General features: G+C 46.2%; 5 protein-coding genes across 27 annotated transcripts in view; 2 read left to right on the top strand and 3 right to left on the bottom strand.

Annotated features, from left to right (window-relative positions):
• The window catches only part of LOC106838507 (zinc finger protein 300), an 8,993-nt gene extending 1,715 nt beyond the window's left edge, over nt 1-7,278 (bottom strand). Inside the window, exons 1-4 of the mRNA XM_070517189.1 lie at nt 7,120-7,278; nt 2,077-2,203; nt 1,719-1,845; nt 1-591 (exon numbers count right to left, since the gene is read on the bottom strand). The exon at nt 1-591 is cut by the window's left edge and continues 1,715 nt beyond it. Coding sequence (XP_070373290.1) covers nt 1-591; nt 1,719-1,845; nt 2,077-2,203; nt 7,120-7,134 — 860 coding nt within the window. The 5' untranslated portion in view covers nt 7,135-7,278. The remainder of the gene's footprint in view (nt 592-1,718; nt 1,846-2,076; nt 2,204-7,119) is intronic.
• A 13,065-nt stretch (nt 7,279-20,343) lies between these two features.
• On the bottom strand, nt 20,344-21,762 carry LOC106826863 (zinc finger protein 300-like; the record flags this gene model as incomplete). The annotated part of the gene is made up of 1 exon (XM_070517340.1): nt 20,344-21,762. A coding segment is annotated over one exon (825 nt), but the record flags the coding sequence as incomplete, so codon positions are not given.
• Nucleotides 21,763-32,924: 11,162 nt separating this feature from the next.
• LOC106826862 (zinc finger protein 300-like) lies at nt 32,925-45,684 on the top strand. 6 transcript variants are annotated; one of them, XM_044777790.2, is made up of 5 exons: nt 32,925-33,417; nt 35,485-35,529; nt 36,490-36,616; nt 36,907-37,002; nt 44,147-45,684. In XM_044777790.2, the coding sequence occupies exons 1-5, from the start codon at nt 33,409-33,411 to the stop codon at nt 45,040-45,042; spliced, it is 1,173 nt and encodes a 390-aa protein (XP_044633725.1). In that variant the 5' UTR covers nt 32,925-33,408; the 3' UTR covers nt 45,043-45,684. The 6 variants fall into 6 exon arrangements, with proteins under 6 accessions (XP_044633725.1, XP_014689900.1, XP_070373288.1 ...); XM_014834414.3 differs by having other exon boundaries at nt 32,937-33,120; XM_070517187.1 differs by having other exon boundaries at nt 32,937-33,417; nt 34,755-35,529.
• Nucleotides 45,685-83,534: 37,850 nt separating this feature from the next.
• Nucleotides 83,535-92,054, top strand: GPX3 (glutathione peroxidase 3). Its single transcript, XM_014834405.3, has 5 exons — nt 83,535-83,922; nt 88,715-88,868; nt 89,918-90,035; nt 90,476-90,575; nt 91,004-92,054. Exons 1-5 carry the CDS (start codon nt 83,836-83,838, stop codon nt 91,223-91,225), a joined length of 681 nt encoding a protein of 226 aa, XP_014689891.1. The 5' UTR covers nt 83,535-83,835; the 3' UTR covers nt 91,226-92,054.
• Nucleotides 92,055-92,860: 806 nt separating this feature from the next.
• Nucleotides 92,861-143,828, bottom strand: TNIP1 (TNFAIP3 interacting protein 1). Of its 18 annotated transcripts, none has more exons than XM_014834399.3 (18): nt 143,410-143,828; nt 122,330-122,501; nt 121,122-121,256; nt 119,706-119,791; nt 118,139-118,222; nt 115,483-115,674; nt 111,505-111,599; nt 108,781-108,901; nt 104,779-104,868; nt 102,866-102,931; nt 102,574-102,705; nt 100,318-100,446; nt 98,238-98,369; nt 97,229-97,354; nt 96,680-96,745; nt 96,163-96,354; nt 95,210-95,300; nt 92,861-93,650 (listed from the first exon to the last, which is right to left on the bottom strand). In XM_014834399.3, exons 2-18 carry the CDS (start codon nt 122,463-122,465, stop codon nt 93,616-93,618), a joined length of 1,908 nt encoding a protein of 635 aa, XP_014689885.1. In that variant the 5' UTR covers nt 122,466-122,501; nt 143,410-143,828; the 3' UTR covers nt 92,861-93,615. The 18 variants fall into 18 exon arrangements, with proteins under 18 accessions (XP_014689885.1, XP_014689888.1, XP_070374135.1 ...); XM_014834402.3 differs by having other exon boundaries at nt 95,210-95,296; nt 143,410-143,566; XM_070518034.1 differs by having other exon boundaries at nt 100,318-100,442; nt 102,570-102,705; nt 143,410-143,548.
• Between the last annotated feature and the right edge of the window lie 351 nt (nt 143,829-144,179).

The following is a 144,179-nucleotide window of genomic DNA, read 5'->3' as shown; positions in this document are numbered from 1 at the left end:
TGTACAATGAGTTGTGACTTCTTAGCAAAAGCTTTTCCACATGTCATACATATACAGGTTTTCTCCTTAGTTTCAACATTCGGAAGTTGAACAAGGGACTGTTTATTGCTGAAAATGTTTCCACATGGATTATCATCACAGGGTATTACTCCATTGTGAATTTTCCCAAGACTGGAATTGGACACACCATGGCTAGATGATTTTTCATATCCAAAACTCTCATCAGGGTTTTTTCTTGCATTGCCCTTATTACAACTAGGAAGGTCAATATTAGATTTCAAGGGTTTTTTTAGTGCATGATAGTTATGGGGTCTTTGTCTTGAAATATCTGGCTCTATGCACTCTTGAAATATTTTTCCTAATGCACTGTATTTATGGTCTGACTCCATAGTCATTGTTTTGTTGTTGATGACAGTTACTTGCCTGAAAAGTTTGTCTTGGTTTTCTTGATATCTCTGCAGCTGGCCATCACCTTGATAGAATTTTAAAATGGAGTACAATGAATCATCCTTTGTGACTCCTTTCAGTATCTTATTATGGAAGGAAACAGACCCCAAAATACATGATTCAGGGTTCTCAAGGTTACTCTTCCTGTCTAGAGGAAAGAAAGATAAAAGTCATAAAGAACAATTAACAGAATGCAGAAGAATGGAACAAATGATTGATCCAACGTAGCTGATGAACTCAGAAAACAGGGATGGAGACAGGTCATCTTCTAAGACAGTACAGCATATAGTATGATCAGCTGAATGAAGAGACAAGGATGTTAAAGAGAAATATTCATAGAAAAACTAGACCTGAAAGAGGTAGAAAAAAGTGCCTGGGTTGCTCTAATCTTGGATCATTCCTCTAGAATCTTCCCAATTCCCCTGTTTTCTGAACAGAGATGCTTTTCACCTTTTGAATTCACTTATTTTATAAACCATTTGCTATATATTTACTTAACTAGTATTATCCCATCTCTTCTGTAACTCAAAATACTTTAACTCTCCTCAGTCTGCTTTCCTAATTAACAACTAACACAAACGACAGAAAAATCCAAGATCCCACTATGGATTCAGTATTAGATTCACAGCAGGAATCCAAGCTTGAATTCCACTCCTCCCTATACTTTCTATACCTATCAAACAAAACTAGCAAAGCTCTCCTGGAAAAGCCCTATTTCCCTAAATACAAGGTTTTGTTCATATACTTTCTCTTCAGCCAACAGTCTGCCTTCACCCTCCTCCTTCAGCATCATCAACACTTAATATAACTTTCAAAGCAGCTACAGCTGCATGCTCAGAAAAATGCCTTCTCAAATGCTGTTGCATCTCTTTAGACTCTAATTTTCTCTGAACTTTTAAAAACAGTAACTGTATTTGACATTTAATTTTGTACAGCCATATATCTGGAGGTTTTACCTTCTATGTTCTTGGAAGGAATCCGCCTTCTATTGCCTATTAGGCCTTTTCATAAAAGGCATTTTATATATATAAACATGTATAGAGAGAGTATACATATATATTTGTGTGTATGTGTGTGTATAGAGAGAGAGAGAAGATGAATAAGAAATAGCTCTCCCCTATAAAGGCCCACAATATTTAATTGATTATTTCCTGAATACCTACTAAATTTTCAACATACGAACAAAGAACAAGAAATTTCAATAAGGATAGAAACATAAGCCTCAGGCACCAATCAATTAAAAAAACAAAACAAACAAACTGATATTTCACTTCCCTTGTCTCCCATCTGCCTGATTTTCATCTGGATAGATCCAATTTGATATGTCTCTCTTTATGATCCATGGATCTTCTCCTTGTTCCAACTTGGAGATGACATCTGGTTTGGAAACTGGATGTCCTATTAAATGGAAATCAGAGGAATTGGGATTGACTGCACTGAAGGAAGAAAAGATGGTCAGTTTAAGGAGGTCTAAAAAGAAGCAGTCTAGCTGACCCTCAGCAAAGTAAAGACCTCCATTTGGGAAGGTATAAAGATCACTACACATGGCAGGAACCATCTAACCATAGCAACTGATAAGGAAAGGTACTTGATGGGACAAGTCTGAGTTACGCAGGGAGCCATCCTTACCCATTGAGACCAGGTGGCTGTAGTTCTCCAGCATCACATCCCTGTACAGGGTCCTCTGGGCAGGATCCAGTTGCTGCCACTCCTCCTGGGTGAAATCCACAGCCACATCCTTGAATGATACTATCCCCTGCAACAGTATATTCCTGTTCAATCTGAAGTGATTATGCTCATCATCTCTACTATACTATGCAAAACTATACCTACACCTCATTTTGTATCATAGTATTTGGGAGAAACAATGTAAAATCCTGTCTTTAGCAAGAAGAATCCAATAGATCAGCAAAATAGCAGAGGTAAATCATAAAATGCCTATCTAATACAAATAGGAATTTAATAAATGATAAGGCTAGCAATCAAATAACTGGAAGGAAGAGAGATTATTCAATGAATAGTATTGAAACAACTGGATGGTCAACTGGAAAAGAATAACATTGAATCCATGTTATAGGCTGAATTGTATCCCTGAAAATTCCTATGTTGAAGTCTTAACCCCCAAGATCTCAGAATGTGACCTTATTTGGAAAGAGGGTCATTGCAGATGTAATTAGTTATCTGAGGCCATTAGGGAGGACCCTAATCCAACATGACTGATGTCCATATCAAAAGGAGAAACCTGAACAGAGAGGCAGACACACATAGAGGAAAGATGATATGAAGAGACATGGGGATAAGACGGTCATCTAGAAGCCAAGGAGAAAGGCCTGCAATAGGCCCCTCCCTCACAGCCCTCAGAAGGAACCAACCCTGCTGACACCTTGAGTTTTGACTTCTAGCCTCCAGAACTGTGAGAAAATAAATTTCTGTTGTTTGATCCATCTTGTTTGTGGTACTTTGTTACAGCAGTCCTAGCAAAGTAATATACTATATCTTATGTCTTGGAAAACAGAAAACATACATTCTGGAAGGAGCAAAAATTTAAACTCTAAAAAATATCCAAGACCATAAAAGTAACAAAACAAAACATGGGAGTATTTTTATTAATAATTATAGAGCAGAAAAGGCCTTTCAAAGACAACATTAAAAAAGAGAGAGGGGCTGGCGAGGTGGCATAGCGGTTAAGTTTGCTTTGGCAGCCTGGGGTTAACCAGCTCGGATCCCAGGCACAGACCGATGCACTGATCATCAAGCCATGCTGTGCCAGGCGTCCCACATATAAAACAGAGGAAGATAGGCATGGATGTTAGCTTCCTAAAAAAATAAATAAATAAAAAGACAAAATGTGGGGCTGGCCCCGTGGCCGAGTGGTTAAAGTTCACGTGCTCTGCTGCAGGTGGCCCAGTGTTTCGTTGGTTCGAATCCTGGGCGCGGACACGGCACTACTCATCAAACCATGCTGAGGCAGTGTCCCACATGCCACAACTAGAAGGACCCACAACACAGAATATACAACTACGTACCGGGGGGCTTTGGGGAGAAAAATAAAAAAATCTTAAAAAAAAAAGACAAAATGTATTTTCTTAAAAAAAGAGAGAGAGAAAAGCCACATTTGGAGAATCACAGAACATCAGAGTTCTTTAAAATCATAATCTAATCCTGTCATTTTAAAGGAAATAATCTTAGCTTCTCCTAAATCTAACAGTTCTCTCATATATGTCATAGCTAGTAATATAATGAAATTCCACAATTACAATAGTAATACCGAAGAACAGACTTAACAAGAAATGTGCAGGAAACATTCACAAAAAAAATCACAACAAATTATTGACATGGTATTAAAATAAAAGACTTGGGTAAGTGAAGAGTCATAAGATGTTTCTGGAGGGAAAACTATTTTAATTATGTCAGCATTATGTTCACAATAGTTGTCATCTAATAGTGGAATCTGAGTGATTAATATTATTCTAAACTATTCCTCAGGTTTTTTCCTAAACATTCCATTATTACCAAATATTCCTTTGAGAAAAAAAGAAATTAAATACTGTTTCAAATTTCAACATTCCCCTGCTTAAAAGCCTCCTTTGGCCCCCTCCTTGCATACTCAGTCTCGTCTCAGTCATCTCAATCTTAAGGGTTCTCTCATCCCACACCAAGTGTCATATTCACACCATCAAGTCTTATTAATTTTCCCACTTTACATATGAGAAAACGGAGGGTTACAGTGCTTTAGGAACTACCTGCCAGAGCTTACACACTGAAATATGACTGACTGACTCTCAGATTTAAAAGTAGGTGTTCTGACTTGACAGCTTGGGTTCTTGACTACTGCACTCCACACTGCCTCCCTGATCCCGTTGACAAGATCGTTTAGATTTTATTGCTTATTACCACCCTTAGTCACACTTTCCATCAAACACTCTCCACTTTAGTTTCCCTCAGTTCTCAGCCGTCCAAAATAGAAATTTTTACAAATGCTGTTTCCCACCTCACCCTACTTCCCTCATGATCCAAAGTTTGATAAACTTTTAAGCATTTTCTCAACTTCCTTATAAAGCTGGTTGCTCCCCCTTCTCTGCTATATCTCCTTGCTCCATGTCTATTATGGAGCTTTTTTGTGCCAATGTTGGTTTCCACATCTGTTTACCCCATTTCTCTCTGTATTCTTCCCAGGAAAGAACCGTGACTAAATTTTGAGACATTTCACAGCCAGCCAGTGCCTGAGACGTATATTGTGTACTCAAGAAATGATTGCTAAAAAGGAATGAAGACTATAGAAATTAAAAGTTCATGTTTAATTAAAAAGTTTTGTGTATTAGTCAATTACATTCTTCTGATCTAAAGAACATGAGAAAGATAATAAATGTGGAATATAGAGGAAATCCATTCTGATAAGAAAATATGTGTAATTCTAACAATCTGACTTTATTAATGATAACTGAATACTTCAATATACTAAATATGTATACATTTTGTTAATGTTGAGTAAAATAAGTGCATAATCAGTAAAAAATATTGTACTTTTATCAGCTATATACAACTTTTACAGCTTGGGTGACTGTGAGGATGGAAGAGACAGAGGTGATGGAAGGGGAGTAGGTGTTAGAGGGAGAAAAAAAGAATAGACATTTGTGAAAATGATGAATGCACTTCTGGACAATGTAGAGAAAATACAAATCCCTTTTCCTGAAGGAAAAAGCATCTAATTGGTTAATTAGCATGGTAGTTGGATTTATTGGGCTAATAAAAAACCCATTTTCATTCTCTAAAGCAGCTCTAACAGAAATATAAAGCAAATCAGGTAATTTTAAATTCCTAGAAGTTGCATTCAAAAAATTATCTTCAATAATATATACTTATCCCAATAGATCCAAAATATCATCTTAACATGTAATCAATCTTCAAAAATTATGACTGAGTCATTGGAATTCTATCTTCAAAATCCAGTATGTACTTCACACTTAGAACACATTTCAATTCAGACTAGCCAATGTCAAGTGCTCAGTACCCACATGTGGCTGGTGGCTCTGTATTGGACAGCACAGCCTAAAGACACTGACATCCGACAAGGAAAAATACTTATCTTTTCACAACAGAACTCATTTGTTAAGTGCTACTGTAAAATATACATAAGAACTCCTAATGCAAAAGCTGACTTCAAGATTCCACTATAATAATAACAGCTAACACGTAAATAGAGAACAAACCATCCCTAGTTACCGTTCTAAGCATGGTTTTTACTCATTCAATTCTCACAACAACCCTACGAGGATTATAATCTCCATTTTAAAGATGAGGAAACAATGCCAGTCAACCAGGCCACAGGGAAATATTATGTATCTGCTAAAATGATAAAGGAGAATTCTATGTACTGGCATGGGAAGATATTCAAAATGTATACAAAAGTCTCTATGCTGGACGATAAAGTGAAAAGTCAAGTTGCAGAAAAGAATGTTTACTGTAACATTATGTTTTCAAATGAGAAGCACAAGAAAACAAGAGACACTTACAGATTTTTTTCTTTCACATATATACACTTAATCGCAGTTAAACTTACATTCAAAAAGGCTTGGAAAATTAGAAAACGGTTAACACTGATAAACTTAGGAGGAGGGAACTTTAAATTAAAAGCTCTCTCAGTTTTTAAACTTTTATCGTTTTACAGTTTAAAATTTTTATACCATGTATATAGTGAACATTGGCAGGGGAAAAAAATAATATAGACTGTTAAAAATGGAAGAGTGGGGAAGGAACTGGCCTTGAGTTGGATGGTAATCCTACAAACTCTGAAACCACAGCAAAGGGTACAGAGCATCAGGAACCCTTGTTCTCCAAAGCTTTGCCAGATAAGTCTAACTTAGGAACTGCCTTTTGAGAGAAATACATCTTTCGGAAGACCATTGAAAATGTACCCAGAACTATCTTATCTAGATTTTATCAGTGGATAAACCTGGACAATAGGAAGCCTCTGTAATCAATTTGGTCCTCTAAAGCAGAGGTCAGCAAACTTGTTCAATAAAGTATATATTTTCAGCATCACAGGCCAAATGGTCTCTGTTGTACTTACCCAACCCTGCTGTTGTAGCATGAAAACAGCCATAGGCAGCAGTGAACAAATGGCAAGGCTGTACTGCCAATAAAACTTTATTTATAAAAACAGTTGGAGAACTGGATTGGCCCACAGACAACAGTTTGATGACAGCAGCTGAAAGGATAAAGTTCAAGGAGTTTGGCTATGACGTTATGATACCTTCTCTCTAAAAGAGATCATTTTATGATACAGCTAGAACAAATCTATTGCATTTACCACAGGAGTGCTTACTGAGAACACTGTGTATTCCACCACTTAGAGAAAGACCCAAAAAGGATGTCTGTTTTAGACTCATATGGCAAGAAATAATTCTTTCCCATGGGAAATTTATCTACTTTCTCTTTAGAGAATTGCAAATCACGTAACTGATGATGTCTGCAAGAAAGATCAGAAAAATTAGTACAGCAATTTTTAAAGATGATTTCAGGCCAGGTTATCTACATATTCCCTAGAAACTCCTTCTAGGTTTTGATCTTTATTTCGGCTACCTTTTCCCTAATCCAAATTTTAGCTATTTGCACTTCTCCATTTGTAGAGAAAATTTTAAAAATTAAATATTAAAAATAAAAGCAACTCACCTGGGACTTCATCATTTTCTGCTCTTTTCTAAAAGGGCAGATGCCTAAAAAGGCCAAACTGGTGATCAGAAGGACATTTTCACAGACCAGACCCAGATGGCAGCTTCCACATTCACCAGCCTGGAAACAAGGACCACCAGAAGTCAGGTAGATCACGGGCCAGCCTGTGGGAGAAGGTTGCTCAGTCCTTCCAGAAGGGTCAGCAAGCACTATGTGAAGGAAGTCCTCTCGTGACTATACTATGATCACACAGAACTTGGACAAAGTTTTTGAATTGTATAGATGTGAAGACATGTGTCATGCTGATTTACTAGCAACTTATTTTTCCTCTATGAACCAGCAATTCTATGTAGAATGTTTTCATAAGGCAGTAAACATGGATAGATACATACAAGATTCAACTGCAGACAGAGTTCCCCGGCAATAAGAATGGCAATGACCAAATGGAAAACTGAGGAATGTATTCCCTTATTCCCCAGAAACAACCAGCTGAACTCTAATCATCTCCCAAGAGCTCTCTCATATTTTCCCTCAACTCAGCAAACTCTCCTGCCAATCAGTATTTATGGACCAAAATGTTAAATTTTAAGATGTTTTCTGTTCAAATTCTTATTGCTGATTTTCGATAGTGCACTTGTCTGCATCTAAAAATGGTGACAGGTTAGAAGCCCTGATTCAAGGGAAGACAGTGCAATGCATGAAGGTACATACCCGGTAAATTTTCCTCAGTTCCAGGAGGAGTCAGGCAGACAAGGCTGTCCGGGTTCAGAGGAAGTGAGCGCTCCCTTCACAGGGAGACTGTTTTACACGGGATATTCCAGGTTTTGTCAAAGCAGATCCCGAAGGAAACAATCAGAAGAAATCATCTTACTCATCTGTGGGCACCCAGCAGGTGCTCAGTAAATGTTTCTTGAATAAAACATAAAATTATTTCAATTCACTTAGAAAGAGGTAGGACTAAAGTCACACTTTTCATAATAATCCTATCCTTTTCGATTTGTTTGGTCTTGTTTTAAAGTGACCATTTCTTTGGGGGGCATCAGGCTAAGGGCACAATGGTGGCTGGAGAAGGGATTTGACCTTCAAGAACTCAACGTTTGCCTCTGGTCTGTGTAAAGTTTAATGTATATAAAAGCCTTTCCCAGCAAATTGGGAAAATTTGGGCTGATTGTAATGACGCCCTGATCCCATCAGTGCTCCCTCCAATCTCTGAGTCCTCGTGCCTGGCAATCACGAACCCCACAGAACTCCCTCATGCCCATCACACCAGGGACCACCACGCGGAGGCCCCGGTCATTTAGTCCACAGGCCCCTCGCCGATCACTGCTTCCCCAGGGGCTCCTAAATCACTGACCCCAATCATCCCCACCAGTCAGTCCCCCTACCCGCCATTTCTGCTCCCACAGACAACTCCATCACTGACACCTGATTCCCCAATTACTAATCTCATAGCTCACTCCATCCCTGACTCCCAAATAAACCCAACACTAATACCACAAACCTCCCCCACCAGCGACCTCATAAACCCCCAATCACGGACCCTCACGGACCCCTCCCTTCCCATTCCAATCCAACAGACTCACTCATGCTGCACATATCCGGTTTCTGACCTGCGGCGCAGTTATCCGGTCCCGCAAGGCACATCACGGCTTAACTTGGGACGGCCGTCGCATCCATACCGGCGGACTCTCCCGCTTCCTGCCTGGATGAGCAAAACGCGGGGCTCCGAGCCTGCGCGGTTCCGCACCAGGCGGTTTCGCCCGCTCCGCATCCTCGGCGGCTTTGTTCAGGAGGAGCATGGCCGCCCCCTGCACCGAGCCTGACGGGAGCCGCCATCTTGAGAGCCGGATCAGTTCCGTACGGGCGGAAGAATTCCGTTTAATCCAAGCCTGAGGTTGGGCTGTACCACCGCAGCAGGGAGGAGGAGGGGAGGGGGAAGAAGATGACGGAAAGAAGGAGTATATAAACCAGTAAGGTGCCCACTTTTGCAGAGAACTTTCACAAGATTGGAGAAGACGTTTGAGTAATACGTCCTCTATTAGAGGACTGCATTAAGTGAAATAGGAAGAATTTGGAATGGTAAAATATTCTTATCCACGACTCTACTTAAACGTGTTTGTAAATGGCACAGTCCTATGCCGGGAGATTCTACTTGCTGAGGGGGTGAAAAAGCGGAATGGTACAGTCCTCCCCGGGCGGTTCCACTAAGGGAAAGAGGGGCTAAAGTGATGGGAGAGTTCAGGAGGGGCGGAGAAAAGGAATACAGAGTAATAATGAACTTTATGCTAAAAATGACTGTAAAGAGTTCTCTAGGGGAAAGTACTACTACAGTCATAAGTGACGAAGGCCGACTGAAGGAAAAAGGAAAAATTGAGAGACAGGAATGAAAGACCGGCACAGAGAGAGGGATGATGGAAGGAAATCAGAGACTAGGAGAAAGCAGGAATAATGGGGGCAAAGGAGAGGCTGTGTAGGCAGAGAGATGGGAGACTGAAGTCTATACCTTACATCAAGCTTTTATACTTTGTTAAAAATGTGTGTTAACAAACTGTTTCACATGCCTATGTCGACGAAAATAATCCATACCCAATCTATAAATGAAAATTTGGGTGAGTTTATTCTGAGCTGAAATCTGAGGACCGTGGTCCAAGGCCTTTCTTCCCGAAGGAAGAAAGGGCACCAAGGAAGTGGGGTGCACAGAGTGGTTATATACCCCCAGACAGGATGTTTCACATACGATTGAAATGGCCCTTTTACAATAGTCGCGAGACTGCTCTGTCGGCACAGTGATTGATGGAAATAGCAGGTAGGTCTGCTGTCTCAGTGAACACAGCAGAATGGCAGGTCTGTTGTCTCCAGCTGAGTGGTCACAGGTGAGCTCCGCAATCAGTTCCTAGCCTAAGGAAAGGTGCTTAATCTTTAAGGAAATGCCAACGTTGGGAGGGGGAGGGAAGTTGCACCTTTATCTCAAGGGCCTTTGTTCTTGCCATAGGAAATGTATATACAATGCATGCTCAATGGCCACAGTCAGGCCCTTTCGGAAAAAACAAAGTCAGGCCGAATTAGGTTTATACCAAATGGCTTCCTCATATACTCCAATATATATTGCTTGCCATTTCTATTTGTCACCTAAATAGATACAATCTTGAATCATCATAGTTTTCACTGGAGCCATGATTTTTGGTTTATGTAATTAAATGAGCAGCAATTTTATGTTTAGCAGTTTTATTTTCTCATGTGAAATTAAAACAAATCCAGACTTAGATAAGGAGAGATGTTATTCAGAAAGATTATTGCAACAGGGAGAATGCGCCAATCTCAGAAATCTGCAAGCATCTCAAAATCAAATGGAAAAAGGCTTTTCTTTTTACAGGGAGGGCTAAGAAAGGTCAGCAGGAACTTTCAAGAGGTGGGGGTGTGCAAGTGGCAAATGATGAGGATTTTAGGCTGGTTACTTTTAAAACTGCACATGAGAAGCAGGCTCCAAGGACTGGAATTTTGCTTGCCCTTTTGAGAGACATTTGCGTTTGTGAAGGAAGGGGGGATGACCTTGTAGGGACCTGAAATTGGCCACCCCAGGATATGTCTCTTTGGCATCGGGACTGTTTGGGGCTGATTGCTTTTGATAAACTGGGACAGGGAAGGAGGCTCTTGGGAATGGAACTTGCCCTTGTTGGGACACATTTACATTTGTAAGGTAAATCTCTATCTGTAAAAGGTGCCTCCCTCTCTGTACCAGGAAGAAGAAGAGAGATGACCTTATCCCTAGAAACTCTTAATGGGGAAGGCAAGAACTTAAGTTGGTTGCTGTCTGGCAATCTCATGTAACTGATTTAGGGTGGTGGCTTCTGACCTTTACTTAATCCGATTTGATTCTTGTCTAAAAGTCATGGGATCACCCAACGACCAGACCCCACCTGCACTGATACCATTTTAACTTTTTTTCATGTTCTTTCCTTTGTCTTCGTAAAGAGATGACTCACATACCTATGCCTTAAATTTAGCCCTAACCCTCAACTCGGGGCAGCAGCAGGAGCTCTGACTGCCCATGGGTCCTGTCCCCATGCCAGCGGGGGCAGCAGCAGCGGCCCTGCCTGCCCATGGGCCCTGTCCCCATGCCAGTGCGGGCAGCAGAAGCAGCGGCAGCAGAAGCTCTGACTGCCCATGGGTCCTGTCCCCATGCTATTCTATTCTCTAAATAAAAGAGCACTACTGCCAGATCTTGAGAGTCCAAGAAATCTTTCTTTCGACTCCTCGGCTCACCGACCCCGCATCAGCAAACAAGGGCACTTCAAGAGGAAATGTTTCTGCGGTCCTTAGATTCTGGGAATAAGCTATTAAGGGAGGATGTTCTGCACATCCTTAGTGTTTTAGTGTATGTTTAAACTTGTGGGCAAGCCAAAGTTTAGGAGCCTGTGGGGAGGAAAGAGGCATGACTAATGGCTGGTCAAGACAAAGAAGAGGGTAAGAACTAGGCAGTTGTGATCACTCACTTCAATGTAAACTTCCGCAATTACATGAATATTTACTGCATGGCTTGTGCCTAAGACAGTGTAGCCACTGTGTTAGGCACTAAGGGTACAGTGATGATTATTTCAGAATCCTCAGAGTGATGCCAGTGGACACTGTAGGTTTAGGAAGGGGCCAGACCACGGACAGACTTGTAGGAGCTGTGAAAACTTCAGCTTTTGGTGCTAAGAGTGATGAGAAGCTGTCCTTATGTTGTATTGATGTGGGGTCGGTGAGCCGAGGAGTTGAAAGAAAGATTTCTTGGACTCTCAAGATCTGGCAGTAGTGCTCTTTTATTTAGAGAATAGTATGGAATAGCATGGGGACAGGACCCATGGGTAGTCAGAGCTGCTGCGTGGGGACAGGACCCACGGTCAGGCAGAGCTGCTGCTGGCATGTTGCTGCTGCCGCCTCTGCTGCAAACATGGGTGGAGAGTAAGGCTAAATTTAAGGCATAGGTATGTGAGTTATCGCTTTACAAGACAAAAAAAAAGTTAAAATGGTACCAGTGCCGACAGGGTCCGGCCATTGGGTGGTCCCACAACTTTTAGATAAGAATCAAACCGGATTGAGTAAATGGCAGAAGTCACCGCTTAAATATTATCTTCAGCCAAAGACAAAGGAGGATTTGGTGGGGGGGGGGGGCATCAGTTACATGAGGTTGCCAGACAGTAAACAACTTAAGTTCTTGCCTTCCCCATTAAGAGTTTCCAGAGGTAAGGTCATCCCCCCTTCCTTCACAAATGCAAATATCTCTCATCAAAGAGCAAGCAAATTCCAGTCCTCGGAGCCTGCTTCTCCTCTGCAGTTTTAAAATTAACTAGCCTAAAATCCTCATCAGTATCTCCTTAAAAAAGAAGTTGAAGGAGGAGAACTCCCTCATAATGAAAGAAATAAAAATTAAATCTGCATTAAGATACTATTTCTCATCCATTAGCTTGTAAAAAGAAAAAGTATTCTAAGTTTGGAAACATATGGTGTTGGTAAGACCATGGGAATCAGGAATTCTCATATATTACTGGTTGGACAGAAAACTGGTCTAGCTATATAGAGGGTTTGGCAATAGCTAGGAAAACTACGTGTCAGTTATCTATTGCTGTGTAACAAATTACCTGAAATTTAGCAATTTGAAACTATAAACATTTATTGTCTCATAGTTTCTGTGAGTCAAGAATCTGGGAGCAGCTTAGCTGGGCGGTTCAGGTTTAGTCTCTCAGGAGGTTTCAGTCAAGCTGTTGGGCAGGGCTGCAGTTATTTCCAGGCTCATTGGAAGAAGATATGCTTCCAGATTCAATCAAGTGGCTGATAAGAAGCCTCAGAGTATCAGTTTCCCAGCTCAGTTCCCACTGTGTGGGCCTTTCTTAGACTACTTGATTATCCTCACAACATGGCAGTGGCCTTCCCTCTCCTGCAGCCTGGCTTCTACCAAGATGAAGTGAGTCAGTGGAGAAAGAGAGCAAGAGAGCACACACAAGACAGAAGCCATGTCTTTTTATGACCTAAACTGGAAGTGGTATGTCCTTACTTCTTCTGTGTTCTGTTTGCTAAAAGTGAGTCATAAAGGCCTGCCCAGTATCAAAGGAATGGGAACAGAGCTCCACCTCTGAAGGGGAGGATTATCAAAGAATATGTGGATATCTCTCTACAACCGCAACACTACATAGCTTTTCCCCTTTGATCTAGAAACCCCATTTCCAGGAATGCATCCCTAAGATACACTGGCAAAAAAAGACAAAAAAAATAAGGTCAGAAGGTTATTCATTGCAGTACTATTTTTAATACCAACAGGCCGCAGTCAAGCCAAAGATCTACCAACAGAGGTCTGGTTGTATAAATTATGGTATACACACAAAACAGTACTATTCAGCTGTAGGAAAGAGACAGAGCAAAATATCTTTACGTACTAATAAGGAGTGAACTTCAGGATATGATGTTATGTAAAAAAATGAAAATAGTGTGTTATTACCCTTTAGTTTTTTAAAATGTGAAAATGAATGAATATATGCAGTCAATTCTCATTATTCATGGTAGGTATGTTCTATAAAGTTGCTGCAAACACAGAATTAGTGAATAATGAACATTGCTCCTAGAGAAATACATAAATATACACACACACACTTATACACATATATACATGTATACATATATGTATGTATATATGTATAGATATACATAATGCATGCATATCAATAGATTATAATCTTAAATTACAACTTTGTGAATTTTACAACTTTGTGTAATTAAGATTATAATCTTAAAATCAACTTATCCTGGTAGAGTCTATTTTCTTTGTTTTACAAAAGAGAAAATGAGGTTCAGAAGCATTAAGTGACTTACCTGAGGTCACTCCACTAACAGGTGCCAGAGTTGGATTCAAATGCCATCCAACTGGCTGCAGAACTGAAGTGTCTTGTGCAACAATGCACTACCCCTACTGCCTCCATGCCCTGGCCATCTCTGTTTGAGGGCTGGAACAAGAGAGAGAGCATCCCCTTGTTCAACCTCAGCTGGAAATGTGTGCATGGGGCAACTCAAAATTTTCACTGCTCTGTGCATGTCTGCTAATGACTGCAAAAGCACCATGAGTATTGATTTTGGGGTTACAACCAAATTTTAGCAAATAGGTGAACTTGCAGTTACGGAATCTGTGAATAATGAAGATAAGTGTTTATATGTTTACCTTAAAAATAAAAAGCAAATAATGGAAGAATAAATGATCAAATGAAGTATTATCTATAAAGAGTACTTATCTATTGAAATGTAGCAACTTATCTCAAAACTTAGTGGCTTAAAGCAACACACATTTATTGTCCCACAGTTTCTGTGGGTCAGGAATCTGGACATATATTATCTGGGTCACCTGCTTCAGGGTCTCCCACAAATCTACCATCAAGGTACTAGCCCAGGCTGGGATCTCATCTGAAGGCTTGACTGGGGAAAGATCCACTTCCAAGCTCAATTACATGATTGCTGACAGAATTCAACACCTTAAGGATTGTTGGACTAAGGGCATTTATGTCCTTGCTGGCTGTTGGATGGAAGCCACCCACAGTACCTTGCCATGCAGGACTCTCCAACTTGCAACTTGCTTATTTAATGAGGCAGAAGAAAGAGTCTGTAAGTAAGATGGAAGTCACAATCTTTTATAACCTAATCACCAAAATGGCATCCCCTCAACGTTGCCACATTCTATTGATTATAAGCTACTTACTCATATGGAGGGTATTACAAAGGCCATGAATACCATGAGGTGGGACTCACTGGTGGCCATTTTAGACACTTCCCACCACGGGGAAGAAGGAAGTAAGATAGAGGGGACAAAGATAGTACATAATCTTCCTTGAATGTACATCATTCTGTGGATATGACTTTGGAACCTGAAAAAGTTTACATAATTATAAAACAAAATTAAATTTTATAATATGGTTTCAAACTTAGCATATTTAAGAGGAAAAATTACAACAGATATCACAGAAATACAAAAGATTATAAGAGCATACTATGAAAAACTATCTGCTAACAAATTGGACAATCTAGAAGAAATGGATAAATTCTTAGACTCATACAACCTCCCAAAACTTAATCAAGAAGAAATAGAGAATCTGAATAGACCAGTCACAAGGAAAGAGATTGAAAGAATAATCAAAAACCTCCAAAAAAATAAAATTCCAGGGCCAGATTTCTTCTTTGGAAAACTCTACCAAACATTCAAAGAAAATTCAAACACTTCCAGAAAGTTGAAGAAGACAGAACACTTCCAAACACATTTTCTGAGGCCAACATCAGACTGACCCCAAAGCCAGACAAGGACAACACAAAGAAGCAAAATTACAGGCCAAGATTGCTAATGAATATAGATGCAAAAATCCTCAACAAAATACTGGCAACTGAATACAGCAATACATCAAAAGGATCACACACCATGATCAAGTGAGATTTATATCAGGGAAACAGGGATGGTGCAACATCCACACCTCAATGTGATACACCACATTAACAAAATGAGGAATAAAAACCACATGATCATCTCAATAGATGCTGAGAAAGCATTTGATAAGATCCAACATCCATTTATGATTTTAAAAAAGTCTCAATAAAATGGGTATAGAAAGAAAGCACCTCAGTATAATAAAGGTCATATATGACAAACCCACAGCCAACATCATACTCAATGGGGAAAAACTGAAAGCCATTCCTCTCAGAACAGGCACAAAACAAGGATGCCCACTCTTGCCACTCTTATTCGACATAGTACCAGAGGTTTTGGCTAGGGCAATTAGGCAAGAAAAAGAAATAAAAGAAATCCAAATAGGCAATGAAGAAGTGAAACTTCTGCTGTTTGCAGATGACATGACTTTATATTTAGAAAACCCTAAAGAATCCATCAGAAAACTGTTACAAATAATCGACAACTACAGCAAAGTTGCAGGGTACAAAATCAACTTACAAAAATCAGTTGCATTTCTATACTCTAATAACATATTAACAGAACTCAAGAATACAATCTCATTTACAATTGCAAAAAAAAAGAATAAAATATCTAGGAACAGATTTAACCAATGAGGTGAAAGATCTATACAATGAAAACTATAAGACGCAATTGAAAGAAATCAATGATGATGTAAAGAAATGGAAAGATATTCCACGTACATGGATTGGAAGAATAAATATAGGTAAAATGTCCATACTACCTAAAGCAATCTACAGATTCAATGCAATCCCAATCAGAATCCCAATGACATTCTTCACAGAAATAGAACAAAAAATCCTAAAATTCATATGGGGCAACTAATAGACCCTAAATAGCTAAAGCAATCCTGAGAAAAAAAAGAAAGCTGGAGGCATCACAATCCCTGACTTCAAAATATACTACAAAGCTATAGTAATCAAAACAGCATGGTACTGGTACAAAAACAGGCACACAGATCAATGGAACAGAATTGAAAGCCCAGAAATAAAACAGCACATCTACAGACAGCTAATCTTCGACAAAGGAGCTAAGGACATACAACGGAGAAAGGAAAGTATCTTCAACAAATGGTGCTGGGAAAACTGGACAGCCACATGCAAAAATATGAAAGTAATGCATTATCTTTCACCATACACAAAAATTAACTCAAAATGGATAAAAGACTTGAAGGTAAGACCTGAAACCATGAAACTCTTAGAATAAATATAGGCAGTACACTCTTTGATGTTGGTCTCAAAAGGATCTTTTTGAATACCATGTCTGCTCAGGCAAGGAAAACAAAAGAAAAATAAACAAGTGAGACTTCATCAGACTAAAGAGCTTCTGCAAGGCAAAGGAAACCAGGAACAAACGAAAAGACAACCCACCAACTAGGAGAAAATATTTGCAAATCATATATCTGACAAGGGGTTAATCTTCAAAATATATAAAGAACTCACACAACTCAACAACAACAAAAAACAATAAAAAATGGGCAGAGGATATGAACAGACATTTTTCCAAAGGAGATATACCAATGGCCAATTGGCACATGAAAAGATGTTCAACATCACTAGTCATCAGGGAAATGCAAATCAAAACCACACTGAGATATCACCTTACACCTGTTAGAAGCTATAATCACCAAGACAAAAGTTAACAAATGTTGGAGAGAATATAGAGATAAGGGAACCTTCATACACTGCTGGCGGGAATGCAAACTGGTGCAGCCACTAGGGAAAAGTATGGAGATTTCTCAAAAAATTAAAAATAGAAATACAATACAACCCAGCTATCCCACTACTGTGTATTTACCCAAAGAACTTGAAATCAACAATTCAAAGTCTTACACACCCCTATATTCATTGCAGCATTATTCACAATAGCCAAAAAATGGAAGCAACCCAAGTGCCCATCAACTGATGATTGGATAAAGAAGCTGTGGTGATATATACAATGGAATACCACTCAGCCAAAAAAAGGACAAAATCGTCTCATTTGTAACCACATGGATGGACCTTGAGGGTATTACGTTAAGGAAAATAAGCCAGACAGAGAAAGACAAACACTGTGTAATTTCACTTATATGTGGAAGATAAACTAACACATGGACAAAGAGAACAGATTAGTGGTCACCAGAGGGGATGGAGGTTAGGGGGTGGGCATAAGACGTAAAGGGGCACATTTATATGGTGACTGACAAGGAATAACGTACAACTGAAATTTCACAATGTTATAAACTATTATGACCTCAATAAAATAATTTTTTAAAAACCTACCAAAAAGAAAAACCCAGGACCACGTGGTTTCATTGGTGAATTCTACCAAACATTTAAAGAAGAATTAACAACTCTTCTTAAACTCTTCCAAAAACTTGAAGGAGGGAACACTCTCAAAATTTATGAGGCCAACATTATGCGGACACCAAAACCAGATAAGGACATTACAAGAAAACTATAAGCCAATACCCTTGATGAATATAGATGCAAAAATCCTCAACAAAATACTAACAAACAGAATTTAACAGCACATTAAAAGGGCCATACACCATGACCAACTGGGATTTAGACTTGGGATGTAAGGATGTAACAAGATACACAAATCAATAAATGTGATAGACCACATTAACAGAATGAAGGACAAAAAAATCATGTGATCATCTCAATACATGCAGAAAAGCATGTGACAAAATTCAACATCCTTTCATTATAAAAACCCTCAACAAATTAGGTACAGAAGAAATGTCCCTCCACATAATAAAGGCCATATATGACATGTTCATAGTTAACATCCTTATAAATGGTGAAAAGCTAAAAGCTTTTTCTCTAAAATCAGGAACAACAAAAGGATGCCCACTCTTGCCACTTCTGATCAGCATAGTACTGCAAATACACATATTTCTAGGCATGTGGTATTTTTCATGCCACTGTAATTGACATCTTTAAATTTTCATTTTATATCTATTGCTAGCATATAGAAACTTTATTTTTTAAAATACTTTACATACACAAACCTTGCTAAACTTCCTACTTCTAATAATCTATATATTTTTATTCTCTACACATATAATTTTATAACCTGCAAATGTTTTGTTTGTTGCTTTCCAACCATTATACCATTTTTTTTCTTGCCTGATTTCCCTGACTGGGTCCTCCAACCATGTTGAATAAATCTGGGGAAAGTAGACATTGTCTTTTTTCCAGACCTCAAAGGGAAAATTTTCCATACTTTACCAATGTGTTAAGCTTTGCTATATTTTATAGCAATACATAGTATATATCATGATCAGATTAATGAGGTTCTCTGGAAGCTAAAAGGGCAAAGTGGAAGGCCTGTAAATAGGAACTCTGGAGTCTTTATTTTCCTTAATTTCTGTAACTGTCACTGTATTATCATTTCCTCCTTGCAAGATTTCTGTATGTTCCTAATATGAGAACTTGACTTCCCACACCTCCATGAGGGCCATTGGGGGCCCCCTTCCATCAAGACCCCTCAAAGCAGATCACTCCATGGGACATGCCTGAAAGTTTCATTTCCCAGCTGCAAATGGCCAGTTATATCTGATACCACTGTTCACAACGACAGAAAGAATGTTCTCATACAGGTTTGCACATCTTTTTGTGGTGTGCCATCTCCTCTGCAGACGTTCTCATGCAGTCTTACTTCTCAGAGTAAACACTGGAGACCTGCAGAGAAAGGGTCAGCCAGACAGGAAATGTGGAGGAATCAGGTAGAAACTTTACACGCAGACACCATATTTAGCCATACATGTCACTACATCCCTGCCACATGTGCCCTCTCCCCATCAGGGGTGTTTACCGGAAGATTCTCATGGGACAAGAGTTAGGGCCACAACAAAGAACACATTAGCATTTTAGAGTTAACAGGTGAGGTTTTTATGTCCTGACATTATACTTGCCTGTGTAAGCTATCGGGGCATGTCTTCTCTACTCTCTAAGGGTTTTTCTCCGAGGGTCACTCAATTCTCATGAAAAAGAGTTGGTGCTTCAGGGAGCAGGACAAACAAGAGCTGCAGAGGTATCACACAGGGTCTTTATGTGCAAGCACCATAATTTATGTGTTTGCAAAATAAAATAAACGAAAAGTAACTGAAGTCTCCTTAACATAGCAAGAGCTAGGCCGCCAGACACAAGGGCAATGAAATGGACAGAGGAGAGGACAGGAAATCAGGAGAGTGTCTGGAGTGCAAATAAGTTTAAACATGTACACGTTAGTATTAGCAACCTATGGCAAGAAAACAGAGGGAAGATAAAGGGGACAAATATTAGCTAAAAATGTGCTGTCTGCCAGGATTTCACCTACAGATGAGGGAAGGAACACTGAGGGTTAAAAAAGGCTTCCCTGAAGTCATGCAACCTGTGAGTAATGGAACAAGGGTTAAAAACCTATGACGACCTGGGTTTAAAACCAATGCCTTTCCTCCACATCAAGCTCCTAGAGGGGCAGGGTAAAAGGGAGAAATGAGCAAGAAGTGTCAATTCCAAGACCCTGGGTCCATCCACAGAATCAGATCAACTTATATATGTATTTTTTGGAGGAAGATTGGCCCTGAGCTAATATCCGTGCCCATCTTGCTCTACTTTATATGTGGGATGCCTACCACAGCATGGCTTGCCAAGTAGTGATATGTCTACACCCAAGATCTGAACCAGCGAACATTGGGCCACCAAAGCAGAATGTACGAACTTAACTGCTACACCACCAGGCCAGCCCCCAACTTATATTCTTGAAATGGAAAAACACAAAAAGACCACATTTATTAGACTTAACTCATCTTTCCATTTTTCTACAATAAGAGTTTTACATATAACTTTAGGGGTGATACTCCACTCCCTTCCTCCAAGTACAGTTTCTAGGTCTTGGCATTTTTTGCCTCAAACTTTCTTCATGTGCTTTATGGGGATTTGCTGCATGGCCACAATTATGCTAGGCTAACATTAACAACATTACTACGTCTGATTCTTCTTATGTAGTATAGTGAGAAACATGTAACTTCAAAGTAGTCTATAGATGTAAGTTGTTCTGTTATACTCACCATTCAGCTCACAATATTAAAAGTTTTACTGCCATAGTGAAAATGCCTATCATTTATATAATTAAGGCTTTTGTATTATCTTTCATAAAAAATTAACTACATTAAACTTGATTTCACTTGTAAAATTTTATCAACAAAGATGTCTCAAAACTCATCAAATCTATGGGGTTTGTGGTATTTATTAAGGCTGGAACAGATACTGTAGGCTTTTCTGTGCTCAGTCCATTCCTATGATTTTACCACTGTATGAATTCTCTGATGTATGGTGGTAACTTCTGGATGAAGGCTTTTCACATACAGCACATCAATAGGGCTTCCCCCCAGTATGAATTCTCTGATGTACAACAAGGTCTGACTTCTGAGAAAAGGCTTTTTTTCCACATTCAGCACATATGTAAGGTTTCTCTCCTGTATGAATTCGCTGATGTCCTGGGAGGTGGGACTTCTGAGAGAAGGCTTTCCCACATTCAGTGCATACATAAGGTTTCTCTCCTGTGTGAATTCTCTGATGTCCAATGAGATGTGATTTCTGACAGAAGGCTTTTCCGCATTCACTGCATTTATAGGGTTTCTCTCCAGTATGTGTTCTCTGATGGATGATGAGCTGTGACTTCCGGGAGAAGGTCTTCCCACAGTCAGTACATTCATAAGGCTTCTCCCCAGTATGAATTAACAGGTGTGTAATGAGTTCTGCTTTCCTGCCGAAGGCTTCTGCACATTGAGCACATTTGTAGGGTTTCTCCCCAGTGTGAATTCTTTTATGTATGATGAGATGGGACTTCTCACAGAAGGCCTTCCTATATTCAGTACATTTGTACAGCTTCTCTCCAGTATGAGTTCTATGATGTATAATCAGCTGTGACTTCTGGGAGAAGGCCTTCCCACACCGATTACATTCATAAGGTTTCTCTCCAGTGTGAATTCTCTTATGTATGATGAGAGGTGATTTCAGGAAGAAGGCTTTCCCACATTCACTACACTCATATGGTTTTTCCCCAGAATGAACCCTCTGATGTATAATGAGGGATGATTTTTGAGAGAAGGCTTTTCCACATTCAGAGCATTCATAAGGTTTCTCCCCAGTATGAGTTCTCTGATGTACAATGAGCTGAAGGCTTTCCCACACGCACCACAATCATCTGGTTTCTTTCCAGTATGAATTCATTGACGTATAATGAGCTGTGACTTTTTGAGAAAAGATTTTCCACATTCAATACATATACAGGTCTTTTCCCCATTCACATATTGAATAAGAGACTGTTTATTGCTGATAATCTTTCCACATTGATTATCTTCACAGTGTTTCATTCCATTATGAAGTTTTTCATGCTTACAATAGGAAAAATTAGGTGTTCTCCCACATGCAAAATTCTCATCAGTGTTTTTTCTTCCATAATCCCTATTACAACTGAATAGGTTTATATTGGGTTTCAAGATCTTTCCAAATGAATCACATTTACACAGCCTTTGTCTTAAAGTATCTAGGTCTGTGCAGTCGTGAAATATTTTTCCAAATGCATTATATGTATGGCCTGACTCATCAATAACTTTTGTTGTTGATGACCATGACTTGCCCAAGAAGACTGTCTTGATTTTCCTGATCCCTCTCCAGCTGGTTATCACTTTGCCAGACCTTTAAAATAGAGTGCAGTGAATGATGCCCTCTGTCACTTTCCAGTATCTCCTTATGGAAGGAAATATCTCCAAGTACATCCAATTGAAGGGTGTCAAGTCCAGTCTCCCTGTCTGAAACAATAAAGAGAAAAAATCAAACAGATATAAAGATACAGTAGAGGGCAGAAGAAGTAAAACAGAGAACTGGGAGGGTAACAGGCCATTTAAAACACAATAAAACACGTAAGTTTATCAGGTGAGTAATTGAACACGGACCTTACTTCTAATAGTGGTGGCATGAAGTAGTCATGGAATTCCCCTCCTCAGTAAATGAACATAAAACTGAATAAAATAATTTTTAAAACAATGAATTCAGGGCTTTGGAAAAGTACTAAAGGCAGATCACAAGTTGAAAAGTGTTTACTTATCAAAAAATTCTACTTCATTAGCTAAGAATGGGGAGCGTGTGGCATTCTTTCTTAGGGTTTTCTTATTTCCCATCCCTAGTTTATGGAGAACTGAGAGAGAATGCAAATCAACAGGATACAGTTTAATGCTGATAGCAGAGCAGCCAGAAATTTAACAGGGAGAATTTGGGAGAAAAAGAGTCACAGAAAATTTGCAGTAATAAACTCTCCCTACATCCCTGCCTGACTGCCAAAATATTTGTGCAGAGAGACCCTAGAGGGCCCAGCAGTGAGTGAAAGTCTACAAAGACTTGCAAATTTGCTATATTTTTAAAGCATTCTGACATATTCACAACTCAGGCAGCAGAGTAGAAGGCATAGTGGCTTTAGATGTCTAATATAACCTCTGTTCAAATCACTAGCTCACCTCCAATTTATGCAGGTGCAGAAGAGTCCTTTCGAGCTCTAGGCATAAAAAACAAAACAAAATAAAAACACTAAGCAGAGACATCAACGATGGCACTCTATGGGAGAAACAGATGTCAGAGTTTGAGCCCAAGCAAGTGCCTCTGAAACAAAAACAAAACCCTCAGAAAGACCAGAAGAATCCAGAGACTCTACAACATACAGTTTACAATGTAGCATTTTCAACCAAAAATTACTAGACACATAAAGAAATGGAGAAATGAGCCCCATACTAAGGAACAAAATCAGTCAATAGAAACTGACTCCACATGGGCGTAAACATTGGATTTAGCAGACAAAGATCTCAAAGAAGCTATTATAAAGACATTCAAAAAATTAAAGGAAAAGATGCTAAGGAATGAGTGAACAAACAGGCAATTTCAAAAGAGAAAAAACATATATAAAAGAAGCAGTTTGACTATAAAGAGGCAGAAAGAGGAAATTTTGAGAGTAACAGAACTTTTTTGTATCATGGTTGTGGTGGTATTTAACTTACTCTATGCCTTCATCAAAATTTAAAGAAAGAGTAATATTTACTTTACGTAAATTTTTACATTTTTAAAGTGAAAATTCTAAGGCTGAAGTGAAAATTTCTCCAGATGGGCTCATCAGTATATTTGAGAAAGCAGATGGCAAAACCAGAATCAGTAACCTTGAAGATATATCACTAGAAATTATCCAACCCAAAGAACAAAAAATACATTTTAAAAAACTAAACAGAACCTCAGAGACCTGTGGATCAATATTAGGCATTCCAGCATATGTGTATTTGTAGTGCTAGAAAGAAGGGAGAGAAAGAGACGAAAAAAATATTTGGAGAAATGTCTTAACAAAATTAATGAAAAACATTAATTTACACATCCAAGAAGCTCAGCAAACCACAAGTAGGATAGCTAGGAAACTAGCCACATCATAATTAAACTGCTGAAAAATAAAGAGAAAAATCTTGAAAGCAGCAATAAAAGACACAACATGCATAGGAGAATAATAGTATTGTTTGTAGAAATTTCAATACACACAAAAAACTGAGGCCAGGAAATACTGGAAAGACATACTCAAAGTACTAAAAGAAAGCAACATGTCAACCAAGAACTCTCTATTCAGTGAAATTTTCCTTTAAAAATGGCAAAATGGAGACATTTCCAGATAAAATATTTGCTAGCAGAACTGACCTCCAAGAAAGACTAACGAAAGTCTTTCTGGCTGAAGAAATAATACCAGATGATAAATCCATGGGACACTAGACATTTTTTAAAGTATGTAGGTAAATATAAAAGATCTAGACACATATACTTTTTTTCTCTTTCCTTCTAATTTCTTTAAAATACTTTTTAAAGCAAAAATGTAACATCATATTGTCAAATTTATGACAAACATAAGTGTAACGTACATGACTAAAAGAAGAAAATCAGCCTGGAATAGTTGGGGAGGCTAAAAAATGGAGTTATGCTAGTACAAAGTGTCTATATTTTACCAGAAAAAAAGAGCAGTATCAACGTGAAGCAGGCTATAAGAAGTTAAACATCATATTGTAATCCCTATAGCAATATCACATACACACACAAAGAACTACAGCTAACAATTCAACAGGAGAATTAAAATGGTATACTGATAAATATTCTTCTTACACACACACACACAAACAGCAGAAGAAGAGCAGGAACCAAAAGAGAGATAAAATGAATAGAAAACAAACAGCAAAATGGTAAACATTAATCAAAGCAAATCAATAATTACATTAACTGGGAATAGAATAATACTCCCATCAGAAACTGTCAGACTGGATAAAACAATAAGAGCCAACTATACGTTGTCTAAAAGAGATTCACTTTAAATTCAAAGACAAACACATTGATAATAAAAAGATGGGAAAAAATACCATGCAAATTATAAGCATGAGAGAGCTGGAGTAGCTATTTATTAATATCAGACAATACAGACTTCAACGTAACAAATATTATTAGAAACAAATAGGTATATTTCAAAATTGCAAAAGGATCAAAATACAGCAAGAAGATATAACAATTATAAATGTACATGCACCTAACAACAGAGCCACACGACACATGAACCCAAACTGACAAAAATGCAAGGAAAAATAGATAAATTAACAATTACAGCTAGAGATTTCAACATCCCTCTCACAATGATTTATAAAACAAGCAGAAAAAAAAAATCAGTAAGTATCAATGAACCTGACCTAATGAATACCTACAGACATCCCACACAACAACAAAAGAAGATACATTCATTTCAAGAACACATGAATCAAACATCAGAAGAGACTATATACTGGGCTTCAAAACAAGTGGTAATAATTTTATAAGGATGGAAATCATACAGAGTATGTTCTCCAACCATAAGGAAATTAAATTAGAAATAAATAACAAAAAGAAACCTCAGAAACTCCTCCAAATATTGGAAATTAAACAACATACTTGTAAATAACCTACATGTCTAAGTCCAAAGAGAAATTAGAAAACAACTTGACTTGAATGAAAATGAAAACACAAAATATCAAAATTTGTGGGACACAGCTAAAGTAGTGCTTAGAGGAAAAAATTATATGCAGGTTGTCCTCACTTTCCATGATTCTGACATGCATGAATTTCTGTTACCACAGTTTAGTTAAATAACACCAGTCCACCAACATCACAGTTCAAAGTTTAATTGCCACAGTACCTTATCTGTGACTAATAGCATAAACTACAAACTTCACTGCTAATTCTTCAGTCCACAAATCACTGTGTAAATAACAGATACACATCATGATAAGTGATGAATTCACTTCTTTCAAAGTTTGTTGGTGATTATTAACAGCACATCTGTTTTCCAACAGCTATACAGACAGCAAAGTGTATAGCTGTGTTGTCTCCCATTGACAAACCCACATGACATTTTACACAAGTGGATAACTGAAAGAAGGAATTGGCCAACAAAGACGAAAATGCAGCAAAGAAACAACACTAACAACACTAGATGTGATCAGAAGATAGCTGACCTTGGAAATGGCATTGCTACTATTCATGAGACTTTAGATATGCAACCAGAGGAACTTAGTGAAGGCAAACTTATCGATATAAATTCCTGGGTCATGATGAAAAGGATAAAGATATTCCAGAGGAAGTGATGCTGGCAAAACTCTTCACACGATCTTGGACATGTTTCCCAACATTGAAAGCACAAAGGATAAAATGTTGGAAGCTGCTCCAACCTTAGAAAAGAGTATGAAAATTCACTAACGCATAGAAAACAAGCTCACTCCATATCTGAAGTTATACAATGATAAGAAGGCAAGCACTGTTCAAACTACTCTACGTAGGGTTTTTGAAAAGAAAGAAACACATTTTCAATGCTGTCAATGTTTTAAATTGCAGGATAGTAAATATTAGTTTTACCATATTTTCATTTCTCTATATAGGCATAACAGTAGCATAGTTTTTAATGTGTTGACAAAAAATGTTGAAAGGTCACAAAACAATTACAATTTTTCCCATTGATTATGAAGATTACTTTGCAAAGTTTTGGCTTCCATGGAAATTTTTATGATCCCTCACTATCATACAAAGTGAGAACTATCTCTATGTAAATGCTCATGGTAGAAAATAAAACAGGTCTCAAATCAATGGTCTAAGCTTCCACCTTAAGTAGCTAGAAAAAGAGCAAATTAAGCCCAAAATAAGTAGAAGGCAGGAAAAAATAAAAATCAGAGTGGAAATAAATGAAATAGAAAATAGACAAAAAATTTTAAAAATCAATGAAATCAAAATCTGATTATTTGAAAAAATTAATGAAATTGATTATGTGTTAGCTAGAGATGAGGAAAAGAGAGAGAAGATAAAAAGTAGCAATACCAGGAAAGAATGACAGAACATCTCTAGACTAGATCCTGTAAAAGACTAGGTCCTATAAAAGAATGACACGGGAATATTATGAAAAATTTTATGCGAATGAATTTGACAATTTAGATGAAATGGAAAAATTCCTTGAAAGACATGAATTACCAAAACTGATACAAGAAAAAGTAGGTAATCTAAATAGGTGAACGTCAAGGAAAGAAACTTAGTAAATCAAAATCTTCCCACAGAGAAAGTCCAGACGTAGACTGGTAAATTCTATTACTGTAATAAACCATAGCCATGAGCATAACAGCTTCTCGAGGTCTGAGAGTCCTTGTAGCAAATCATCAAACCTGAGGGTGGTCGTGCTGACCCTCAGCACAACTAGCAAACCAAATCCAGCAAGATATAAAAAAGTATACACCATCCCCAAGTGGAACTTGTCTAGGAATGTAAGGCTGGCTTACTATCGAAAAACCTATTAATTCAAATTCAGTAATATATCACACAAACAGATCATCTCAATAGATACAGAAAATGCATTTGCCACAATCCAACACATTTTCATGTTAAAAACACTCAACAAACTACAAATAGAAGGGAATTCTATTCCTGACAAAGAGCATGACAACCTACAGCTAACATTCTTAATGGTGAAAGACTGGATTTTTCCCCTTAAGATCAAAAACAAGACAAGGATGTCCACTCAATATTCTATTCAACACTGTACTGGAGGTTCTAACCAGGCAATTAAGCAAGAAACAGTAATAAAGGCATCTAATGCGTAAAGGAATGTTTAAAATTATCTCTATTTGTAGATGACAAAATCATTTATATAGAAAATCCTAAGGAATCAACCAAAAAACTATTAGAACTAATAAATGAGTTCGGCAAGTCTGCAGGATACCAGACCAATATACAAAAGTCAATTGTATTTCTATACACTTGCAACAGACAATCCAAAAATGAAATTAATGAAACACTTCTATTTACAGCATCAAATAGAACAAAATATGAAGAAATAAATTTAACAAAGAAGTACAAAATTTATACTCTGAAAACTGCAAAACACTGTTGAAAGCAATTAAAGAAAATCTAAATAAATGGCAAAACATTTCATGTTCCGTGGTTCACAAGACTTAACATTGTGAAGACGGCAATACTCCTCAAATTGATCTATAGAGTCAACCAATTCCTATCAGAATCCTAAGAGGTTTATTTGTAGAGATTGATACTCTGATTCTAAAGCTCATATGAACACCGAAGAGCCAAAATAATACTGAAAAAGAAAAACAGTGTTGGAAGAATGACACTTCCCAATTTCAAAACTTACTACACACAACAGTAGTCAAGAGAGTGTGATACTGGCATAAGGATAGATATATAGATCAGTAGAACAGTATAGACGGCCCAGAAAGAAATCCTTTCATTTACAGCCAATTAATTTTTGTCAAGGAAGCCAAGACCACTCAATGGAAAAAGAATAGTCTTTTCAATAAATGGTGCTGGAACAACTGGTTAACCACATACAAAAGAATGAAGTTAGACCCTTACCTCACATCATATGCAATAATTAACTCAAAAGGGTTCAATGACCTAAATGCAAGAGCTAAAAGCACAAAGCTCTTAGAAAAAAAAATAGGGATAAATCTTCATGACCTCAGATTTGGCAATGGATTCTTGGTATGACACCAAAAGCACAAGCAACAAAAGAAAAATAGATAAACTGGACTTCATCACAATTAAAAACTCTTGTGCTTCAAAGGACACTTTCAAGAAAGTGAAAAGGCAACCCACAGAATGGGAGGAAGTATTTGCAAATCATATACCTGATACAAGACATATAAATAAAACTTCTGTACAAAGAACTCTATCGATACAAAGAAACTGATACAAAAGTTCCGTATAAGTTCTACATAGGAACCTTATTTATATAAAGAACTTGTACAACTCAATAATAAAAAGACAACTCAATGCAAAAGTGGACACATGATCTGAATAGACTATTTTCCAAAGAAGATATATAAATAGCCGATAAGCACATGAAACAATGCTCAACATAATTAGTCATCAAGGACCATTTTGGTTAAACATAGCGTTGCTATATGACCCAGCAATTCCACTCCTAGATACATACCAAGGAACAAATAGAACACATCTACACAAAAATTTGTACATGAATGTTTAAAGTAGCATTACTCATGCAGTCAAAGGTGGAAACAGCCCAAATGTCCATCAACTGATGAATGGACAACAAAATGTAGTATAGCCATATAACAGAATATTATCCAGTCAAAAAAGGAATGAAGTATTGACACATGCTATAATGTGGATGAGTCTCAAAAACATTATACTAAGTGAAAGAAGCCAGTCACAAAAGACCACATTTATATGAAATATCAAGAGTAGGCAAATGAATAAATAGATATGGAAAGTAGATTAGTGGTTACTTAGGGCTGGGGAGTTGGGGAATAGGGATGGATAGCTAGAGGGTACAGAGTTTCTTTTGGAGGTGACAAAAATGTTTCTAAATTGACTACAGCAATGGCTGCACATATCTGTGAATATGCTAAAAAAAAAAAACACTGAATTTTTTACTTTAAATGAGTGAATTGTATGGCCTGTGAGTTATATCTCAAAGTTGTTTAAAAAAATAATAACAAAATTTCAGGGTACAGCTAACGAAATATTAACTGTCTGTACTCACACTGTGTATCCAAACTTATATTCCACTATTTGATAAATATCTTTTATTGAAATCAAATAAGCCTAGTAAATTTCCACCAGAAAAGCCACACTGATGTCTAACTTCAAGAGGTACTACATGCCCTTTCCTAGAGATTGTCCTTGCCCTCCTTCTCCTGCCTAACTTCAGATATACTTCAGATATACCTCATAGTAGCTGGTTCACGCTTTGAAAAATCCCCTCTTAAATTATGCCACATCCTTTAGACTATGATTTTCACTGTACTCCTAAAGCAGTAACTATATTGGACATGCAATTTTCTACAGCCACGAATCTTGACGCCATCTTTCCATGTACAACCTCTGTTCCTGAAAAGCATTTGCCTTCTATTGCCTTTGAATTTCTTTCAGAAAGGCACTAGAAATATGATGGTTGAGTGGATCAATGAGATATTTCTCTTCTGTACATGGCTATTACTTAAGTAGTCATTGAATACCTACTACATGCTCAGCACAGGAGCAAGAAGGAATAGGAGCTACCAATCTGGGTGCCATCAGTCAATTAAAACAAAAATAAAGGCTGCCGGCCTGGCGGTATAGTGGTTAAGTTTGCACGCTCTGCTTTGGCAGCCCAGGGTTCACAGGTTTAGATCCCAGGTGTGGACCTACACACTGCTCATCAAGCCATGCTGCAGCAGCATCCCGTGTACAAAATAGAAGACTGGCACAGATGTTAGCTCACTGACAATCTTCCTCAAGCAAAAAGAGGAGGACTGGCAACAGACGTTATCTCAGGGCCAATCTTCCTCACTAAAACAAAAACAAAAACAAAGAAACTGAGATTTCACTTCCTTTGTCTCCCATCTGCCAGATTTTCACCTGGATAAATCCAACTTGATATGTATCTCTTTATGATCCATGGATCTCTCCTTGTTCCAACCCGAGGATGACATCTGCTTTGGAAACTTGCTGCCCTACTATACAGAAATCATCGAGGAACTGGGTTTACTACGCTAAAGAAAGAAGAAACGGTGCCATTTTAGGAGCCCCACAACGAAGCTGTCCAGCTGACCCTCAGCAAAGTAATGACCTTTCACTGGAGAGAGGAAAGAGAGCACAAAGGCACTATATATGTCAGGAACCCACCCAACTCAATCACATGAGAAGGAACAGGCGCTGGAGTGGATAATGCTGAGTTACAGAGAGGAGCCATCCTTACCCACTGAGACCAGGTGGCTGTAGTGCTCCAGCATCACATCCCTGTACAGGGTCCTCTGAGCAGGGTCTAGCTGGTGCCACTCCTCGTGGGTGAAATCTACGGCCACATCCTCGAATGACACTGGATCCTATAGTAGCATGTTCCTGTTCAATCTGAAGTTATCATTCTTGCCATTTTTACCATAGCATAAAACCTGTATGCCCAGTTCTACATCATGCCCATTGAGAAAAACGATGTAAAATTTTGTCTTTAGCAAAAAGAACCAAATGCATCAGGAGAACAAAAGCGCAAAAGAGATCTATCACAAACGGGAATTCAATAAACGCAGCATTTCAAATAAGTGAATTATTCAACTAATGGTGCTGGGAGAACTGGATAGTCAATCGGTTAAATAATAAAGTTGAGATTTTATGTTTTAAAAACAATAGAATCAATAATTTCCAGATGGAGAAAAAAATCTAAATATCACAAATTATTAATACTAGTCATGCCAGGAGGAAGAGAATGTTAAATGAGAGGCCCTTTCACTTTATAATTTTTACTTTTTTTGCATTTTTTTAAATGTTTATACCAAGTAGAGATAACTTGGACCAGGAAAAAAAATAGCAAAATGACTTTATAAATTGAAAAATAGAGAAAGAACTGACATTGAATTAGGGAGTCACCTCATCAATCCTGAGACCCAGGAAAGGCTACAGAGAATCAGAGACTCCTGCTCTCTAGGCATCTGACACTGAATTATAACTAAAGAACTGCCTGTTTGAGAGAAATATTTACTCTGGAGACAGACAGACACTCATCATTCCATCCTCTCTAGGTTTTGTCCCTGGATAAACTGTACCATAATTCCCTAAAGAAGAATGCTTACGGAGTTCAGCTCTAACATCATAACTGCCCTCTAAAAGAAATATTTCAAGACAACCACAAAAATTTACTGATACATTTATACAGGAGTATAGGTCAGGGTACCGCCTATAGAAAGACCTAAAAAAATTAATTGCTTTTAGTCCTAATGGCAAGATTATTTTCATTAAAAATTCAGCTGAGAGGCCGGCCTGGTGGCTGAATGGCTAAGTTCGTGCACTCTGCTTCGGGGGCCCAGGGTTTCACCGGTTTGGATTCTGGCTGCAGACGTGGCACTTCTCATCAAGCCACGCTGAGGCGGCATGATGAGAAACAGAGACATTTCTATCACTGGGGAAATCCCAAGGATTTAGAGGCCACCTTCCAGTAACCAAGGACAAATCTTTATTTCTCCAGCCAAATTCTTTATTCAAAGGTTTGGAAATCACTTCCCAGGAACCTAGAACAAAGGCCAGCCAAATTCTTTATTACACTATAGTAAATGCTGTATACGTATTTCCTTTTGTTGTAACTTTGAAGCCATATGGAACTTGGCAGAACATGTAAGGTGATTATCCAATATTATTTTTCCCAAATAACCATATTCTCTAGAACTGTGGATACCTATCAGATAGGGCACTGATTAACGTTGCACTAGATCATTTTGGAACAGCTGCATCTTCATAAGATTGAACTGCCCTGAAAAGCAAAACTGTCTCCAGGACTTTTCAAGTTTTCCTTCGTAAATACTACTCAGACAAATTAGCTATTGGTCTTCATATCGGTGTGATCAATGTAAATTTGTATGTTAGGAAATATCCCACGTGGTGACAGGATACTGATGTAAACCATTGTTAGGTCGATTTGCAGGCATTTTCATGAAATCTCTGAGATGTATTTCCCCTTAGCCATAATTATACTCACAGGCGTACTCAGGGAAATGGAAAGGCTGACCGCAAGAAATAGGAAAAGCCCTGGTCTCAAACTCAAATTCCTGAGTTAAGTCCTCAAACTTGTGGTGAAATGTGATCCTGCCTTGGAGAATTCTTGAAACGAACTAGGTCTGGTCGCTATCGCTAGGCTCGTCGCCAAGCGCGCCTTTGCGTCCCTCCATCTGGGTCTTTTTTCGGGACTGGAGCGGGGAACACAGCCCTGAAATCAGGCGGAACACACCTGACGCCTCACGCGCATGTGCAGCGCCGCAGCGCGGGCATTCTGGGAGATGTAGTTTACAATCGGAGGGAACACACTCCGGCGAGCATCGCGCGGCGCCCTCTCCTGCGCGTGTGTACCTTTCTTGTCTTCATAGCGCTGCCGCCCGGCGGTGGTGAGTCCCACGCGGCCAAGTCCCGCTCCTGGCTGGCGTTGGTTCGGACTGGAGGTGTGCCGAGGAGGACGGCGCGGGCTCGGGCGAGGTGGGGGAAGAACAATAGGGCTCAGCGGGACGTTGGGGTAGGCGTGGACTGGCGTGTGTCAAAAGCTGCAGTGACCCTGCCCAGCCAGGGTCCGTGAGCCCTGGGCAGGCGGGCTCCCGGGGCTGCGTTCTTGCTGGTCTGGGGACTCGGCGCGCTGCGCGGGCCCTGCAGGTGTCCCCCCCCCCCAGAGTGCATCCAGCGGTGCCTGTGTCCTCAAGTGGCGGACGCCACGGTGAGGAGCGCCTTCCGGGGTGTGGAAAGAGAACCAAGCTTTACTGCAGGTCCTAAATGTTCCGGGTGAGTATGGGTGGTGAAAGCTGCTTAGTGAGTCAAGACTGGTTTATTTGCCAGTACTTTTTTAAAGTTGGGATACAATTTACACAGGATAATTTGCACATCATTTACAGAGAATAAAAGTGTAAAATTTGTTGTATACACCCGTGTAACTACCACACCCATCAAAATATAGAACATTTTAATCCCCCAGAAAGTTCTGCTCCTTTTCTGTCAACCCCTCCCCCCACGTGTCCAAGAAACAACCAGTTTTCCAATTTCTGTCTTTATAGGTTAACTTTGCCCTTCTAGAACATCGTATACATGGAATCCGACAGTAGATACTCTTGTATGCAAGCATTTTAAAGAAATTAAATAAAATACTGTAAAATAATACATATGGATCCCATGTGATATTATGGATTGTTTTATGAAACTTACTACAGGTGTATGTATATATAGCTTATTACTATTTATTGAGCATCTATGAGCCAGACTCTGTTCCTGGTGCTGTGACTACTTATAACATTGAATCAGACAAAAATCCCTGCCTTCATGAAATTTTAGTTTTACTTATGTCAAGAGATTTTCACATATTGAGGTATATGGGGTAACTGTTCAGGTTCAAAACTGATTTGGCTTGAACTAAAGAAGCCTGACTTAGGGGCCTGTCAAACCTGCAGTGTGCATCTGCTTACCTATTAAAGAATCCACTCTTAGGGAATGCGTACTTCCCCTCCTGTGCCCTGTTGGTCAGCCCTATTGGTAACACCGGTATTAGTCCCTTTCCCGACATCAGGGTGGTTGTTGACCTGCTAATTTTTAACTAAATACTTCTCTGAAACTTTGAAAATGTATCCAAGGCATGTTTCATGTATGTTCTTTGTTCTAAAAAGATAGAAGACTGCACTGAAAACCATGCTTCTCTGGAACGCTGTCTAAGGCCTTCCCGGCTTATAATCCTCACTCTGGCCCAAGTCAAACTCACCTTATTTCTCTTATCTATAGAATATATTATTGATTATTGGTGTTGATAGCAAGTAGAGATAATAAACAATAAGCATAATAAATCAGTAAATTATATAGTGTATTAGAAGATGTGTTATACACAAGAAAATGTAGATCAAGGTAAGGGAGATGGGGAGGGTTAGATTTAAGTAGACAGGAGAGGCCTCCTTGATGATATTTGTGTGAAGACTTGAAGAAATAGTGGAAGAGTGTGCTGAGCAGAAGGAACAGCCAGCATGGCCACACACAAACATTAACATTAGGTTGTTTTGTAAAATAGATTTGTTACCTTAGTCAAAAAAAAAACAGTGAAAGCCGCTGGTACAACACAGGTATTATTTCCGGTTTTACAGAGGCTCAGAAAGGTGAAGTGACTTGCCCAAGGTCAAATAGCCAGCAGGCAAATTGAAGCCCAAGTGTTTGCCTTACCATCTCCTACTCTTTACAACGCCTCCCAACCTAAAAGACGGCATTTGATTGAACTCTGCTCCTCCTCAGCTTCAAGCACAGGGACCTGCACCTCAGCTCCCTTGGAGAAGATTCCAGAGAGAGTGTTGAATGAATCTCACCAGATGGACGTTATATTTTCAGGGTCTCTTGATGTCTCTGCCCAGTTCCTGGGTCCCACTGAGAACCCAGTGCTGCTCCATCCTACCTTCAGACGCCAGCCCATCCCTGCCCCCCCAGCCCTGCTTAGAGTCCACAGAAGGCATGACTAGAGGGTCAGAGAAGAGTGCACACCAACTACCTTTTAACGTTTTGATAAAGATTTGACAACAGCATTTTGGATGACTGCAAATTTATGTTTGGGGTATATATCTACTTGTCTAACCAGTTCCTTAATTTGTTCTAACTTTTCATATGTTAAAAAATGCTACAACAGATATCCTTGTAGCTAAATCTTAATGCAAATCTGTGATTTTCTCACAATGAATTTTGGAAGGGCCAGGGGACGTTTTCCCACAGGATGGCATCCTCCACCCAACTACTGTGTAGCGGTTTGTTACGCCAGTGGTTCTGGGATCCTCAAGTCATACCTGGTTTCTCATGGCTTCGTCTCCTACCCTACCTCTGTCTTCATAGATCTCTGCCTTCACCCAAGGGCTACAGAAAATGACCAAGTCCCAGGTGAGTTAGTTTGTTTTGCTGTATAGGAACCATAGTGCAGGACTGTGAAAATGACCATGTGAGCTGAAATCATGCAAAGCGATCTTAATAATCAATGGGGTTTTCCCATTGATTACAGTTGCTCTGTGACCTTTAAAAATTTTTGTCAAAACATTGAATCCTCTCTTACTGTTGGCTATACAAGTATGGGGAAATGAAGTATAGTAAAAGAAATGTTTAGTACACTGTAATTTGAAACATTGAGAATTAAAGTGTTTGATTTCTTTGTTAAAAAGAAAACTCATCAGGGGGCTGGCCCCGTGGCCGAGTGGTTAAGTCTGTGCGCTCTGCTGCAGGCGGCCCAGTGTTTCGTTGGTTCGAATCCTGGGCACGGACATGGCACTGCTCATCAAACCACGCTGAGGCAGCATCCCACATGCTACAACTAGAAGGACCCACAATGAAGAATATACAACTATGTACTGGGGGGCTTTGGGGAGAAAAAGGAAAAAAAAAAAAAGAAAACTCATCAAGAGCAATTTGAACAGTACCTTCTTATTGTATAACTTTTGATACCAAGTGAGCATATTTTCTATGCTTTGGCAAATTGGATCAGCTTCCAATATTTGATCCTTTGCACCTAGGGCAGTCAGTTCTGGACATGTCATGGCTGCTCAGTAAATGTTTAATGTTAATAAATGAATCACCTAATGAATAATTAACACATAACTATAAAATATTTCAAGTGTGAATTTTGTATTACTCACAAAATCTAACATAAACTAGACAAATGAACATCAAAACACAGGGCTAGAGGAACAGAATGAGACCAATTTGGTGTAATATTGCCCAAAGTGAAGTGGGACTAAATTTCAGGAAACATTATCAAATAATGAACATGCTTAGAACAAGTTGCTGTGCATTTTTTTCCTGTCTTATGCAATAGTGATCACTTCAGTTGGAATAGTAATGTTGTTACAGGGACCAGTATCATTCAAGGACATGGCTGTGGATTTCACCCGGGAGGAGTGGCAGTATCTGGACCCTCCCCAGAGAGATCTGTACAAGAATGTGATGCTGGAGAACTATATCAACCTCATCTCAGTGGGTGAGGACCATTTCTCAGTGTTGATTGGCATGGGCCTGGTTGACTACTTTTCCTTTCTCTGTTGCTCCAAATTGCCAACCCTTTGAGGTACTTTTACAGTTGTGGCCCTGAGGTTATTAGACTAACATTGACAATCTTTTGGGAGATATGGCTACAAGTTTGTTTAAAGACCTCTCTTTTTCAGGTACAAGTGGGCACCTTCATCAGTTGGTCCCTGATGAAGTTCAGAGTTCAAAGCACCTGAAGCCCAGGTAGCTAGGTCCAAATCCCACATCCTTTCCCATTGACAGGATTTCAGAGCGCCAAGCCAGCTGTGGTCCACAAGTTGGAGCAAGGAGAAGAACCCTGGATAGTGGAGAGAAAAATCCCAAGTTGGAGCTATCCAGGTGAGTTAGGTGAAGAGGTGTGCGGATGGAAGTGAAGGAAGTTAGGATCACAATTGGTCAATGCGGGTTGGCATCTTTGAAAAATATGCTTCAGGACTCTCTTCTTAAAGGCCTTGGACCTTTGGAAATAACTGGGGCGAGTTGACATAAGTTCCTTATTTACCTGAATACCGTTTCCGTGTATCACCTTCTCACATTAAAGCTCTTCTTTGCATGGGTTTTAGAAAGTGACATTTTCCCCCTCAAGTGTATTCCACTTGTGGTTCTTATCAACTTCATTAGGACTCTGAGGAGATCTTTCTTTCTTTTTTTAATTTTGTCAAAGTATACATAACGTAGAATTTACTATTTTAACCATTTTTAAGTGTACAGTGGCATTAAGTATATCCCATTGTTGTGCAACCATTACCACCATTCATCTCCAGAACTCTTTTATCATTCCAAACTGAAACTCTCTACCCGTTAAACAGTAACTCCTCCTTCTGCTTCCCCCCAGCCACTGGTAACCACTATGTTACTTTCTGTTGCTATGAATTTGACTAGTCTAGATACCTGGATATCTAGATACTTCATATAAGTGGAATCAGACCATATGTGTCCTTTTGGATCTGACTCATTTTGCTTAGCATGATATCTTCAAAGTTCATCATGTCGTAGCATGTGTCAGAATGTCCTTCCTTTTTATGGCTGAATAATATTCCATTGTATGTATATACCACATTTTGTTTATCCATTCATCTGCCAGTGAACATTTGAGCTGTTTCTACCTTTTGGCTATTCCACCTACTGGCTAGTGTGAATAATGCTTCTGTGGACATTGGTGTACAAATAATCTGTTTGAGTCCCTGCTTTCAGTTCTTTTAGGTATACACCCATAAGTGAAATTGCTGGATCATTTGGTAATTCTGTGTTTATGTTTTTAAGGAATTGCCATGAAGTTTTCCCCAGCTACTATGCAATTTTACATTCCCACCAGCAGTGCATAAGGTTTCCAATTTCTCCACATCCTCACCAACAACTTGTTATTTTCTGTTTTGGGTTTTCTTATAATAGCCATCCCAATGGGTATGAATCACAATCCCGTTGTGATTTTGATTTGCATTTCCATAATGACTAGTGATGTTGAGCATGTTTTCATGTGCTTATTAGGCATTGGTATACCTTTCTTGGAGAAGTGTCTCTTCAAGTTCTTTGCCCATTTTTAAGTTGGGTTGTTTGTTTTCCTTTTGCTGATTTGTAGGAGTTTTGAAAAATATATTCTGGATATTAATCTCTTACGAAATATGTTATTTGCAAATATTTTCTCCTATTCTTGGGGTTGTCTTTTTACTCTCTTAATGCACAAAAGGTTTTAACTTTGATAAAGTGCACTTTACTTACTTTTTCTTCTGTTGCCTGTGCTTTTGGTGTCATATCCAAGAAATCATTGCCAAATCCAGTGTCGTGACGCTTTTCCCCCATGTTTTCTTCTAAGTGTTTTATAATTTTAGCTCTTAAGTTTAGGTCTTTGATCCACTTTCAGTTAATTTTTGCATGTGCTGTAAAGTGAGGATCCAACTTCTTTCCTTTGCCTGTGGATATCCAGTTTTCCCAGTGCCATTTGTTGAAAAGACTGTCCTTTTCCCATTGAGTGGTCTTGGTACACTTGTAAAACATCATTTAATGATATATATGAGGGTTTCTTTCTAGACTTCCTATTCTATTCCATTGGTCTCTCTGTCTGTCTTTAGGTCAGGACCACAGTGGTTTGATTCCTGTAGCTTTGTAGTAAGTTTTGAAATCAGGAAGTCTGAGTTATCCAACTTTGTTCTTCTTTTTCAAGATTGTTTTGAATGTATGGAGTCCCTTGAGATTCTATATGAATTTTAAGGTGCGTTTCTCTATTTCCGCACAAAAGCATCATTAGGATTGGACTTAGAGTTTTTGATCTTCATTTCTCTAGCATTCTAGCCTCCCCACCGCCACCCTTGCATTGTCATAGAATCTTTTTGTTTTTTAACATTGTGTTAGTTTCCTAGAGCTGTAATAAAACAAAATTGCCACAAACCAGGTGCTTAAAACAACAGAAAGTTATTGTTTCACAGTTCTGGAGGCCAGAAGTTCAAATGCAAGGAGTTGGCGGGCCGTGCTCCCTCTGAAAGCTCTAAGGAAGAAGCTGCTTCTTCCAGCTTCTGGTGGGCCCAGGCGTTCCTTGTCTTGTAACTGGGTAATTCCAACCTCTGCCTCACTCTTTGTATGGTCTTCTCTGTCTCTACATCTTCTCCTCTTCTTAGAAGGACACCAGTCATTGGATTTAGGGCCCACCCTAGGTCCAGGATTTCGTCTCAAGATCCTGAACTAATTACATCTGCCAAGACCCTATTTTCAAATAAGGTCACGTTCTGAGGTTTCAAATATAAATGAATATTTGGGGGAGACTGTTCAACCTACTACATACATTCTAGAAAATTTCAAACATTTACCAAAGTGTACAAAGTAGTATAACAAACCCATGTGTACCCGTCACCCTGTTTCAACAATTATCAACATGAGGCCAATATTATTTCATCTATACTCCATTCACTCACCTTCATCCCACATCATTTTGAAGCAAATTCCGGAGACCATATTCCATCAATAAATATTAGTTTGTTTCACTAATAGGTAGTGGTATCTTAAAAGAAAGTACTTATTACCCTAAAACAGTTTAACATTTATTATTTAATATCATCAAATGCCCAGTAAACATTCTATTTATGACTCTTAGGACCTTTTACTATGTATTGAAGCTTCACCTTTCATTCTCCTTAGCTATCTTCTATTTCGTTGATTTTATTTCTTATAAAATGCTTCAGATCTGTATCTTCTCCTCACCTGGCACTTCCCATTCTCTCCTTAATCCCTGCAGAAAGGATTCTGCCCGCTCCCTGCCACTGATCTTGACCAAAACCAACCCTTCTAAGTAATTGCCTACATGCTGGTGTGCTTTTCTGCTCATTAGAGAAGTGCATTGCGTAATGGTCAAGAACACAGGCTCAAAGCAGAATGCCTGGTTGAAATATCAGCTCCACTGCTTAACAGATGTGCAAATTTAGCCAACTTACTAAACCTCTTTGTGTCTCAGTTTCCTCATCTGTAAAATGAAAATAATAGCTGTACCTCACTCATAAGGTTGCAATGAGGTTTAAAAGAGTTAATATATATAAAATATTGATGTGCCAGGCACATAATTAGCACCATGTTCATTATTACATTAATGACTTTTTTTTTTAATTTGCCTGCACCTCAGCTTGGATAACCTCACACTCACATGGTCTCAATTTTAATTTCTTACTTTTAAAAAATTTCACTAGGGGCCGGCCTGGTGGCACAGTGGTTAAAGTTCACATGTTCCGCTTCGGCAGCCCGGGGTTCACCAGTTCGGATCCCAGGTGCTGACATGGCACTGCTTGGCAAGCTGTGCTGTGGCAGGCATCCCACATATAAAGTAGAGGAAGATGGGCACGGATGTTAGCTCAGGGCCAGTCTTCCTCAGCAAAAAGAGGAAGACTGGCAGCAGATGTTAGCTCAGGGCTAATCTTCCAAAAAAAAAATTTCACTAGATTGTCTCATTTTTCTCTGTATGGTGTCACTCCCTCAACAGGTTCATTAAGCTCCTTACCATGGAGGTCTCAATGATATACCCTCTGTATGACTACTGTTCACTTCGAAAGCTTCCACCCAGTCCAAACCATCACTGACTCTTGTATGGATGAGCACAGTAGGTTCCTCACTGGCCTCCCTGCATCCAGACCTGTCCCCCAACAACCTGTTTATCACATAGCAGCTAGAAGGACCCTGTTAAATTTTGTGTTAGGTCATGTCATTGCCCTAGGTAAAACAAATTAAAATCTTTCAATAGCTTGTTTCTCCCTAGTTTCTTTTTTTTTCGCCTTTAAAAAATGTCTTTTAGGGGCCTGCCCAGTGGCGCAGCAGTTAAGTTTGCATGTTCTGCTTCAGCAGCCCAGGGTTTGCCGGTTCAGATCCCGGGTGCGGACATAGCACCGCTTGGCAAGCCATGCCATGTAGGCATCCCACATATAAAAAAAATGTAGAAGAAGATGAGCACAGATGTGAGCTCAGGGCCAGTCTTCCTCAGCAAAAAGAGGAGGATTGGCAGCAGATGTTAGCGGAGGGCTAATCTTCCTCAAAAAAAAAAAGTCTTTTATATCCCCCTTTTTCTCTGTATAGGATAAGCCTGATAAAAGGAATCTTGAGTTGTTCCATATTACCTAACATATGATATTTAAATTCTTAAGTCCTTCAGCTCTGGCCTCTCTAATGTTAATTTTTCCTTCTTCCCCCAAACTTAGCTTTATTCCTGTTGAAAATCTAATTAATGACCTAAGTAGGTAATGATTCTGGCCACCATTACAGTGTGTGTGGTGGGGGGGGGGGGGGTTTCCCCACACCACCAAGGAATTTTCCAAGACCAGCTGGGTGTCTGAGAATTCAACTCAATTCGGACACTATCTACTCAGAGATAGCATCAGATTCCACAGGTTAAGGGCTCAGTCCCACAAGACCACCCTCCACGTCACATGCCAATTGCAAGCCCACATTGTTACCTGTGCTTCTCACTGACTGGCTATAAGTCAGAGGTTGCCACATTCCCCGCTCCCTCCAGGTTCAATTAATTTGCTAGACAGGCTCACAGATCTCAGGAAACCCATTTACTTGATTACTGATTTATTACAAATGATATTAAAGGATGTGAATCAACAGCCAGATGAAGACATACATAGGACAAGGAACTTCTATCCTGGTAGAGTTGGGACCTGACATGGTGGTACATGAAAGCATTCTGGTTCCCCAACCTTGAATCTCTCTGAACCCCCTGCTTTTGGGTTTTTATGGAGGCTTCATTTGATTGATTAAGTCATTTGCCATTGGTGACTGGTTCAACCTCCAGCCCTCTCCCCTCCCCAGGGGGACAGGGGGGTGGGACTGAAAGTTCCTAGCCTCTAATCACATGATCAGCTCCACTGGCAGGGAGCCCCCATCCTTAGGTGCTTTCCAAAGTCGCCTCATAACAACAAAAGACACCTTTCTCTCTCTCAACACTTAGGAAATTCCAAGGGTTTTAGTAGCTCTGTGCCAGAAACTAGGATGAAGACCACATATTTATTTGTTATTATAAATCACAATATCACACTGGGCCAAAAGTTACGTTTTGGAGCTTCTGAGGTACCAATGTTGGATACAGAATGGAAATCTACTCTCTTTAAAGATTTGACTTATATATTGGGAACTGGGCCAGGAAGCTCAGTAGTGCTGTCAAATTCTGAGCTAAGGAGTGACTTTTGTTGACCAATTATAGGGTAGACTCTGATAGACTTAAACAAAACAAAGTTTATTCAGGGCTTATTAGGACTGTAGCCTGGGAAAAACACAAATTCAAGTAGCCCTCGAATTGTGTTTCCCACACTGAAAGGGAAAAGGAAGGTATTCTAGTGCTCACTAACAAGGGCAAAGGAAAAAAAGGGAAGGAATGTCCTTTGACAAATTTCAGGCACAAGGTAATCATTCAGGTGAGGGTTGGTTGACACAAGCCATTAAACTTAGGAATGAGGGAGATGACTCTAATAGGAAGAGGTCTCTGTCCCAATAATCTTATTGTCTTTGGGAATGAGGTCTTTGTCTTGATAATGTATCGTCCTTGAGAAGACTTTCAGATGCATTTCAGGCATCTAAAGAGTTCAAGAGTTCGTCCTGAAGGAGGAATTTGTTCCTCTCCTCCTCATGTCCACCTGACTCCATTTTACCAGCTTAACGTGAGAGACTTCATCTTTTTTCAATTCCACACTTTATTGCTCTGGATGCAGGTAGCATAATTGTAACAGTACCCAGGTACTGCTGGAGGTTTATAAAGCAGATGAAAATTAAGATTGATAGGAATTTAGATCCAGGGTAGAAATCTGCTTCTTAAGGTCTCCACATTAATAGAATCCACAAGTTTGGAAAGCATGATATAAAGCAGAAAGTGCCAAGCACATAGTTGTATAAGAATAAGTAATAATACATATAAGAATAATATCTAACTAGTAAAACTTATTGTGTACCAGGCAGTATTCTGAGTAGTTTACATGTATTGACTCATTTAATGTTCACAACAACCCTACAAGGAAGGTGCTGTTATTATCCTTTTTTAATGAGAAGGGGAAATTGAGGCCCAAAGAGATCAAGTAACTTGACCCGTGCCACACATCTAATTAGTGACTGAGCTAGGATTGAAACACTAGTAATCTGGATTTAGAGCCCACGTGGGTAACTGCAATTCCTCTGCCATATGTTGTAGGTAGAGAGCAAGGTGGGGAGAGTATTTAAAAGTCAGGGTTGATGCAGTATCTGTGAATTATTACAGAATTAGGTGATACACTCAGCAATCAGAATTCAGTAGTGAATCTAATCCCAAGGCAAATAGGATTTGGCTTATCCTATGGCCCATTTTTCTCTTACTGGACATATGAATTCCTGGGCCCTCACACCCACACAAGAATGAATTACTGTGGTATGGCTTTTTGAAGCACTGGCTACAAAGATGTTTCTGTTTACAGGTGGAATTGATGGTTTTGTAAAATCAGTTTCATGTTGATGGGTAAATAGACAGGAGCTCAAAGACACTGGAAACAGAGACACAAGTGAAGATTAAACTATAGTGATCCAGCAATGAGTTGATGAAGCACTAGCTCACATCCCTCTGATCCTCGTCCAGTCCTTCCTTTATTCCCTCTAATCGCCATTTCACCCTAGTCATTTAATTCTCATAGATGGGCTCTCCCAAATGGCCCTCAAGCAGCTGTCCTTCTTTGTTCCTTTTACTACTCCTTGGGATTATTTCCATTTTTCTCCCCAGTTTGCAAAGTCCTGTTTATGTATAGCTAGATATATTTGTGCTCTTTCTATAGTCTCTGTTTCTGTGTCTACTATTAGAATTTTTTTTTTAAGTTGTGGTTTTCTTGTAAAACTCCGGGGTACAGATTCCGTGTGGCCTTAGTATTTCTTTTAGATATGGATATTAGGCCTGAAAGTAAAGATTCAATCTCACAATAGGGCGAAGAGTTATGAGGCATAATACTTTAGCAGAAATATTCACCAACATGTAGTTTATTGTGCTTCCTTCTAGACGAAGTCTTGCAAGTTGATGACCATGTGGAGAGGCAGCAGGAGAACCCAAAAACACTTTCGAGGCATGTTGCATTCACTGACCAGGAAACTGTGACTGAGGAGAAGGGTCACAAGTGTAATGCACTTGGAAATATATTTCCTCTGAGCACAGACTTTGTTTCTTCAAAACAAAGATTCCAAAAACATGACTCTGATGGTAGGAGTTTGAACTATTTAGACTCATTTAGCAGTCATAGAAGATATGAAAGAAAGAATGAATGTAGTGAATGTGGGAAACCCTTCTTCCAGAGGTCAGACCTCATTATACACAAGAGAATTCATACAGGAGAAAAGCCCTTTGTATGTACTGAGTGTGGGAAAGCTTTCAGGAAGAAATCAAATCTCATTATGCATCTGAGAATCCATACTCGAGAGAAACCTTATGAGTGTACTGAATGTAGAAAAGCCTTCTCCCATAAGTCACACCTCGTTGAACATCAGAGAATTCACACTGGGGAAAAGCCCTATGAATGTAATGAATGTGGGAAAGCCTTTTTCCAAAAATCACACCTCAACATTCACAAGAGAACTCATACTGGAGAGAAACCCTTTGTGTGTGAAGAATGTGGGAGAGCCTTCAGCATGAAGTCGCATCTCTTTGTACATCAGAGAATACACACAGGAGAGAAACCTTATGTATGCACCAAGTGTGAGAGAGCATTCAGTAAAGTGTCATGCCTTATTAGACATCAGAAAATTCATACTGGGGAGAAACCTTATGAATGTAATGAATGTAAAAAAACATTTTCTGAGAAGTCTGACCTCATTATACATCACAGAACTCACACAGGAGAAAAACCCTATGAATGCAATCATTGTGGGAAAGCCTTCAGACATAGCTCGGCCTTTGGTTGACATAAGAGGACGCATGAGGAAAAAGTCCCTTAAAGAGAAACTAATGTGGGCATATCTTCAACTAAAAATTACAGTGACAGAAAGCCTTCAGTAGAAATCAAACTTTATTATGTATCAAAAAGTCTAAGGAGAAGCCCATTAATTCAAAGTATTTAGAAAAGTATGTAGCTATGTTTCTGTGGAAATCATATCCAGATGTAATGCCAAAGTATTTCTAGGAGATATTACAAAAAGTACACCTCCTTGCTAAAGGATAAATGCTCACTGTGGACTATAAAGGCTTCTGAAATTTTAATAAGCATACTACTCAGAACAAAATTTAAAAACCATAGATGGACAATCCTCAAAATATGAAAGCATTATATTCCTAGTTGTACTACATTATGTTATGCACCACACAACATAAATCATATGTGTTGGAATTGCATATGTGAAGCTAACGTAATTATGAATATAAAATATGTATTATATATACAATGTCATCTACCAAAATTTTCCACATTAAAATCATTTTTTATTTTATTAGATTATGAATTATAACAAAAAATATGACATTCAATAAGAATTCTAAAGTGTAAGATAATCTTTTTTTCCTGTTGCTTGCTGGTGTATATAAAAGACTTATGCTACTTTTTGATCAGTGATAGAGTATATAAAGATGTTGTTATTTATGGTAAATATATAAATATGAGATAGGTACATGACAATGAGCAAAAGAAAATCGCCATGGCCTCCTATAACACACTACAATTTAAATAGTGGTTTTTGCTGAGTAAATTACCCCGTTCTTACATACTCTTATTGTCCCCCCAACCAAATTCATATGTTGAAGCTCTGATGCTCAGTACCTCAAAAATGTGACTAATTGGAGATAGGGCCTTTAAAGTGTAGTTAAGTTAAAATGAGGCCATTAGGGTGGGCTCTAATCTAATCTGACTGGTGTCCTTATAAAGAGGAGATTGGGATGCAAAGGATGTGAGTGCACAGAGGAAAGAGCACATGAAGAGGAAGCAGGAGGGCAGACTCAGAGGAAACTGACACTGCCTGCCCCTTGATCTGGGGCTTATAACCTCCAGAACTGTGAGAAAACAAATTTCTCTTTAAGCCAACCATTCTATGGTATTTTGTTATGGCAGCACTAGCAAATGATATACATACTACTGCTCTTTTTCACTGGATTACTTGAAAATATGAATATACAAATTATGAGTACTTACATAATTCAACAATATGATTAGGGGCTGCTTGTACTGTGCACCATTTCTATATATTTGGCATTTTCTAATTTACCTTGTGGTAGAATCATAAGAAATACTTTCATAAGGATTCTACAATTCAGAAATATAAGGATTTTTTTCAGGGAGAATTGTTCACTTTAAAAAATAGAATCCATTCAATGGTAGGTATCCTGTAAATTTCCATGTGAATATCTGTGACATTAGAAATCAACTTGGTTCCACTCCTGGAACATTTAGACTGGTGATGAGAGGGGAGCACATTGCTGGGCTTCATAAGGCATCTCTTACATAAGGCCACTTCTTCAAGATTGGGAGATGTAGCTGATGTACCTAATACATAGATGTAAATATAGAGAAATAGGCAAAATGAGGAGACAGAGGACCATGTTCCAAATACAGGAACAGTACAAATCCTCAGAAAAAGAACTAAGCAAAACAGAAGTAAACAATATACCTGATAAAGATTATAAACTAATAGTCATAAGGATGCTCTCTAATATTGGGAGAAGAATACATGAATACAATAAGAACTTCAACAAAGAAATGGAAAATATAAAAAACCAATCAGAACTGAAGCATACAATAATGGAAATGAAAAATTCACTACAGGGACTCAATAGAGTAGATGATACAGAAGAACAGATCAGTGAGCTGGACAAAAGGCTACAGGAAATTAAACAAGCTGAACATAAAAAAATCTAAAAGAATGAGGACAGTCTAAGGCACCTCTAGGACAACATCACGTGCACTAACATCTGTATCATAGGTGTCCCAGAAGGAGAAGAGAGAGACAAAAGGGCAGAGAATCTATTTGAAGAAATAATAGCTGAAAACTTTCCTAACCTAAGGGAGGAAACAGACATCTAGGTATAGGAAGCACAGAGAGCACCAAAGAAGATGAACCCAAAGAGATGTCTTCACACCAAGATATGTTATAATTAAAATGTCAAGAATTAAAAATAAAGAGAGAATCCCAAAAGCTGCAAGAGAGAGGCAACAAGTTACATACAAAGGAAACCCTGTATGGCTATCAGCTGACTCCTCAGCAGAAACATTACAGGCTAGCAGGGATTGGCATGATATATTTAAAGTGCTGAAAGGAAAAAACCTACAGCCGAGAATACTCTACCCAGCAAGGTTATCATTCAGAATGGAAGGAGAAAAAAAGAGTTTTCCAGACAAGCAAAAACTAAAGGAGTATATCACCAGTAAATCAGTCTCACAAGAAATATTAAAGGGATTTAAGTGGAAAAGAGAAGACTACAAATAGGAATAATAAAGTTATCAAAATAAAATCACTGGTAAAGGGAAATATACAGTAAAGGTAGCAGATCAACCACCTATGAAGCTAATATGAAGGTCAAAAGAAAAAAGTACTAAAATTATTTCCATGATAAGAGGTTAACAAATACACTCAGAAAAGGTGTTAAATATAATGTCAAGAACATAAAATGTGGGAGGAGGGGAGTAAAAGAGTAGAGCTTTTAGCAAGAGGTTAAACTTAAGAGACTATCAACTTGATATAGATTGCTATTTATGTACGTTATTATATATGAACCTCAGGGTAATCACAAACCAGAAACCTATAAAAAATACACAAAAAAAATTAGGAGAAAGGAACCCAAACACAATACTAAAGAAAGCCATCAAACCATAAGGGAAGAGAGCAAGAGAAGAAGAAAGGAACAGAGAAGAACTACTAAGACATCCAGGAAAAAAGTAACAAAAGGGCAGTAAATACATACTTATTAGCTACTCTAAATGTCAATGGACTAATGCTCCAATCAAAAGGCATAGGGTGGCCAATTGGATTAAAAAAAAAACAAGACCCATATATATGCTGCATACAGGAGATGCACTTCAGACGTAAAGACACTCACAAACTGAAAGTGAAGGGATGGAAAAAGATACTGCATGTAAATGGCAATGAAAAGAATGCTGGGCTACTTATATCAGACAAAATAGACTTTAAAACAAAAACTGTAACAAGAGACAAAGAAGGGCACTACATAATGATAAAGGGAATAATCCAACACGAGGATATAACACTTATAAATATCTATGCACCCAACATTGGAGCACCTAAATATATAAAGCAATCATTAACAGACATAAAGGGAGAAATAGACAGTAATGCAATAATAGTAGGGAACTTTAACACTCCACTTATACCAATAGATCATCCAAACAGAAGATCAATAACGAAACATTGGCCTTAAATGACACATCAGACCAGATGGACTTAGTAGATACATAGAAAACTTTTCATCCAAAAACAATGGAATACACATTCTTTTTGAATGCATGTGGAACATTCTCCAGGATTGATCACATATTAGGCCGCAAAACAAGTCTCAATAAATTTAAGAAGACTGAAATAATACCAAGCATCTTTTCTGACCACAAATGTATGAAACTAGAAATCAACTACAGGAAGAAAATCAGAAAAGCCACAAATACATGGAGAGTAAAGAAAATCCTACACAAGAACTATTGGGTCAATGAAGAAATGAAAGGAGAAATCAAAAAGTACCTGGAGACAAATGAAAATACAACGTGCCAAAATTTATGAGATATAGCAAAAGCAGTTCTAAGAGGGAAGTTTATAGCAATACAGGCCTACCTCAACAAGCAAGAAAAATCTCAGATAAACAAGACCACAGAGCACTTAAAGGAACTAGAAAAAGGAAGAACAAACAAATCCTAAAATCAGTAGAAGGAAGAAAATATAAAAATCAGAGCAGAAATAAAGAGAGACTAAAAAAAAGCAGAAAAAATCTATGAAACTAAGAACTGGTTCCTTGAAAAGATAAACAAAATTGACAAAATTTAGCTAGACTCACCAAGAAAAATAAAGTGCTCAAATAAAATCATAAACAAAGGAGAAATTACAAAAGAAACCTCAGAAATACAAAAGATTATAAAAGAATACTATGAAAAGCTATATGCCAACAAATTGGATAATCTAGAAGAAATGGATAAATTCTTAGAATCATATAAGCTTCCTGAATCAAAACCGAATCAAGAAGAAATAGAGAATTTGAATAAACCAATCACCAGTAAGGAGATTGAAACAGCAATCAAAAACCTCCCCAAAAATGAAAGTCCAGGACCAGATGGCTTCCCTGGTGAATTCTACCAAACATTCAAAGAAGACTTAATATTGATCCTTTTCAAACTCTTCTTAAAAAATTAAAGAGAAAGGGAAGCTTCCTAATTTATACTATGAGGCAAACATTAGCCTGATACCAAAACCAGACAAAGACAATACAAAAAAAGAAAATTACAGGCCAATATCGCTGATGAACATTGATGCAAAAATCCTCAATAAAATACTAGTAAATCAAATACAAGAATACATTAAAAAGATCATACACCATGATCAAGTGGGATTTATTCCAGGAATGCAGGGATGGTTCAACATCTGAAAATCAATCAATGTGATACACCACATTTACAAGATGAAAAATAACAATCACATGATCATCTCACTAGATGCGGAGAAAGCATTTGACAAGATACAGCATCAATTTATGATAAAAAAAAAACTCTGAATAAAATGGGTAAGAAGGAAAGTACTTCAACATAATAAAAGCCATATATGAGAAACCCACAGCTAATATCATATTCAATGGAGAAAAACTGAAAGCCATTCCTTTAAGAATTGGAATCAGACAGGAATGCCCACTTTTGCCACTCTTATTTAATTTAACATAGTATTGGAAGTCCTAGCCAGAGCAATCAGGGAAGAAAAAGAAATAAAAGGGATCCAAAATGGAAAGGAAGAAGTGAAATTGTCATTATTTGTAGATGAGATGATTTTATGTATAGAAAACCCTACAGAATACACCAAAAAACTTTCAGAAATGATAAATGAATACAATAAAGTTGCAGGATACAAAATCAACATGCAAAAATCGGTTGTGTTTCTATATACTAACAATGAAGTTCCAAAAAGAAATTAATACAATCCCATTTATAATTGCAACAAAAAGAATAAAATACTTAGGAATAAATTTAACTAAAGAGGTGAAAGACTATACAACATTGTTGAAAGAAATTAAAGAACACAAAGAAATGCAAAGGTATTCTGTGCTCTCGGATTGGGAGAATTAACATAGTTTAAAATGTTCACACTTCCTAAAGCAATCTATAGATTCAATGCAATCCCTATTAAAGTTCCAACAACATTTCTCACAGAAATAGACGAAAGAATCCTAAAATTTATATGGAACAACAGAAGACCCTGAATAGCCAAAGGAATCCTGAGAAAAAAGAACAAAGTTGGAAGCATCACACTCCCTGATTTCAAAATATACTACAAAGCTATAGTAATCAAAACAGCATGGTACCGGCACAAAAACAGACATACAGATCAATGGAAAAGAATCAAGAGCCCAGAAATAAACCCACACATCTATGGAAAGTTAATTTTCAACAAGGAAGCCAAGAACATACAATGGAAAAAGGAAGTCTCTTCAACAAATGGTATTGGGAAAGCAGGGCAGCCACACACAAAAGAGTGAAAGTAGACCATTATCTTACACCACACACAAAAATTAACTCAAAATAGATTAAAGGCTTGAGTATAAGACCTGAAACCATAAAACTTCTAGAAGAAAACATAGGCAGTATGATCTTCGAAATTAGTCTTAGCATATTTTCAAATACAATGTCTGACCAGGCAAGGGAAACAAAAGAAAAAATAAACAAATGGGACTACATCAGACCAAAAAGCTTCTGCACAGCAAAGGAAACCATCAACAAAATGAAAAGACAACCTAATAATTGGGAGAAGATATTTGCAAACTATATATCTGATGAGAGGTTAATATCCAAAATACATTTCCAAAATATAAAGAACTCATACATCTCAACAATGAAAAAACAAACAACCCAATTAAAAAATGGGCAAAAGATCTGAAGAGATATTTTTCCCAAGAAGATATACAGATGGCCCTTGGGCATGTGAAAAGATGTTCAGCATCACTAATTATCAGGGAAATGCAAACCAAAACTACAATGAGATATCACCTCAAAACCGTCAGAATGGCTACAATTAACAAAGCAAGAAACAACAAGTGTTCGAGAGAATGTGGAGAAAAGGGAACTCTCATACACTGCTGGTGGGAATGCAAACTGGCGCAGCCACTATGGAAAACAGGATGGAGATTCTTCAAAAAATTAAAAATAGAACTACCATATGACCCAGCTATTCCAGTTCTGGGTATTTATCCAAAGAACATGAAAACACAAATGCATATAGATGTATGCCCATCTGTTCATTGCAACATTATTCATAATAGACAAGACTTGGAAATGCCCTAAGTGCTCATCAAGGGATGAATGGGTAAGGAAGATGTGGTATATGTACACAGTAGAATACTACTCAGCTATATAAAAAAATGAAGTCTTACCATTTGTGACAACACGGATGTGGCTTGAGGATATCGTGCTGAGTGAAATAAGTCAGATGGACAAAGTCAAATACCATATGATCTCACTCATAAATAGATAACAACAACAACAAACAAACACATAGATACAGAGATTAGATTGTTGGTTACCAGAGGGGAAGGGGGAGGGAGGAGGGCAAAAGGGGTGACTGGGCACAAGTGTGTATGGTGATGGGTTGTGGTTAGTCTTTGGGTGGTGAGCATGATGTAATCTACACAGAAATCGAAATATAATGATGTACACCTGAAATTTATATAATGTTGTAAACCAATTTTACCTCAATAAAAAATAATAAAATAAAAATTAAACAAACGTGAACTCTGGACAAACTAAAAAATAAAGAAATAAACTTGTTCCTAGATTAACTAAAAATGGAACCTCAATGTCCTAAAGTGAGTTTTAACAGAGAACTCGGAAAACAGAGAGGAAATGTACAAGAGGCAGAGTAAGAGCTCATTCTGGAGCCAGTCGATCCAGATTCTGCTGCTTTGAACCTCATTTTCTCTTCTGTGAATTAGAAGTAATGGCACCAGAATTTGTTGGATTATTGCAAGGATTATACGAGATAGTATATGTATGGTGTTCTTAAGATGTTAGCTGTTTTATTATTTTTTTTCCTTTTTCTCCCAAAGTCCCCTGGTATATAGTTGTGTACTTTTAGTTGTGGGTCCTTCTAGTTGTGGCATGTGGGATGCCGCCTCAGCGTGGCCTGATGAGCGGTGCCGTGTCTGCACCCAGGATCCAAACCGGTGAAACCCTGGGCCGCCGCAGTGGAGTGAGCGAACTTAACCACTGGGCCCCTGGGCCGGCCCCTGTTTTATATTTTTCAAGGATGTAATTGAACTCCCCTTCTAATTAGACAGAAAAGAGGCTGGCCTGGTGGCGTAGTGGTTAAGTTCGCACCCTCCACTTCGGGGCCTGGGGTTCACAGGCTCGGACCCCAAGTGCAGACCATTGCCCCTGTATTGAGTCACTGAGTTTAGGGGTTTGTCCTCGCGGTGTTCTGCTAATGTAACAAAAACTAAAATTTGAGGCATTGGTTAGCACTTAGGCAGTGAGAAAACTGATGTCAGAAGCTGGAAAGATGGTGACAAACTGGCAAAACATTTGGTAAAATTGTCTTTTCTACATACAACTGTGCCGACAGCCCTAGGAGATATTAGGAAACAGAATATTAGTGATATTTACTGATTGATATTAGCTGCATTTGGCAAGCTATTAACAAGAAAGAGATCAACTCAGGACAAATTAGTGATTGACAAACCAACATAAAAACAAATGAGAGAGTCCAGAAATTTGGGGCCTTACAGAGTTAAAAAACAAAGAAACTATTTCTAGACTTCCAATAGTAAGAGAATGGTTTTAAAGGCTTTGAAAATCAACAATCTAATAAACCTTTTCAGTGAAATAAAGTGACTCAGAAGAAAGATCTTGTTAAGGGGCTGAAATCTTGTCATTCAAGCTGGGTATCCTCAAAGTAGTGTCTCATCCATCCGCCCCAGCGACATGTTCCAGAAGCTCAGTTTTAGTCCGCTGCAGCTGAGAAGACAGGGGCTCCCATTCCTAACCCAGCTCCTGCATGTACGGCAGAGGCTCTAAAGGCAAGGTGGGCCAAGAATGCTGGGGCCCCAATCTCCCAGCCCCATGCTTTTGTTTGTAGAGCTGATGTTCCATGCCAGAGAGGACAAGCTGAAAGGACAACGGGCGATCATTCTCCCAGCTCCCGATTATACAGCAGAGGTTCCATACTAGGAGGAGTAAATAAAAAAAGGTCTTGGGCTACCATTTCTCCTCCAAAATCTCACTTGTAAGGAGGAGTTTCCATGCCAAGAGGAGAAGCCAAGAAACTTCCTCTACTCCACTTGTAGGGCAGAAGTGCCATTCCAGGGAAAACAGGCTGCCCCCTCCCCCTCAGCTCTAATGCAATAGTGTAGACATCTGTCCAAGGGGAAAGGCAAGAAGGGAGGCCCGGAAGCTTCCCAGCTCCACAGAGGGAGCTGACTAGATTTGGTACCTAGTACAGAGGAACGCGTGACTTAAGGCACTGCTGAAAATAGAGATCTTGGTGGCAAGCAATTAGAATTCTAATGGCTCCATAAAACAAGTAGCAGCAGATGAAACAGCAGGCCACCCAGAAGTTTAACAGAAAGAACCAGTGAAATAGTTTAAAAGTGCCCTGTAAGGCTGTGCTCATGTCGAGGTTTCACACATTCAGACCATCCAGAGCAGGCACTTGAAGGTACTAGTCACTATGAACGTCGGGCAGACGTGAAAGAATTCTCCAAGTCACACACATATCCACAAGCACAGAGTGGAAGCCTTGCTGGCTTAAGGGGCTTAAGCACAACTTCTGACCAGTTACTGGCTGACCCAGGAGTGACTTCTAGGCTATTGGGAGCAGAAGTCCTCCAGTGGAGCCAGGATTAGGAGAAACACTTACATTGTAATTGATGAATTTCTGGAGACTCAATGTGAACTAGCATGAGAGTTAAAAACTCTAGGGGTTCAGGGGCCGGCCCCATGGCTGAGTGGTTGAGTTCATGCACGTTGCTTTGGTGGCCCAGGGTTTCGCCAATTCGAATCCTGGGCGCAGACATGGCACTGCTCAACAAGCTATGCTGAGACAGCATCCCACATGCCACAACTAGAAGGACCCACAACTAAAAATACACAACTATGTACCAGGGGGCTTTGGGGAGAAAAAGGAAAAATAAAATCATTAAAAAAAAAAGCTCTATGGGTTCAGTCTTAGGGATGCCCCCACACTCTCATGAGTTTTGCCTCCAGGAGCCCCACCAGGTTCTCAGGGTGAAGATGAGAAAAAAGTTCCCTCCTGCTTCTGGAAAAGAGATCAGGAAAGTAACCATTTTGAAATACACCCAGAGCATTCTGTTCTTTTTAAGAAAGGACTTGCGTTGCAAGAAAATATTTTACCTGAGCCTAACTGACTTGAGGGAAGGAAAATACCCAACTCGAACCCCTTCTAGCCTTTAAAGAGGAGGGAAGAAAATAGCCCACTCCAGCCCCTTTAACCTTCATGTCTCCCATGGGTGGGGAGGCAGGAGAAACTGAGAGCACTTATAAAAGTCACAGCCCAGAAGCATAGGTATAGAATGCTCCCCTCCCTCCACATCTTACTGTCGTGTCAATCAACCTGTATAATAACAGTGTATAATAAGAGCTAAAATAACCGCGAAGCTCAGATGCTGTTTAAGCAGGAGTCCCAGCGAAAACTAAACATAACAGAAGCACAACCTCTGACCAATTACTGGCTGAAGATTAAGATATTTTGACCCAGGGGTGACGTCTAGGAAGCCAGGCTTGGGGTGGGGGGTGGGGGAACTGAGCAGTGACATCAGAGGCTACACACTGTGTGGGAAAGTAGACTTCACAAAATTAGTCCAGGCAAACCACCTAACAAACTTTGTTAAAGTTAACAAAACAAAGCAACATCAACAAGGCCAAGGGGCGATGTATCAGAATCCAAAGTTGCTACAATATATTATCTCAAAAACTATGAGAGATGCAAAGAAACAGAATAGTATAACCCTTGTACAGGAAAAACAGTGGCAACAGAAACTGCCTTTGAGGAGGCCCAAATGTTGCACTAATAAGGCAAAGACTCCAAAGAAACTGTTATAAATATGTTCAAAAAGCTAGGGGAAACTATGTTTATGACAGTAACTCTTCAAATAGAGAGTATCAATAGACAAAAATTATTTGAAAGAATAAAATAGAAATTCTTGAGTTGAAAAGTACAATACCTGAAATGAAGACTCACTTTAGGGGCTCAAGAGTAGCTTTAACTTGGGAACAGAAGATACAAAAACAAGGACACCAGAGGAAATTTTAGCCTCTCACACCTACAGCCGCAGCAAATAAACTCAGCCTAACTCCTAGCCAGGTAAATGTAAAACTCTACAGTAAAGGCCTATTTACCTCATTTCCTTTTGCCTAATATATCGTGTCCAGGTTTCAACAAAAAATTATGAGGCATGCAACGCATAACATGCAAGGACAGGTGGGTAACGTAAGCAGAGAGATAGAAACTCCATGAAAGAAACAAAAGTAAATGCTAGAAAACAACAACACTAACAGAAATGAAGAATGTGTTCAATGGGATTATCAGCAGATTGGAGATGGACAAGGAGAGAATCTGTGAGCTAGAAGGTATGCCAATAGAAACTTCCCAAAATGAAAAGCAGAGAGAAAAAAGAATGAAAAATGAGAGAACAGAATATCTAAGAACTGTGGGACAATTTTGGAAGTGTAATGTATGCATAATGGAAACACCAGAAGGAGAAGAATGGGAGAAAGGAAAGGAAGAAATGTTTGAAGTAATAATGGCTGAAAATTTTTAAAAACAAACCACAGATCCAGGAATCTCAGAGAATGACAAGCATAATAAATACTGTGAAATGACATCAGACATATCATGTTTAAACTGCAGAAAATCAAAGACAAAGAGAAAATCTTGAAAGAAGTCAAAGGAAAAGAAAAATGCTTTACCTATAGAGGAACAAAGATAGGAATTACATTGGTTTCTCTTCAGAACTCACGGAAACCAGAGGAGAGTGGAGTGAAATATTTAAACAGTTGAAAGGAAAAACCCTTAGCAACTTAGAATTCTGTATCCAGATAAATTATTCTTTGTGGTGTCAACTTAGAAAAAGGAGGCAACTGCAAAACAAAAGGAGAACGTTTATTTGGGGTCTTAGAATCGTAATTTTGGGAACACAGGTTCTGACAGAAGCCAGAAAAGTGTCCCCCTGAGGAATAAAAGTCATGAGTTTTATTAGCAACAAGGAGGGCCCAGAATGATCACCTCAGTTGTTTACTATAAAGGATAAATTTATGTTACAGTTCTCTGGCTCACTCAAGGACATCTTGTTGTTACAAGAAATAGTATTTTTTTGCACAGTCCTTGAGAAAGTCCTTTCTCAGCAAATAACTCCCTTTTGGCAAGTCAGCAAGGTCATCAGTCTCACATTTTTAACAAGATGGAGTCCAGGGTACAAAATGGAGTCACTGTTAATTTATTTCACAGTGGTATGCTAAAAAATATATTTGGTCTTTGTCCCCAGTTCCTGGAACAGAGCTCCTAAAACTCTTGGAATTTTCTGAGTGATGGAAGCATATTCTGTTATTTGTAACAAGACCCTTTCCCCACACTGTGTATGCTAATGAGGTGACTCAGGGTGGGGCCCTTGGACAGCTTCAGGATGAGGGCTGGTCACCAGAAACACCAAACGAGTGATTAGACATTGGGAACTTTCAGACCCACCACTCAACCTCCAGAGAGGGAAGGGGGCGAGAGGTTAGATTATGAAAACTCTTAACAATGAGATTCAGGGAGCTTCCAGGTTAACGAACACACTGAAGTGCCTGAAGAGCGGTGCACCCAGAGGGGGCACTCAAGGTCCACACACTCCCCACCCCTTACTTTGCCCTATGTATCTCTTCCATTTGGCTGTTCCTGAATTGTATCCTTTGTAGTAAAACGTAAAGTAAACACAAGGAAAGTGTTTTCCTGAGTTCTGTGAGTCATTCTAGTGAATTTTCAAACCTGAGGAGGGCTTATGGGAAATCCTGCATTTGTAGTTGGCTGGGCAGAAGTGTGGGTGCCCTGAGCACCCTGTTGGCAGCTGGTGTCTGAAGTAGGGGTAGTCTTGTGGGACTAAGCCCTTAACCAATGGTCTCTGTGCTAACTCTAGGGTTTAGTGTCAAAATTTAGCTGAATTTTTGGACACCCAGTTAGTATTACAGAATTGTAGAAAAATCCTACACATCTGGTGTCAGAAAAAAAAATTGACACTGCAACCTTCAAAAGTTGAGGAGAAGCATTTTCTTAGATAAACAAAATTGAGGGAATTTGTCTTCAGTAGACCTTCCTGCAAGAAATGTTCAAAGAAGATCTTTAGAAAGAAGGAAAATAATACAGGCCAGAAACTCAGATCTACATAAAAAAGGAAGAGTGACACAGAAGGAATAAATGAAGGCAAAAGAAAATCTTTTATTTGTCTTACTCTTAATTGATGGAACTAAGTTTGTTCAACATAATAATGGCAATATATTGGTTAATGATAGGCTATGGATAAGTGAAATGAATGATAGCAGTGTCATAAGGGATGGGGGGGAATTAATCTGCATCTTTAAGTGAGTTTCCTGGAGACAACATACACTGCTGATGGGGATGTAAAAGGATGCAGCCACTTTGGAAAACACTCTGGAAGTTCCTCAAATGACTAAACATAGAGTCACCACAGGACTCAGCAACTCCAGTCCTAGGCATACACCCAGGAGAAGTGAAAACATATGTCCATGCAAAAACTTGTACACATAATTCATAGCACCCCTATTCATAATAGGTAAAAGGTGGAAGAAACCCAAATGTCCATCAACTGATGAATGGATAAGCAAATGTCATCTATCTATGCAATGGAATATTATTCAGCCATAAAAAAGAATGAAGTACATGATACAGTATGGATGAACCTTGAAAACATTATGCTCAGTGAAAGAAGCAGTCACAAAAGACCACATATCATATGATTCCATTTATATGAAATGTCCAGAATAGGCAATTCTGCAGAGACAGAGAGTAGACTAGTGATTGCTTAGGTCTGGAGGAGGGGATAAGGGGCGGGGGGGGGGGGGGTGCGGATCATGGCTAAAGGGTATAGAATGTGTTTATGACATGATGAAAATTTCTAATATTGACTGTGGTGATGTTTGCACATATCTGTGAATATACTGAAACCATTGAATTGTACACTTTAAATGGGTGAATTGTGTGGAATATGAACTATACCTCCATAAATCTGTCTTTAAAAACTAAATTGTTGGGCCTGTAACAAATAGAAATATATTTTACAGTGCAAAGAAGGGGAGAAAGAAAGATGTTTATAGGGGAGTAAGGAAGTGACATCAGATGGTAACTTAAAACCACAGAAAAAGTTGAAGAGCACCAGAAATGGTAAATTTAAAAAAAATTTTATATATGTGTCCTTTCTTCTCTTTGTTTCTTCAAAAGACATAAAATTATATAAAGCAACAATTATAACACTATATTGTTGGGTTTTAACATACGTAGACATAATAAATATGACAATAATAGCACAAAGGGAGTCAGAGTGGAGCAAATGTTCTATATATCACTGGAATTAATTAGTATTAATCTGAATGAGATTATGATAAATTAAGAGATATTGCCTCAGCCCTAGAGCAACCCTGAGAAAATAACAAATAGTTTAAAACTCAACAGATGCTCTTTCTTCAAGAATGGAGAGCATAACTTCTCAGCCTTTGAGTGTGTGGGCTGCCTAGTGACTTCCAAAGTGGATAGTATGGAAAGAGAGGGGAAAAGAGTAATGTTACAGTGGAGAAACATGACACACACTATCTCTGATGATTGATGTCGACATCAGCACTGGTAAGTCCTGTTGACAGCATGGGCCCTTGATATAATATGATGAAATGGCATTTTACCTCTGTGGTCTTCCTCCCCCAGACACATAACTACAGTCTAAGTATAAGAAAAACATCAGGAAAATCCCGGGGCCAGCACAGTGGCACAGCGGTTAAGTTCACACATTCCACTTCGGTGGCCCGGGGTTTGCTGGTTGGGATGCCGGGTACGGACCTACGAACCACTTGTCAAGCCATGCTGTGGCAGGCATCCCACATTTAAGTAGAGGAAGATGGGTACAGATGTAAGCACAGGGCCAGTCTTCCTCAGCAAAAAAAAAAAAAGAGGAAGATTGTCCACAGATGTTAGCTCAGGGCGAATCTTCCTCAAAAAATATAAAATAAAATAAAGAAAAATCCCAATAGGGGGACATTCCACAAAATACCTGACCAGTACTTCTCAAAACTTTCAAGATTATAAAAACAAGGAAAGTCAGAGAAACTGCCTAAGCCAAGAGGAGCCTGAGAAGACATGATGGCTAAATGTAATGCAGTATCCTGCATGGAATCCTGGAACAGAAAAAGGACATCAGATAGAAACTAATGAAATCTTAATGACGTATAGTCCTTAGGTAATAATAATGTATCAACATTGGTTCATTTATTGTAACAAATGCACCATAGTAATGTAATATGTTAATAATAGGGAAACTACTTCAAATAATGAGCTCAGCAGTATATAAAGTCTTGACTATCGATCTGCATGCTGGAGAATCCATAAATGCTATCCTCCACAAATGGAACCATCTTCTAGAAGTTCAGGAGAAAGCCCTATGGAGTGAAACAAAATCTACAACCAAAGAGGCAGGGAAGGAGGTTGCTGGCCCTCTTCCTTTTTGCTTTAACAGAAATTACTTGGGAAGCATCATGACACCTCCCCAGACAAGGGGCTTCATTGAAAAAGACAGAGTTGGCAGGATTGGGAAGACCTAACCATATGAAGATTTAAGCATGATGCACCTGGAGAAGAAGGTGTGAAGAATGGCATGAAGTCTGAGTAACATTCTGAAGGAGACACATGAGGTTTTCTATGATGTGTTTCTAAGTTAGCAAATGGAATGCACACGTGAATATGGTGGGGGTGGGGTGGGGCAGGGGAAACGTGGCAGAGTGGTGCCAGGAGTCTGGAATTAGAGTAATTTTAGAAACAGTTTTAAGTCCAGGGTCTTACTCTCTGCTCACCTCATAGAACCGCAAAATCCTTTGGGTAAAACAAACCCTGATGAAAGCCCCAGACCTCCGTCTCTTTCTCTCCCAGGTGATCAATTTTCCTTCTGGCCCTGGGCTCTGCAGGCCAGAATTCTACTAGGTCTTCTCCTCTTCCAGGGAATTACATCCAACCTTGGCCCTTGGAAAGAGTCATCATCTTGTATTCTAAGATGTGTCCCTCGTAAGGCCATATTGACCACTACATCCATACTTGCATCTCTCCCCACAAAGGCATCTGAGTCTAGTGGCCAATCGACTATTTCTCTTTCTAAAAAGCCTTGCCCAGGGTATATCTTCTCGTGTCCTCTCTCCTCACCGGAACTTGCCTGCCTTATGGAGCCAGAACGGTTCTGTGGTTGTCTTCTCCTTACAAGGTAGGTCACGTAGATCCGCAGGTGGCTGTGTTTACTTTAAGATGTCACTTGGCTTGGGAATACCAGCCAGCCATGTATGAAATCCCAGACACAGGAGACCCCAGAGAAGAGGGTGAGGCTGCCTATAACTGCCTTGACAACCAAACCACCTGTGGATTAGAATTTTAAAATCACAGCACCATGGAAGCAGAATCATGGAGTTTTGGATCTGGTGGCACTAGAGAGCTCGCATAATATAACACCTTAACAAAAAAATCCTCACTGATTAGAAATTTTTACCCAGGGGCCAGCCTGGTGGTGCAGCGGTTAAGTGCGCATGTTCCACTTTGGCGGCCTGGGGTTCGCTGGTTCAGATCCCGGGTGCGGACATGGCACTGTTTGGCAAGCCATGCTGTGGCAGGCATCCCACATGTAAAGTAGAGGAAGATGGGCATGGATGTTAGCTCAGGGCCAGTCTTTCTCAGCAAAAAGAAGAGGATTGGCAGCAGATGTTAGCTCAGGGCTAATCTTCCTCAAGAAAAAAAAAAGAAAGAAAGTGAAGAGGGGCTGGCCGAGTAACGTAGTGGTTAAATGCACGTGCTCCGCTTCAGTGGCCAGGGTTGGCCAGTTCAGATCCCGGGCACAGACGTGTACACCGCTCATCAAGCCATGCTATGGCAGGCGTCCCACATATGAAATAGAGGAAGATGGGCACAGATGTTAGCTCAGGGCCAATCTTCCTCAGGAAAAAGAGGAGGATTGGCAGTGGATGTTAGCTCAGGGCTGATCTTCCTCAAAAGAAAAAGTGAAGAGATATGGGAGAAAAATGTTTCCAATTATATAGAGGATAAGGGACTTTTATCTAGAATATATAAAGGACTCCCATTGAAAAGAAAAATCACCCAATTTAAAAGTAGATATAGGATCTAAATTAGATGTTTTTCCGAAGAAGATATACAAATGACCAATGATGAACATTATTAGCCATCAGGGAAATACAAACCAAAACCTCAATGAGATACCAACTTACACCCACTAGGATGGCTATAAGTGAAAAGACAGACAACAGCAAATGTTGGAGAGGATGTATAGAAATTGGAACCCTCATACACTACTTTGCTGATGGAAATGTAAAATGGCGCAGCTGCTTCAGAAAGCAGTCTGACAGTTCCTCAAAAAGATTGATTTCACGCCTAGGTATATACCCAAGAGAAATGAACACACATGTCCACACAGAAAACTTGTACAGGAATGTTCATAGCAGCATTATTCAAAATAGCCAAAAGTGGAAAGAACTTAATTGTCCATAAACTGAGTAGATAAATATGAATAGCTAAATAAAATCTGGCATATTCATACTATGGAACACTATTTGGTCATTAGAAGTGAAGTATTACAACATGGATGAAGCTTGAAAACATTATGCTAAGTGAAACAAGCCAGTCACAAGGACAACATATTGCAATATTTATTTACATGAAATGTCTAGATTAGGCAAATCCAGTGTCTAAGTATATTGGTGGTTGCCTGGGGTTGGGAGGGTTGGGGAGATATGGAAAGTGACTGCTAATGGGTACAGAGTTTCTTGGGAGGGGTGAAAAAGTTCTAAAAATGATTATGTGATAGTTGTACCACGATATACTAAAACTGTTGAAATGTACACTTTAAATGGTGAATTGTACACGTGTGAATTACAGCTGTTATATAAAAATGAAACCAAGATCTGGGTGCTGAGTGTAATTGTTGCTACTGCAGCGTCACAGCTTCTAGGCACTCTCAGCAGAGAAAGAAAAGAAATACACCTGTTTATACCAACCCATGTATGTGTATACATACCTATAAACATCTCTATATGTATCCATCTGTATCTACCTTAAGCTAAACATGATTTCATACTGATGTCTCCAACTCTGATCGGATATCACGTAGATCATTCCAGACTTTCTCACTTGTTTATCTCTAACCTCTCACTCCAACAGTGAGAAACCTGGCTCACACCATCTGCCATTTATTTAATTGTTCAATCCCAGTATACATATGTAGTGGCTTCAGGATTATTAACCTGTAGCCTGTGGAAAAGGACATCAGCAGCTAGGGCACAGTGCTTATGGACAGCTCATGTGTCTTCTCCACTCACTTCCCAAGTTAATTAGGTCAACACCTTTTCCCCTCACCTCCATCAGTGAGGTTATTTCATGGATGTGTAATACAGTTAGATTCTTCGGTCGAAGTCTAAATTTCATCCTGAGATCTCTCTACTGCCTAAATTATTTTTCCATTGATTATATTAAGGTTCATGGCTTGTGCTGTAAAGCTCTCTGGGCAATTTCACAGTGTCATGTGTATCCATCATTATATATCACACAGAATAGTTTCACAACCTAAAAATCACCTGGGCTTCACCTGTTCAACCCTCCTCTTCCCCTAAATCCCTGAAAACCACTGATAATTTTACTGTCTATATAGTTTTTCCTTTTCCAGAATGTCATACAAATGGAATCATACAGTATGTAGCCTTTTCAGATTGGTTTATATCACTTAGCAATATGCATTTATGATCCATCCATGTTTTTGTGCAGCTTGATAGCTCATTTCTTTTTGTTGCTGGATAATATTCCATTGTATGGATGTACCAGTTATTTTTAATAGACTTTATCCCTTAGAGCAATTTTAGGTTCACAGCAAAACTGAGCAGAAAGTACAGAGAGTTCCCACACACTCGCAGCCTCCGCTACTGTTAACATCCTATACCAGAATGGTATATTTGTTATAATTGTTGAACCTAAATGAACATATCATAAGCACTCAAAGTTCATAGGTTATGTTAGGATTCCCTCTTGATGCTGTACATTCTATGGGTTTTTAAAAATGTATAATGGCATGTAACCACCATTATAGTATCATACAAAATAGTTTCTCTGCCCTAAAAAATCCTCTGTGCTCTGCCAATTCATCCCTCCCTCCCTCTAATCCCTAGCAACCACCGATCATTTTACTGTCTCCATACTTTTGCTTTCCCCAGAATGTCATATAGTTGGAATCATCCAGTATATAGCCTTTTCAGATTGGCTTCTTTCACTTAGTAATATGCATTTAAGGTTCCTGTGTGTCTTTTCATGGCTTGATAGCTCATTTCTTTTTAGTGCTGAATAATACTCCATTGTCTGGACGTAACACTTCTCTTCTGTTCCCAGTTTTTTAGAGTGTCTATCATATGTAAATGTTGAATTTTGTTGAGTGCATTTTCTGCATCTACAGATATGATCACATGGTTTTTCTGATCCAGTCTGTTAATAAGATGAATTACATTGATTTATGAATGTTGAACCAGCCTTGCATTCCTGGAATGAACTCTACTTGATCATGATATGTTATCCTTTTTATGTCTTGTTTGGTTGAATTCACTAATATTTTCGTAAAGATTTTTTTTGTGTGTGTTCATAATGAATATTGATATGCAGTTTTATTTTCTTGTAATGCCTTATCTGGTTTTGGTATAGCATAACACTGGCTCCATAAAATGAGTTAGGAGGTTCCCTTTGTGCTTCTGTCTTCCAGAAGATATTATGAAGAATTGGCATTATTCATTCCTTAAATGTTTTCTGTAATTCACCAGTGAAATCATCTAGGCATGGCACTTTCTTTTCCAGAAGGTTTTAAACTATTGATTCAATGCCAGAATTCACGTTACAAATAACTCATAAATGTTGTCAAAATAGTTCCAAAGTTTACCCAGTCCTCTCCCAACCTGTTCAACCATTTCCATTTCTTATACCGTTATCCTTATCTTGTGTCTTCAGTTTTCAATATAACATCGTGTTTCAGGGTCTGAAGTCTCGGGGGTGAATTCAGCATTCCCAATCATAGCCTTTCCCTGAAGTGAGAGAAAGAAAAAGAAAAATCTTGTGAGACCCAGGAATGAGACATGCCCTGATACTTGAGATATTCATTAAAAGTTTATCCTTTTCAGAGAATGAGTATCTAGGTAGAAGAAGAAGAAGCTGATGGCCCAAGACACAAAAACCTCACTTTCCAAGCCCTGGATGACCACGTGCTTTCAAAACTGAGTGGTGAGACACTGACTCCTGTTAAGACTGAAATTCAAAAAAGGAACAAGATTAGGGCCAGCCCGGTGGCACAGCAGTTAAGTTCACGCCTTCTGCTTCAGCAGCCCAGCGTTCACAGGTTCGGATCCTGAACACAAACCTAACACCACTCATCAAGACATGCTGTGGTAGGCATCCCACATATAAAATGGAGGAAGATGGGCACACGTGTTAGCTCAGGGCCAATCTTCCTCAGCAAAAAGAGGAGCGTTGGTGGCAGATGTCAGCTCAGGGCTAATCTTCCTCAAAAAAAAAAAAAAAGCCACCAGATGAAAGAATAGAAGTGCCTATCTTTCCACGTCAGTGCAAGGCACCATCAATAAAGTACTAGGAACCTGGGCTCCTGTTATTCAAAGTGAAGGAAAGTACACGAGAGCCATAAGAGCAGAGACATGAGAATGTAATGGGAGGAAAGCAAGTGGGCTTGATGTCTTACTGATGCCTGAAAGAATATCTTAAGTTGTGTTCATTTTGATCATCATCTAATAGGTTCCAGAATTCAGGCTTTGGAGGCATGTGGGTGGACAGCCTGGAACGATACCTACCAGGCCTCTGTGGTATATCCATGGACAAGTGTTCTGAAGGCCCAGTGGCCAATTTGTTCTCCAGCCCAGAACCTCTCTGCCATACAGCAGAAGGTAACCCATATGCACTTTCTCCACAGGGTTTACTCATCTTCTGAACCCGGGCAGAAGATACCCAACAAGCACTGAATTTCTCCAGAATTGTGTCCCCATCTGGAGACTGTCAACTAGGAAAGTACACTGCCCAACAGCCTGGTTTAAACGGAGGTTCTTGTACTGGCCTAGTCTAGTCCTCTCACTCTTCCACACCAGTGCTCCAGTGGCTTGGGGATCCCCACGTGAGAGCTTACCAATGCCCCATGCCCAGGGAGCTGTTGCAGTCCCGGCCCCCTTCAGAACACTTGGGAAGGAGCACAAGGAGAGCCTCATTCCCCAGCAAACAGGGAGTGTGATCTCAGAGTTCTTGGACAAGCAGCAGAGTTCGCCTACACTCCAGAGTTTATGACGGTGTCCTCTTGCCCTTTCCTTCTGTCAGGACATTGAGAAATCAAGATAATATTGGCAAGCCATGGAAATCTCGTAAATTCATAATTCTGCGTGTAGTGAAGGCACCAAGCACCTGCTCTTAAGCTTGCCCCATATATTCATGGCTCTATAAATGGCTCTTTTCCCCAGAACCGCTGAATATGACACCATTTATGACATTGACTTGCTCTCTGGTATTAATGAGACCAGCTTTTGTTATTCAAGTTAAAACTTTTCAAAAAGCTCTCCGGACACCTGGGGAGGTACAGCTCAGTGGTTAACAGAACAAATTTATTTCCCTGCTTCCAGTTCCTTTAGATGTATACCTGGAAGTGGGATGGCTGGATCATATGGTAATTCTATGTTTAATTTTTTGAGGAACCACTATACTGTTTTCCATAGCAACTGATGGCCTAGAGTTTTAAGTTCAGACTTTCCAACATAGGAGAAAGTGAAAGAAAAGACAACGGCTGGAAGTAGAACTGACCCTTCTTCCTGGAGCCACATATATGAACCCTGGATAAAGACTCAAAACAATGTCATCCCTCTCACTGATATGAGAGTATTACGTGTTTATTATTCATTTATTTTGAGGAAGATTAGCCCTGAGCTAACATCCACCGCCAATCCTCCTCTTTTTGCTGAGGAAGACCAGCCCTGAGCTAACATCCGTGCCCATCTTCCTCTACTTTACATGGGACACCTGCCACAGCATGGCTTGACAAGCGGTGTGTAAATCCGCAGCCGGGATCCGAAACGGTGAACTCTGGGCCACCGAAGTGGAACATGTGAACTTAACTGCTGTGCCACTGGGCCGGCCCCATGCTTTTATAATTTAAATATCACTTTAAGTAGTGATTAATAAAACACTTAAAATGTGTAGTCTTCATATGCTCTGGATGTCCTTTAAGTGGCCCTTGGCTGCTGAAGCTTTGAGAAGTGCTAAGTAAACACTGAACAAATGTGTATCCACCTTATTTGCCACCTCCTCCAGGGACTTTCCCAAGCCCCTGACCCAGGAGGCTCTTTCTGTCCCTTGAGCTTCACAGTGCTCCTAGTTTTCAACACTTACCACGGTTGGCCTCTTCACACTTAGGTGCTCCCCAATCTAGACTGTGAGCCTTGGAGGACAGACTGTTTCTCACCTGTCCTCGTCTCCGGTTGGGCCTGTGATGGTTCTAGGATTTTGTCTAGGCTGCGAGTCTGACAGGCTGGAAACAAAGCATCAGATTCAGGACTTCAGATGGGTCTGGCCAAAATCAGTGGACACACTGCCCCCATTGGCCCACTTCTGAGATGCTCCCAGAACTCCAGTCTGGGATCCTTTATTCTCCTTGGCTTGCTGTACCCAACTTCTCCTGCCCAGGGCTCTCTGTATGGACCAGGGCCCAGCAGCAAAGTGACTGCAGACGCTGCCTCTCCACATGGTCCACACATCTCGGGTTGACTTCAACATTAGTTTATTGTATATGAGCACGCGTTGTACTAGAGCATGAAACATTTTTTTAAATATACGACTCAGAGGACTCCCTGACTCAGATTAGCCTGTTACAACAGGTCACTGATGGGTTTCTTGTTTTACTGATAAGTTCCCTCACAATTAAAGGAGCTAGATTTTTCAAATAGCAACAATGCATGCTCGTTGTTAAAAACTCAGACATACAACTATAAAGAGGAAAGTGAAAATCAACTGAATTTTACCACCCAACATAAAACACTATTAACATTTAATGTATTATCCTTTCATATGTGTATAGATATTTACAAAAATGGAGTACAGTTTATAACCAGGGTTTTACGGAGTGGTACACCATAAACATCTATTTTCTTATATTCAAATGGCTTAATAATATTCCCCTGTGTGGATGGATCATATATATTTAGCCAAACTCCTATTTGGAAGTCTGGTTTGTTTTCAATTTTTCAGTAATGCTGAGATAAACCTCTGGCTCCTAGATTGTTTATACTGATATTAACATGCGACTTGAATTTTATCCACAAGGGGGAAGCAGGCTACTGTGAGAAGACATGTTAAGCTCTAACAAATAACAACTAGAAAGTTCTCTGGCGTTCCTAAGCTCACCCCAACCTTGAGACGGGTATTAGTATTTTCCCCATTTCATGGATAAGGAAAGTGGCTATGGGGAGAAGAAGTGACGCGTACAGATTCTCAGCAACCAGTGAGTGCCAAGGGGGAATTCAGAGCTGTCGTCTGCTTCCGTGCAGCTGGCTCACTTCATTTTGCTGCTCTTCCAAAGTTGACAGCAGTACGACATTCTGCCAAGGTTCAATCCAGTTCTAGGCACTGTGCTGGGACACTGTGCAGAAATAAATAAGAGGATCCCTACCCCTCAGGGGGTCATTATCAGGTGTGAGGACAGACATATAGAAATAATTGAATGACTAAATGCCCGCCAGAATAGAAAGAGCCGGAGAAGGCAGGAGAGTCACTTTGGCAGTGACGTTGGGCCCGGCTTTATCAAAGAGGCATGATACCAATCAGAGCTAAGCTTTATTTAGCATTTACTCTGTAAGAGGCACTGTCCTCAGTGCTTTATGTGCATAATTTCATTAAATCTTCCTCATAGACCTGGAAGGCATTATGTCCTTTGTACAGAGAAGAAAATCGATGGTCTCAGAGAGGTTAAACTGGCTGCTTGTGGCAGAATACCGGATCCTACATCCTTAATGTCCATTGGCAGGACTATCGAGGGATGGTAGACCAGCAGGCAGAGCTCGGAGAGAGACCTCTAGGAGAGGAAACACAGAAACAAGATCTTGGAGGCAAACTCCGGGTACATTTGGGAATGCAAGGGGATCAGCATGCCTGGAGTGTAAAACAGGCGGAATCTGAAGAGATAAAAACTAGAGGGGGAAAACTCAGGCAGATTGGAGAAGTCTGTGAATAGCAAGCCAAGGAGATCCTACTGTATTTTGTATTCAGGAGGAACCAACCAAAGAGAATGACATCACCTGTGCTTTATGAAGATTAATCTAGTGCATTGCATAAGGGAAGGAGGACACCAGGTGGGGGATTATCAGAATAATCCTGGCCAAAGATAACCAGAGAAGGAATGAGAACCGAAAGACATTACCAAGATAAGATCCACAAGATTTGGCATCTCCTTAGATGCTGGAGAGAGAGAGGAGAGAATTAGGATGAAGTTTTCCCTCTCTGGCAACTGGGAGAACGTGAGTGTGTACACTAGGTGAAGGGGTGCGGGGAGGGAAGAGATGGGGTCACTTCTCTTACATGAGACTGAAGACCCTGAGGGACCTCTGGGTGGAGATGTTCAGTGGGGAGTGAAAAGCCGGAAACAGATGATTTAGATGTGGTACCTGAAAATCAGAAGAAATGCTCCCAAGAGCTGGCCAGGGAGAATCTATACTTAAAATTCAGCAGGGGATGTTCACACCCTGATAACCTATCATTCCACTGCCAGATTTCTGTCATAGAGAAATAAAATCACACACACACAAGAAGGTGTACAAAGGATGTTCACAGCAGCATTGCATGTAGCCGTCAAAGGCTGGGTGAGGGAAAGAGCGAGTAAATAAACCATAAACAGTTCACATTGTGCAGGGGTTAAAAATTACGTAGATTAAAGGTACTGACATGGACAGATCTCCAAAAATAGTGGGTAAGAAAAGCAAGTTGTAGCACACTAACAATGTGTAATACTACTCATGAAAAAAAGAAGAAGAAAAGTCCAACAAAAAATGCTGTCACATACATATTTTAAATGTGTGGTGTGTGTGCACAGAAAGAATTCTGGAAGGATAAACACACTGCTGATTATGCTAGAGGAGAGGCGTTGTGACAAACATGGAGAGCAGAAGGGGAAAATGGGATTTTAACCTTAGTTGCCAAGTTTTAATTTTACAAAAAGAGTGTAATCAAATATTACTTATGTGAAGAAAAACTCTCAAATTATTAAAAAAATATATATAGATTCAATGAGAAGACAGAATGGAAGAGACAGGGACGTATTTCAAGATCTGGCTGGGGCAATATTATTGGGAACACTGGGAGAAGCTTCTGGAAGTTCAAGGTGGAAGGAGGATCCACCATGCTCACCAATCCTGCGGAGGAGAGGCGGCCAGCAGGATGAGCCCTGTGAACTCGGCTTGTTTTCAACACCTTTCCATTACAGCCACAAGCTCCTGTGTCCTTGAAAGGTCACCATGTCCCGCCACTTGCCTTGGAATAAGCCAGTGTTTGTTCTGTTCTTTTTTGAGTTGTAAATATCCTAAGCGTTTTCCTCCTTGGACATGCCCTCCCTTTCCCAGAAATTCCCCAGTGTTCTTGGTGTTCTCATTCCAGTCCTTCAAGCTGCCTCTGAAATCCACTTCCTCCCATTCCAGCGCCAGCAAATACCTGCTTCATCTCTAGTCCCCCATTCAAAAATATTCCCATTCCGGGTCACTTGTAAGAGCCTTGTTGTGGGAGGCCTTGTATGGGATTTCTCAAAGGACATCCGGAATTGATGTAGCTACCACTGATTGAGCACAGAGAGGTGCCAGGCACGGGTGCTAAACTTCACAGAAAGTGTCTCATTTAATCCTTCCAACAAACTCGTAGGTCAGTACTCTTATTTCACAGCTGAGACTCATCTGGGGGGTAAGCCTGTGGTGGGTGAGTATGTGTGTGTCTCTCTCTATGAGTCTGTGCTAAGGGACTGAACAGGGGGTATAGGGATTGGGAGTTGGGAGGGACTGGACTGGGGAACACGTTCTCAGGTGCTCAGGGGGGTTCAGTTGCTAAGCCCCTTTATAGCCATGATTTCATTTGATTTCTCCACAGTGCTCTAATGATGGAGGTCATTTGGAAAAATGAGATGAGTCAAGCTTTAATTCCTTTAAAGTGGCAAACATCGGGTCCAGAGCTTTTAGGGCCCATTAACCCTCTGTGCAGCCTCAGCAAGTCTGCAAGGGGTGGATGCACACAGGATGTGTGCTGTCTCTGGCCTCTTTTATGCCAGCTCTTTAAGGATCATTGCGTTCCCAGCAGCCACTCCTCCTAGTGTGGAAACTCTTGGCCCGACACCCCCTGCTCTCCAAGCCCACCCATCCCAGGAGATAGAGCTAAGTGGCAGAGGAACCAGTGTCCCGGGTTTAGTAAACATGCTGTTTATAGCCAGAGCAGTCACGGGGCAGGAGCAGACAGGCTGGGAGGTCATGCTCCTTCTGAATGTTGAGGTTTCCCATAAACATTCCCCCAGTGAGTCTTCTGGGATGCAAGGACAACTCTGGGCCTATTGCCCTTGCTGGGCAGAACCCCAAGGCCCTCACCCCTCCCTTCCTTCTCCCTTCCTTCTGCCTTCTTCCCACTGGGGCTCTCCTCCTCTTTCCTTTCTCCTGTCACTCCTTTCCTTTTTCCTGTAATGGAAAAGGACACATTTTCATAGTAGACACACCTGATAAGTTTGGGCAGATAATTCATCCCTCTGAGTCCCAGTTTCCTCCCTTGTAATCTGGGGGTAATAATGGGGCCCCCCTCGCAGGATGTGTGGGAGGGTGCCTAGCCCTGTGTTTGGCACACACAGTGGGTATTTGAAACACGTTCATCTTTGCCTTTTCCCCTCCATCCCATCCCTTCTCCCTAATCCTGGCCCTTTTCCATTTCTATTCTCCTGCCCCCACCTCTACCCTGGGTACTTCCCGGCGCTCTCCTGCCTGGGCGGGTGGGAGAGGGAGCCTGGCTTAGGTCTGAGGAGGACTGACCACTGTGGAGCTAGTCCTGCCAGACCAGCCTTGGTACTTGCCCACAAGGCCACACCTAGGCCTCCTGCCTTTTATAAATAGTCCACAGGATTTGGGGAGTGAAGTAGGTAATGTAGAATGGGAGAGGCCAAGATATTTTAACCTTGGCTTATTTTTGCCCTCAATCTGACTCTTCCAGGGTCTTAATGGTCAGAGATCGTTGTGTAAATTGCTATGCGACTTTGGGCAAGTCCTGTTCACTCTCTGGGCTTCAGTGCACTGTGGGATAGAAGTGAAGAGTGCAGACCCTGGAGCCAGATTGTCTGAGATGGAACCCCCACCTCCACCACTTACTAGCTTGGGTTATTACCCTCTCTATGCCCCAGTTTCCTCAATTTTAAAATGGAATTTATATTAGATGTAGTTTAAAGGATTAGATGAGGATTAAATAAATTAGTTTGTTTAAAGCATTTAGAAGAGAGCCTAGCCCATAGTCAGCACTCGGTTAATCTTAGCTATTCTATGTAAATGGAGAGGCAGAGCAGGGTGTGCCTGTGGGGAGAGCTGGATCTTCCCTATGGGTATTCTAAAGTCCTGAAACCTCACATTCCTCCTCTTTGCTGACCTCTGGATAAAATGAGATCAGAATCTTGTAAACAAGGTTCTTGACTGTCCCAGAGAGACACTGGGAAACTAATCAGACTTTCAAAGCCAAATGGAACCCTCAGAGCTCATTGAATCCAACTTCTCGTGGTGTAGGAAGGGCGGGGGGGACGGGAGAGACCACAAGGACCTCTCTGAGATCACAGAGCTGTCCTGAGCTGTAGAATCACAGGTGGGGATGTCTGGGGCAGAGAAGGGCTTGAGGGGGCAGTGGGATGGTGGGGTGCTGAGGGTCAGAGCTCAGGCTCCGCGCCCTCAGGACAGCTCGGTTCAGGCACCCGCCCCATGGCTAATGTACTTGAATCAAAATAACTCTGTGAATCATCTCAGTCCGTACAAAATGCCCCCTTTATTTTTGAGGAAGATTAGCCCTGAGCTAACATTTGTTGCCAATCCTCCTGTTTTTGCTGAGGAAGGCTGGCCCTGAGCTAACATCCGTGACCATCTTCCTCTACTTCCCATGTGGGATGCCTACCACAGCATGGCTTGCCAAGCGGTGCCATGTCCGCATCCGGGATCCGAACTGGCGAACCCTGGGCCACCAAAGCAGAACGTGCTCACTTAACTGCGGCGCCATGGGGCCGGCCCTGATGCTCAGTGTTTAAGTGACTGTTACTCGCACTGAATTCTATGATTTCAAAGCCCCGTGACATAGGAACTACCATGGTAACTATTTTACAGATGTGGAAACTGAGGCTATGGAGCCAAAGTGATTCGCCCAAGGGTCATAGCCATGGAGCTACACACTGACATGCAGGTTTTCTGACCTGGGTTTCATTCTACCCATCAATTTTAAAATTCATTTTTTGTATATTTATTTATTTTTTTGAGGAAGATTAGCCCTGAGCTAACATCTGCTGCCAATCTTCCTCTTTTTACTGAGGAAGACTGGCCCTGAGCTAACATCCGTGCCCATCTGCCTCTACTTTATATGTGGGATGCCTACCACAACATGGCTTGCCAAGCGGTGCCATGTCCTCACCCGGGATCTAAATCGGCAAACGCCAGGCCGCTGAGGCAGAATGTGCGCACTTAACCGCTGCGCCACTGGGCCGGCCCCTCAAGTATGGTTCTTGATGTCTCGGGAATCCTTTTGGGGAAGATCACCTCAAACCCAGTGATAAGCTCCCTGCATTTCTTGGGCATTTGGGGGAGGGGGAGCCCTTCTCCAGGAACCTTTTGCCGCACACCAGGCCTGATGACATATTTGAACTTCACGGAGATGGTCCTGCCACCCAGAGTCAGGGGAGAAGAAGCAGCTGTTTTCGGAAGAGGCAGGGAAGGAGGGCTTAGGGCCTGGGGTGAAGCTTGTGGGCCTGCCTTGCCCACACTTCAACCAGGGCCTTGACTTGGACAGGAGGATGGTGAACAAATGGAAAATGGGGAGAAACTAGGAAGGGGGCCACCTGAAAAAGAACTTCTATCTCTCAAAAACAAAGTTTATAGTTGATATGAATTTATCAGTAAGTAGTATAACAGTGTAATATAAGAGACAGGAGGGGCCAGCCCGGCAGCTGAGTGGCTAAGTTCACTCATTCTGCTTTGGCGGCCCAGGGTCTTGCCGGTTCAGATCCTGGGTGCGGACATGGCATCTCTCATCAGGCCATGCTGAGGCAGCGTCCTGCATAGCAGAACTAGAGGGACCCACAACTAGGATATACAGCTATGTACTGGGGGGCTTTGAGGAGAAACAAAGTTAAAAAAAAAAAAAAAGATTGGCAACAGATGTTAGCTCAGGGCTAATCTTCCTCAAAAAAGAAAAAAACCACTGAGTGTCAAACTGACAATTGTACTCCTCCCAAGTCCAATAGATGGCCAGGTTCAGGAATCTATTCAAAGGGCCTTGCCAAGCCAGGAGCAGGGGAAGGTCAGAGTGCGGTTCTAGGAATGCGCTTCAACACGAAGGACTGTAAACCTCCTTGGAGAAATGTGCCACCTGGGAGGGTACAATAAACCAGGCGAACACAAAGATTCTCTCTCCCCAGGGATTCTTCAGCCCTTGCGCGTGCAGAGGACCAGGTAGAATTAGCTGGAACACAGATGGACTTAAGTCAGAAGAGGTTGTAGGTCATCGAGTCCACACTCCTCCCCCTCCTTCTACAGGCAAGAAGACAATAGCCCAGTAAGGGGTTAAGGGCTGAGCGACAAGGACCAGGTATTCTATTCCCAGCTCAGGGCTGCTCCCACCACACCAAGATCAAAAGGGAGGGTGTGCAAGAGTGGGTTTATGAGAAATAGATTGGGCCAGTGAAAGAATGCCTCCCGTAGCGACTGTTTGGAAAGGGCTTCAAAATAGGAGCCATTGTGATAAAGAAGAGGAGGAGGAAAAGATGAAAAAGCATTTCTTCTTCTCGTATGGATTATGGTTCAAAGCTATTTCACGTGGATTAGCTTGTTAATGCGTGGTGTGATGGTGGAACGTCACTGATGGGGCATCAGAGAGCCCATTCCCATCACCCGGCTCGGCCACGCAGAAGCTGTGACCTCGGGCAAATCCTCTCTCTGATCCACAGAATTATCATTTCAAGTGTGAGGACAATAATGCCTACCCCACAGAGCTGATCCTTGGGGACCGGTTTCGGTAATGGATGTGGAGGGAGGTTGTATACTCTGTAAAATGCTCTACAAATGGCAACACAGCAAGGTGGTCATGCTGGTGAGGGTCCTGGATTGAGACCTGGGTTCCAGCCCCTGTTCCACCAATCACCGGCTCTGTGGCTTAGACCATTCGCTTAACCTCTCTGTGCCTCAGTTTCCTCATCTGTATAACAGATGTGGTGGGAATCAAATATGATAATGCACGTAGAGTGTTTGGCACAGTTCCTGGCACATACTAAGCATGAAACATACTGTTAGTTATTACTAGATGAGTGTGAGGGACTTTCTCATTTAATCCTCACAGTAATCCTACGAAGTAAGATTATTATTGTCTTATTGCAGATGAGGAAACTAAGGCCTAGAGAGAAGAATTGCTTACCCAAGGTCAATAGCTAATTAAAATATAGTGAAGCTAGAACTGGAACCCAAATGCCCTCTAACACTAGATGGCAAAGATGAGAATCACGGCGTAGGGCGGGCGGCAGTGGGAAGGTCTGTCAGTGGAGTCCAAGGGACACACTTCGAGGATCAAGGAATTAGATCATCTCTAAGGACCTTCTGGGCTGATCGTCCCCATGAGGGTGAGAGACCAAAGCCTGAAACACAGGACAAGGACGGAGTCTGACCCAGATGCCCTAAAATATTTTGGAGTTCAGGGTGAGGGCCAGGTGATTCCCATGGACCACAGACCCCGTAAGAAAAAGGAGCTGATGTCCAGAGCTGGTCAGCCTTTCAGCTTAGGATCTCTCCCAGATCCTTCCCCCCAGCCCGTTTCCACCCTCACCTGCACTTTACTACCTGAAAGGAAGAGAGAAAATTTTCTGAGCCACACCCCTCCCCTACGGAGGGTGGGGAGCAGGAGGTTTGTCTCTGAACAAAGGTAAAAGACAAGGTGTAAGGGGCACTCCCAAATCTATGCCCCCCCCCCTTTGCTCATTCATTCATTCATTCATTCTTAAACAATTATTTATTGAATACCCTCTGTGTGCCTGGTACTCTGCTAGGGGCTGAAGTTACAGCCGAGAATGAAACAGACATGGTCTCCGACCTCATGTTTCTTACCTTCTAATTGGGAGGAGAATGGGATAGATCATAAATGGTAGATAAATAAATGAATGAAATCACTTAAAATTGTGAAAAATAATAAAAGAATAACAAAACAAAGTGATGGGAGGGGGCTCCCTTTGTCTACCATCCTCAGGATAAAATCCAAAGTCATTAAAGCCTGTCTCCATCTGCCCTTGTTCACCTCTCCAACTTGACCTCTTGTCACTTCTCCCCTTGAATTCCATGTTTCAGCCATGAAGAAGAGGGAGTGTCAAGGCTGGAAGGGGCCAATCAGCCTTCGATCCAGCGGTCCCTTCAGGTCCAGACACTCTTTCCCTTTCTCCCTACCTCCTTCGTGTCTCCCACCCAGCTAACTCCTCCAAGCTTACTGGTTACTTCTACCTGCAAGACGGCCCTGCTGCCATTGCTCCTGCTGAAGTGACCCCCTCTGTGCTGCCATATCTCCCTCTGAGAGAATCCATCACCCTTCACAGCTGGTTTCCTGTTGTTGCCTCCCCAGACTGTGAGCTCCTTGAGGGCAAGAGTCACGTCTTGTCATCACTGAATCCTCAGGAGCTGGCACAGTGCATAGCACATAGTTAAGTGCTTCGTAAACACCTGTTGCTTCCTACAACGCTTATTAAACACGTGGCTTAGTTAGCTTAAGAGCTCAGTAATATGAGGAAAAGACATTGAGGAAGACATGGCTTTGGAGACAAAGAATGAATTGGAAGGAAAAAAATAACAATTCCTCCCTCCTTTCTGCAGTTCATATTCCAGTGTCTTTTCAGCTCTGACACTCTATCAGAGCCTCCTAAAAGGCTCAATAATTCTGATAGAATTATTGACCCCATCTAACAGCCGGGGAGGGTCACGTCCAGAGGGGTGAATCTACTTTAGCTGAAGTTACCCAGCCAGGTGATGGTAGAGTGTATCTGAGTAAGGTTAGGGCCCCAGAGAGGTTGGGCCCAACCCCCTCATCTTGCAGGGGATGTGGAGGGGGTGGTAAAATGCAGACTCTGAACCAAGTGTCCTGGCTCATTTAAAACTCAAAGTAACCATTTGAGGGTGATGGTAACCACAGAGGAGACAACACGATTGACCCACAGTCCACCCTCACCCGGCAACCCAACCCCAACCCGGCAGACTCTCCGGGGCACTAGGCTATTTGTCCTTGGGGACTCCTTCCCTGGGGTCAGTTCATGAGAAACTGTATGCTCATAGACTGACTGGGATGGACAAAACCTCAGAATTCTAACTTCTTCATTTCAGGGTTGCAGGGAGTCCAAGGCTCAGAGAGAAGGGTCTGGTCTATAGCACATCCTGAGATAGAATCAGGACTCCAGACTCTCAGGCCAAAAACTTTCTCAAGGATACCTCACAAGTCCCCTTGTCATGAACCTTCTGAGCTGGGGAAGGGGTCAGAAAGATGCGGACCTGCCCTGGCCATTTGTTAGCTGTGGTCCCGTTGGGAGAAGACAGGCAGGAGGGGTGATAAGCTACCCACCCCATCCGGTTGTCCTCCTCTAGAGTTCATTAGTTCCCTCTAGACCTCACTGGTTTTGTGCACTGTGAGTTAACCCACAGGAAGTAGGATGTGGGCTGTTCACTGTTTATTGACTGTTTATGAAACTGGTTGTTGCTACGCCAGCACTGTAGTCTCCCAGCTAACAATAACCTAGGGAGGATGGAGGGTAGGTGGAGTGAGGCTGGCAGAGACATAGGTAGGGCTCCCTGCTACTAAGAAATGGGAAAAAGGGTACACATTTTGGGTTCTAGCAACATATAAGGACATCCAAAAGAATGGAAGGGACATTTTGACTTAAAGCTTAGGCGTGACTCTCATAGATGCCTGTATTTGCTGTGGGACCCTAGACAGATCATTCAGCCTCTCAGAGCATTAGCTCTCCAATGAGAGGGCTGAATGAGATAGTTTCCAGGGACGCTTCCTCTTTTGATAACTCTCTCTCCAACTAAGTGGGCTTTGGAGGGAGTGAGAGTCATTACCTCCATTTCAGGTAAACTCAGCAAATCTAGTGTTTTCTGGGCCAGGTCCTATTGAAGTTTCATTGGGAGGTCTACAGAAAAGAGTTAGCATAGCAGGCCGGAGATTGCTATCCTTAGAAAGATCTGTTTGCACGGTTGGCCTTTGGTTGGCATCCAGGAACTTCGGTTTCTGGAGGATTTCTACCATTCCTAGAACTGATAAGAGTGGCTTACTGTGCCTAAATTGTTTGCACAAACAATGTGGTTTGTGCTGAACAATTGCTTTCTCTCTGGGAGTGTGGAATTTGGGTACATGCTAGGCAGAGGATGCCTACATGGCTAGCCCCCAGTAAAAGCCCTGAGCCCTGAGTCTCTAATGAGCCTCCCTGGTAGACAACATTTTGCATGTGTTGTCACAGTTTGTGGCTAGAGGAATTAAGCACATCCTGTGTGACTCAACTGGGAGAGGACCTTTGGAAGCTTGTGCCCGGTTTCCTCCAGTCTTCTTTCCATGCACCTTTTCCCTTTGCTGATTTGCTGTGTAACCTTTCGCTATAAGAAATCATAGAGTGAATATGATTGTGTGCTGAGTTCTGAGTCCTCCTAGCAAACCACTGCACCTGGACGTGGTCTTGGGGACCTCAGACAGCAGATAAGCCTAGATTTCACAGAGACAACCAAAATCCTATACCAATTTCTTATAAATACATAGCTTTATTCAGGGCCGTCCAATAGAAATATAATGTCCATTGCATACGTAATTTTAAACTTTCTAGCACTGGCATTTTAAAAAGTAAAAAGAAACAAGTGAGATTAATTTCAAGAATATATGTTCTTTAAACAAATGTACAAAAATATGGATATTTCAACATATAATGATATAAGAATTTATTGAGATATTTTCACATTCTTTTTTCATACTAAGTCTTCGAAAACCAGTGTGTGTTTTACACCCATAGCACAGCTCAATTTGGACTAGCCACATTCCAAGGGCTCACTAGCCACACCCAGCTGGTGGCTGCCATGTTGGACAGCACAGGCTGCGAGGTTAACAGCAAGGTTTCTGGAGATGGGACATCTGGATCAGACACCTGGTTCTGTCGCCTACCAACTGTATGACCTTTAGCAAAGTTACTTAACCTCTCTTTGTATTAGTTTCCTCATCCGTAAAATGGTGATAATAACATTAGCTACTTTATGAGGTCACAGGGATATTTCAAAAAGTTAATAAATCTAAGGCAGCACCTGGTACGCATAGGTTTTAGGTGAATGCTGGCTGTTACTCTTCTTATGCGAAAACTTGGCCGTTGAGATCAACTTGTCTAACTCCTTGTTCTGTAGACGAGGAAACTGAGGCCCAGAGTTTGGGAAGCGCTAGTTTCAACAGCAAAGGATCTAACCACCTTTCCTCTAGATGGACTTCCTGTCTCCCAGCTGGCTCTGAAAGTAGATCTGCCAATTATTCAGGAAACCAGCAGCTCCAGGGCCCCACCCGGGTTCTGCAATCCCTTCTTGATTACAAAACAGGGCCACTGTTTGAAAGTTTCAGATGGAGGCTGGGTCTCCCTTCTCCTTCTCTATCTGGACCCATCTGTTGGGCTGGCTGACTCCACCACTGAGTCCAGTGCTTACTCAGCAATTATAGGGCTGCTTTCTATTGTTTTGGCTTTTAATAGCCCTGCTTGTTTATTAACTCATCTCCTATCTTCCTCAAAGACACACAGCATCAGCACTTTTTTTTTTTTTTGAGGAAGATTAGCCCAGAGCTAACTATTGCCAGTCCTCCTCTTTTTGCTGAGGAAGCCTGGCCCTGAGCTAACATCCGTGCCCATCGTCCTCTACTTTATATGTAGGACACCTGGCACAGCATGGCATGCCAAGCAGTGCCATGTCCGTACCCCAGATCTGAACTGGCGAACCCTGGGCCGCCGAAGCGGAACATGCGCACTTAACCGCTGTGTCACCGGGCCAGCCCAGCACTTTTTTTTAAACCTTCTTTTAAATCATCTGCAGCCCCCATTCATCCATCAAGCAGGTAGGTAGTGAGCTCCCTGTGTATGTCTCAAAAACAGAGAGTGAAGACCTACTGGGTGCCCCCTTGTCTGGGATGCAGTGGAGCACCTTCTCAGGCTGGGGGCAAAGTTAGCTTATGATTCCTCTACAGCGTCTGTCTCCACCCTTGCCTTCCCGAAACCCAGTGCAAATCATCTATTCTTCTCTGACTAGTTCACTCAGCGTAACTCATACCTCTCGACTCTTGCTAGCAACTGGACTCAGACCAGTTTTGTGGGTTCAAACTTGTTAGCACATGCTGACCTGAAGCTCTGCTTATTCTAAATGCCAAATAGTGTTTTATTGACATTCATTTATTTAATAGATATTTATTGAACATCTACTATGCAGTAAGCCCTGTGCAAAGTGCTGGGAATAAAACCTTTGCAGACCTTATGGTTTAGTGTAGAAAATAGACAAAAAAGAAATGACAATAAAGTACAACAAAGGGCTGATGTAGAAAGTGTCAAATGCTCTATGGACTATAATAAAGCAAGAGGACCTGAACTCTTTCCTTAAGAAGTAGCATTCAAGTTGAGACCTGAAAAATGGTAGGAGAGAACCAGTTGAAGAGAGAGAATGTGGAAGGTTCCAGGCAGAGAGAACAGCACAGACAAAACCTGGAGGGGAGAGAGAATGGCCTGTTGGAGGAACTGAAAAGAAGTCCAGTACAGTTCGGGTAGAGAGAAGGGGAGGAGCATGGCAAAAGATGAAGAAGTGGCTAGATTTTTGAGGACATTGTCCGAAGCGTTAAGGAATTTGGACTTTGACCTGAAGGCAAGAGAAAACAACCTGAGAGAATCTTTCAAAACATAGGATTCCTGGGAACAAATCAACCAAATGTACTGAAAAGGCTGATGGTGGGAAGCCTGGGAAGTACTGTTTTCATTCTCGTCTCTATGGTCTTTTACCAAGTCTCGGGGCTCCTTTGAAAGTAGTCCGTAGCATGAAGGCCCTCGTCCATGCCCGGCCATGCTCCCCCTCCTCCCACCCCACTGTCCAGGAAATCAGTGCTCCTGAGTTTGGTGCCACATAGACCTTCCTTAGACCCTTTGGAACTGTAGAGACACAGAGACCACCACCGAGAGATTGTTGAGGCCCTTGTTTAACAGATGGACCAGCTGAGGCCCAGAGAAGGAAAGTAATTTGTCTGTGGCCCCACAGCAAGCCTCAGGCCTCTGACTTCTTCTTGTCTCCCTCAAAGAAACTGAACACTGGGGCTGGGGCTAGGGTGAGGCAGGTCAGGCACATAGGGTGCAAAATTTAAGGAGGCACTGACTCAGGTGCCAGCTCTGCACTTGCACGGCCCGATGGGCCCACTCGCCTCATCCTAGTCCTGGCTCTGTTGGATACAGCTTATGGGCAGGGACTGGAACTTCCAGAAAACTCTTTGACATCTCTCATAGTGTTAGTATTTGGAGGGTGACTGGATGCCTATGGATGCTAATGAACAATGGATTTCTGACAAACTAATAGGTATGCAAATGTTTGTATCTTTGGGTAAATACGATCTTCAAAAGACAGCAGAACAAAGCGAAGTGGGCCTGAGACCACAAGCTAGAGACTTGGATTCTGGGTCCCTCTCTGCCACCGATCTGTCATGAGAACTTGGGTAAATTGTTCTCTATCTCCAGGCTTCAGTGAAATGAGCTGGTTGAATAAATGACATTTATTGGGCACATACTGTGTGTCAGCCACTGGTGACATGCTTCTGAGCTTTAACTCATTTAAAGACTTCCTGGCCTTCAAGGTTCCCTTCACTCTAACAGCCTGGGCTTTGAGGTAAGGAAGGCTTCACAGAGAGTGTGGAACTTGAGACAGGCTTTTCAGATTCCCACGGGGACAATAACATCTCAAATTATAGGAAAGACATAGCACCTCAAGGCTCTTCTTCACCAGAGGAGACTTCCAGAGGGCACCTATTCCTGCGACTTCCACCACCAAGATTGTGGCCACACCAGCTGCCTCAGAAGCGCCTTTGGAAGGTGGCTGAAGGCAGATTCTCAGCCTCCTCTCTAAGGATTCTAATGCAGTGATTCTGAAGTGGGGCCTGGGAATCTGCATTGAAAGCTTCCTAGGGGCCTCTGGTAGTCAGACAGATTTGGGAAACACTGATCCCAACACATTCCCCCATCTGTGGACAGGATCATGCCTAGACAGCCCAGACTAGAGCTAGCTGATCTGATCGTAAGTATCTCCAAGCAGAGAAATGAATTCATGGATTGATTAATGTGGTAAATATTAAGTACTTGTTGTGTTCTACGCCCTATGCCAGGTGGTGATTAGGGTCCCTATTCTCAAGGGACTCCTAGTCTAGGTCTGTCACTTACTTTAGAGGCAAATCACGTAGCCAGAACCAGAAAGGCCTTAGACATCATCAACCAATCCCATCATTACACATTTGGGGAAACTGAGGCCCAGAAAGGGAAAGGAACATGTTCAACACTACACAGGGAGCAAATGCATTTTCTACTCCCAAAACAGCTGAAGTATCCCAATGTTCTTCCCAGGAAGGGGCTGCCTTCAAAATCCTAGGATACCCACCCTTTGCTTCTTAAGCCCTAAACCTATATTGAGTCAACGTTCCTGGAAGTCTAACTTCAGATCTTGCTAGCATTTTAAATACTCAACATCCCTTCAACCAGAATGGAGGCAGGAGGGAAGAAGGAACACCAGGAGGAACGTAAATTGATGCAACCACTATGGAAAACAGTATGGAGAGTCGTCAAAAGATTAAAATCAGAACCACCAAATGATCCAGCAATTCCACTTCTGGGTATTTATCCTGGGGAAAACATAAACACTAATTCAAAAAGACAGATGCACCTCTGTATTCATTGCAGCATTATTTACACAGCCAAGATCTGGAAGCAACCTAAGTGTCCACTGATAGACGAATGAATAAAGAAGATGTGATATACATATATATACAATGGAATATTATTCTACTATTTAAAAAGAACGAAATTTTGTCATTTGCGACAACATGGATGGACCTAGAGGGTATTATGCTAAGTGAAATAAGTCAGACAGAGAAAGACAATTACCATACAACTTCCCTTATATGTGGAATGTAAAAAAACAAAACAAACGAGTAAATAAAACATAAACAGACTCACAGATACAGAAAACACACTGGTGGTTGCCAGAAGGGGGAGGGGTTGGAGGATGGGCAAAATAGATGAAGGGGACTAAGAGGGACAAACTTCTAGTTAAAAACTAAGTTCCGGGGATGTAAGGTACAGCATAGAAAGAATATAGTCAATAATATTGTAATATCTTTGCTTGGTGACGGATGGTATCTAGACTTATCCTGGTGATCATTTCATAATGTATATAAACTTCGAATCACTATGATTAGCCCTGAAACTAATATGATATTGTATGTCAATTATACTTTAATAAAAATAAATAAAGTAAATAAACATAATCATAAAAATAAGTAAAGCAAGCAAGCCTAGGGGTAAGAAATGCTCCCCGGGACGTAGGCAGTTCTTCGGGGCTGCTTAACGCCCTTTCCCTGCTGTGCTGGAGGACATTGCGCCAGCCTCTTCCCGCACTTTCGAGCCCAAAGATGAGGGGGCCGCTTTGAGGGTTCACAAGGACCTGGCTCCCATCCCTCTGCCCAGAGACTTGCTTATGTCACTGTCGCCCGGAGCCTGGGGAGGGGGAGAAGCGGAGGGTAAGTCGTGCCCGCCCCTGAAATGTCAGCCGCCCTGCGATTGGCTACAAGGACTCCGCCCAGCCGCGGATTGGTCATCGCTGAGGGCTTGAAAGGTGGCTGAGAGCGTCGCACACCTCAGACGGACCGTGGCTCGGATCGGACAGCTTGTCGGGCGAGCCCGAGACGCGCCCCCAGCCCACCATGGCCCGGCTGTTCCGGGCATCCTGCCTTCTCTCCCTGCTCCTGGCCGGTTTCGTGCCGCCGAGCCGGGGACAGGAGAAGTCGAAGGTGAGTGAGCCTCCGGGTGGGGGCCGGGGGAATGAACATAGCCCCCAGGAGTCCATCTCTCGATGGCGAGGCACCCCTCTTCCCGGGCTCCCCTCCAGAAGGGCAACACCTAGGGGCGGGGACGCCCTTAACTCGGTTGCCTCCCTCTCTGCTGCCGGGACCCCCGCCCCTGGACCGTCGGTCTCTTAGCAGTTGCATCTGTGGGAGCCCTGGCTGCCCTGGGTGGGCAGAATGAACAGGGGAGGAAGGTCCTTCTCCCTGAGTTCACGCTTTCCCCCCAATGGCTACCTCAGGGTCGCCTTGCTACATCCATGCCACGTCTGTCCCTGAGCTACTCCCCTCCTGTAGGGCCTGAAGCGCGTGGGGGCGAGGAAAAAGGCCTAGAGATTTGGCGCCTGGTTGGCTGCAGAGGTTCCCAGGGAGACTGGCAGGCAAGGAGAATGCGCAGAGTGGTCCCGGTCTTGAAGAATTGCCGCGGGGCCTCTTCTAGCGCAAGAATGATGCAGGTGGAAATGCTCCCTTGGATTCTAGGGCATTGGTGGAAGAGGCAGAGGTCTGTGAGAGAAAGCGCTTTGGGTTGGCAGTGCAGAACACCCAGCACCCTGACTAGATCCCTAATCCTTTCTGGGCCTGAGTTTCTCCATCTGCAGGCGGTGGGGGTGGGGCAGGGGCATAATGAAGCTGACGATTTCAGAGGGGATGCTTGAGAAGGTGCAACATGTATACGCTGTTCTCTGAAGGGTTTTCTGTTCTGGGGCTGCCTCACTACCCCCTACCCACTGCCCATATTGGCTTGAGCAAACCTGGTAGTTGGAGAAGACTGGGGACTGCCAGCTTAGAAGGAGAAGCAGAATTCTCCTGAGCCTCAGTCTATCCTCAGCAGACTGTGTGACCCTTGGCTAGGGTGGGGATGCTGAGGCCAGGAGGAGGGGTGACCCAGCATGCTTATCTCCTTGGACCCTATATGCCAAGGTGGGCCCCATAGACCTCTCCTCTTTCCCAGAGTGGGGAGGCAGAAGGCAGGCATAGGGATAGACCCAAAGAGAGATTTCTGCTCCAGCCTCCCAACACACATGACACACACGCACGCACACACACAGACCATGCTTGTGTAAGCTCAAGAAGAAGGTTTGAGCTTTTGTGTTTCTAAAATCCTCTGGGTCTTTATTCTAAGATCTTTTGACTCAATGATTCTGTTTCCAAAATCCTGTCTACTGCTCAGGAAACCCATTCCAAGTGCTGAATCCCTTCTGTCTGTTTCAATCTCCCATCCTGTTTTCAGCCTAAATCCCATTCAGTCTGCCCTCCTTGGAGTCAGCCTAGAGACTGAATGGCTATGAAGCCACTTCCTCCAAGTCTCCTCCTTTGCATCCAGCTTTGTATATAATTCCCAACTCGGAAGGCATTTTCCAGGGTAGGGATGAGGCTGAGTTTCAAGATTGGGATACAGGGTAGAGGTGGGGGTAGACCATGGACAGGCCAGTACCATAGAGTCAGTCCTATATCCCCAGTTTGGGGACAGCCAGAGAAAGCAAGATTAGGCACTGCCTCAAAAAGGCTGGAGGTAAGAACATGGACCCCATGAATAACTCATCATAGCTGTATGTTCTCTGTAGAACTCAAGTGGGATGGATAGATTCAGAGAGAACAGGATGGGTCTGGTCTCGAAGAGTTCTTAGGGTGAGGTGCAATCATATCAGATGCAACCAGCTAGGACTTGTTGGCTAATGACAGTCTGGGCATGTGCATCTCTCCTCCCAGGTCCTTAGAGAGTTGAGATGTCATAGCCCTGGGTTCTAGGACTCAACCACTTACCTTACTTCCAACTCCTGGGCCAAGGGATGGGGTAGGGGGCATGTGGAGAATGGGATGGACAAAAGGTGACAGCCCCAGAGGGATGTTTGCCTCCTCCCAATTCAAGGGAGGGGCTAGGGGACAAAGGGAATCCTTTCCTTGCTGTGTCACCTCTCCAGTCCAGCTTACAGCTGCTGAGGCTCCCTGTCCTTGCTGTACGAAAGGATTTTGCAGAAGCGGGAGAGAGTAACAACTGCTGACGTGCACGGGATCCTAGTAACCGCTGGTTTCTAGGTGACTAAACCAGGCAGAGAGAATCATGCAACCACAGGCTGACAGTCAGAGCTGAAGGGCCCTTAAGACAGCACTGAATCCGAATCCATCTCACAATGGAAGAGCTGGAACCCCACAGAAGGGAAAGGAGTGGTCACACAGTCAGAGGCAGGGCCAGGCCCAGAACTCAGGTCTCCTGCCCCAAGTCCGGTTCTCCTTGCGCACCCTTGCACTGATGGGAATGGTAAGATGGGAGAGGAGAAAGACACAGACCAGCCGCCCAAGCCCATGGGGCCCTGGCTGAGGCCCCTCTCTAACTCTCAAGCTGTCAGAACTCTCCTGTCTTGTCCAACTGTGGGAGGACTGAGGCACCCTCGCTGCCTCTCCGCCCCACCTCCTCTGGCCTCACTATGTAAGGTGCCGGGCTCTGGAACTCCACGGGCCCAGAAGAGGGAAGGGGGCTCACGTAAGGACTGGGCTGCAGTGCTCAGTGGTGAGTGCAGGCTATGGCTTCCCCCACCAGAGGCCACCCTCTGACCTCCATCCGTCTGAACCCACAGCACAGGCCTCACTGGCCCCAGCAGAAAGTGTAGAGGCTTTATCACTGGTCCCTCCTCGTGGAGACACCCTGCCCGGTCTGCCTCATTTTCTTCATACTAGCTGGGGAACGTTGGGGCCCATTTCCCTAGATGCAGGCAGAATAATCACCAGCCCTCGATGTGGGGATTTCTTTCCGAAAGGCTTTCAAGGCTGTTTGATGTGCCAATAGATTCTCACAGCCATTTTGGGAGGCAAGTGGTATTCTCCCTGCCTGTCAGCAGGCAGAGGCTCAGAGAGTGAAAGTGACTTGCCCAGGGCCACACAGCCAGCAAAAACTAAAACTTAATGAGAGATTCCTCTTGCCCTACTCCAGCCCTGAAACTGTGCCCAGAAGCTGATCTTCCTCTTGTTTACAAGCTTCCATTATGTGGCCAATTTCCTGGCTTTTCCCCTCTCCCTTTCCCAGAGTTCATTTTTGGATCAGGCTGGAGTGGAGGCGGCGGGGGGGCAGGCAGAGAGGCCTCACCTTCCAGCTGCTAGACCTCTGTGGCCAGCTGGGGTGTGTTTGTCGTGACCTGGTTGTTGGTATTTTGACGTGGAACTGACCACAGCTGCGGCCGAGGAGGCCCAGGGGCTGGAGGAATGTTGATCTTAGGTCCCAGGCCTGCTTCCAGCACCCACCAAAAGTCACAAGGCATGGAATATTAGACTCACGTAAAGCAAGGAATTTGCCCCGAAGCCAAGAAGAGAGCTTGAAGCTGTCAGGGACTGGCTTGGTGGAGGGAGCCCAGCTTCACCTGGCTCAGCAGGCCTGCAGTGGTATCTTCAAGACAGCGGCCATTTTTCTACACCCTCCTGGGGCCACACCGTGCCAGCCCAGATGGCTCCTTTCACCCACTTGGGCCCAGGTACCTCACCTCAACAGCCAGTCTTCCAGGACTGATGGGAGGAGAGGGCATGAACTTGCTTCTCTAACCCTAACCACCTGTCTCTGTCTCCGGATCTTTAATACTCGTTTGCACTCGATTTGTTTATTGTCTTTCCACCTCTGGTAGGATGCCAGGGCCAGAAAGGACCTCAGCAATCACCTGATGCCATGGTTGCCAGCTTTTTCCTCTCCCCTCACAACCAGTCCGTCCGCTGATTGTGTGATTGATACAATGGCACCCTTTCAAGAGTAGACCCAGATTTTTGTAGTCTGTGCCAAAAACTGTAGCAATGAGATAGGAGTAGAGTGGAGACAAATGCAGTATCCCGCTTGCTGGCAGGAGCCCCATTGCCTCCTCTCCCACTGAACGTGACACTGTTGAGCCATCAAGGTTCAGAACAGCTGATCCAGTTCAAGGTTCTGAGCTTATAAATGAAGAAACTGAGGCCCCGAGAAGAGAAAGGGCTGGTCCAAGACCACACAGGGAGTTCACGGCAGAGCTGGACACAGAATCCTGGCCCCCTGTCCTACAGTCCATTGTACACCGTCCCTACTTGTTCTGGAGGTTGACTGGAGCAGCAGTAGGGCAAAGAGGAAGGTATAACAGTCATCGAAGCCACGGCTCCCTTACAGAGAACATCTAATGTGTGCCAGGCACTGTTGCTTTACCCTTCCCATCGCATGCAGTCCTCGCAGAGGCCTTTCCTCAGCCCGGGCTCCTATCCCCCTTCCCTGTGTTATGACAACAGTCTCAGCTTCCAGCCCTCCAGATCGAGAACTTCAGAACCACCACTCTCCACTCTGCTGCTGCCTCCCCTCGGTTCAGGTCTTCCTTCACAACGGTCGAGTTCAGGACCTTGTCATCACTTGCCTGCCTTATGGCAACAGCCACCCAACCAGTCTCCACCAGCCCATGCAATGATGCAACCACCAGCATCAGGGTAGTCCCCCTCGGAGCCTGGTAAATGTTTATAAATTGACATGTAACGCAGAAGTAATGATCACAGTAAGTAATTCTCCAGGGTCACATGGTGCTCACCAGCTTAGTAAGTGTTTTCAGCATCATTATCTTGTACAAGGAATTAGGAGCATTCTCTAGTCCAGTTCCAATTCTTAGAGTGGTCTCGGGCAAGTCAAGACCACTTGGGTAAGTCAGTTCCACCTCTCCCTGTTGAGATCTTTCATTGTCTTGAAAAGGGTGATGTCCAAGTTTCCTTCCAGCTCTAATGGCTCCCTTGTGCTGATCTTCTGTTCCAGACGGACTGCCATGCTGGCGTGAGTGGCACCATCTATGAGTATGGAGCCCTTACCATCGATGGGGAAGAGTACATCCCTTTTAAGCAGTATGCAGGCAAATACATCCTCTTTGTCAACGTGGCCAGCTACTGAGGCTTGACAGGCCAGTACGTTGGTAAGTGCCCACTCCCCCGCCCCCTGCTTTATTTGGGGCTGTTTCTGCCAGTTGGGCACATTTTAATCACAAGAGCTTTTTTGGTGCAAGGGGGAACAGGTGACAATGATCATGAGATTCCAAGCCCTGTATCCCAATTCTACTGTGTTCCATGGGTTTATGAAGATAATTATATAAGCCTGAGGTCTGATCATCTTTGGACATGTTCTAGAAGATTCCCAGTTGCCCTTCTTCATCCCTGGGCACCTCAACTGCCCTCAAAGCAGAAAGATGGAGGAGATTGGGTTTGTGCTTGGTTGTGTTTGTGTCCTGTCCTCTCATTGGAGTAAGAAATGGTAGCTTTAGCTTGCTGAGAATTTCTCATGTGCCCTCAGCCCCATCTGCCTTAAGTGTTTCTCTTGGCTCTCATCTGGAAAGCAGGCAATGGGCCTGAGGCCCCAGAGTGTGTGTTAGTGGCAGAACTGAGCTTTTCACTCAGGTTTCGTGATCGCTAGTGTCCTCACTCCTTTCTCCCTAGCTGGGGCAGAGTAAAGAGCCTGAGGGAACAGGCAGGTCAAAGGCCTCTGACAGTATCCACAGGAAAATGTTTTGGGACTGAGCACAGTCCGCTGGTGGGCACTGTGGGGAGCCGAGGGCAATCTGGCCCTGAATGTTCCACCTGGCAACTACAGGCAAATTCCTGGAAGTGGAATGACAATATGCTGGATGGCCCACTGGGCAGTGAGGGCTCTGTCTGGCCCCTGGAATAGAGCAGAGTGCGTCTGTGCGAGATGGGCTGGGTGGAGGCACTGCACAAGAGGCCACGAGGTGCTGAGGGAACTGGGGAGCTGGGCCAGGGCCTCCATGGATTCCTGAATCCCTAGAGTATGGGAGGGTTGTGAGGGCCCCGTCCCGCCCCATTGCCACACTCACTGGGGGATCTTGGGCAGGTGCCTCCCCTGCTGGGCCTCAGTGATTTCAGCTGCACAGCAGGTGAGCAGGTAGAGTGGGACGGCTGTGACAGGGCTCCTCGCCAGGCTACCCCTGTTTCTGCTCTCTCCCTGGCCCAGAACTGAATGCACTACAGGAAGAGTTTGCACCATTTGGTCTGGTCATTCTGGGCTTCCCCAGCAACCAATTCGGAAAACAGGAACCAGGAGAGAACTCGGAGATCCCACTCACCCTCAAGTGAGTGCTCACTCAGCGTCCTGAGAAACCTCCTCTGGCACAGCCACCCTGTGTCCCAGCCCAGGCTCCGGCTTCTCCTGCACTGGCCCCGGCTCGGGATGGACATTCCTCAGCCACCAAGAACTACTCTCCCCTTCCAGGACCCCCAATTAGTGGAATGAGTGGAGGAGGGGACAGGAAAGGGAGAGGGACAAGGATAGCTGGCTGTGAGTGCATGATGGGGGCGGAGGAGTGTAGCTGGGGGGCAGGGGTGACTGAGAAGGCAGCAAACGGGAAAAAGATGACTGCAGACCTGCATCACGCCTATGCCCATTCAGTAGTCACTGGCTCCCACTGTGGGATAAAATCCAGATTCCCAATGCCCCTCCCTGTTGTGTGCCTTCCTCTCATTTCTGAGCCCTGTGCCCCTCTCCTTGGGACCCACATAACATTCCTTGTAGGTATGTCCGGCCAGGTGGCGGCTTTGTCCCCAATTTCCAACTCTTTGAGAAAGGGGATGTGAACGGGGAGAAAGAGCAGAAGTTCTACACATTCCTGAAGGTAAGTGCACAGCCACCTCTGTAGGAGCCCCTGTGCCTGGTGACGCTGGCTCTGGATAGGGCTGCAGCCGCTCCCGGCTCCAGCCCACGTGGAGACAAGGCCTGTGCCACCCTCCCCTGCTCCTGGGCCCTTGGGGAATTTCTTAATATCCGACTATTGTTCCAACCAGAGGGCTCTGCAGATCGAAGGATCTCATCAGCCCATTTTATACCTGAGGCCCAGGCAGGGACCCAGACGGAAGAAGCCAAAGGTCTCACAATGTGCCAAAGCTGGTTCTGGGACTCAGTTTTCTAACTCCCAACTGGTGCTCTTTTCTCAGGGCCAAGCTGTTCTCCTACCCCCAGGAAGGCCTGGGGAGGACGCGGGTGGGAGGGGGAGGGCAGGAGGGGCCCCAAGCAGGGTTGACGCTATTCTCATTCCTGCTGCAGAATGCCTGTCCCCCCACCTCAGAGCTCCTGGGCTCACCTGACCGCCTCTTCTGGGAACCCATGAAGATCCATGACATCCGCTGGAACTTTGAGAAGTTCCTGGTGGGGCCAGACGGCAAACCCATCATGCGCTGGTACCACCGGACCACGGTCAACACCGTCAAGATGGACATACTGGCCTACATGAGGCGGGAGGCGGCCTTGGCGGCCAGGGGGAAGTAACTGAGGCCCGCCCCACCCCATGTCCACCATGCAAGGGCTGGGGAGGGACTCTTTCAGGAAGGAATCCATGTCTCTAAGCACACCACACTCCCACCATAAACCCCTTACTATTACACAAGGCCCCAGCCCGACACAAACATGTGCATACAACTGTGTCTGTTCTGCTGTGCGTGTAGCTGTTGGCACACACACCTACAGGTGTGTGCACATGTGTCTACAGCCACATGTCTACCTGTGTGAATTCCCAGGAATGTGTACCATCTGTGCGCCCACAGCTGTGTACTGTGGAGAGCGCTAGAGAATAACTCCCCTTTCTCTCCAGTTCTCTGTTCCAATGATAACAATTCACTTTCAGCTGAGCCCAAAGGAAAAACCAGCTCTCGACTCATTGTTCTGCTCTAAACTGGACCTCAGCCTTGGGACATCTCCCACTGCCTCTAAATACTACGAGTGAAGTGCCCAGAAGTGTCTGGGTCTATCACACTGCCCAACCTCCCTCCTCTCCATTGTGCAGCCTCTCTCCTTCCTGAAGGGCCCTCCTGAGCCCCAACCCCACCCCATAGTGCTCCGAGAGCAGCCAAGGCAGATGTGAGAGCAAGGGCTACATTCCCCATGTCAGGAGTGGCATCTCCATGATGGAGGGGCCCGAAGCCCTGGTGGGCGGACCTCCCCAGAGCCTGTCTGAAGGGCCAGCCCTTAGTGCATTCAGGCTGAAGCCCCCAGGCAGGGACGCCACCCCCGCTCCTTTGGGGGACATGCCCTCTCCCCTCACCCTGGCCCATGGCATTAGACTCACCCCTGTCTGCCCAGTAAAGGCCTTTCTGCAGCAGCTCAGTCTCCTGTGATGCTTCCTCAATGGGGCCGCCCCAGCTGGAGGGGAGGTGGGGAAGTGGAGAGAAGAAAAGAAATGAAGGGGGGCTGGTGTGGTGGCACAGCGGTTGGGTTCGCACATCCTGCTTTGGCAGCCCGGGGTCCGCCAGTTCGGACCCCAGGTGTGGACCTAAACACCGCTTGTGAAGCCATGCTGTGGTAGGCATCCCACATAAAATAGAGGAAGATGGGCATGGATGTTAGCTCAGGGCCAGTCTTCCTCAGCAAAAAGAGGAGGATTGGTGGCAGATGTTAGCTCAGGGCTAATCTTCCTCAAAAAACATATATATAAAAAAAAAAAAAGAAAAGAAAAGAAATGGAGTACTTCCAGCCCCTGCTTTTTGGTTCCTATCTGGGCCCACGCTGCTTCTCTAACTCAGCATTTGGGGTTTATAAAACCAGTTCACATCTACTCTCATTCCCTCCCACAATTCTCTATGGCACCTGGGGCTGAGATGGGGCGTTGCATTTGACAGGTGAGGAAACTGAGCCTCATGGAAGGCCCAGGCCTTGCCCAGTGCCTCCTGATGGGGGAGGGGCAGGACTGGAATTTACACTCAGGGCGCCTCTCAGCCCAGGCCCCTTTGATGCCCCTCACTCAGGGAGGCTCTGGGAAGGGCCCCGGCGGATTATCTGTCAAGAGTAATGGCGAGGCTCTGGGGACTGGGGGGCTGGGGGCACCGAGGGAGGGGACCGGGGAAGTAGCCCTCTGAGTGACCGGGAGGGGAACATTAGCAGGGGCATGAAAGAACACCAGTCAGAGAATGTTGATCATCAACTTGGATTTATGTCCAAGATTCGTGCAAACAGCTGTCTAGGGACAGACACCCTAGTCCGGGCCTCTGGCACCACAAGCCTCCAGCTGCAGGGCCAAGGGCTTGGCAGCTTCAGGCTGGGCCCCTCAGCGGATGTGGCTGGCATGGCCTTCATCCAAGGCTGCAGTGGCGCTGGCAAGGCTGTGGTGGGCAGAGGTGGAGGGCTCTGCAGCAGACTGTTCTCTTCTGCTCCCGGAGGCAAACGTGCTCTTCCCGCAGCCATTCATAGAAGGGAAGGGATGGGTGTGGGGCAGGTCCTGCCACTACAGAGCTTAAAGCAAAAGTATACGCAGACGTGAAATGAACATGGTCCCCAGAGGGGCTGGAACCACTTCTGGGGAAGTTTTGAAAGGAAGGGGTCTCGGCTGCATCCCACTCTTGAAACTGATGTCCCCCGGCGGCTTCCGCAAAGGATGGCAGGTCGAAGCGGGATGAGGCCTCTCTCCGCTCACTTGGTGGCAGGGTAGTGAGTTTTTCCCGGGCACTCCAAACAAGGGGCCCAAACGGAAGCCTTCCGGGTGGAGCCTCTGCAGTCCGTCAACAGTTCAGGGCAGGGCCAGGGCACAAGCTGGCCACCCATCTGTCTCAGCCTCCGGTCTGGCTGCGGCCCTGGCCACACAGAGCACGTGGCCTCTAGTTTTTCAGTAATCTGAGATCAGCTGGCTCTGCAGGATGGAGATGGAGCCCAAGTGACGCAACCTGGTCTCACTGAGGCCTCTCACGGTCATTTTTTGTGGACTCTAAATAAACAAAAATTTTGAATGCTTAAAGATTATGTGCTACACTAGGTTTCAAAGTCCTATGGAAACCAATATAGTAACAGTGAAAATAAGAGCTAGAGTTACTGGGTGTTAGCAAGTCCTAGGGCCCAGGCTAAGTGCCTCAGGTCCATCTGTCAACCAATCCTCGCTCAGCCCTATGAAGCGGGCAGATGATTAACCCTCCATGGAGGAGGAAGCCAGGGCACAGAGAGGTTTTAAAAATCTGGCCCAAAGTCCCAGATCTAGGAAGTGCTGGAGCCTAGCCAGTCTGTCTCCAGATCCCAGAAGTGGAGCAGTTCTGGGGGAGGGGACAGTCCTGTCCACTTGGCGACCCTCTGCCCCTCATCAAAGCAGCCTCCAAGGGGCTGCACAGAACCTCTAGGACTCTACAGAGAACCATTAGGAAATGACTGAGCAGCTGGGTCCTTCCTCCCCACCACTAAACCCTCCAGACCACACTCCCACAAGTCACCCTGCAGCCTCTGCTCACACACCTTCTGGAAGCGGCACTCTACGTCCTGGCCGAGCCGGTGCTGTTTCTGCACAGCTGCGACCCTCAGAAAGCTCCTCTTCGTGCTGAGATGGGCTCGACCTCTGCATCGCTCCCACCCACTGGTTACCTTTCTGTTCCCAGAAGCCCACAGGCAAGCCAGTGCCTTCTGCCCAACGAGAGCCTTGCAGAAAGTAGTCACTAAGGGCCAGAGTCTTCTCATGACTAGTGAACACAGTCCCATCCCTTCAACTGTTTATGGTGGGCACCATGGCCAGAGGGAGCTTTTCAAAATGCAAAGCTAATCTGTCATGCTGCTCTTTAAAAGGCCTTTAAAAATGTCCAAGGACTGGTCATCATCCTTAAGCCCCCTGCCACAGTCAGCAAGGCCCTGCCTGGCCTGGACCCCCCCACCTCCCGACCCTGCCTTGCCTGTCTCTCCTTCCCCACCTTGTTCTCGGCTCCAGCCACAATTGCCTTCTCTTGATCCCCATTCGGCCAGAATTCTTCCCTCCCTCCCACCAAGGCCTTTGTATGTCATTTCTCTGCAAGAACATCTTCCACTCCTTCCTCTTCACCGAGTGAATGCCACTCCCTCTGCGGGTCTCCACGCCAAGGTCATTGCTCCCCGTCTAGGTCAGCTTCCTCGGTTATCTCCTCTGACAGACACCTGCTCTTCTTCCTTCTGGGTGCTTGAGTGCAGTATGCCTGCTGGTGTGACTCTTTTTTATTCATTTCTGCCTCACTCTCTAGACAGGAAGCTCCATCAGGACAGGGACCACACCTGCTTCTGCTCTCTCGGCTCCCCCAGCCCTCAGCCCAGCTCCTGGCATTCAGACACTAAGTTACAATGAATGAATGAATGGTTTCGATCCCCTCACCCTGGAGGTACTGTCCCTTTCCTCTCAACACTGTTTCAGAAAGCTGGGCCTCTCCTCCACCAAACTCAGAATGTAGCAACACCATCCCCCAACTGGGGCGATCCTGGCAGATAAGAAGTTGTCTCCCCCAGGGGAAGACAAGACCCAGTCCGAGAGATCAGGATCACCTGGTTCCGTAGGCCTGGCTGTGGGCGAGTCCATCACTTGGGAGCTCTGATTGTGCATCCCTCCACAGGCCGGCCGCCAGGTGTATTCTGGCTGCAACAAAACTGGGGCTTAGTGATCAATAACCACACTCGAAAATGAGAATAGCAGCTACTGTGCCAGAAGAGCACTAAATACATACTAATCAAGTATAACTGAATCCTCTCCCCAACAACCCAGATTGCTACCCCCATTTTACAGGTAAGGAAACTGAGGCTCTGCGGGGTTAAGTAATTTGTTGAAGGCCATCCAGCTAGGAAAGTGGCCAAGCTTCAATCTGAGTTCAGGTCTCTATAATCCCAGAGCCAATCTCCTAAGCCCCACACTACACTCCAGTGTTTAAAGAAGATGTGTGCAAGGAATGGTCATGGGGGAGAAGCTGGAAGAGAGGCCAATAGGAGCTGCTGTCATCGTCCAGGTGATGTGGCAGACGGATTGGAGAGGATGGGACAGGTGACGGCAGCTCTTTGAAGAATGATAAGCAAGGAAAAGAAAAGCAAGCAAAAAAAGAGAAGAGAAAAGAAAAGGAAAGGAAGCTGAAATGGAAAAGAGAAGAAGAGGCAGGGGAGAGAATGCATGGCGAGGATCTGGTACCTGGTCACAGGTGGGGCTATGAAATAAAGTTGAACCCAAACTCATCATGACCCCCTGGCCTGGCTAGCTGGAGGGAGCCCTTCCCGCCCAACTCTCTTCCTCAGCCTTTCCTGTCTACACCGGTGACCCTGAGCCCAAGCTTGGGCTGCAGTGTCCTGCCCCTGGGATGGCAGGGTGGGCCCCGACATCTGCCGTGCACTGCACCGCTGTTCAGGAAGGAGCCGAGGATGCAGTTTCTGCCCCCTCACTTGACCCTGCCCTCTGGAAAGAGTCTGAGGTGGCCTCTGTGTGTATCCCAGAGTGAAGGAGGGGCCAGACTCACCAGATGAAAGAGGCGTGAGTTGGGGAGTGGGGGCGGGTGCTCCATGGCCATGGGGGGTGGGGGGTAGCGGATCTGGGACCAGTCGTCAAAGCCGTGGTGTGGCATCCTGGCTGGTAAGGGCGGGTACATATAGGGGTAGGCCCCGCAGACGTGCTCCGGGTGGGGCTCCACGTGGTAGCGCTCTGCCGAGGCCTGCAAGAAAGGCTGACGTCTGGCTCTGGCCTGTGACAGGCTGCACAGGCCATCCCCAGTGACACCCATCGCATCTCCCATTCTCTATTTGGAACTTAGTTCTCTGAAGGCAGGGACATGGGCACAGTGGCTGGTACACGGGGACAGAATATCAAGTGATGAGAGCTAACGTGCCACGAGCACTTACTCTGTACCAAGTGCTAAGTGCTCTCCCTGCACCCCCATCCGTGAGTGGGCCCCTGAGCAAGCGCGAGCCCCCATCAGACTGCAGACCCTGAAGAAGGCGAGACGAGGTGAGTGCTGCGCGTCTCTCAGGCCTCCTCACCTTCGCTTTCCTCTTCTGCTGTTTGAGGGCTTCTTTCGCCTTTTCTTCATCTTTGAATGCTTTTAGCTGAGAGGAGGAGGGAGAGAAGGCTGTTGGCACAGGTGCTTCCTGGCCAGGCCTGGACCCAGGGCCTAACCAGCCTGGAGGGCTGACTGCTGATGCACACGGCCACCAGCCTGGGGTGTCCTGCCTGCCCAGCCCCGGGGAAGGGCCTGTGGGGCATGCACAGCGCAGGTTGGGGGCTGCAGGTTAGGGCTGAACCCAGGTCAGGAGGGCTCCCGGGAGCTTCTGTGCTTCAAAAACAGGATTACTATCTCTTAGTTCCCCGTCTGCGAGAAAGTGGGCGCCTCGGGGCCAATTCCTAAATTTGCTCTTTAAGGCATCAAAACTGAAAGGGGGCAGGGTTTGCTGAGCTACACAGAAGTCCGGTGGCAGAGCTGGAAGAACCAGTGAGTGTCCTGACATGCAGTCTTACCAGGGACCCTCCAGTCCACGCCCCATCCCATGAGGACAGGCCAGTTGCCTCTTGGCAGGTCCAGCTGCTCTCACCTGGGCGTTTGACATGGTGACCTGGGCCTGCAGCTTCTCCACCTTCTTCTTCAGCTCTTCCTTCTCCTCGTTCATCCGCTCTCGATCGCTGCGCTCCCTCTGGAAATCCTCCTCAAAGATCTTCACCTGGAGGCGAAGGCGGGGTGAAGTGAGCGAGGAGGGGCAGTTCTGAGTCGGGGCTCGGAACCGGGCCTGCTGCTGGGAGTCACCGTGGTCAGAGCTGGTGTGACCCCGTCTCGACGTCACGGTGCAGAGGGGAATGGGTGCCCCCCCCCCCAATCCCTACCCACAACTTCTAACAGAGTACTTCTGGGTCCATCTAGTTTACTTTCCGGGATTCAAAATAGGGCTTTATTTGAATAAAGGATGCATGGGGGAAAAAAATGTCAAAAGTCACCCACCAGTCCAATCCTTTCATTCTGTTAAGGCCCACAGAGAGGCAGGGGCCACAAGCCCAGAGTGTGGGTGGAGACTGGAGCTCAGGTCTCTCTAGTACCTACTAGTCTCCCTCGTTAACAGAGAAAGAGCAGGCTTCAGGCCCAGAGCCTTCAATGGGCAAAGGCACTTGGCCAGAATTTGTGAGCACCCTTCCATCTTCATTGTATTTATTGTTGGAGTTGTCATCTATTTATTATAGCAATGCTGTCTTCCATTTACTCCAGCAAAAGTTTTCTTTACAATGATTTTTTTTTTTTGAAGATGATTAGCCCTGAGCTAACATCTGCTGCCAATCCTCCTCTTTTTTGCTGAGGAAGACTGGCCCTGAGCTAACAGCTGTGCCTATCTTCCTCTTAAAATGTATTTTTAAAATACTGGTACATGATAGCCCAGTTGGGGCATAGAGATGGCTAAATCATAAAGGTGGTAGAGGAATGACCTAGTTAGGGATACACTGCTGGAAAGGATAGACCCATAACCAGACAGGGGTCCTGGCCAATGGCCAGAGCATGGAGTACTAACTACAGCTCCCACCGAGCACCTCCGCTCTGGCCTCCTGCCCCAGCCTCACCTGCTGTTTCAGCAATTCGTTCTGCGTGACCAGCTCCTGTTTCCTCAGGAGGGCTGCAGCTCCTTCCGGGCTCCCAAATGCAGCCGATGGAGATGATGGGGAGGCCTGGATGCTCAGTGCTTCCTCCAGGGCCTGGGAATAGGAAGAGAGGAGGCGGGCCCATCAGCAGATGCCCGTGAAGTCAGGCCCCATTGAAGGGGTCATGCTCAGTGACCCCCCTCCTGATAATAATGATAATAATAACCACCACCCAGTACTATTTAATAAATGCAACCCTGTTTATTAACACTCGACACACATCATTTCACCAAATCCTCTCCCCAGTCCCATGAAGAAAAGACTATGATCATCACCCCCATTTTACAGATGTGAAAATTGAGGTTCAGAGACCTGAAGTGATTTGTCCAAAGTCACACAGCTAGTAACCGGCAAACCAGGGCTTCAGACTTAGCATGCACTCTTAACCAGCAGCCTAAACTAGAGTCCGCACGTAGAAGGGAGAACCTCCCCTTCCTTGAGCAGGTGTGCCTCAATTCTTAGCACCAGACCCAGAAAGAATATTAAGTCCTCTGGGGGAAGCTTCAGTGTCCCCGACAGCTGCCCTGCCCTGAGGTTCTGCAGCTTCCGTGGGACTCTTTGGTTTGAGCAGCCCGTTCCCACGAGCCAACCCTTCCAGCCTCAACTCTTCTGTAGACTAGATTTTAATTTCAACTGATTTAATATTTTACCTTTCTAACCCTGAAAGTGGGCTGAAACATCACCAAACAACACTTTGAAAAAAAAAAAGAAAAACTCCCTCCCATTCTACCGGCTCACAAAATCCTTCCCTCTGTGTAAAGTGTCCTCACATCGTCTTAAAAGGGTTCCAATAACTGGCTTTCTCTCTCCACCCTGTGAACCTGTTACTCAGGAACTTTGGAACACCTCTCAGGACTGGCCACCTGCATCACCGCCTGGACTCCAGCCCGCTGGACGGCAGGGCCTCTGCCCGCCATGCGTCAGCACTGCCCACAGTGTCTCCTCGGACAGTGGGGAGACAGAGGAAATGCTTCTCAACTTGGTCCTGGGCCTCTGCTTGGTCTCCTTGACTCCCCCAGCTCAGGACAGATCATTCTTTTCTCTGAGAACAGGTCCCAGGGGCCCCAGCCTTGGTATAATCAATGTTTATCAAACACCAAAACCAAACACTGGGCCAGTGAATGCAAACCCAGGACAGAGCCGCAGAAGCAGAGTGAGGAGGCGGAAGGCAAGGCAGACAGACAGGACGGGGGAAAGACTGAGTCACAGACGACAGCTCCTCCAGGCCTCCGGGAAATGCTGCCTTTCAAGCTCCCTCCTGTCAGCTGGCTCCCTTAACCCCTGCCCTGGAAGGTGGGCAGGGCTAGAATGATTCCAACCAGGGTTCAGATAGCAAAACTGAGGCCCAGAGAGGTTACAATGGCTAAGTGGGGACTAGAACCAGGCCCCAGCCCTGGCCTGGCCCACTGCCACTGGCCGTGGCTCAGAGCACTGCTCTACCCAGCCTCCACTCCGGGCGCCCATCTCCCTGGGTCCCATTTCTCAAGGGCAGGAACCCTTCAGCCTGTGCTCATCCACTGCCTCCAGTGAGTATTTCCTGAACACGTGCTGGGTGCCAGGCGCCAGGCGTGGGGCCAGGTGCTGGCGGTACGTGCCCCGGGGAAGACGTGCACCTCCCCCCACCGGACGGGAAGACAGAAGGTTAAATAAGTCATCCCGAGAAAATGCGGGAAGGGTACGAAAGAAGATGCTGGTGCTTTGGGCACATAGAAAAGGGTGACCTGAAGGAGACCCAGGGAAGGCTCGCTGGGGAAGTGGTGTTAAAGCTAAACCTGGACGGTGAGAGGAAACAGCATGTCCCAGGGCTGGCGGCTCAGCATGTGGGGAGGGAAAGGCAGAGGCGGCGAAGCACAAGGCCACACAGAGGCCCTCAGTGCCCGCACCCTGACCCAGGGGTTGCCCATCTTGAGCTGAGGGTGGGGGACCCTGGAGATGGGATGGGCATTGTGGCTGGGCTCAGGGAAGCCCTGCCCGCCCACTGGACTGGGGCCAAGGCCCCCACCTTGTTGAGACGCTGGATCTCCTTTTCCTGGTACTCCCGCTGCCGGGTGAGCGGGCTCAGCTGATCCTGCAGGTACTTGACCTTCTGGCGCAGCTCCTTGGCCTCTGCTGTCAGCTGCTCCTTGTCTGTCTGCAGGGAACACAGGGTTGGTGAGCAGGAGCCTCTCCAGGAGGCTCAGACTCCCCGCACTACCTGCCCCCACCCCCAGCCATGCCTCCTTTCGCTGCCACTCTCAGCAGTCCCCACAATGCTCACTCGCAAGGCACGGTGGCTGAGAGCAGTAACGCCCAGACCGTCCTGTCCTCCAAGAGGCGGCTGGTGGAGTGAAAGGCCCTGGTCCTCACACCGCCTCCTCCACCAGGGAGCTGAGACCTCAGGCACTGTCACAGCCATCTCTGGTCTAAGTTTACCTATCTGCCATAGGTCATGGGGTCTCAACAGGAGTCATGGATGGACTTTGGGTCTGTGAGCCCCAAAAATGAATGCAAAATTTTGTCTGTGCAATTTTCGAGAGAGAAAAGCCGAGAGTTTCTACCAGATTCACACAGGGGGCTTCTGTGACCTACAGGAAGTGACAAACCATGGAGAATCTCTAAAGAACCTGTCAGCTCTTACAGTCTCTGAGCCTAGAGGAGGGAAGGCACTCAAAGAAACAAACACTGCATAAGGAGAAAGTGTCCCTCCTCAGAGAAACAAAGTTCTGTGAGGTTAAAAGAAAGAACACTACAGCTAAGAAGAAACCAGGGAGAGCTTCAAGGTGGAAGCACTGCTCCCACACCACTATGGAACAATCAGGGCTTCTTCAGTGCAAGGGCCTCAGCTGGAATGCCCTTTAGAGAGCACCAAGTCCTAGCCCCTTTAGACAACCAGAAAGGAATGTTCAGAGAGGGGAGGTGACTTCCCCAAGGCCACACAGTGACCTGGGGCTAGAACCCAGGTCTCCTAATTCCAGTGCTCTCTCTCTCTCCCCCTGCAAGTCCAAGGAAGTGTTTAAAACAGGGGACGGCAGTCAGACTGCTGAGGACAGCCTTGGTCAGGACTTGTGGGAGTTGTTCTGGACTCCCCACTTGAGAGGCTCCAGATGGCCTCTACCGCCACATGTCCTGTGTCCTCGTCTGCAGGGCCATGCTCTGTCTTGACACGTCCCACCTCTGCCCCAGCTGAGAGGGAGGAGCTGTCAGATTCCAGGGACTTGTCTCGCCTACTGGTAGGAGCCAGGGGAAGGGACCAAAGAGCCGGGGTCCGGCTGCGAGTCACAGGGTGTGACTGCACACGAGAGAAAAGACAGGCAGTGTCCTTCCCAGCACACATCTTCAGGGTGAGGAGTGGCCACCGAGCAGGCTGGCCACTGAGTTAAGGCTCCCGGGTGGCACATGCCAACAGGAGGGGACTCTGAAATGTTCATGAAATTTCAACCCACGGTGAAAACGTCCATTTCTAAGTTTGGCAAAGGCAGCCCGTGTCCAGTTCCCACAAAGCAGAAGACATGTCAACATAAATAAAACCTCCTGAGAGTCTGGGGCCAGATGACCTTTCCTCTTTAAGCTGCAACATGACACCTGCCTTGGCTGCTATCAGTCATACGCATGACAAATCAGAGGCTCCTTCTTCGGGGGACCTATTCCTGGAGCCCCCAGGCTGAACCGGGTCCCCCTTATGCCCTCTCCCTGGTCCCCGTCACCTCCTGCATGGTACCTCTACATATACTTCTGCTTGTTTGCAGCTGTAATTAGTTGTTTAGTGTTTCTTCCCCCTCAAGGGTGGGCTGGACTGTTGACCACTGACTCCCTGCCCAGCACAGCACCGAGTGCACGATCTGCTGAACCAGGACTAGACAAATGAATGCAGGAAGCTTTGTCTGATATGTTAGCCCCTCCTGCACAAACGGCCGTCACTACTGCAAACATCCAGCAGCACCGCCCTCATGAGGGTAATCCAGCAGGCCTGCCTGCATCTCTCCTGTATTCTGTGCTTCTCTGCACAGTCCCCTGGTCCATAAGATTTTAACTCAACCAAAAGCTCTTCTCTAGGAAAACAAGAAAAAAGGAAAAGCAACAGGCAATCCAATCTCCTCAATTTTCAGATGGGAAACTGAGGCACAGGGAAGGAAAGTGCTTTTGCCTACAGCCACACAGCCCTCTAGCATGGGAGTCCGACTCCCATCCCCAGCTTGTTCACTCCACTGGGCTCCCCACTAATGCGGAGGGCAGGGCAGGCCTCCCGCGCTGAACCTCAGGGACCAGCAGCCACACTTGCCTCCTCCATTTCAATCTTGGACTTGGCCAGGAGGAGCTTGCGGTCAAAGTCGCGCTGCTTCTGCTCCCGCTCGGCCTCCAGGTCAGTCACCTGCTTCTGCAGGTCCGCCAGCTTCTGGCGCAGCTCAGTGATCTGGGTTCAGAGGCAGGGAGAAGGAGTGTGTGAGAGCAGGAGCAAACGTCCACGGTGCGAAGCTGCTGGGGAGGAAACAGCAAGCAGGAGCCTGCGGATGTCCCCAGAGCGCAGCCGAGAGCCACGGTTCAGGCTTGAGTTTCCAGAACCCCCACGTTACCTTCTGCTCGTACTGCTGCTTCATGGACCGGAAATGCTGGTCCCATTGCTTGTTCACTTCCAGCAGCTGTGGGGCGAGACGGGGGTTAGCAGGAGATAAGCAGAGAAGCCACGAGGAGAGTCAACTCCACATGGACCAGCTTCCCAAGGTGCGTGCAATGTGTGCCAACGGTGGCTGCAGACGCTGTCTCAATCCTTCGCTTCTCAAAGACACAACGTTCCTCAAAGCAATTCACCTTTACCAACCGCCACATTGTATCCCTGCCAGGAAAGTGAGACTAATACCAAGACACAGAAACAGTACACAATTATGGAACACACACTTCTTCAGAGGGCAATTTGGGACTATGGATTAAAACTTCAGGGACCGGCCCTGTGGCACAGTGGGCAAGTTCGGCACATTCCACTTTAGCAGCCCAGGTTCGTGGGTTCTGATCCTGGGCGCAGACCTATGCCACTCGTCAGCCATGCTGTGGCAACAACCCACATATAAAGTGGAGGAAGACTGGCACAGATGTTAGCTCAGGGCTAATCTTCCTCAGCAAAAAAAATAAATAATAAAACTTCAAGTTCACATTTTCTTCAACCCAATAATTCCACTCTGAAAATGTAACCAAAAGAAGTGCTTGCACAATTGTGCAAATATATATGTACAAGGCTGACCATCTTGGCAATGTCTGTATTACAAAAAAAGTCTGGAGGAGAACCTAAGCATAGAAGCTTGATTAAAGGCATTGTGGGACAAACAGAAAATGGAGCACTGTGCAGCTGTTAAGAAAATCAAGCATCTAATACATGGCCTTGTTTCTAAGACGACACTAACTATCTGCCATACTCTTATTGTAACAATTCCTCCAGGAGGAAAAACAATCCTACATCATTAAATACATAAAACCATGGGAAAGGGTATCCTAATTTCAGAAACATTAACATATGATAAAGAGTGCTCAGAATTCAAAGACTATAGTACATGTTTAACATATAAACAACTATCCTCAAAGATATGGTTAATTTTAAAGAAAGAAGAGTGGTCATCTGCAATGCAGTACATATCATTTTTTCTGCTTATTTTTAAAAACAGATTATACATTAGTAAGTACACAGAAGAAACTGAGGAATATGCAATGAACTGCTAGTAACTGTGGTCATCTCTAGGAGGTGACATTCTCGATCTTTCTATCATGAGCATTACATTACTTTTGTAATCAGAAAAAACACCTACAGCAAAACAAAAAGAAAACTACAATGAATATGCACGTAGACAAAAAACTAAAGGAGGTCTGACTTCCCACTGTGCCGGGGGACCAGGCCTATAGGAAGGCCCAGGGACCTGGAGAAGGACCTGAGCCGGTGGAGAGGAGGGGCTGAGAGAGCAGACGGGAACTGGGCTTCCACCTCCCGTCTGGGAATACAGGCCTGGGGGTGGGAGACGGAGGAGGAACATGCACGAGGCACAAGGAACAGCCTCAACTTCTGACGACTTCCAGCCGGTTAGAAGCAGTGCTGCAAGAAGGCTCGGATCCTCTCGTTCTCTGACAGTCCCTCCCTGAACCAGCTGTGTGGTGACAGATGAATGCCAAGCCCCCATTCCTGATGCTGAAACTTGCCTACTTTATCCACCATGCAGGACTTCCCACGGAGCCTTCCTAAAGGACCTTCCTGCCAACAACTCCAAGCCGTGCCCCAAACGCCGCCTCCTTAGAGTGACCCCTGGGGGCAGGGGGACTGATCAAGAAACAAGAGCCTGGGACAAGGCAGCAGGTCTTCCCCATGGGCAGATGGCTCGGAGGTCACCATGGCAACTCTCCACAGTGGCTGGGACCAGCCAGGCAGCCAGGGAGGGCCTTTATCTTGCCGGTCCCAGGAGGGCAGAGGGGTCTTCCCAGACCACCGCCTCCCCCTCCCGCCACCTACCTCAGTGCGCTGCTGCTCCAGCATCTTCACCTTTTTCTCAGCTGCACCCAAGGTCCCCATCTCTGGGGTCTTACTTGCTGTCACACTAGCCTGGGGAGAAACACAAAGGGGCCTTCAGCAAAGCCTCAAATAATTCTCTCACCCACTTTGCGCTCCTCCAAGGCCCCTCACCCCTAAGGCCTAGCCCTTGTCTCCCACCTCTCTATCCTTCCACCCACCAGGACACTGCCACACACCCAGCCATAACTAAGCCCCCTTCAGGAAGTCTATCAAAATCATTACTCCCCCTCCCTGACCCACAGTGGCTGCCAGACCCTGCCCCCCTCCTCCCCTCCCCACGGCCACTTCTTTCCCTGCTCAGGCTGTGTCTCCAAGGCACTGCCCACTACCCTCCCCTCCCCCCAAACAAATCAGCTCCAAATCCTGTGACCTGGAAGGCAAGAGTTATATGTTTTTTAACATCTCATAAAATGTTTATTTTAAAAATGTTTTTAGGGGCCGGTCTGATGGCGTAGTGGTTAAGTTTGCATGATCCGCTTCAGTGGCCCAGGGTTCACAGGTTTGGATGCTGGGCATGGACTTAACACTGCTCATAAAGCTATGCTGTGGTGGCATCCCACATACAAAATAGAGGAAGATTGGCACAGATGTTAGCTCAGGGCCAATCTTCCTCACCAAAAAAAAAAGTTTTTAGAAAGATACAAAAATAAAGATGTCTGTCTATGTGTGATGGGTACCCATACATGAACTTCCTAGCTCTGTCCCCTGAGAGGGCCCAAAGCAGTGACACTCCAGGAGCAAGGAGCACACCTTGTGCCCAAATCTTGGTTTCTAAATGCCATTCTCCAACAAAAAGAAACAGGGCTCCCTGGAGAAGTGGTTAATTCCAGGGCTGGAGCAGGGAAAACAGAAGGCAAGTTCGGAGCATCTTATGGTGCCTGAAAGTAAAGAAGTACTCAATAACGATACTAAGAAGAAGGGCATGTCAAATGGGCACAGGAGACAGCTTGAAAGAGCTTCTTACGGCCAAAGGTGGAACAATTTGAACAAGAAAATAAATCACGATAATACGGATTATAACCCAAAGAATAAAATAAATATCCTTGAGTCCACACTGGTAGAAAGGAATAGTTAAATAACAAATAAATGGGGGAGAAGGGACGACTCTCCCTCACAGAAGAATTCTAGGTAGCGAATGAAGAAAGAACGAGGGAAATACAAAATCGCACTAGAATGCTATGGTAATCATAATTGCAACAGGTGCAGTCCACCAACGGATGCTAAAATGAGAGAGCCGAAGTTTAAGAAGAAACAGGATTTTCACACAGTCTCAAACTTCCTCCTCAAAAGTAAATATTTATTAATTACAAAGGGAAAATTAGTCACTTGTGGTGGAGAAATCTGACAGACATCCCCTTAACCGAGTGACGGAGGCTGACAGTAATAAGACACGCTGACCTCACGCGCCCCCGACAGGACGCACTGCGAGGGCGCGCTGTCACTCCTGTGGTCGTCCTGCCCGAATCCAGAACCTCAGTCGAATCATGAGAAAACACCAGATAAACCCAAACAGAGGGACATTCTACAAAGTACCCGGCCAGGATAACTCAAGAGTGTCAAGCTCCTGAAAGGCAAGGAATGCCTGGGGACTGTCACAGACAGGAGGAGACTAGAGCAACGTGACCACTGAATGCGGTGTGGGCGCCAGGACTGGATCCTGGGGCAGGAAAAGGACATGAGTGGAAGCCTGGTGAGAGCTGAACGAAGCCTGCAGCTGCAGGCAGGGTGTTGTGCTGGCGTTCACTCCCAGATTTTGATCACTGATCAGGTAAGATGATAAGGGGGTAGGGATATGGGAACTCGCTGGACTGTTCTGGCAACTCTTTCGTAAGTCTAAAGTTATCTCAAAACAAAAAGTTCTAAGTTTTTTCTTTAAAAAATAGGAAGGGCTGCTTTGAAACAGCAGAACAAGGCTAGGAGCCCAGAAGTTGAGCCCCAGCTCCACCTCCAAGGCCCTGCATGATGTAGGTCGAGACCCACACCCTCTCTGGGCCTTGGGACAAGAAGATCAAACAGGGTGGTCTCTGAAGGCCCTGACCTCTGATACCCTGGGGGACTGTCAGCACTTGTCCTGGGGTCGCTGTCCACATTTTCTATTCCTTCCTTCCAGTCCACACTCCCCTGTGGCTTGGGGTGGGGCCTGGGGACAGAGCTTGTGAGGCTCAAGCGCCCCCTACAGGCTGAGGTCTGTAAGCACACCACAGACCCAGGGAGTGAGGGGAGCGGCTGGGGGAGCCCCCCACAGACCATCGCCTCCTTTAAGACAGGCGAGAGATGGGCCTGCGCTGAGAAGCCTGCTGCCTCCTGCAGGGAAGCTGTGCTTAGCATTACTGGGGAAGGAGAAAGAGGGGATGACTGGCTTATGGGGGAGCACTCAACCTCCACAAAGGAGAGGAGTCAGCCGGCGGGGCTGCTGGCGCCAAATCTGCCATTAAGAGCAACTGGTAACATTCACTGTTCACCACGTGCCAGGTGCTAAGCGTGCTTTACATGCACCACGTACTGAATCCTCCAATCCCCCTTTAGGGCAGGTATCATCATCTCCGTTTTACAGAGGAGGAAACTGAGGCCGGAGAGTTTACGTAACTTGTCCAAGGTGGCCGCACTCACAAAGAGCTGGAGCTGGCATTCAACCCACAGGGGACTCCAGGGCACAGGTTCCCCACTGCCCGCACGGCCCACCTCCTCTGGGACCTTCCTGCCTGGTGGGGCGGGAAGAGCATCTGGCCTTTCCGGGAGCCAAGTGCGATGAGTTGATACTAAAGGGTTGGGAAATGTGAAGAAGCCTGCCCCTAGCACTCCAAGCCCCAGGGGAGCTGAGGGGCGCCCACGAGTCACTCCCACCAGAAGGCAGACAAGGCAGGCTGGAGGGGCTTCCCGGGCAGCGATTCCGAGGCCATTTATCTGCATGTGTCTCTGCCCTACCCCATGTCTGCCTGATGGCAAGTGATGCAGGAGTCTTGATTACGTGATGTCACATGACCTCTCCGAGCCTCCTGCCATAGATGTGTCACAAGGTAGCAGTTCCAGCCCTGCCCACCTTACATGCAGAGAGAGGAGATCCAAATGAGGTAATGGATTTGCAAGTCCTGGGTCAACTCTACATTGCCACATAGCAATAAGAAATTAAGTAATTAGCATAATTACTACTATTACATAGGTGTGGGGTTTGTTGAAGATGTGAAGTCCTGCTGCGCAGCCATTAAACCCCATTAAAGGGGAAAATGTGTCAGTTAAAAAGTTGGGGCTCAGCTCTGCAGCAAAGGGGAAGGCACAGGCCAGGCAAGGGAGGCGAGTCAGCTCCTGCTTGGGAACTGGATGTGAGTCATGGCTGGGAGCAGCGTTGGGAAGGGGGCAAGTGGGCCAGCTCCGTGGCATCCCCAGGCTGTGCCAAGGTTGGCTGGTGCCCTCCTCTCTCCATGTCGGAAGCTCCAGGATGCAGTCCCAGGAACTTAGCAGAGTCGCTGAGGGCCTTTCTCACCTAGCAACCTAATTCTGCCAGTAAGATCTGAGATGTTAAACTGCCTTTTGGGAGCCACCCTGTAAGAGAGACCTTGATCAATGGGTTTAGGGAATGTGCCCACACTGAGCAAAGGACTGGACGCCACCTTCTAGCAGCAACGACCAAAGGGACTGCAGCTATTCAGCCTGGAGAAGGGGCGTGTGGGGGCCACGGAGCCACGGTCACGGCCAGCAGCCTGAACGTGTGTCCCAGGAAACGCCATGCTCCATGTGGCTGAAGGCAGAATAAAGGCTGAGGAGTGGAAGCTGCAGGGAGGCGGATGTCAGGACAAGCTGAGGAAAAGCCATCTAACAACTAGAACCTTCTAACCGTGGAACTAGCTGCAGCAGGAGGTACTGAGCTCATCGTCACTGAAGGTGGCAGCAGAGGCTGGGCACCAGCGATCGAGGAGGCTGTGGAAGGAGTTTCTGACCACATACCTGCTGCTGTCCGGCCACCCCCTTCTTGATCGCGCCTTCCATCTTTGGCGAGCCTGGCCGCCCAGAGGCGCCCTCTTTGCCGCTGCTCATCAACAACTTCTTGAGCTCCATGTTTTCCTCCCTGGTTGGGGGCAAGGAGAGAGGTCACGTTGCTGGCCCTGGGTCAAGGAGGCTGGGGGCCTCTGACCTACTATTCATCTGAGTTGCAGCTGAGTCCTGGGGAATAAGGACCCTGAAACCTGCTCTCGGGTAGAACCAAAAAGGGCATCTGTAAGCCACTTCGCTGGCAATCTGTGGGCTTCCCAGGAGTTCTAGGACAGAGACTCTAGAACCCTAGAGGGGTTTCCCCAACTGTGGATGTCTGTATACAAGTGATCTTCAGGATGTATCCACACTGCACTGAATGACCCTCGGTCACACTGCTGAGAAAGTTACACCCTCTCCAGATCTCTTCAAACTTCCAGCATAGAGCATGGGGAAAGCCTCAGTTTGGTGCCAGGAGGTCTTGAGCACCTTTCTAATACCTACTAGTCTCCCTCGTTAACAGAGAAAGAGCAGCCTTCAGGCCCAGAGCCTTCAGTGGGCAAAGGCACTTGGCCAGAATTTGTGAGCACCCTTCCATCTCCATTGTATTTATTGTTGGAGTTGTCATCTATTTATTACAGCAATGCTGTTTTCCATTTACTCCAGTGAAAGTTTTCTTTACAATAATTTTTTTTTTGAGGATGATTAGCCCTGAGCTAACATCTGCTGCCAATCCTCCTCTTTTTTGCTGAGGAAGACTGGCCCTGAGCTAACATCCATGCCCGTCTTCATCTACTTTATGTGTGGGACGCCTGCCACAGCATGGCTTAACAAGCGGTGCGTAGGTCTGTACCCAGGATCCAAACCGGTGAACCCCAGTATAATAATTTTAAGTAAAAACACGATTCAAACTAAACTCTTAAGTAAATAATAAGGTAGGTGATACTGGACATAATAAAGGTGGCGATGTGGATTAAGGTACGACTGGAATATGGAAAATATTTCTTTTTTTTTTTAAAGATTTTATTGTTCCTTTTTTTCCCCAAAGCCCCCTGGTACATAGTTGCATATTTTTAGTTGTGGGTCCTTCTAGTTGTGGCATGTGGGACGCCGCCTCAGCATGGCCTGATGAGCGGTGCCGTGTCCATGCCCAGGGTCCGAACTGGTGAAACCCTGGGCCGCCGAAGCGGACTGCATGAACTTAATCACTCAGCCACGTGGCCGGCCCCTGGAAAATATTTCTTTAAGTCCTATTTGAAGGCTTGGTTTCCACATAATAATAGAAAAACAGAGAAGGTAAGTGGCTTTCCCAAGGTCACACAGCGGGGACTTGTGCTATTGCCTTCTAATCATGAGTCTGTCCTCCAACCTGGATTTTGGGATTCATGGATGGAGTCATTATGACTATAAAAACCTCAAAACTTTTGGCCATCCAAAAGTAAATAAGTATATGCTGATTCAAAATGGCCCTGTGACCCACTAGTTACACATTATCGTGGCCATACTTAAGAAATTTATAGGGGGCCAGCCCGGTGGCACAGTGGTTAAGTTTGCACGTTCTGCTTCTTGGCGGCCCGGGGTTCGCCAGTTCAGATCCTGGGTGTGGACATGGCACGACTTGGCAAGCCATGCTGTGGTGGGCATCCCACATATAAAGTAGAGGAAGATGGGCACGGATGTTAGCTCAGGGCCAGTCTTCCTCAGCAAAAAGAGGAGGATTGGCAGTAGTTAGCTCAGAGCTGATCTTCCTCAAATAAATAAATAAATAAATAAATGTCATTAAAAAAAAAAGAAATTTATATTCTTTCTCTTTCTGTCGATTCTAAAATAAGCAACAGGAAGGGGAGAAAGGGAGTGGCAAGTCCTGGCTATAACACAGAGCTCTCCTGCATGTACCTGAGCCCAGCTAGCACCCAGCAGATGATTCACCCAAATGATCTCAGACCACAGTGCAGGCAGGAATTAGAGCCACTCCAGTGAACGGGGAGCAAGGAGGCCCAGGTTCTCACCGTGAGCCCTGAAGCAAGTCCCTGCCTCTCGTTAGGCCTCGGTCTCCCTCTGCACAATGAGGGGTCTGGCCCGCCTGCTCTCAAAGGGCCCTTCCAGCTCTGACAGTCAAGTTGAGGGGTTCTCAAGTGCGATCCTGGGCCCACCTACATCATAACCACAGGGGCCCGTGGGAAAACGCAGACGCCCAGGTCTCGCCTCAGACCGGCTGAGTCAGAACCTCGGCAGGGGAAGGAGGAGTGGGAGAGTGAACTTGTAGTGCCTTCCCCCACCCTCAGTGATCCTGCACGAAATCCGAGCCCCACTAGCCCAGATGAGGAATCCGACCAGCCTCAGGAAAACAGAGCAGGACGGGTGGTGGCCAGCAGGGGGCAGCAAAGTCCTGCGTCCTCGCCAGCAGCCAGCGAGCCGCTGTAAACAGGCCACCGGGCAAGCTCCCGAGGAAGGAGTGCAATTTGTACACACCCTTCTGAAGCTCTCTAGGCACTTTATGAACAGACGCTCCCCAGGTATTAAAAGGGCCAAAGAGGAAATGCCAAGGGACCCAGGTAGAAGGACCCAGAGACCCATCACCCAAAGCAGGGCTCTGGACACAGACCTCGGAGCCCTCACTCCAGAGACCAGCGCCGCGCAGCACGGCCTCCTCCTGCCCACCCCGGGGCCTCACGCCCTCCCTGAGGAGCCGGGACTCACCGCAGCCTCTCGGCAGCCTGATCCCGCTGCTCCAGGCCCTTGTCCAGCTTGGCCTTCAGGGCCTCATTCTCCTTCCGAAGCTGCTCACACAGGGTCTGCAGGGCAGAGAGGTAGACGGGGATAAGGGAAGGGAAGGGATGCACCCCAAACGCATGCTGATGTTGGAGGACAGGGGAGGGGCTGCAGTCAAGCCAGGTCCCAACACTTACCCCCTTTGCCTGGCCTCACCCAATCCCTCTCAGGACGGCTGGGAGCCAAGCCGCGAGGCTCATCCAGGCCCTCTACACATGCTCTCCCTCAGGAGCCAGCGGTGAGGACGCCTGACCAACAACCAGCCACAGGGTCTCCTGGTCCTCCAAGGCAGAGAGCTCCATCCCTCCTCCTCCTTTACTGCTGTTCCCACAGCCTAGAACACTCTTCGCCCCCCAGCCTTCCCCAGACTGACTTCTACTCCTGCTTCAAGTCTTAGTCTAAATGTCACCTCCCCAGAGAAGTCCTCCCTGACTTCCACATCTCAGGTGTTAGGTCACCTCCCTTATCCTCACTCAGCCACCTGCTCTCACCCTTCTTGGTACTCAGGACAATTAGAGCTAAAGAACTGTTTGGGTCATTGTTCTTAATAACCCTCCCCAACCCCCCCCCCACTAGCCTGAGACGCCCCCACGGTGCCCCCGCAGTCTCTTGTCCACTGCCTGATCCCCAGCCCCAGCTCAGGACCTAGTACAGGTCCACACTTAACTGCATGAAGGAAACCACAACTGAACGACTAAGTGGCCAAACGAATGAACGAACAAGTGACAAAGTGAGTCCCAGGAGGCCTGCGAGCTCAGCCGATTTGGAGAGTGTGCGAGGCTTCCCGTGCCGTCGAACGGCAAGTCGGAAGACAGGGCGCCGGGTCGAGACCTTGGCCAGTTCCTCAGGAGTGGCTCAGGCCTCCTTCACCCCGAGACTCAGTTCCCTCCTCTACAAAATGGGGGCAACCATTCCTTCCTGCCTCCTTTCCAGGGCTGCTGTGAGCACAAACAGGACCATGACGGTGTAAGCGCCTTGTGACCTGCCAGGCACTCGACAACATTTGAGGACTTATGCTGGAAGGGCTGCAAGGTGGGGGGCATGGAGAGGACGGCCAGACACAGGGCCTCACTGATGGGGAGGGAAGGGAGGCGCTAACTAGTGACGCTGAGGCGCCATGTCAGTCCTAAGTGACCCAGTCTTTAACAAACACGTAGCGAGCACCCACACGTGCCTCGTCCATGGCTGGGCGCTCCTCCCCTCCCTGCTCGTTGGAGCCTCACAGCTTCCCCAAAGCTACGTAATGCGTCTCTATTTTAAAGGTGGGCTCATGCAGGTGAAATAATTTGCATGAGGTTGCACAGCTGTTAAGAGTCACCGCTGGGATTAAACTCCACCTGTCAGACCTTAAACTGGTGTCTCTCTCCCCCGTGATAAAAGAGCAGAGAAGGGAGGCAGCGGCCTGTGAGCTGGGCTGGCGGCGGAGACTGGAATTCACCAGACATTTCACCCGCTTCTTCCATTTCCATTTTCCAGGCGACCGTGTGACTAGTTCTAGCCAATGAAAGAGGAATGGAAGTGACAAGGGTCACTCTGGGCTGGCCCATGCACAATTCTCTGGTCTTTTTTCCTTGTGTCTATGGCTATTGCTGCCTCACATTCCAAAGGGCATGAGATGGTGGGGCCTCCGTCAGTCTGGGCCTCTAAGTAAGCATGGAGCAGAAAAAAGCCCCTGCCACACAGAATAAGAGGGAAGACTTTTATGTTATCGAGGGAGATTTCAGAGTTGTTTGTTTCCACAGCAAAATCTAGCCCTTTCTGACTAACATAAGAGAGACGGGAAGGCTGAATGGAGGAGACAGCCCAGAACGGGAGGGTGGTCGGGCACGAGGGATCCGAGGCTGAGAGAACAGAACACTATTCTGACTGGTTCCAACGCCCAGCAGAGGCCCTGTGCCGTACCTGGATTTGAAAATGTTTGTTGAGTGAACCAAGAAACAAATCAATGAATGCATAAAGAAGAACCGGATTAATCTGCCTCCACCCACAGGCTGGGTAAATACCCAGGATGCCATGGCCCTGGGCGAGGCCTCCCAGAGGACAGAACACCCTGCTCCTGGTCACTGTGGGAAGGCCAGGACAAGGTCTCACGTGCTGTTCACCCTTCCAGTCTAGAGCACTGTTTCCTCGGAGTCCCTGGGTAAACGCCCTGGGCACAAAGCAGCCAAAGTAGAGAGGGCATCATCTTAAGGCCTTCAAAGGGCTTGACATAGCTCACCTGTGTGGTCACCTGCTCATTCATTTGTTCATTCACCAAATGCACATTAAGCACCTACTAAGTGCCAGGCACTGGGCTATGACAGATGTACATGCCCCCCTTGTGAGGCTCACATTCTAGCAGAGAGCGCAAGGAAAGTACACACAACGTAAAGAAACCACCTAAGAAAACACGCTCATTCCAAACTCTGACAATGGCTAAGAAGGAAACAAACAGGGGCCTGATGTAAAAACAACAGAGGTCGGCAGGACCCCTTTTACGAGGCCTGGTATCGATGCCCTTTTCAAAGCCAGAAAGCTGATGCTCGACGTGACCCCGGGCAAGCGATGCACCGGTTCACCCCACAGGGCTCGGCTCTGACACCTCAAGCCCCGCTCCAGGACGCGTGTCCCTCCAGGCCTCCCCTGTGGCCCCAATCACTCCTCCTGCCCGGCCACTCGAGGTGGGATCGGGGTCCTGAGCTCTCCCTGGAGTCCTCTGCTCCCCATCTCTCTCCTCGCACCTTGTCTCCAGCCAGGGCGTCCCTCCTGCTCTTGTCGACCCAGGCCCTTCCCAAGGTCACACATGGTGGATCCCCCTTCCACGGGGCACGTGAATGTCTGCCGATGTGGGGGAGCCCACAGACCAGTGACTGGCAGAGGATGGTCTGGGACAGAGGAGGAGACTTCGTGATAGCTCCGTCACTAAGGTGACAGGTGCTCAGGTCCTGAGCAGGTCCTCTCCGAGCCTCAGTTTCACCATCTGTGAATCCTTCTCTACCCCCAAACCCTCAAGGCTAACATCCCCTTACCAGTATGAACGACTGATGATAAAATCCTCACAGTGACCACGTGTCAAGCACTTACTGTGTTCTAGACTGGACTAGGTGTTCCATTTAATACTCACAGCAAGCCCCTGAGGGAGGCATTCCCAGCCGACAGGGATAGTGAGGGACAGGGAGGATAAGTGACTTGTCCAAGGTCACACGGCAATAAAGAGTCACCACTGCAAACCCTACCAAGAGCAGCAGAGCACTGTCTGATCTAGAGCTGGAAGGGGAGAGGACGGCGCAAAAAGACCGGGCAGGGATCCGCCCTGCTGACACAGGGTGGCTTGGAGTTGGAATCGCCTCGACGGCACTAACAACAAACTAGAACCCAGGACCGTACGCCTCCAAGGCCTAGTCTGGCCCAGGAAGGAAACGTGACCTCATTTCCATGGCACAGGGAGGGTTATGAAAGGCAGCCCCCTCCATCGTGGAGGCAGAGAGGGATGGTAGTTAAGAGCATGGACTTTGGAATGTGACAGATTGAGGTTCAAATCCTAACTGCACCATCTACTAGATGGGTGACCTTAGACAAAAAAAATATCACCTCTTGAGGGCTGTGTCCCCATCTGTGAAGTGGGGATAATGATGGTCCTACCCCAGGGGGCTGGTCCTTGCCCCCTCCCTTCTCCTGCCTGTACATCAAAAACAAAGGCAGGGCTGCCGCCGACCTGCCCACCCACCATTTCCCAATTTCCTTCCTCTTCCTCGTCCCTTCCCACAACTTCTTTACCCTGCCCACTACCCTAAGCAAGAAGCCCAAAGTTGGCCCCCAGCATCACCCTCAGAAGCCCCCTGGTACCCAAGCGTTCCCGGGACGACCTGGAGGAAGCCGAGGGGAAGCACCCCTGCTGAGCCCAGGCACCCTGCCTGATGGCCTCACCTGCAGGATGGAGGTGCGCTGCTCATTCTTGTGCACCTTGGAGGCCAGCCGGTTGAACTCGAGGGCCATGCGGCCCAGGTGGGTGAAGAGCTGGCTGTGGTCCGGCTCCTCAGCGCACACGCTCAGGGTGGTTTCCAGGCGCTGCAAGTGCAGCATCAGGTTGGTGTCCTCGTGGGGCAGGGGGTCCAGCTCCTGGAGGGGTGAAGGGGACATGGATCACTCTTCACCAGGGTCTGAGTAGACGTGGCCAGCCATTCTCCCTCTGCTTCCCCATTCCTCGTGACTCAGTTTCCCCCTGTGATCCCAGCTCAGCCCAGGGAAATTCTCCAGTTACGCAGGTTCCCTGTCTGTGGCTGACTCACAGGGCAGGACCTGGGCCTCCCAGGCCGCAGGCTGGCTTACCAGCAGCGGAGCCACCCTCCTCCCACATGCTGGGCCTCACTGAGTGCCTGTGGGTAAATCACTTGTCCACTGGGCCTCAGAATGCTCATCTATGAAATGTCCACACACCCTTCCCGCCCTCCACCTCACAGGGCGCTTATGAGGGGACTGACACTTGGAAGCAGCACGCGCAGGAGAGGGGTACCAGTCTATACACAGCACTGCCTCTTCTGCTGAGGGAGTCCTGACCAGGGAGCCACACAGAAACCAAAACAGTCCAACTTTTATGTCTGTACACATGTCTTCCAGGGAATGGTCCAAGCACTCACCAGCTTCTCAGAGGACCCAAGACTCAAACAGGCTAAGAATCATAGCTCTAAAGAGTTCAAAGAATCGCAACCTAGTAGAGTACATGAGAAAGGAAGCATCCTGTGCGTAGGACAGCCCACTCTTGACCATCACTCAATCTCTCCCTCTTTCTCCACCTCCCCTCTGTCTAGAATACTCTTATCAAAGACAGTGCCTTGGTTATGCCACCACCGTGCCCAAGGCCCACAGGGGCACCTGACAACTAACTGCCAAGCCCAGGCCCCCTGCCAGGCGTCCAAGTCCTCATCTTCCTGGCCAGAGCCCCACGCACCAGGCCCTGCGGCTCCTCATTCTTCCCTCCCGCAGTGAGCCCTCTGTTCATGTTTCCCCGCCCTGCCCACGCCGCAGCTCCTCTAGCAGGCTTCCCCTAACATCCATGGGAGTCACAGGACATCAGAGCCATGAGGGGCCTCAGGGTGCAGGCTGGGAAACCAAGCTCTGGAGAGACGGACCCTGCCCCAAGCCACCCAGTGAGTCAGTGGCAGAGTCAGGACTGGAACTAGGCCTCCTGACTTTTGATCTGGTGCTCTGTCGCACTGACCTCTGAACTCTGCCACAGTAGAAATGCCCCAAAGCCACACCATGGCACTCTGTGAATGCCCCTGTAACATTGTGAGCACCTTATTCTAATAGGAGTTAACGCTGCTACCTCAATCCTGCACTCAGCCCCCCAATGCCTCTTTCCACAAAGGATCGGAGGTGGCGATGCTGCTCTGTGTATGGCTCATGAATTGCTTTATTCCTCTGATTTCTCCAACGAGGGCGACAAGCTCCCAGAGGGGCAGGGAGGCTGTCTTGTCTTTGCTCAGCACAGCCCAGGCACATGGTGGGGATAGGATGAACTTATTAACAAGATGAAGTTACTGGTCTAAGATCAAAGAGTGAAAGATTTTCTGAGCAGGGTCATCTTGCCTCCTCAGCCAGCTTCTCAGGGCCCTTAGGGACCAGACAAAGGGACAGAACTTCCCAGGATACAAAACACAGAACCTTTCTAATACTCAGAGCTGCCTGGTGTGGTGATGAGCCCCTCGTCACTGAAGGCATGCTAGTGTAAGCTGGATGACCAGACCACTTGATGGGGAACTTGCACTGGGGACCGACAGACACAAGATGCAATCAGTGAACCAAATTAGCAACATTTGTCCCTCAAATCCTTGGTGGAACGAGGCAGCGGGGACCAAGGCGTCAGTGAAGTAAGGTCAGCTCACTTACTGCCTACATAACAGACAAAAAGTCTCAAAGTGGGGAGGGAGAGAGAAGGAGGAGAGAATAAGACTTGAAGACTTTTGAAGAATGTTCCAGACCTTTTGCCCTTGCAATGGTTCTCCAATAAGCCTGCCACTGTAAGATAAAGCAGGACATCACTGGAATAAAGGCAGCAAGTAGGGTAAGGGACAGAATGAGGATGCTGGGTGGACAGCCCCGAGCTGGAGGAGTGAGAGAATGAGTGTGTGTGCACGTGTACCTGTGTGTGAAACGTTTAACGTCCTACCTGGACGCCCTGAAGGGGAGGCTGGGAGGAACAGCACGCCTGCACAGAAGGGGAGGTCACCTGCCTTGAGCCGCTCTGGGCCTCTCGGACCCTCTCCACTCTACCTGGGCTCGGTGGCCCGAAGGCTGAGTCACAGTGTGTGAGGTGCCCTGCATTGGTGGAGACAAGGGGGCTGGCACTGTGCCCAGGCTTTCACAATGGCCGGGTGCCTGTGCGGCCCAAGTCGGGGAAGTCACCAGCCAGGGATTTGCATATGTGAGCGAGAAGCATCCCCTGCTCTGGCCCCTCGTGTATCCCCAAGTGACTCCAGGGTGCCCAAGGGACCTGTGCGGGTCCAGTGGCCCTCACCCAGGGCTGGGTGAGTGAAACAGAGAGGAGACGTGGGACATGCCCGGGGACCTGCCATCCACTCACCATCGTGTTCCTGGTGCGGCTGCCACTCTCTGGTGGTGAATTCTGGTCATCGGTGGGGACCACTTCAAATTCAGAGGAGGAGCCCTGTGCAGAAAGGGGGGAAGAGGCTGCCTGAGATGAAAACTCCTGGCCCCTCCCCTGAGGCCCCGCAGCTGAGAGCAGCGAGGGGGCAGAGAATGGAAGGACCAAAGCCCTCTCACATCCGAATCACTCGGGCAGCCCCTGCGTGCGGAGGCTGGGCTCACGGGGCAGTTACACTTCATTTCATGTGAGACCACAAAGCAGGAGTCCCAGGCTGCCTGCGGCCCACTGTGTAATATGATGTCATGTCCTTTTTGCGGCCAGTTTCCCCATCTGTAAAACGGAGATGTTGACCAGCTGACCTTGAACTGCTAGCACTTCAGGATTGTATTTTTCTTAAAGGCCTTGCACTTTTAAAAGATTTTCGTGAACTCCATTATTTCTCAAAGCAACCCACGGAGCAGTCAGAGGGTTACATCCCCTGTAGACAGATGAGGAAACTGAGGGAACATCGTTAGTTAAGGCAAAAGTAGGGACTGTACCCAAGCAGTGCAAACCCAACACCCCTGCTACAGCACCAGAGCCGTCTCCCAGGCCAGGGCTCACGGGCTGGTCGCCTGGAGAACACACAGTTGGTATGGCTACTGCCAAGTGGTCCTGTGCCAGCCTTGCCGACCCTGTCCCGGAGGTCCCAGAGGAGCAGACTGATCTGGGATAAGTCCCAAAGATGTGCCAACAAATCTGGAGAGACTTCTTCAGGATTCACCCAAATCCAGGGTGGCCAAGGACACCCAGACGTTCTCACATCTCTCAGCCATTGCAAGCAAAGGTACTGGTTTTCAACCAATGGATAGGCCAATGGGCCCTCTGAACCAGCAAGTGGCTCTGGGATTGCTATTAAACCTGGTCTACAAAGACTATGCCAGCCTTCCTTCGTCCACGAAAGGGCAGACGGATGGGAGAATCTCTGTGCTCAGTTTCTGCTGAGCCTCATGGCCGCCAAGAACCCAGCTCTGGATCTTGACCCTGCCTTAGAAACTCCCGTTGACCTCTACCTTCCCTCAGTGTTTGCGTGACCTTGGAAAATGCTCTTCTCTCTCTGGACCTGATCTGTAGGATGAAGATGCTAAACGATATGATCACTTGGGTCCCTTCCAGTCTTAGGAGACCAAGCAAAACTTCTCATGGCAAATCTCTAGAAGACAGTTCCCAAGCCCCCTTTGAGATGTGAGTTCCACGTCACAGCCATCTGTTTTCCGAGCACTGTGCTCAGTCAACATTACACATCAGTTAACATTGCACAACTTAGTAAACGGGAGAATTCCCTGTGCACACAAGGGTCTTCCTGGTAAGTTTTAACTATGACCTTCCTTTGAAAACGGGGAAACCAAGGCCCCAAAGAGATTGAGATCAACTTGCCCAATATCACCCAGCAAGTTAGAACTCAGGCTTCTTGACCCCACCCCTCTCTCTTCACATTCCTGGATCTGCCAACAGGACCTTAAAGTCCAGGCAACCTTCAGCTGCGACTGCAAATGCAACTTACGCTGGATGGAGGTTTCTGGACTGGCTCTGGCTTCTCGTTGGGGTGTGCGGGGTCAGCGGGGGGTGCTGGGACGTCTGCATCCTTTTCTAGAGAATTGAGAAAAACATGGGTGAGCAGCAGGGAAAGGGGACCATCTCCTGGAGGACAGCCCTGGCCAGAAGGGTTCTCCCACAGAGTTCCCGACTTGAGTCTGGGCAAATGGGAGGAGGTCCCACGGGGCCAGAGAGCCTGGGAAAACAACTGGCCGTGGAAGGATGGGGACAGAACCTGGGCAGAAAGACTACCTTCCCTGGACTTGCCGGGAAAATCCCAAGGTGGCCGCTGCTCCTTGCTACCCTGGACCTGCCTCAGTGATGACAGGGATGACAATTTACAATTAACGAAGTGTTTTTATAATATTTTTTATCTCAGTGGATGCTCATGACAGCTCTGTATCCCCATTTTAAAGATAAGGAAACTGAGGTGTGGAAAGGTCACCACCTGGCTCACAGTCACAGAGTCAGGAACTGCAAAACCAGGACTCAGACTTGGCTCTCCCTCCCCCACCTCCTTGGGCTCTAGCCTGGCACCAATCTGGGACTCAGAAGACACTGCTGAAGGGACAAGTGGTGGCTGACTACGCCCCCTGACTGCAGCACAGATGACTCAGACATCATCACTTTCCTCCATTTGTCCATTCAGCACATGGAACCACCAGCCAAATGGAAGGCTGGCGCACTGGCCTGGGCCGGGACCGCAGGCGGGGCTGCAGCAGGAGGCAACCTTAGCCCCAGGGGTGGGGACCGCTTCCCTCCACTTCCCACCTTGCCCTGGACTTGGAGATGCGCCACAGGAATGCATGGTGACCACACACAAGACTTTAACCCTTAGTCACAGTCAATGTTCTCCTGTAATACGCAGCATATATGCAACCTCACATCTGAAATACATAGCAGCAGGCAAGTCCAGCTTCTTCCATGGGTCTCAGCTTCCCCAAATGTAATATGGAAGGAGGGGGCCAGACCAGAGAGCTTCTGATTCCTTTGCCAGCTCTGCATAAACCAAAGTAGCTGCCTGGAGCCCTGGGCCTGGCACATAGTAGCTGCTCATCAAATATCTGCTGAATAAATATGCTGACAAAGATCCCGGAGCCACCTCTCAGGTGCAGTGGACAGTTGTGATCTACCACCAGTGTCTGCCAGGGCCTCAGGGGTGCTGAGTCACCAGCCATTTTTGGACAAGATTATTTTGAAGTCCCTTCCAAACCTGACCTTCTCGGGATTCTGTAGCCAAAACATGATTGGGAGGATGGTCTGTGGCCTAAGGATAAACGAGGGAGATGTGGATTTCTGAGTAGGAAGGGAGAAGGTCCCCTGTTAAGGGTGTGGAGAGCCAGGAGTGCGGGGAAAAGTAGAAGACAACCCGGGCCCCACGTACCTGTGAGCTCAGCCAGGTGGTCGAAGGAGGCCAAAGACGGAGACGGAGGTGGGAGCAGCTCACCGTCCTTGACCAGCTCCTCTGCCTTCTGCCGCAGCCTGGATGCTTCCATCTGAGACTCTTCCAGAAGCTCCCCTGGGGACACAGAGGGGAAAGCAGGAGCGAGAGGAATCGCTCAGCTCAGTGCACTGCTGCTCCCAGCCCCGCGCCCTAAGCCTGCTTCTGCCTGGCTCTCTGGGCCCTGGGCTTCGGTGCCACCATCGCCTTGTGGGCTGAGTGGGACACACATCATTCTAGCTCCCTGCCAGAAACAGGCCAGATAAGGAAGTGGGCCCTGCAGTCAGGGAAAAAGGAGTGTAGGGGAATCTAGAACAAACTCCTGGCCCCCAGCACCCTTTTCTGGCCCCACTCCCACCACACCTGGCCGAGGACTCCATAGAAAGCCAGGGGCTCTGTTAGGCCTACGATCATGGCATCCTGGGGTACCCACAGCCTACACCCCACAGTCAGGGCTTGCCTCCAGGGAGGAGACCCTCCATAATACCGCCCCTCGGGGCCTCAGTTTTCCTTTTCCGACAGGTGGGGAAGGGGAAACTCCAGCCTCCCTCCCCCGTCTGCCATCCAAGCAGAGATCTGCCAGGCAAGGAGAAAGTATTTGGAAAATCGGGGAGTTGTGCTCGTCCCCAAAGCCTGAGACCAGAGAAGGTGGAGCAAGACAAAGGAGTAGTTGTAGGAGCTTGGAGGAAAGAGAGCCCTCTGGATGGGGACATCAACAATGCCTCACACGGAGGAGACGGCATCTGAGCTGGGTGCTGACGGAGGGGCGACTCAGTCACATGGAGGCGAGTAGGCTTGCTCTAGGCCATGTGACAGCTGGAGCAAAAGCCCGGGAAGGAGAACCAAGGGACCGCCCCCCCCCCCCCCCCCCCGTTTCCATGTCCACAAACGGGGTCTTCCAGCTCCCTCTCTCCAGCTCCGTGCCTCCTTCTTGGCCCCTTACAGTATTCTGAGTCCTGTCATCGCGGTTCTGGGGTGCTGGGGATTCAGGGCTGGGAAAGGGCCCACCACGCTACAGAAGAGCATGAAGACCCAGCTGCAGGGCAGGTGCCAATGTGGGACCGGGAGGGACAGAGGGATGCTGGGGCAGAGGCCCACGTGGCCGGCGCTGCAGGGACAAGGCCTGCGGGAGAGTGCACGGTCTGCTTTACCTAACATCTTTATCCCTTGCATTTTTTCCTTCAGTCGGGAATTCTCCTCCACTAGGCGCTCAAAAGCCGCCGACGCCTCTCCCGGAGGCACGCTGCCCCCAGGGTCGTAGATCCGGTATGGTCCTCTCCCTTCCATGAGGGTGGCTCAGCCCCTGGAGTGGTGCCCACCTGGCTGTAAGGACAACAGCAATATATCAGGGGGCTGGCCGGGCCATTGAGGCATCCTAGTCAATCAGTGCCCCAGAAGGCAGTCCCCACAACCCAGAAGAGAACACAGCACTTCAGGCTGGTCTGTCCACCGTACAGCAGAGCAGGACAGTCACCTCCTTTGATCGGGACACTCTGCCTCTATTAATGCAACCTAAGAATGGCATCAATTTCTTTTAACAGCCTCACTGCACTGCTGGTTCATTTGGAACAGCAATCAACTGTGAGGTGCAATGTGGAGTACAGGAAGAGCACTGAACTGGGAGTCAAAAAACTTGAGTTCATGGAGCCAACCCAGTGGCGTAGGGGTTAAGTTCGCATGCTCCGTTTTGGCAGCCCAGGGTTTACGGATTCAGATCCCGGGTACAGACCTACACACTGCTTGTCAAGTCATGCTGTAGTGGCCTCCCATACACAAAAAATAGAGGAAGATGGCACAGATGTTAGCTCAGTGACAACCATCCTCACCAAAAAAATAAATGAAACAAGTTGAGTTCATATCCTGTCGACGGGGTCCCAAAGGAGAGGGATGCTGGCTCACTGCATCCTCAGCACCCAGCATGGTATTAACTGTGACATGAATGCCCAATAAACACTGACTTAATGAATAAAAGGTCTATCCATCAACTCACTGTGGGATCGTGCAGCCCCTTCCCCTCTCTGAGGAGGGGAAATGAAAGCCTTACACTCAATCAGTGATCTCTACAGTGAAATGCTCGTGCCCTAAGGGATACGCAAGTCAATCCAATCCAAAGTTCCATGTACATGCACATTACCTTTTTTAAAAGAAAGAAGAGGAGGAAAAACCCTGACTGTGTTTAATAAACTAATCGACACTGCCACCCTCCTCCTTCAGTCTCACATCATGTAGGGTCTGTCCCTTCCGGTTTTAATGAACAGAAGAATTTTCCATCGAACCACGACCTACCCGTGCTGCAGGTGTTCTGCATTAGTCTGTTCAATCTCATCTGCTTTATTTCATTTGAAATTACTCTGTGAAGTGACTTCAGAATCCTAGTTCTGTGACTTTGCAGAGCAACTTCTTTCTTGCACTCACTCCTTCATTCATCCAACAATTATTTATTGGGCATCTACTCTGTGCTGGGTCCTAGTCTAGGTGCTTGGAAATTATCATCAAACAAAACAGACATGAACCTCTGATGGAGCTTACAGATGGATAGGTGGGTAAACACAGTATTAGGGGTGATGAAACCATCTATGGACAAAAATTAAGCAGGAAAGTTTGAGGCCGGGACTTTCATTTTAGCAGAGACCTGAAGGAGGAGAGGGAACTAGCCACACAGATATCTGGAGGAAGACTATTATAGGAAGAGGGGACAGTAAGTGCAAAGGCCCTGAGGCTGAAAAACTGATCCAGCTTCCAGCCCTACAAAGAGCTCGCCAACACGAAAGAGCTCCAAAGGCCTCCACCGGGGACCTCAGAAGGACTTAGTCACCACCCCCAGGGCAAAAACTGTTTGTCAGGAATCCTCAAAGGCCCTTCGAGGACCCACACAGAGCTCACTGAGAGAAAAGAGTGAAAAAGGACTAATAACCACAGCCACCATTCCTTCAACATCTGCTTGCCAGACACTGCATTAAACGCTTCGGAAGCATCCCTTCAGCTAAGCTGCACGACAACCCCAAGATCCATACTTAGTTATGCTCATTTGATAAGGGAGGCTCAGCGAGGTTACGTAACTCAGCCAGGGTTACAGCACTCCCCTCTTCTCCACTGTTTCACTTTCCATGGTTTCAGTTACCCGCAGTCAACCACAGTTCAAAAACATTAAACGGAAAATTCCAAAAACAAACAACTCATGAGTTTTCAATTGTGCACCGTTCCGAGTAGTGTGATGAAATCCCACACCGTCCGCTCCATCCTGCCCGGGACGTGAACCCTCCCTGGGCCCAGCATCCACGCTGTGTACGCCACCTGCCTGTGAGTCCCCGCAGTGGTCTTGGTTATCAGATTGACCGTCGCAGTATCACAGAGCCTGTGTTCAAGTCACCCTTAGTTTACTGAATAATGGCCCCAAAGCACAAGAGTAGTGATGCTGGCGATTCGGATATGCCAAAGAGAAGCTGTAAGGTGCTTCCTTTAAGTGAAAAGGAGAAAGTTCTTGACCTAATAAGGAAAGAAAAAAAATCATACGCTGAGGTTGCTAAGATCTACGGTAAGAATGAATCTTCTATTCATGAAATTGTGAAGAAGAAAAACAGAAATTCACGCTAGTTTTGCTGGCACACCTCAAACACGTAACTACTACTGGAAAAAACACAGTATACATAGGGCTCGGTACTATCTGTGGTTTCAGGCATCCACCAGGGGGTCTTGGAAGGTGTCCCCTGCGGATAAGCGGGGACTACTGGACACAGTCAGCACGAGAGAGCCAAGACGCAAACGCAGCCCTGCCTGCCTGAGAAAGCTGAGCGAACCCCCTGCCAGACTCTCACAGCTCCCCAATCAAGACTCAGGCCGGAGCGGCAGATGGTGGGTTCAAGCCCGTTTGCAGGGGGACGCCAGGCTAGGGGCCCTCTCTGGACTGTCCCCCCCGCCCCGGTAGCACAAGAAATAACAGGGATTTTGCCCTGAAGGTCCCCATTACTGGCCCCTGCCACCATCTCCTCCTACTTCTCTAACATTCCATTCAGGATGATTCTAGACAGTTGAGTGCAGTCTGAGTCCAGAGTGTACTCTCACAGGACCACTGAGCTGGACACACTGAGGTATGCCCCTCTCTCCCCCTCACTTATTTGCCCTTATGGGATGACGTGGGCCAGAAAGAAAAACACCGTTCCGGCAAGCAGGGCCCCTCCCCCAAAGACTGACAAACAGAAGATGAACAACACTTCGACACCCACACCCTCTGGGCCCCATGGAGGAAAGGACAGCTGTCCACCTGCCGACACAAGTCATCACTCAGCTTCCCAGGGGGACTTGTTTGTACCTTGAAAGGTCAACGTTACACAGCAGAGCAACCAGGCACTGGAGTGTTCAGCAGATCAAGACACAGTGGGGGTAAAGCACTTGGCACAAAGACTGGCACACAGCAAGGTGCTCAAAAACGCTGGGAGACATGGCGGGGGTCCTTCCTCTGTGCTCCCCCCTCTCCTCATGTGCCTCCCCAGCAAAGCACTGACTGCCAGGTACAGTACGGAGTGTGCTTGACTGGTGTGACCGTTTGCGCACGGGACTGAGAGTTTCCTGGAGGGAGGAGCGTGCTTTAGTCATCTCTGTCACCAGCACAGGTCTGGCACTTGGAAGGCGAGCCACGACTGAGGGCTGAATCAAGTTCACAAACAGGGAGAGCGAGAGCTGGAAGGAGCTTGCAGCCACCTTTGGTGATAGTGGCAGCAGGAGTCCTGGTTCCTGCTCAGCACTCCACATTCACCCTAACAGAACTCACGGTTGACATTGTGTGATGAGTGAGACATGTTTTTACTCCACATCTTGCTTGCCCAGTAGATTAGAAACTCCATGAGAGCAGGGGCCGAGTCCATCTTGTCTCCTAAGGTCTATTCAGAGTGGTCCAGAATGGAGCCTCAATAAACCTCTAATCAGAGCAGAAAGGCAGAGAGGACCAGGAGGCCCTGCCTCTGCTCCTGCCTCCAGAGAGGCCAGATGCAAACATCCCAAGAGCCTGGCCGGGACCTGCTGACCAGGGGCACTCTGGACGACCATACACTTCTAGGATCAGGGCTGGCACAGCCATGCTCCCTCAGAGATGCCCAGATGTAAGCCAAGTGCAGAGCAGGATGCAGGACACAGGAACTGAAACCCATCTCCACATCCTCCAAACCACGAAACGCTCAGGCTCACCCTCAGCCCTGGGGAGCCACCAGGGAAGCAGGGTCAGCGGAAGCAAAAGAGGGGCAGGCAGGGCATGCTCCTCGACTCCAGCCTCGCTGGGCAGAGCCCGGGGGCGGGGGAGAGAATAGGCTGCCGGGGGGTGGGCAGAGGGAGCCCAGACGAAACAGTCTACTGTGCGAAAACCCTCTCTGGAGATCAGAGGAGCCACCCAAGGGACAGCCTGGGCTTCTGGAGGAAAGAAACACCAAGAGAGAAATGGGGAATTTCCGCGTCTGCTGACCTCATGCCCAGATGGCCATCGGCAGTTCCAAGATGACTGCTGGGCAGATGGGAACTCTCCTCCCGGTCAGTTTGGTTTGTATAACCTTTCCTGGAGAGGGGAATCATTCCCAGGATGACAGAGCCGCACAGGAATCTCCAAGGGCAACCAGGCGAGTCCCCGTCACCAGGCGTTCAGAGGCTCTGAACGAGGGGCTGCGTCGCTCCCCTGACCCCCAGGCTGCCGGCGCATTTCCCGTCCATCCATCAAAGGCCACCGAGCGTGTGTGCAAAGGTGAAAGGAGCCGTGGGCCGGGCTGCACGGGGCAATGCCGGATCAGCACCTAGGCATCCTGGGGCATGAGCTCATCGGACTCTCCCTCATTGTGTGAGGGCACTGAGTCAGGGCCCAGAGCACAAAGACCAAGGTCACACAAAAAATCAGGATGGAGCTGGAACCAGAAGGTCCCTGCGCTCTCTCCAGTCTGCCCACTGCCCCCGCCCTCCATTTATACTCCTGCGTCTGGATCCCACTGCATAGTAGAGGCCCCCACTCTCCTGCCTTGTTCCTGCGAGGTCTGGCCATCTCCAGCTGGGCCCAGTTCTAGCAGCTGCAGATCAGCAGGGGACCCACCAGCAGTGGGACACCAACCCACCTTCCCAAAACAGAAAGAGCCGGTGGTGAAGAGGCAGCGAACTCAGTCCTTGTTCCAGAACAAGAGCTCAGCTGAGGAGGGCCTCCCCGAGGGGCCTGGCAGCGCCTGCAGGAACCAGAGAGGCTCGGTTTGGGGGCAGAAGGGGGCACACAGAGTGTGAAGACGGAAGTGATGCTGTTTTAACGGAGGGAGCTGTCAGCCTAAAAGAGGAGGAGCTGGTGGTGTGACACAGAGACAGACGAGCAGCTAAGGGGGTCTGAGGAGGGTGGGAGCGTGGGCCCAAATCAAAGCCTCCACTGGAGAAGACCGCTGAAAAAGGCTAGATTCGGAGTTAAATTTACATTCCAGCCTCTGCACTGAAATGCTTCGCCCACCTGAGGCCGTCTTGAGATTAGCCACGTGCTAACTAGGGGGGCTCCCAGGCCCCCCACATGATATGGATTTGCATAGCCAGCAACATTTGCAAAATACCTAGTAGTTTCTCAAGCATTGTTTTTCTGTCTGATTGTCACACAGCCTTGGGAAGAAGGCAGGGCTGATGTCTGTTTGACAGATGAGGAAACTGAGGCCCACCTGGGAACTTAATCAGCCCGATCTAATGCCACTGGGCACTGGCTGCATCCTGGGGCGAGCTATACCCTGCACCCCTGGGAGAAGCGAAGTTCTCCCTGCCCCACAGGGAAAAGCACGAGCCGATTGCTGGTCTTGGAAGTCGGGAGGGAGGTCATGGCAGCCAACGGCCACCTCCTCAGGCAGAGGCAGGGGCTGCCAGGGATGCTGGTGGGTAGGGGTGATGGAAGGGTGAAGGGAAGGCTTTCCAGGAAGGAAAGCACAGGACAGAAAGTGAGAAGTCCTGGCCTCTACTCTGCTGCCCGCTCTCATGGCCACGGGCGAGCCCATCCGCTCCCTGCACCTCAGTTCCCTCGTGCGCGAAGCGAGGAGCCTGGACTGGAGAGAAACCAGCTGATGTCTTACAGCTGGCCTAAGGACCGGCAGAGACCAAGCCCCAGGAGCCAGCAGCCTGCCAAGCAAAGAGAGAGGATGGGGCACACTGGAGATGAGACAGCCTAGGAGTTGGGAAGTAATAACGGTCGAAACAGGACGGGCTCTACAGTGAGGCCTGCAGGCCCGTGGCCCTGAGTGGGAGCCCCCCTTCTCTGTGGCCCCTGGGGGGCCTCACCAGCACTTGCCTCACCCTAGTCCCAGCTCTGCCCACCCCTGCAGGCTGTGTGATCCTGGACCAGTCCCTCCCCTTTCCTGAGCCTCAGCTGCCTCATCTGCAGAACAGGAATAATAACAGAACCTACCTGGTGTCAGATTAAAGAAATGAGATGAAACAATACGTATGCAGTTGGAAAGGGGTTCTCAGTTTCTACTTCCTGATTATTTGATTTATTTAATGAGAAGAGTATTCATTTTATAATAATATTTCAATACCACTAATAATAATGGGTGTATAGTACCAAGCTAAGTACCCAACACACAGCAGGTTCTTAGTAGAAAGTTGAGGCAGCCCCATGACCGCGCCCAGCTGAGCTAAGGGCCAAGTCTCCCCCTCACATAGTCCCTCTTTCAACAGAGTTTTTAGGTTCCTCACTAAGCTAGGCCGTGGCATCCACTTAATTTCTGGTAACTGCAAATAACCGTGAAGCAGGGACACGGGTATACCAACACGGCTCGTGAAGATGGAGCTACAGGCAGCCCACGGACCACAGGACCACACTTATGAAAGACCGGCAATCCTCGGAGCCTCATTTTCCTCGACCGTACACGGAAATAGCCTGCAATTCCCCCAAGGATCAGAAGAAGCGAGGCGGCACAAGAGCACCTCGCAAACGAAGCAAGATCTGTCCACGTTCACGGGTTACGATGATGACCTCCAGTCCTCCCCACCCCCTCACAGTCAGGGAACTGTGGCCCCAGGGCCATCCACCCAGGGGCAGCCTGCGGCCTCTTGAGGACTGTCAGCAAAGACACAGCACTGACTTTAGACGGCGCGTACCCAGGGAGCCCACCCGGCATCCTTGCCAGCGAGGAGCCAAGGACTTAGTCTTTGCAACCACTTGGGTAATGAAGAGGCTGCAGGCGAGGCTACGCTGTGAGGAACTGGGGCTCAGGACTCGGGGGATGTAGTCAAGCCCTCAGTTTCCTAAAAGGAGGGGTTTGCAACAATAGTAATAATATAACATAGTAGGGTAGGCTAGACAATAGCAACAATATAACACAGTAGGGTAGACTAGACAATCTTCAAGGCCCCGTCTAGTTCTAACATTGCAGAACTTGCCAGTTACAGTCACCCCTTTCTAGAACCTTCTGACCTGGAGGGGTTACTCTCCCCAGCTCCAATCCATCCTAACAGCCGGGTGGACTTCCCTGATCCATTAGACTTCCCACAGTGCTATCAGGGCTGCTGTTGCCCCGTCAAGAGCAGTCAGAAACCCCAACGATGTCTGCAGCCCTTTGCCGGGTCCTGCCCTCCTCCCTGACACGCACCCAGACTCCAGCCAGCCTGAGGGCTGTGTCCCTCAGACACGGCACACATCTCCCCCGTGTCCCCTCCCTCCCCTCCCCTCCACTGACTCCCCACAGAGGGAGCCCACTGCCGCCACTCAGCCTCCAAGACTCAGGCTCCACACCACTGGCCTGGGGATAAAGAGGGGTGGACCAGAGCCCTCAGCTGGCTGGAACAACTGCGAAAGAAGGCCAGGCAGCATCTAACTAAAGCTGGGAGAGGGCCTGACAGCTGTTAAGTGCTACCACATGCCAAGCACTGGGCTGCATCTTTACGCGTATGACCTCATTTTCTTCTCACCACACAGAGATAAAAATTAGTATCCCTATTTTCTAGCAAGGAAACCAGTCCTCTAGGATAGACAGCATTATCTCTATTTTTCAGATGAGGAAGCAGACTCAGAGACGTTAAGTCACTTGCCTAAGGACACACAGCTGGTTAGTGGCAGAATCCACCCTCGACCTATCAGACTCCACCACCAGTGCCCTTTCCACTGGCCGGCACTGCCTGAGAGGCAACAGGCTGCAGCTCAGGGGAGGAAACCAGCCCAGCTGTCTGGCTCTCTGGACCTTGACCCCAAGTTCCCAGGGCCTGCCTCCACATGTCTCTAACTTTGTATGCAGCCAGGTCAGTGTGCCCCGATCGCCTGCTGTCACCAGGGCTTAGAATCTCAGGCTGGAAGGAAGCTCAGGGGAAATTCAGGCCTGTGCAATCCAGTCCCCAGGGGACTACCGTTGACCAGCTTCAGTGACCAGGAGCTCAGCAACTTCCTCCCCAAGGAGCCTCCCTGGGCAGCCAGCACTGGCTGGAGTTGGGCTACTCCCAGTTCTGCTTCCACTTCCCCCGCTCTGCTCTCTGGGGTCCCCAGAATAAGGAACAAGATGCCCCTCTGCTCTGTCTCAGCCCTGAGGAGATCTGGAGGCGGCAGCGTTCTCCGGTGGCTGACGGCCCTTGTTCCTTGCACTGCTCCTCACAGGGACTGCTTCCAGACCCCTGCCCAGCCGCCCCCTCAGCCCTCCACCCCACCCACCTGTAGCTGGTCCTGAAACTGGACACAACACTTCAGGTGTGGTTTGCCTGACCAAACAGCGGAACTTTCACCTCTACCCTCATTTCTATTGATGTAACCTTGGATATACTGGCTTTTCTTATAGCTGGGTCACCCGCAGTAAAGAGTGTCCTTCCTCAATGATGTCAAAACCGGCTTGTATGCCTCAGTGGCTGAGAACAAAGTTCTCTCATAGAAAAGTATGCTTGAGGAGGTTTCAATTATCTAAAGGGCCAGAGGTAACTGACTGATTCAATAACCTCCTATCTAAGAATCTAGAAATCTTTGCCTCACTGTACACAGGGGCTGGACAAAGATATGCACTGCCACATGCTTTGCAACAGCAAAAATGTCCTGAATGTCCATCAAGAGAGGATTGGCTTAATGAACTATAGTATTCGATGGAATACCATGCAGCCATCAAAAAGAATGGAGCAACAGAAAGATACCCACAAAATATCTCTAAAGGAAAAAAGCAAAATATAGATTTATATGTGTAAGAGGATGCTACTTTTTTAAACAAAACCACACAACTACATATATATGTGTGTGTGTGTGTGTTTGTATGTATGTGCGTATATACACATATATATATATATAATCTTAAGTGTGTATTAAAAAAAAAAGTTCTGGGGGCCAGACCCATGGCCCAGTGGTTAAGCTCACTTAACTGGGCTTTGGCGGCCAAGGGTTTTGCCAGTTCAAATCCTGGGCGCAGACATGCTCAACAAGCCATGCTGAGACGGCATCCTACATACCACAACTAGAGGGACCCACAACTAAAAATACACAACTACGTACCGGGGGGCTTTGGGGAAAAAAAGAAAAAAATAAAATCTTTAAAAAAAGGTCTGGAAAAGTACACACCAAACCGTCCCTAGTAGACAGCTCTAGAGAAGGACTTGGGACAGGGTACCGGAATCAAAAGAAACTTCTATTTTACCTGCAATTGTTTAACTCTTTACAAGGGAAACCTGTAACTGTAGAGGAGAGTTTCAACCTGGAACCTGCCGGAAAGGATCCGCCTTCAGGAAGGTCAGGGCTGGCCTTGAGGTGACCAAGGCAGGAAGAGAAGCAGCGGACTTTGGATGACCCCCTCAGCAGGGAACAAGTGCGAGGCTTCCCGCCCACTGCCCGTGGGTCCTCACACCAGGCCTCACCCCTGCTCTGCTGGAGAGGCAGTCGAGTCCAGACAGGTACAGAGCTTGGCTCAAGGCCGCAGAGCTCCCAAGGGACAAAGCAGAACCCCCAGCTAATCATCACATCACTGGTCCCCGCCCTGTGCTCCCCACTGCCAACAGCTCCTAAGAAGGGCTGAGAAGGCAGCTCAAGCAATGCCAGCCCACGTCCCTTCTGCCCCTGCACGCCCCTGCTCGGCTCCTGGGCTCCACGGGGCACACACTCATGCCTAGAAGCCTGGCTTCCCTCCCAGCAGCTGGCACCTCACTTAGCCCAGGGGCAGTGCCTCAACTCTCAGCTACAGGGACAAAGGGCACTAGGCCCAACCTTGGGACAAAAGGGATGGGTGACTCGACTGTCCCCAGTATGCCCAAAGCTGGTTTATCGGATGAAGGGTTTCTCCAACCTTGTACTCCCCACTCCAAGGGGGAAGAAGACAACTTTTGAGAATTCCTCTTATGCCAAATATGATGGAAAGACGGTTTAATGGGTTCAAATCCTGGCTCTGCTCCCTCGCCAGGTGACCCTGAGCAGGTCTCACTGTCCTTCCTTCTCCCTACAGAAATGCTGTGAGGACCAACTAGAAACCGTAGAGCTCTCTGTGGACCTTCAAGTGCTCCCCCAACAGGAGCCATAATGGTTGTCAGTGATAACGCTGGGAAGGGGACGGCTGGAATTGGGTAGGACCACTCAGATAAATGCCAAAGATGTCTTGTTTTAACAGCAAAGGCTGGAAACTACCTAATGAAGAAGAAAATGAATAAATATATTGGGGCAATTTCATGCCAGGGAATACTACACAGCCATGAAAAACGGACTGAACCAGAGGTAGAGATATAAACATGGATGAATCTCACAAATATAATACCAAGGCAAAACACGCAAGTTGCAGAAGAATACAGACAGTATGACAGCATTTAAATAATAATTTAAAACATACAAAACAATATTACATATCGTTTAGAGATGCATATATTTAAAATAAAACTAGAGAAATGCAAGAGAATAAACTCTAAATTCAGACCACTTGTTACTTCTGGAGGGGAGCAGAGGGGGAAATTTCAGTACACAGGCAAAGTGTTATTTCTTAAGCCAGATGGGTGGATGCCCAGGTGTCTGCATGTTACCCTCTACGTCTGAAGGATTCCTTCATATTTTCTAAAAGTCAGTGTTGCCATCCTCAGACTCCTGTTCCTCTTCCCAGGGGCTGGGATGGGGGGTAGCACTTGCAGAGGGAGAAGTGGGGGTGTGGAGGGACCAGGGCTCCTCAGATCGCTGACGGAGCTGGCCACGATGGAGGCACAGGGCCACAGTCTGCGGGCCAGTGCAGAGCGGGGAGTGCACTCTCCAGTGTGGGTGGAGACCAAACCAGAGGCCCCTGACTCATGGGACACCCCCCACGCCCGCCCTAAAAATACCAGCTCTGGCCTCTGAGTATGACTCCTTGGTGACACGAGTCCCACAGCACCCCCCGCCCGCCCCCGCACACACATCTGCCTAGGCCGGCCGGTTTGTCCACCCCATAGCTGCTCAAGAACACAGTCAATGCTCTCAGGGGAGGTCCTCGGGGAGAGAAGAGTTCAGCCCTGCTGGGGGACAGCCCTCAGACCAAGAGCCCACTGCTCCTCAGGCCAGTCACCAGCTCCTATGGCAAGAGTGATTGTCCTTGGCCAGTCAGAGGGGAAAACATCCAGCACTTCCTGCAACTGGCTGGCCTTGCTGGCTGCCACGGTCTGTCTCTGGGGGGGTGGGGAGCTCTGCTCCCCACAGAAGAGGAGCTTCCCCCTGCTTCCCTCTACCTTCCACCTGCAACTCTCCAGAGGGCCCCAGACACCCTCCTGTCAAAGAGAGATGCGGAAAGGAGGGCAGGCACAGTGGGCAGGCAGGTGCAGCAGCGGCAGGCTGGAAGGTGGGCACAGAAAGGCCTGGCTCGCGGGAGGAGATCAGAAACTGCCGGAGCCAGAGAGAGGGTGGCCCAACCCCTGGGCTGCAGAGTTCTTAGAGCTGGACGAGAACACCGGTCAGACGCCAGCCAATGCAGGCCCTTCATTTTGCAGCTGGGTCACCAAAGCCAGCAAAGGGAGAGATCTGCTCAAGGCCACCTGGGACAGTAGTGACACCAAGGGCAGGCAAACCTGGGTCTCCTGGTGGCCAGGTGCGCACTCTTTTTAACGACACCACACTCCTGCCCTCTCTCTCTCCTTCCCCTTGGATGCACACCCTCCAAGTGGTCAGGTGAGCAATGAGGGGAAAAAGAGGAGGAGAGAAAGGAAGAACCCGTTGGTACCCAGGTGAGGCAGGCCCCCAAAAGCGAGCCATCAGTAACATCACGGGAAGGGGGTGTCTGCAAGCAGAGACCTCCCTGACTCTGGGCGTGGGGGCCAAGCAGGGGCTGGGGAGCTGGAGGCTGCTGAGGGAATTCGGGCCAGAGGTCCTCTGAGCCCTTCCCACATAGAAGCTTCCACTATTCCAAACAGGGACGGAAAGATGTCCTAGATAAAGCAAAGGGCGACGCATCCAGAGAGGACACAGCATGGTCCACCACAGCAGAGGGTTAAAGGCAAGTCATCCCAAAGCACGGAACGTCAGAGCATCCTCCTCATCTCCTACTGAAATCCTCTCGATATCCTCGTGAGTGTCATCATTAACAAGATCAGCCGCTAGCATTTACTGACCCCTTACCCAGCTCGGCCGGCCGGCGCTGAGCGAGTGCCTGACTGTCTCACTGACTCGCACCACGCCAGAAGGCAGCACCAGCACAGACTCTCACAGATGAGGAAGCAGGGGCAGCACCCACCCAGGTGCGCCAAACTCGAAAGCATGCGTTCCACACAGGGTCTCTCAAAGAGCGGCCGGCCAGCAGCAGCAGCATCGCCACCACCCACCGGAGCAGACGCTCAGGGGGGCGCAGCAACCTGTCGAACGATCCCCCAGGTGATCCTGATGCACGCTTCACTTTGCCAACCAAGTGCTCTAAACACTTCCCAGTGCGGCAGGCCAACAGGGAAAAATCGACACTTCTCTGCCTGGTAGAGACGCTTCTCAGATCCTCACCCCAAATCCTCTGCTCAGTCTACTAAGTTCCAGAAGGGGCTGAGGCCCTGCTCTGCATCTCATCATCTTTCTAGGGCCTGCCTTGATGTCACCCCCTCCAGAAGCCCCCTAACTACCTGGCACCCCCAAACTGCTCTGCACTCCAGTCAGATCGACTGCCGGGCACTTGCGGGCACTCAAGGCCTTTCCGATAGCGCTCCCCACACATCCCTCCCCATACCAGTACAAGGTCCTGGAGGGCAGAGCCAGCTCCTCACGCAGCTGCACAGCAGCTGCGCATCACGCCACTCTGGACAGCACCGGGCCGTCAGAAATGTTCGCTGACTATCAGAAGGGGAAAAAATGCCTCGGGGAGCAAGTTCTGGTTCTCATCCTGACTCTGCCCCTACCTCTCTGGGATAAGCGCCTTCCCATCTCTGGGCCTCAGTTTCCTCACCTGTGAAATGCACCGTTATCTACTTTCTTCTATTATCCATTGAACAAGCCCAGGAGAGCCTGACCCCAGACACCCTTATCCAGTATCAGGGCTGCACAGGCGAAGACTAAGAGCTCTCTCACCCATCTATTCCAGGAAAAGAGAGAGACAACAAACAAGTAAACACTAAAAATTACCATATGCCAGACACTAAATTCTATACCTATACTTTCTCATTCGCAAACAAGATTTCAGAGCATGACGAATGTATAAAAAAAGTACAATAGTAATATGACAGAAAGTGAAAAAAGGGGCTACTTTGCATAGAAAGGTCAGGGAAGGCCCCTCCGAGGAGGTGACATTTGAGCTGAGACTTGACTGATAAGGAAGAACCAGCCATGGAAATAGCTGGGGAAAAGTGTTCCAGGCAGAAGGAACAGCACATACAAAGGCGTCAAGGCAAGACCAAGCTTGGCACATTGGAGGGGAAAAAAAGCAAGCTGCCATGGCCAAATCACAGTGAGCGCAGGAGTGAGTAGTACCCAGGGGTACCCAGAGAGGGAGATAGATGGCCGACCTCCTACAATTCGGAGGTGCTCAAATCAGGTCGGCCCGACCCAACCCAGGACATCCGGGCCCCGAGTCACAGGCAGCACTGGGGGTAAGGGTATGAGTCAGACCCCATGGCTTCCTGGGGCCCCAAAGGACCTGGTGTGGGCATAGGGGCAGGTACCAATCCTCAGCATGAGTGCCACGCCATACCCACGGGACACCTGGGGGGGGGAACAGGGTCACATAAGTCGTAGAACACCGGACACACACAGCTGCAGCCTCCAGAGGGCCATGATCAAGTGCTTCCGTGAAGTGCCAGTCTCTGATCCCATTATGTCCCCAGGACAGAAGCCTTGGTCAGTGGAAAGGGAACAGGGCCCAGGGTTCAAGGCTTACTAGTCTTGGACAAGTCTTCACCTTTCTGAGGCTCAGTTTCCTCATCTGAAGCTACTAACAGTGACTATCTCCTGGGGCTGTTGAAAAGGTTAAAGGAGATACTGAAAGTAAAGCACTGTGCCTGGCAAACAGTAAGTGTTCGTAAACGTAAGCTGTTATTATTACTAGTATTGGTTTCTCACTGCCTCACTTCCCTCTGCTATAGAATAGAAATATTAATACATCACAGGATTGCTATGAGTTTGTACTAATAAATACTCCAATATTCATTGTGCAATATTCATTGTCGGGAATAAAAAAAAAATTTGAGAATACCCTTTCCTGACCTCTCATCAGATGCCGAATTCCCCTCGACCATACCCCATTGTTTGGAAAATGAGTAAGTGCTGATTGAATTCCACTTTGACTGTAAAATAAAAATGATGCATTAGGAATCCACAGATTTCCCTGCACTGTCATTCTGCAAGGGGGTGGGGACGGATGTTGCTGATTCTTCTGCATCATCCACAAAAGTCCCCCCCAACCAAAACACAATCTCTCACCTAGTCACACAAAATTCCCACCCACTCCCATACACAATTAGTGAACGTATAATGCAATCGCTTCCATACACACCATTACACACACATGCACACCAATGTTCGACAGTAGAAAATTCACCCATATGTAGAAAGTCCACACCCAAAATCGCTGCCAACAACTCACTACAGCTACCCTGCACACGGCACACAAATGTTGTCTCCAACAGTGTGCAAAATATGGTCAACACAAACCGTATAGCCACATACTGAACTCCGGAGCCAAATGCCAGGGTTCAGCACCTCGGTTTCCTAAACTGTAAAATGGGGATGATGATAATACCACTACTCCTTTTGAGCATGGGTGTGATAACTAAATGAGTCTAAGACATGTAAAGAGTTTTGATCAACACTTGGAAAGCGCCCAATAAGAGTTATTTTCCTCATCATCGCATGTGCACACTGCTTCCAAAACTGGTCTCGCACACTGTAAACAGACCCATGCCCGCACACTCCTCCGACCCGCTGGGCTGCACGCTATGCACACCGCCTGCACGCCGCTCCTAGACGTGCTCGCTCACGCAGTGCGCACGCGCGCCCACCGCCCTCCCCGCCTGGCAGGGATTCCCCGCACCGCCCGGCCGCCCGGGGAGGCGCCTCGCGCCCGGGATCTCGAGCGCCGGGACCACCTGCCCAGGCCTGACCTCCCACCCGGCGGCCGGTCACTGCCGAGGCTCTGAAAGGCCCGGTCCCCGACTCCCGTCCTCTCGCTCCATCCCCGCTCCGGCCGGGCCGGCTTACCTGAGGGTGGGGGCCCTGGGGGACAGCGCCGCGCTGTCCGCGTCCAGCCCGGGGTCCAGGGACACGGTAGTGGCCCGGGCCAGGCTCTGGCTCGGCGGTGCTCAGCGGCTGGGGCAGGGGGACAGGGTAGGAGACAAGGAAGTGCCAGGGGCCGGGCCGCCCCACCCCTGGGAAAGTCCCCGGTGATTGACAGGCCGCCCGCCCAATCGCATCGCGCCCTCCCGGCGGTCCCGCGGCCGCCAGGGAGGGACGGAGAGAGGTAAACAGCGGCCGCCGGATGGCCCGGCCTTAGAGCCGGCCCGGTGGCCACGGGGATCTCGTCCCGCAAGCCGCCCCCTCGGCGGCCTTCGCGTCGGCCGGGGACCTCCCCGGGTCCGGGCAGCCCCGCGCCGGAAGCCCCGGGCCTCGGAATGAGGCTGGGGCCACCCCGACAGCCGGAATTTCAGAACGGGGACGAGCCGCAGAGACCACCCCACCCCTTCCGAGCGCGGAGGGGCACACAGGCCGAGCGGGGAGGGACTTGCCAGCAGGCACGTAAGCGTTTGGAGCAGAGCCAGAGCTCCGGCTCGGCGCCCCAGAGTTCCGTCCAGGGCTTTCCTGGACTTCTGAGCAGAGCTCGTAGAAATTCCGAGCCGAAAGGACCCTTAAACAAGCTTATCGTTACGGCTGATTTCTTTTTGCTTACGTACAGCCCCAGCCATTGCAAGCACTTTGCACGCATCACTTTAATTCGCGCAGCCACCCTAATGAGATGAGTTTATCCCCCTTTTTACCATAAGTAAATTAATATACGCGGCACAGAGAGGTTAGATGACCTCAGTAAGTGGCCCAGTCAAGATTCAAAGCCACGTAGGCAAATCCTGGCCTGCCTCCTACCCTGCCTCCCTGTATGTGGGCCAGATGGTCCAAACAGGCAGCTTCCCAGACCCACAAGGAGCAAGAACTTGGTTTAAAGTTGGGAACACTTTTTTTTTTCCTTTTTAAGCCCATCATTTTATTTAAAAGAGGGTAAGTTTTAATTTCAAAAAGTGGAAGGGCCTAACCTTGAAATAAAAGACAGCGCTTTAAATTGGGTAAATACAGCTTTATGAAAAACCTTTTGCAAAAGCCTCATTTCCCAGAAACTGATGAAAACTTAGTCGTTGACAGGCCCTCTTCCTCGGAAAGGATTTGGGGAGCTATTTCATACAGGCCCTCATTTTACAGGAGAGATCCGTCAATCAACTGTGACTGTGTGTGAAAACACACAACACACACACACACACACACACACACGCCTGCCCAACTATATGCCTAGTCCAAGGATTCTCCTTTCAGGCTTTGTGACATCCTGGGATGCCTTCAATTACTACAAACGTGTTACCAAATTCTCAAAAGAATATTAATTCTAGCTCATTTGAATTATGAAAATAAGTACACATATACCCTGATTTTGAAGAGACGGAGGGAGACAGGGCTGCAAACACCAAACAAATTACCACTGAGTGTTACCAACGGGGCAGGGTACAGGGAGATTAGAATCTTGGCCCTGTTTATTCAGCAGCTCTGAGGCATCACCTCTACACAGTAGGTCCCCCCAAACCGGTTTTCTTCCTGTTCTTCCTCTGTACTTCCCAATTTGCCTCTTCCTAGAATGTCCTCTTCATAATCCCAACCCAAGTCTTCTCATGAACACTGAAATTTACTTTAAAAAATGAGTTGTCTCCAGATGTTTGCATTTTGTTTCCAAACTTTGTCAACTGTTTTTATAAAATGTCTGTGCCTTAGAGAGCTAGGCAAATAGTTCCATTCTCCAAAGTGCCAGATGACTCCTAGGTAGGCTTGTTGGACAATGCTCTAGTATGACATAAAAAGGTCACACAGTCATCTTTTTGCCTGCTTTCTTACTTTTGGATAACTTTTCTTAATAATTACAATGCGTGAGAAAACACTTCTCTTCGAAGCCGTGACTGTGCCCACCCCTTCCGTCCTTTTAAGTCTTAGTTTGACTTCAGAACATCCTACTGTGTTAGAGGCCACAGAGACCATTGATAACAATCCCCTATGTAAACTGAGGCCTCAGTGTAGCAACCGACTTGTTCAATACCACACACACTGGCTGGTACAACCAGGGTTGGAACCCAGGACCTTGGCTGCCAGTCATATGTGCTCTTTCCACTGCACCATGTTGTCTTTACAATGTCATGATTTTTCTTACTTTCTCACAGAAACTCAACACTCATTATGAGCAGAGGTTATGGAGCTAACTGATGGGGTTCTGATACCTTCTCAACCACTTACTACCTAAGTGGCTTCTCTAAGCCTCACTTCCTCTCTGAAAAATGGAGATAATAATTGTACCTACCCCTCAGGTGATCGTGAGAGTAAAGGAGAAAATGCAAGTAAAGCTCAAAGCTTGGCACACAGTAGCATTCAAGAAATGACAGTAGTATCATTAGTAGACGTGGATTACATGCATTGGGCAGAACTTCACTTTTAAACCCAGAAATGCAGCCTCCCAGGTTCCATCCCACCGTCCACATCCTCTATGGAAACCTAGACTCTGGGGGCCTGGCAGGGTGGGAAACAGGCCCCCAGCCGGGCATCCCCTGCCATCCCCAGATCTGGAAGGAGATTCACAAGCTAGGAAGCTGGGCCCGACGCTGAGAGCTGAGTGACTCAGGCAGCTGGGGACCTCTTGCCCTTCCAGATTGGTGACAAGCACCAAGCAAGGCCCCACCAGGGAGGAGAATCAAAAGGCCTGTGTTTTGTTTTATTTTGTTTTGTTTTCAAGCACGCAACTTTGCTCCCTACTCCCTCCCCCTCTACCATGTCCACCAAGGCTGCTCCAGAGTCAGACCTAAATCCACATTTCAGGGAAATAAAAAAGACACCAAAAAACCCACCTATAACTGAATGAGCTCTAAATCAAGTGCCTAAAGAGGAGTGGAGGCTGCATATTAAAAACATTAAAAGGTAACATTTATGGAGTATTTGCTGTGTGCTAGGCCTGACTTTTACATAACATATCTCCCAACCACCCTCTGAGGTCAGTACCACTATCATCCCCATTTCACAGATGGAACTGGGGCTTTGAGGGGTTTGATCATTTGCACAAGGTCTTCTTCAGCAGCAGGTAAGGGGAGGATGAAGACCCAGGCTCTGAAACTCTGAATGCTCTTAAGCATTACGCTATGGAGTCTTGCCAGCTAGCAAGACGTAGAACTCAAAATACCAGTCCCTAAAAGTCATTAGAAAGGATCAAACCCAGGCTTTTCCTTGTAGAGATGAAGCCACTGAGGGCCAGAGAGGGCCAGGGGCTTGCCAGAGGGAGGTCTTAAAGCGAGTTTGCAAGTAGCACTCGGGACTAGAACCCAGAGCACTATTTCCACAGCCGGCACTGGTGGGCAATGGAGATCCTAAAGCGAGCAAGCACGTGCCTCTCTCCATCAGCTGAATTAGGGAGTCAGGGCCTTGGCTGGGGGTAAATGAAACTCAGGGGGAGCAGCTCCTGGATTAGGAAAAGAGCAATCCTGGGCCTGGGTCCCTTCCTTTGATCTGGTCGCCCGTCTCCATAGCCTGAGGCAATCTCGGGAATGTAAAACCCTACAACCCTATGGTGGATTCTAGGTGGTTTTCAGCGTTGGGTGTGTGTGTTTATGAGAGCGAGATTTCCGTGATAGTTAAATGAGAATTGCGTGTCAAGCACATGATGTTGACTGAAATTGTACTAGGTAATCATATTTTTTGGTAAGGAGTAAATAAGTGAACAGAGTTTACAGTCCCCGCTTCCCACCCCCAGCCAGAGAAGGTATTTTTAATTCTCCCTACCTCCCTCCCAAATAAATGCAGGAGGGAAGGCTACGAGGGCAGTAAGATATCCATAACCTTTCACATCCATCTGGCACCTTCAGGTGAATTAGACCATATAATACGCACCATTTGCCCCTCCTCCAAGAGGCCTGTTGGGTAAGGGTTGGGGCGTGGGCTCGAGTCAGACCTGGGCAGATCACAGCCCAGCCACTTATACCTCGTGATGGCTCTCTGCCTGTTTCCTCCTCAATAACATGAAGGCCAGAACAGTGCCCAATGCACAGAGTAGAGAGAACGAAATGCCACAGTGCCTGGCATCATTGAAAGGCAACAATGATAATTTTGATCACCAGCCCCGTAGGGTGGGCAGGGTTGTTTATCTCCTCTTTCCAGCGAGGCCCCCAGGGCTCGGAGCTGTGGAGGAACTTGCCCTAGACCTCACAAAGTGTTCTCAGAGGCACCGGGCCTAGAAGGCATTCCTCCTACTTGTTCTCTAGGGTCTTTCCTGGATTCCTCTCTCTCTCCATCCCAAATGTTTCCCCTGCGTTCCTGGGCCTGCCTGTTACTCTAGGGTTTCTAGGGCACCGCTGGAGGAGAGGAAAGGGCACAGTGACACTTGGGGAAATTCCCGGCCTCCAGCATACGCAGCCTAGCCAGGCCCCTCCCACAGCTCCTAGGAGCCCCAGGCCTCCCTGTCTCCAGGTCAGGGTGTCAAGCCAGATATGGGTTTGGGTCCAAACTTGCTGCTTGTCATTCTCCTGAAAGAGGGAAGAGGTCTGCCAGGCCGGGCCCAGCCCTTGAAGGAGGCAGACCCATGGGAACCAGAGCATTTCCTAATCCTGGGAAGCCCTGACAGAGCCCTGAGAGCACTCCTCCGTCAGCCTCACCCCACGTCCTCTCTCAGGCTCCCTCTTCTAGGGCCCCTCCCGCGTCTCCTTCCATTATTCTCCAGCCCAGAAGCCACTACGACAGTGACTTGGCCTCCACTCCTTGCCCATCCTAGCCAGGGACTTCCCTGGGCTGGGCCTCTGACCAGCTTTGGAAAATGTGGACTGTTTGTGATCAAAGAGGTGGCCGCATCAGCACTATCTGCCAGCCCTTCACCCACTCCTAGTGCCTCGGGCTCTCCGTTAAAGAAAGGTCCAGCAGCCCTGGGAGTCAAGCAGGTGGGAGAGTGCTCCAGAAATCCATTTGCTCCAGTGCTAAGGAGGGTCCCACCTTCCATCCTGTTGCCAAGGGAGGCTGGGGGAGACTCCCACCTGGTCTCTTCCTGTCTAGCTTTAGATGGCTAAAGGGCCCAACACACACCCACACACTCAGCCTCAAAAACTCACACACATTCACATCATGACCCAGACACTCACAGACACCCACAGACACACTCACATAAACACGCTCGCAAACCTTGGCTCACACGGACAGACACACATACACCTCCGTAGGTCTGACACACGTTCACAAACACGGACACTCGTTCTCACACACAGAAACACATCCGCATTCACGCTGGCAAACCTACTCCCTTTTCTTGGGGGAAGGATAAGACAAAAATAGACCTTTCTTACCCTTTGGAAAAACTAGAGGCGACTAGAGAGAAAAAGACTGGCTGTAAAGGCAGGGCAAGAAGAGGAGGGCAGGAAGAGGAAATAAGAAATGGAGGGAGAGAGGCAAGAGGAGAATGAGGCCAGGCAAGGAGGGAGAGAGGCCCCGAGCTCAAGCCCTGGGTTGGGGGCCAGGGAGCTGGGCGGGGAGGCAGCTGACCCCAGCTGGCAGGAAAGCGGGAGGCCCGGTGGCTCTTGGCCCAGAGCTGGGAGGGTCTGGTGGCTCCGGCCCCCTTGTGCAACAAGCCCTTCCCCTGTCCTGGGCTGGGTCACTCACCTGGGAAGGCCAGGAGGAGACGAGGGTGCATGCGGGCGGGGGCCGCGGCCTTGTGAAGGCTCCTCAGCTGCTGTGCTTCTGCAGGAAGGAGGGCTGGGCTGGGCTGACTTTTAGGCAGGAGGGGAATTCCCCGAGATGGAGGAGCCAGCCGCCAGGCAGCCCCACAAGGCCCAGCTGAGGCCCCATCCCGCCCCCTGGCAGAGCACAGGGCCCTTTGTCAGTTCCCCACCTGTCACTTCCCAGACTGACTGTCGCTTGTGTGAATTCCAGGGAGGGGAGGGGGCTCTGGGGACAAGCTGGAAGCCTGATGATTCTGGGGTTGCCCTGGTAACTGGCCCAGGGGCCACCTGGCCTGCCCACCCTACGCCACCCCTGGGTTCTCCCAAGGACCTCTATTTCTTCCTTTGCCTGAGTTGGGGGATTCCAGCGCCCAGAGTCCTGAGGAAATTGCCAGATGGCCAGCCCACATCCTCCTGCCCCGTTCCTATCCATCTGTTTCCACTTAGTCTCCACGGAACCTCCACAGGGAAGGAAAAGCCCCCTCCTTTCCTCTGTGCTGGGTCTCATTTGGATGTCAGCCTACCTGCCAGGGACCAGCCCAGCTCTGCACTAGCCACCTGGTGCTTGGAGCCTTCCTTCCCCATCCTGAGCCTCAGTGATCCCCTCCTGTAAAATGGGATAATGAGCCCGGCTTTGCCTGCCTCCTGCGATAGTAATTAAAATAAAATGAGGGTTTGCGGACATCCTTTGTCAACTATTGACTCCTTTAC

This window comes from Equus asinus, chromosome 9 (assembly GCF_041296235.1).
Source record: "Equus asinus isolate D_3611 breed Donkey chromosome 9, EquAss-T2T_v2, whole genome shotgun sequence".
Taxonomy (NCBI): Eukaryota; Metazoa; Chordata; class Mammalia; order Perissodactyla; family Equidae; genus Equus; species Equus asinus.
The sequence above is the reverse complement of the archived record's forward strand: the minus strand, read 5'-3'. Positions and strand labels throughout refer to the sequence as shown.

Coding starts and splice junctions, on each gene's coding strand:
- LOC106826862 (XM_044777789.2), top strand. CDS start 35,307: ATGCAAATCTGTGATTTTCTCACAATGAATTTTGGAAGGGCCAGGGGA. Junction 35,530..36,475: donor AGAAAATGACCAAGTCCCAG/GTGAGTTAGTTT, acceptor CAGTTGGAATAG/TAATGTTGTTACAGGGACCA. Junction 36,617..36,906: donor TATCAACCTCATCTCAGTGG/GTGAGGACCATT, acceptor TCCCATTGACAG/GATTTCAGAGCGCCAAGCCA.
- TNIP1 (XM_014834399.3), bottom strand. CDS start 122,465: ATGGAAGGGAGAGGACCATACCGGATCTACGACCCTGGGGGCAGCGTG. Junction 115,675..118,138: donor GCCGCACCAGGAACACGATG/GTGAGTGGATGG, acceptor TCACCCCTCCAG/GAGCTGGACCCCCTGCCCCA. Junction 93,651..95,209: donor AGCCAGGCCTACGGAACCAG/GTGATCCTGATC, acceptor TTGTTTATTTAG/AGTCCACAAAAAATGACCGT.